This window comes from Muscardinus avellanarius (assembly GCF_963383645.1).
Source record: "Muscardinus avellanarius genome assembly, chromosome: 5".
NCBI lineage: Eukaryota > Metazoa > Chordata > Mammalia > Rodentia > Gliridae > Muscardinus > Muscardinus avellanarius.
The window spans coordinates 102,904,127-103,048,305 of NC_137790.1; the positions used below are offsets into that span (position 1 = coordinate 102,904,127).

Below are 144,179 nucleotides of genomic sequence, written 5' to 3' on the forward strand. Positions count from 1 at the left end.
AGTGACAGCAGGGCCACTGTCTGCTCACACTCATTCCAGCCCTTGAACCAGCCAGCAAGGATGCCCACCTGGTCTCGGAACATCATGGTGCCGGGTCTGGGGCCAGGGTGGGGGGGACGGCGGTGGCAAGGGCCAGCGCCGTCACATGGTCTCGGCTCTGGGCTCCTGTTACCTCTCCCCTGAAGGCCAGGGCTTGAGGATGTTCCCTGGCGTGGTGGCAACGGGTGGTGGGGGAAGGAGGGAACCTGCTCACATCGGGGGAGGTCTTGGTCCAGCCACACCTCTCCAGGTTCCGCCTCGGGCCTCCTCAGGCCACCGCCGCTGCCGTCGCCCCCTCTCCGGCCCGCGAGCTCCCCTCCCTCCTCCCGCACCGACCACCGCCGCCCAAATTTGTGCACTTGTATCCACTTCCAGTTCATCTAAAATACTTGATGGATGTTCCCTTTGCAAAAATGATGGGTTAACATTTTGGTGGGATAAAAATTTTTATCTTCTTGGCCAGTATACTTTGCATCAGTATACTCTTCTGTTGTTTAATTTGCTGTTGTCTAAGGCTAATATCTAGTATGTTTATGCCCTCTGTTCCAGAACATCAGAGGAAAATGGTTTTGCAGCCAACAACAACAACAACAAAAAACTTGACTGCCCTATTTCTCCTTTGTATTAGTCAAAATGAGGCTTTTGGTCCCTAAATAGGCAGGATCAACACCCCCTTGTAAGCTGAGAAGAAATTACAGAAGTCTGACCTTCATCCTTCAGCATTCCTTTATGGTTAAGGGACCAAAAATGGCAAGGGAGAAAATGATAGGGGAGAATAGAAGAAATAAAATTTTAGGTAAAAAGGAGACCCATTGGAAAGGAAAGGAAAGGTTTTAAAATCTGAAGTCTTGCCGGGCGTGGTGGCGAACGCTTGTAATCCCCGCGCTTGGAAGGCGGAGACAGGAGGATCGCGGAGGTTCGAAGCCAGCCGCGCGCGCTGGCTTAGGAGACCCTGTTTCCAAATGAAAATGTAAAAATAGGTCTGGGAGTATAGCTCAGAGGTAGAAGGGCTTCCAGGAACCCCAGTACCACCAAAAAAAAAAAAAAAAAAAAAAATCTGAAGTCTTCAGTTAATAGAGCATGTTGGTGATTGGGTGACCTATAGTCCTTCTGCAAGTTAGGGGTACCCCATTTATGTAGAGATTCTTTCCATTTGAAATCTTGTATGGACAATCCTCTCCTTTGTTACCTCAGCTAGCTGATTATGAACTTGTTAAGCTCTCAAATCATAGCCTTCTGCATTTACTCCAGTCCTTGCAGACTACCCTAACAGCATCCCACTGAACAGTGACCGTGACATAGAATAGCCAAACCTTGCCTGGAGGACAAAAGGAGCCACCGTACACGCGGGACAGCTGGTTTGGAGCAAGCAGCTCCAGTCGGCCCCCCTTGAGCCCCGACTGGTCCCTTCCAAGTCATACTCAGCAGCTGTAAAAGTAGTGGGAAAGGACAGTTAGATACATTGGTCCCAGATTAAGCCCTATCCAGAGGATCATCATCAGGCAGACAAAACAAGAAGGTCGTAAGAAATAGAAAAACACCCCTGAGACTCACTTTCTCAAGACCCTAGGATCTTGTTGCTATCCTTTCTCCAGTGCAAAAATCTTGGGAATCTGTGTTTAGGTTGTGTAAGAGGAAAGGGAGTTTCTCATTTCTCATTTATTCTCCAAAACTGTTATTATGCAAAAGGGGCCTGTGCCTTAGGATCCATGATTTACTGGGCAGCAGTTATAATAAAGTAATATACAAATGGTTGCCCAGGGGGAACTAAAACTATACAATGTTGGTTGAGAGCCTTACTACCCCCAGAACAAAAGGGGCCTCCATGATACCCATATCTAAAAACAGAATCCAATGAGGATATTGAGTTTATTGCCCATTCATTTGTACAAAATGGATATATGAGAGCCCAAAGGAATGTGTACTTAATAATCAGAGATTTTTGGACTGGAATTTCAGTGAGCCAAAGTGCTTAAAAAATGCCACAGGAAACAAGGGGATACTATTTGCTGGTATTTACATCCTCCACTAGGATGATCTGAAAGAGGAGAAGTTCAGAATATGGCCCAAGAGGCACATATCAGCAACTAATAGAAAAACAAAAATCAGATTTAACACCCCCTGGTTATTATCCTGTGCAACTACCCCATGGAAAAGGGTCTCTCCTCCTGGAGCCAGAAATTCAAAGCCTCTTAAAATCATTTCATGACCTGCTAAATTTAACTAACTTCTTCTTGGCCAAAGATTGTTGGGTATGTCTAAATTCTGGTCCCCTTCAAACCACTACACTCTTAATTAATTTTAGTTCTTCTCCATATTAATATAATAAGACCACCTGCCTATATTACCTTCTCAAAATAATGTCCCGCTCCGACGAATTCATATTCCTTGTTTCTTAATAGGGTTGGAAGTCACTTCTGGAATAGGAACTGGGGGAGCTGACCTACAGACATCAGTACAAAAAAAAAATGTCAATCCAGATGACAATCTTGGTGAGCCCATGCAGGAGCTAGTGGCTGCCTGAACCCAGCAGCTCTTGACGATGAACCTAAATCCTGTCAAGCAGATTACAAGGAACCAAATTACACACACACACACACACACACACACACACACACATCACATTCTTCTCTCCATGCTCAAATACCTCAAGACCATGATTCTATAGACCACCCAACCAAACAACTAAGTGAACTCCTACAACTGCAGCTGAACTCAGTGGGACTAAGAAACTATAGACCCTTCCTGCCAAGATCTGAGTGGCTACAACTTGCCTCAGCAAGATAACCACAAACTTCCAGACACTCAGCACCACCCACTGAACTCTTGCAGCTGCAGCTGAACTCCTCAGGATGGAGAAGCTACAGACTCCTCCTGCAGAGACCTGAGTGGCTACACCTGAGCTCATCAGTTCACAGACAGCCTTGGCTACTTACTAAGGCCCTCTGTAACTTAATGAGAATCTGTTTCAAAATACAGAATAAAAAATAGGGCAGGGAGTATAGATCAGAGGTCAAGTGACCCTGGGTTCCATACCCAGACCCACAAAAAAAATGGGGAGCTGGGCATGAGTCGGGAGGATTGCGGTTCATGGACAGCCTCATCTACTTAGCAAAGCCCTTCTCAATTCAGTGAGACCCTATTTCAAAAATAAAAAGATTAAAAAATAGGGTTGGGGTGTAGCGCAGAGGTAGAATGCCCCTGGGTTCCATCCCCAGCACCACAAAAAAAGAAAAGGAAAGGAAAGAAAAGAAAAGAGAAGAGGACAGCTAAACTAATTACACTTTACAAAAGAAGAAATATAATGATCAGCAAATACATAAAAAATGTTTAAAATCATTTGCAACCAGGGAGATGCACAATAAAACCACACTGAGATTTCATCTACCCCCAATTTGAATGGCAATTATCAAGAAGTCAAAGAGCAATAAATTCTGCTGATGACATGGGGGAAAAGGAACACTTATACGCTATTGGTAGGATTGCAAATTAGTGCAGCCGCTATGGAGGTCAGTGCAGAGATTCCTCAGTAAACTAGGGATGGATCCACCAAATGATCCAGTCATACTGCTACTGGGTATCTTTACAAAATGACTGAAATCAGAATTTTATAGAGATACATGATTTTCCATGTTTATAACAGCACAATTCACAATAGCCAGATCATGGAACCAATCTAGATGTCCATCAGCAGATGAATGAATTACAAAATTATTAGATATACACACAATAAAATTCTACTCAGAAATAAAGAACATAATTATGTCATTTTTAGGAAAATGATTGACCCTGGAGAACATTATGTTAAGTGAGATTTGCCAGTCAAAAATAGTGAAGGGTCATCTGTTTTCTCTCCTATGTGTAAGCTAAGAAGTAATCAGGATACAAGAGGGACTTGAGATAATGGAGGAGAAGTCCATTATATAATTAATATACTATATATTATTATTATATATGTTGCATAAATGATATATATTATATATATTATTAACAATGGAAGGAGTCCAGAGGAGGTTGGGGGGAATCAGTGAGGGAAACACTGATACTAAAGTTACTATATATGTGAGATTACTAATGCTAATCTCAAAATCATGCATGGAAAAGGGGAGGAAATAGAGAGGGAGTCAGTGGGGAGGCTTACCCAGTGCTGTGTGCACATATGTCCCTACCACTATAAACTATATAGTGATGTACAATTACAATGCACTAATAAAAGTATTTTTTTTAAATGTCTAGCCAGGCATGGCGACTCATGCTTGTAATCCCAATACTTGGGAGGCTAAGACAGAAGAATTGCAGGTTCATGGCCAGCCTCAGCAACGTGTGAGGTCCTCAGCAACTTACTAAGACCCTATTTAAAAATAAAGAATAAAAAATTGGGCTGGGGATGTAGCTCAGAGATACAATGCCTCTGAGTTCAATCCCCAGTACCACACACACACACACAAATGTGAGTGGGGTAAAGGGGGGCAGGGGATGTAACTCAGTGGTAGAGAGCTTGACAAGAATGTCCAACACCATAGGATTAATTCCCACTACCACAAGAGAATGGATAAATAAGGAATAATGATAGCAATAAGCCTGTGAATTTACATCTTCCTTGAGTCTTTTCTAGGTTTACAAACTATAGATTTATTTGGGATATAGTTGAAAGAAATACAAGAACTCACCTAAGGAAAGTTCAGAAATAAAGCTTTGCTAACAAAGTCTTCTCTTGCCTGTGACTGTAGGCAAATTCTTTAAAATCTCAAATCTTCTTAGTTTTGGATAACAGCAAATTATCTCTTTTTTAGCAGTGCCTTGTGAAACATGGGCTCATTAGGTAATAAATATAGCTACTAACAACACAACCCCATCATTTACACATGAGAAGAGTGAGGTCCTAGAGGCCCAAGATCACATGATTGGCCTATATTTGAACTTGGACAAAATGCCAATGTTATTTTCTGTACCCTAAGCTTCTTTTTAGAGTTTTTCATTGTTACTAGAGATTGAACCCAGGAACATTTTACCTCTGAGCTACACTCCCATCACTTTTTAGTTTTTGTTTTTAAACAGTCTTGCTAAGTTGAGAATCTCACTAAGTTGTGGAGGCTTGCCTCAAAGTTCTGGAATTACAGGTGTGTGATACTTTGCCCAGCTCTAAGCTTCCTTTTATTTATTTATTATTTTGAAGATTTAAAGAAGTTTATTAAAAGATAGCAATACAGAGGATAGGTACAGCTCCATACCAGACTGGCATGGAGTGGTGACTCGAATGAGTACACCCTCTAAGCTTCCTTTTTAAATAATGATATTCTGAAATTGTAAGTTTTTAGAGATGACTCAGTATTGTGTTTATCATATTTGAAAATATTAACAAAAATATTTATCATATTCAGTCTGTATATTCATTTTGTGCTATGTATCACAATTCTCTATTGTACTATTTTTTGTTTTTTTTGGTACTGGAGGTTGAACCCAGAGGCATTCTACCTTGGGACTAACCCCCCCCCCCCACTCCGCCGAGCCCTATTTTTATTTTTTAATTTGAAACTGTCTCACTAAGTTGCTGAGGTTGTCCTGGAACTTGCAATCCTCCTGTATCAGCTTCTCAAATACTGAAATTGCAGGCATGTACCACCACACCTTTTTTTTTGATACTAGAGACTGAGCCCAGGGGCATTCTACCTTTGAGCTACACCTCCAGCCCATTTTACTTTTTGTTTTGAAACAGGGTTTCACTAAGTTGCTGAGAGTCTTGCTGTCACTGAGGCTACTTTAAACTTGCCATCCTTCTGTATCAGTGTCTCAAACATAAGCTAACAGGTGTGCACCAATACGCCAAGCTGTCTCTTGTACTCCTCCTTTCCTCTTGTGGCACACTGAGGGTCATACCAAGAGCCTTGATCGTGCTTGGGTAAGCATACTATCACTGAGCTATACTCCCATCCCTAATTATAACTTCTTAACATAGAGAATAAACTAAGTTTAAAGTTGTTTTTTAATGGGGATAGAATATAGAATCATTCATTCTACCTCCAAGATACACCCTCAGCTTTTCTCTTCTTATTTTAAAACAGGGTCTCTAGGTTGCTGAGTCTTGCTAATTTACTGAGGCTGGCCTCAAGACTGCAATCCTTCTGCCTTGGCCTCTCAAATACTGGGGTTATATTATAGACATGCACTACTACGATGGCTCTATTTCTTTTTTTTTTTTTTTTTTGGTGGTACTGGGGTTCCTGGAAGCCCTTCTACCTCCAGGCTACACTCCCAGACCTATTTTTACAATTTTATTTGGAAACAGGGTCTCCTAAGCCAGCGTCCGTGGCTGGCTTCGAACCTGTGTGATCCTCCTGTCTCTGCCTCCCAAGCGCGGTGATTACAAGCGTGCGCCACCACGCCCGGCCTTATGGCTCTATTTCTTAAAGAATACTTAGAAAGCAACATGCTAACAAAAACTGTGGTCACACAGGTTCCAAGCCAGCCTCAGCTACTTAGTGAGGCTCTCAGCAGCTTAGTGAGACCATGTTTCCAAACAAAGTATGAAACAGATCTGGGAGTATAGCCCGTAAGTAGAAAAGCCCCTGGGTTCCACCCCTAGTACCACCATAAAACCCCTGGGTTCCACCCCCAGTACCACCCAAAAAAAAATGATCTAATCATAAAAAATCAGAACCTTTCTGTCATCTGTGGCAATATTGATAAGCCTAGAGAACATTATGTTCAGTGAAATAAGCCAGGCAAAGGAAAGCAAATACTGAGTGTTCCTGTTTATATGTAGAAGCTAAATATGTTAATCTTATAAAAGCAAAGATTAGAAAAGTGGTTACCAGAGACTGGGAAGTATTATGGTGGTGGGAGGGAAGAGATAAAGTTGTTTATTGAGTACAAAAATTATAGTTAGGAGGAATAAGTTCTAGTTTTCTATATCACAATGGGGTGTTTAGTTTAGAATAATTTTTTGCATGTTTCCAAATAAATAGTAGAAAGAAATTTTTAATGTTTCCAACACAAAGAAATTATAAATGTTTCAAGTGTTAATTGAACTTGAATTGTACAAATGATTATTGTACATTATATATATGTACCAAAATATTATATTGTATTTTATAACTATAAATAATTATTATAAGTCAATAAAATATCTTAAAAATTGTGGTGTATAGAATGGATGCATGGATCTGGGTGTGGTGGTGCACGCTTGTAATCCCAGCATTCAGGAGGCTGAGACGGGAGGATCATGGTTTATGGATAGCCTCAGCTACTTAGGCCATTTGCAACTCACCGAGAACCTGTTTCAAATTAAAGAACAAAAAATCAGGTTGGGAGTCTAGCTCAGAAGTAGAATGCCCCTGGATTCCATCTCCAGTACGAAAGAAAGAAAGAAAGAAAGAAAGAAAGAAAGAAAGAAAGAAAGAAAGAAAGAAAGAAAGAAAGAAAGAAAGAAAGAAAGAAAGAGAGAAAAATGGATGCATGGGTGGGTACTGGGGATTGAGCCCAGGGGAGTTCTAAAACTGAGCGACACCCTCAGCCTTTTTATTTTTATTTTGAGATAGGGTCTTAATAAATTTCCTAGGTTGGCCTTGAACTTGTAATCCTCCTGTCTCAGTCTTCTATCCACTCCCAGTTGAGATTTATATTTTTAATTTTTATTTATATTTTGGTATTGAGGATTGAACCCAGGGGCATTCTACCTCTGACCTATGCCCCCAGCCCTTTTTATTTTTTCTTTTGAAACAGGTTTTCAGTAACTTACTGATAGTCTAGCTGAATTGCTGAGGATGGCCTTGAACTATGATCCTTCTGCTCAGCCTTCCATATGTAGGCATATGTCAGCACACCTGGCTGCATATTTTTTTGTAGTATAGAGACTGCCCTCTAAAAAATAAAGGATGTTGTATCATTATCTTCTAAGTTAATTACAGTCTGTAGCCCAGCACTTCCATGAAAGACACTTCTAATAAAGATTCTGACTTCACTTTTAGGTGTGATAAGTGTGATTTCTGAAGCAATCAGAATACTTCTCTGTACCAATATCTTTCTTTAATACCACATATAACATATGCAAATTCTACCACTATTCTAACTGGATTTCCATGTTGGAGATATCGCAAATCTAGTTGCTGAGGATGGTCTTAAACCTGCAACACTCAGGTTTAAGTCTCAGCCTCCCAAGGACTAGAATTACAGGTGTGTACCACCATGCCCAGTGTGTTGCAAATCTAGAAAGAAAGAATTTTTTTTTTTTTTTTTTTTGCGATACTTGGCTCAGGGACATTCTGTCTCTGAGTTATATCCTCATCCCTGTTTTTTAGTCTTTATTTTGAAACAGGGTCTCATTGAGTTGCTGAGGCTGTCTGAGAACTGCGATCCTTCTGTCTCAGCCTCCCAAATGCTGAAATTACAAGTGTATGCACCATACCTGGCTGAATTTTTTTTTTTTTTATGAAGGAAGAATGGGGAAAATTCTCATTCTTTCCTAAAGAGTGAGAAAATGTAAAGGAAATATTCTTAATTTTGCTTTTAAAATAAAAATTACAAAGCTGGTTATGGTGGTGAACTCTTGTAATCCAGGAGGATTGCCGTTTCGAGGATAGCCTCAGCAATGTATCAAGACTCTCAGCAATCTAGTGAGACTGTCTCAAAACAAAAAAATAAAAGGGCTGGGGGTGTAACTTGGAGGTAGAATGCACTTGGATTCAATCCCTAGTATCACACACACATGCACACAAACACACACACACACACACACACACACACACACACACACACACAAATAAGCAGTTTGATGGGGAGACTATATTGTTGTGAGACTAGGATTTATCATTAGAACAGTGGGTTCAAGCTCTGATGCTGTTAATTCTGAGATGTCAGGCAAATCACTTAATTTAGTTAAACCTTCATGTTCTCTTCTGGATACAAGCCAGGCATGGTGGCCCATGCTTGTAATCCCAGTACTTAGGAGGCTGAGACTGCAGGAATGCAGGTTCGTGGTGCTAGTCTCAACAACTTGTGAGGCTCTCCACAACTTAGACCCTGTTTCAAGAATAAAGTAGAGCTGGGGGGGGCGGGTGTAGTTCAGAGGTAGAGTGTCCCTGAGTTCAAGCCCTATTATCACACACACATACACACACACACACACACACACACACACACACACACCATTGGATACAAATAATTTTCATTGCATTAGTCTTACAGAATTGTATTAATTAAGCCGGGCGTGGTGGCGCACGCTTGTAATCCCCACGCTTCGGAGGCGGAGACAGGAGGATTGCGCAGGTTCGAAGCCAGCTGAGCTGGCTTAAGAGACCCTATTTCCAAATAAAAATATAAAATATGTCTGGGAGTGTAGCCCAGAGGTAGAAGGGCTTCCAGGAACCCCAGTACCACCAAAAAAAAAAAAAAAAAAAAAAAAAAGAGCCGGGCATGGTGGCACGCGCTTGTAATCCCAGCATTCGGGAGGCTGAGACTTGAGGATCGCAGTTTGCAGACAGCCTCAGCTACTTAGTGAGGCTCTCGGCAACTTAGTGAGACCTTGTTTCAAAATAAAGAATAAAAAAAAAAATAGGGCAAGGGTGTAGCTCAGAGGTCAAATGCCTCAGGGTTCCATCCCCAAAACCCACCAAAAAAAAAAAAAAAGAATTGTATTAAGTAAATGGAGATATACACCAGAAAGAGTGTCCAATTATCAGAATCTAGATAGTAGAACACAGGAATACTAGTGACTGAAACTGGAGAGACAGGGGGCACAGTTCTCATCATTTCATTACAGAATGTACTGACCAGAAATTAGACAGAAAAAGATAAACACCGAGCAATATAAAATTTCTGGAGACTTCCAGGAAGATGGCGACCGAGAAAAGCGGGGTTTAAGAGCCCCGCTAACAACCAATCTCCATTACCACAAAATCAGCGCCTTTCATAGCCAGAAAACACCATCACCAGAGAAACAAAAAAATCACCAGGCTCCAGAGAGAAAGCAGACTGAGAATAGAGCTCAGAGCCACAGAGGAGATACACCGGCCTCACGCCCGAGGATGTGGCAGCAGCGCCATACTGCCAGCGGCAGCGGCAAATTCACCGGACGGCTACAGCAAGCCGAGGTGAGCCGCTGCGGAACAGCCAGGCAGGATCTTTCAGCACAGAGAGCATCTAAAGCTCCCAGTGGCTGAGCTCAGCACACGCTGCAGGGACTCAGAGTGGAACTCAAAACCAGAGAAGAAAAAATACACCAGCCTCACGGCCGAGGGCGTGGCAGCGGCGTCATATTGCCACCGGCGGCAGCAGCAGTGAATTCACCGAGTCCAGTACAGCTACATCTGCGTACTCAAGAACAGTGAGTCAAATTGCGGGCCACAGAGGAGAAATCCCAGTACTGTACTCCCTGGGACTTGACCCAGTGGGGGAGTGGTGCTGGCAGAGATATCACACCATAGGAGAACGTGCAACCTGGCACCCCCCATAGTCTAAAGCAGCCTCTATCGACTCCCTGGGTCGGAGACTCTGTGATACAACCCAGTAAAGGAGTAGTGGGGTCAGAGATACTACAGACTCGAGATTCAAAGCACCTTAAGCGAAGTCATAGTGACCCAAGGGAAGAACCCAGAGAAGGCACAAACTTCCTAAATCATGGGAAAGAGGAATAACACTGGAGCAATGAATGCCCACAACCCCACAACATCAGAACCCGATAAAACAGAAAATCAGAGATTTCTAGAAGATCAAATCAGGAAAATAACTGTAGAAATAAGAAAGGTGCTTCGAAAAGAATTCAGAGAGAGCCAAAAAGAGATAAAGGATGCAATTAATGAAATAAATGCCTCAATTCAAAGCATGAACAACTGATTAGACCACATGGAGAACAGAATCTCACTCTTAGAAGATGATCATTCCAAAAATGAACGCATAGTTTCTAATCTAGGAAAAAATATCCAACAGCAGGAATCTGACATTGAAGAAATATGGGCCCATTTTAAGAGAGCTAACCTTCTAATTGGAAGCTAATTGGAATAGAGGAGGGAAAAGAAAGTGAAACCAAAGGGATCAACAATCTCTTCAAGGAAGTAATAGCAGAAAATTTTCCAAACATAGAGCAAGAGGTTGATACACAGATCCAGGAAACTTATAGAACTCCCTTTAGACAGGATCGGAGAAGAGGATCCCCACGCCACATAATTGTCAAAATGACCAATGTGGAAGCCAAGCAGAGAATCTTAAAGGCAACAAAAACAAAGGGCCAAGTGACATTCAGAGGCAAACCAATTAGAATCACTCCAGACTTCCCAAACCAAGTCATGAGAGCCAGAAGGGCATGGAGTAACATATTCCAAACTCTGAAAGAAAACAACTTCCAGCCAAAAATTTCCTACCCAGCAAAACTTTCTATCAAATTAGATGGAGAAATAAGAAGCTTCCATGACAAACAGAAACTGAAGGAATTTATGTCTTCAAAACCAGCACTAGAGAAAATACTCAAAGAGATTAACTACAAAGAAGAAATAGGTAACACACACCAGAACCAGAGAAACAAGATTTTCCATCCAACAGACAACTAAGATTGGTTATCTGTGGAGATTCATTATTTATGTTAGTCTTTTACCTATCTCTAAATGGTATTGTTTGCCTTCATTGTTGTTAATTTTTAGGATTTCTAGTTGGAATATTAATATACCTTCAGATAGAGCATTTGGAAATATTTTATCCCATTCTATTAGTAACTGTTAACTCTGTTTACATTGTCTTTGGATATACAATTTTTTTTTATTTTTTAGGGAGTTTGTATACTCTTCTGTTGCCTGTGCCATTGAAATCATATCCAAGAAATCACTGCCAATTTCAATGTTGTGAGGTTTTATGACCCAGATTTTCTCCTAAAAGTTTATAGTCTTAAGATTTATATTTAGGTCTTTTATCTATTTTGAGTTAATATTTATTATTATTATTATTATTATTATTATTATTATTATTGGTGGTACTGGGGTTCCTGGAAGCCCTTCTACCTCCTGGCTACGCTCCCAGACCTATTTTATATTTTTGAAACAGGGTCTCTTAAGCCTTATATTTAGGTCTTTTATCTATTTTGAGTTAATACTTGTATATGCGATTAGGTAAGGGTCCAATTTTATTATTTTCCATGTAATTATTATTTTTCAACAATATTTAGTTAAAAGATTATTATTTCTACCACCAAATGTTCGTGGAAACCTTGTCAAAAATAACTTGACAATATAGGGAAGAATTTAGCTCTAGGCTTGTATTTAACTCCAATGGTTTATATATCTGCCTTTAGAACAGTACTACACTGTTTCAATTATTGTAGCTTTATATGGTTTGAAATCAGAAAATATATATCTTCTAGCTTTGTTCTTTTTCAAGATTGTTTTGGGTATCTAGAGTCCATATTCCATATTAGGATAGATTTTTTTTTCTGAAAAATAAATATATAAATATATGATAGTTTCACCTAAAAAAAAAAACAGAAAAAAATATGCTCTGGTAAGAAAGAAAGCAAAAAGAAATATTGAAATGTTATCTTTAAGTCGTCAAAAGCTTGGTATCAGACAAATGAAACTGTTATGTGAAATTATCATTTTTAATTTTGGATAAATTGCTATAATACTAGATGTCAACCACTAAGCAAAGCATGGGAAGGAGGGATGGGGAGAGAATGGGGTGGGGATCGGGTGAGGGCTGACTGGGCGATGTGTGCATGTATGTTTACAAAAGTTTGTATCCCACTATGATGTATGAATACAGTGCACCAATAAAAATAAAAAAAAATTTCTAAGTATACCCAGGCACAGTGGCACACGCCTGTAATCCTAATATGTGGTAGGCTGGGACAGGAGAATCACAGGCTCGAGGTCAGCCTCAGCGGCTTGTAATACTGGTAGATATGTTGGTCTTAAAGATAGCTTTAGGGTTGAGTTTCTTCACACATTCTGACACTTAGAGCAATTTATGACCTGACTGGAACAAAAGCTTATCCTAAAATGGAGAGCATATTTTGTTCAGCAAGAAATATCTAGGAAACGAATCATCTTTTGGCATACTAGGAGTCTTCAAAACAAAATTTGGTTCTTGCGGAGGACGTCACTAAGTATCTGAGGCTGTCCATGAAATGTGATCCTCTGGTCTCAGTTGGTTCTAGAATTAAAGGATTGGTTCCTATCAACTCAATTTAGGCCTTGAGGAAAAAAGAATGCATGACTCAGAAAGGCTGGAAAATGATAAGATCTTATGATAACAAATAGAAAAAAGTTATTATAAAAGATAATGGGAAAGTTTGTAGTGACATGCAGTTAATGTGAAGTAGCTGATCAAAAATCTTACCCGTCAATGAGATTTAATAGAAATAAACTGTCATATGCAAATTTAAGAACTCAGTATGTGAATGCTTTTCAGGCTCGCTTGTGAAGTATGACTCTTCTTCATTAGTAAGAGTACAAAGGATACAACTGCATTAATTATATGCTGAGATCTTTACCACGGATTACAGAATTAATCTGGTAATTCCATTTATAAAGTTAAGCCCTGCTTTACAATTTGGAATGAGTTTCAAGTATTGCAAACGCTTAGTGATTCATTCTACCTAAAGAAAGGAAGACTTACTTTTGGACCAATAAGTAACTTTAGAACATGAGGTTTAACTACTCTTTATTATTTTTTTTTTTGCAATGATACCATTTCTTGACAAATAATACATTTTGAGGGTTTAACTTTTGTCACCTATTGAGCTACTACTATAATTTGTTTCTTATTTTTTCTCTAATATGATTACTTCTTTATTGCAGCATTTATTTTTTTTCTTATAAAAGTACATTCTTAGAGCCTTTTTAAAATACCTTTAACCAGCCGGGTATGGTAGCACAACCTATAACCCCAACACTTGAGAGGCTGAGACAGGAGGATCACAGGCTCGAGGCCATCCTCAGAAATATAATGCAATTCTCAGCAACCTAGAGAGAACTTGTTTCAAAACAAAACAAAAGGGCTGAGGGTATAGCGTGGAGGTAGAATGCCCCTGGGTTTAATCCCCAGTACCAAAAAACAAAACACACAAAAAAACTTCAACCTGTATTTGTATTTGCATTCTTTATTTCTTTTTTTTCTTCCAGTGGTACTGAGGGTGGAACCCAGAGGCTTTCTACCTCCAGACTATACTCCCAGACCTATTTTATATTTTATTTGGAAACAGGGTCTCACTAAGTTGCTGAGAGCCTCAATAAGTATCTGAGGCTGGCTTCGAACCTGTGTGATCCTGCTGTCTCAGCCTCCCAAATGCTGGGATTAGGAGCGTGCGCCACCACGCCTGGCAGGACTGCAGCTTTGAGGTCAGCCTCGGCAACTTATCAAGACCTTGTTCCAAAAGAAATTAGTAATAATAGTAATAATAATAATAGGGCTGGAGGTGTAGTCCAGAGAGAGAACATCCTTGGGTTCAATCCCCAGTGCAAAAAGAAAGAAATGCTCTAGGAGGTACTGGATCCACATCATTATTTTATAGATGAATACACAAAGAATTTAAAATGCTAAGCAAGCTGGAAGTGTAGCTCCATAGCAGAGTGCATACTTAGCATGGACAAGGCCCTAGGTTAAAATAAATAAATAATTTTATTAAGGAATATGTTTCTACAAAAGACTTATATTACAGTATCATTTATAAATGAAAGTGAAAACCCACTTTCCCATTTGCATGACCTATCTTTATAATTTTTTGGGAAAAAAATAGGATCCTGAAGCTTTGTGTGTGTGTGTGTGTGTGTGTGTGTGTGTGTGTGTGTACGGGGAATTTGAAACCAGGGATAATTTATTCCCAAGATACACTCCCAGCCCCCATTTTTTAAAATTTGAAACAGGGTCTTGCTAAATTGCTGAGGCTAGCTTCAAACCTGTGATCCTCCTTTTTCAGCCTTCTCAGTACTGTGGTTACAGGCGTGCACCACTGCACCAGGTTTGAAAGTTGTATTTTGCATTCCTTGACTATTGGTAAGGTTAAACATTTTCCCACCTGTGTGTTTACTTGCTTTATTTCCTGCTTCATGAAAATAAATTGCACTTATTTTTGTTATTGGATCTTTATATTAGTATAAAGCTCAAAATAATATAAATTTTAAATGTTGAGCAAATGTATCAAAAATCTGTCATACTAGTGTAGGAAATTATCAAATCTCAGTTAAATTCAAGCCCCCCCCAAAAGCATCCTAAAATAATGCTCACATGATATAATGTTACAATAGCTGACTCACTTTTCCAGGATCCTTGACATTATAACTTGCTGAATAAACTATAAAGTGCTTCCCTTAATGGCTCTTTTTATGTACAAAAAAACTTACACATTTTAATTTTTTCTTGCTTTTTAGTCCCCAGTACTTTAAGAAGTGAAAATAAGAATAGATTTGGATATTTCAATGTGATCTGTCATAGAGGGAATATCCGAAGCTCACTCTCCATGCCTACACATACACAAATTCAGATTTGAATTTAGTAAACAGCTATTTTAACTATTATATGATGTAAAATTCTTTGCCTTGTGATATTCATCTATGGAGGAGGAGTAATGATCTTCTTTTCCCATGGCCATCCTTTCAGTTCTAAGTATTAGACTTGTTGAATGTCAGCTATACATCTAAGGCTCAGGGAGGACACTATAGTAACCTTAACTTTGCATTTACTTACTTACTTACTTACTTACTTACTTACTTACTTACTTACTTACTTACTTTATTTATTTATTTACTTACTGGTGGTACAGGGGACGGAACCTAGGGGCATTCTATTTCTGAGCTACGCCTCCAGTCTGATTTTATTTCTTATTTGGAAAAAGAGTCTCCCTAAGTTGCAGAAAGCCTTGCTAAATTGCCAAGACTGGCTTCAAGCATGTGATCCTCCTGTTTTAGCCTCCCAAGTATTGGGATTACAAGCATGTGCCACCATGCTTGGCTTTGTATTCAATTTTTTTTTAAAGAACAACTTACTGATAATACAATAAGGACCTAAGAAAAGCAGCACCCAACAGAGCTAACCAATGCTCTTTCCCAAGATAAGCATTTGAAAATCAAGAGGCATCAGGAGGATTAGAGAAAGGGGAATGAAAACATAGAGAATGCAGTTGTAGAAATAATGCTATGAATATATACAAAATTGTCAATTTTAATCTTAAAGATTTGTGGGGTGAGGGCAAGGGAGGAGAGGGGACCTGGTGAGTAGGGTAACAAGAGTTGTATGCATGTAATTTTTTGATATTCTGTACTCCAATATAATGTGAAATTATAATGTAACCAATAAAAAAAATTTTAAAAGAGGCACCAGGTGTGGTAGTGTACACCTGTAATTCTGTACTTAAGAATCATAATTAAGTATCAGCAATTTAGCAAGGCTCTCTGTAACTTAGTGAAACCATATTTCAAAATAAGTAAATTGCGCCGGGGGTGGTGGTGCACACTTGTAATCCCCTCGCTTGGAAGGCGGAGACAAGAGGATCATGCAGGTTTGAAGCCAGCCGCGCTGGCTTAGGACACCCTGTTTCCAAAGAAAAAAGTATAAAAATAGGTCTGGGAGTGTAGCCCAGAGGTAGAAGGGTTTCCAGGAACCCCAGTACCACCAAATAAATAAATAAATAAGTAAAAAAAAAAATAGGGCCAGGGATGTAACTCAGAGGTAGAATATCCCTGGGTTCAATTCCTAGTACTTTAAAACAAAAGAAAATTCAAAATTTGTCAAGAGGCAAGAAAACCCAAACTGAATAAATAGCTCACTTGATTTATCTTATTTTATTAGCGTGGGAGGGGAGGAGTTGGGGATTACCCTTACCACTGAGTTACATCCCCAGCCCCCTTTTGTCTTAGCCAGACAAAGTCTTGCTAAGTTGCTCAGGCTGGCCTTGGACTTGTGATGTTCAAGCCTCAGCCTCTCAAGTAACTAGAATTATTGGTGTGTGCTACTGTACCCCACTACTTCATTTATTTTTAATATATCCAGTCATTAAAATTGAAATGTCATCCTGAGTGCTTGGCCCAAGAATTTAGGCCTCTGGGCATTTTTAATAATCAATTACTCTAAGGCACTTATTTTTGTTTTGTTCTGTTTATGGTACTAGGGATTGAACCTATAGGTGTTCTATCTCCTACCTATATCCCAAGCTCTTTTTTTTTTGACAGTTGCTGAAGATTTAAAGAAGTTTATTAAAAAGATAGAAATACAGAAAATAGTTACAGCCCCATGCCAAAATGGCATGAGGGGGAGGGTGGCCCAGGCCAACTCACCACTCCCCTGCCAAACTCTTTTTTATTTTTTATTTTGAAACAAGGTTTTGTTAAGTTGCTGATGGTCTCACTAAGTTGCTGATGCCGGCTTCAAACCTGCAATTCTCCTGTCTCATCCTCCCAAGCACTGGGATTGTAGGCATGCACTACCGCACCCAACTGTCAATCTTTGTGTCTCTTCTTCTCTTATAAGGCATTCAGTCATACTGGATAGGATCCATCTTCCTCTAGTAAAACTTTATCTTAACTAACTACATCTGTAATAATTCTATTTCTTTTCCCTTTTCTTTTACTTTCTAGTAATGAAGATTGAATCAAGGGCCTCTGGACAAGTGCTCTACCACTGAGCTCCACCCCCAGCCCTCAAGTATTTCCTTAACTGAACTGCTGGTGAAATTAGAATGATGGATGTAAGAAAAAGACAAACCTCCTTTTGCTCTTTGAACCCAAGCCAAGAGTTCCTGTCTTAAGCAAGTGTAATACTATCATGATTGGCAAGATCAAGAATGAACTTCAAACCAGAATCAGCAGAGAGTGATATGGAAATTAGGCACACACATTATACATGCTGGAAGTCACAACTAGTTATCTTTGAACATACTGTGTACTTACTGAGACTTTAATCAAATGTTTACATTGCATTTAGACCACATTCCTAATAATGTTGCAAAGTGTAATTCTAGGTAAATAAAAAACCTCTTTAAGGGCCTCTTAGACTTTGTACTCGTCTATTTTATTTTATACTCACATACTTTGTGCTGATGGCTTAATGCTTTTTGTCAGTGGCTTAATCTATGATGTATCATTTGTACTATACTCGTATCATGAGCTTTGTCTTTTATATTTTATAGCCACGGCTTAGTGCATCATGCTCAGGTGACCTATCCTTGTTATTCCCAGTACATCTATCATCCCTTCTCTTCCTAAACATTAACCTTTGAATTCCAGGACCTTCTGGATGTCCCTGTTAGGGTACTTTACCCTGAGTCCATTACAGGACTGAATTCATCCTCTTCCCCACAAACCTGCTTTTTCTTCAATATTTTTATATCACTTAATGAAATTATCCAAACTAGAGATTTCGAAGTCATTATTGACTCCATCCCCTACTGCTTTTTAAAATTCAGTTAGTAAATTATACCAATTGAACTTCTCGATGACGTCCTTGCCTATCAATCACTCCTCCATTTATGTACGTCAGATAAAACCCTCTGACTACTTCCATTTTGTTGATTCATCCATGTTGTACTGGGGTTTAAAACATGGAGTATTCTTCCACTGAACTATATTATGTCCCTCCCCCTTGCTAAGTTGCTGAGGCTGGCCTTGAACTTGTGATTCTCCTGCTTCAGCCTCCCAAATAGTTGGGATTACACCTGGCCACTCCTGGCCGTGTGTGTGTGTGTGTGTGTGTGTGTGTGTGTGTGTGTGTGTGTATTACTAGGGAATGAACTCAGGAACATTCTACCTATGAGCTACAACCCCAGCCCTACTTTTCATTCTTTATTTGGAAACAGGGTCTTGCCAGGTTGATGAGCGTCTTACTACTTGCTGAGTCTGTCCTCAAACCTGCAGAATCCTTCTGTCTCAGCCTCCCAAATACTGTGATTACAAGCCTGTGCCATCACGCCCAGCTAACTCCTGGCCACTTTTACTTGGCCTCCTTTTGTCATTTCTCTCTCCTTTTCTCCTCTTCCTCCTCCTCCTCCTCCTCCTCCTCCTCCTCCTCCTCCTCCTCCTCCTCCTCCTCCTTCACTTCTTCCTCTCTCTCTAGCTCTCTCTCATGTGCTTGGTATTGGGAATTGAACCCAGGTGCATTCTACCTCTGAACCACACCCCCAGCCCTTTTTATTTTGAAATAGGTCCTTTTTGTTACTGCGTACTTCTTACAGGCATGTGCCACAATATCCAACACTGAGCTTATAACTCTCCCAAGAGCACCTGACTTTGTTTCTAGGATATCATCACTATTGTTATTTAAATGTTTCATTGAAGCCAGGTGTGGTGCCACACACCTGTAATCTCAGTACTTGGGAGCCTGAGACAGTAGGATTGCAGGTTCAAGGCCAGCCCAGAAATTTAGCAAGACTCTGTTTCAAAATAAAAAGGGCTTCAGGTATATATTGGAGGTTGAATGCTCCTGGGTACAATTCTCAATACTGAGAGGGGGGGGTGAATTTTATTGGTATTTCAAGCCTAAATATTCTAGATAGAATTTATTGTTTTCCCTTAAACTTTTTACTCTCTTTTCTATCTCTGCAAATCAACACTATCCTCCCAGCTGCTTCTATAAGGCACCAGAGAATTCTTGACTATTCCTTAGCCCTCTCCTTCAAGGACTTTTGATTCTACTTTTTAGGTGTCTTTTGACTTTGTTTATGCTGTCATCACCTGAGGAGTTCAAGCTAGCTCTCTCGCTCTCTCTCGCTCTCTCTGTCTCTCTGTCTGTCTGTCTCTCTCTCAGATATCTCAGAAGTAACATCTTCCCAATAGTTTCCCCTGTGACATACCCCCTGCATGGCTGCCAGGATGATCTAATACAAACCCTTCCATGCCTCCTCATGGCCTACAGAATAATGTCCAGTGTCAGCATAATGCATAAAGCCTGTATCATGTGGCTTCTGCTAACTCTCCAGGTTAAAAATCTTACTGCCCTTGATGCTCCAGAACACAGGAACTTCTTACAATTCTGTGCTCACATTGCACTCTAGGACATTGGTCTATGCTCTTCTCACTGCTTGCAACAATCTTATCTATTACCTGCCTGCACACTCCTTTCCAGCTTCAGAATCTGTTCAGTTATCACCCGTTTCATGGATCTTTCTGCTCACTCTTCCAGAACAGAATCCTGCCTTCCTATGTGCTGTATCTCTAAACGTTGTACATATTTCAAAAAATCCACTTAATTGACTTCTTTTGACTACAGTGTATACAGGTGCACATACTTTGGGTGGGGAAAGGGACCATCTCTTCCATCACATCGTCACCTACCACACTGCCTTTGTGTGTGTGTGTGTGTGTGTGTGTGTGTGTGTGTGTGTGTGGTACTGGGATTCCTGGAAGCCCTTCTACCTCCGGGCTACACTCCCAGACCTATTTTATATTTTTGAAACAGGGTCTCTTACACCAGCGCGGCTGGCTTCGAACCTGCGCAATCCTCCTGTCTCCACCTCCCAAACGCGGGAATTACAAGCGTGCGCCACCACGCCCGGCCTACCACACTGCCTTTTGTATGACCAAATATGATGAGTGTTGAGCCAGGGTTCTGCTTGTCTAGGATGAAGAAGTCTACCTCATGTGGTAGAGCACACAGCATTTTGGGTAATTTTTTTCAAGTAAGAAAAACTAAGATTTCTTAAGCAATGATTTTGCTGTGCATATATTTAGAAGACTTTAATAAAATAATTTAAGGCAACTCTATAAAATGGAAAAGTTCATTGCTTGACTCAAGCTACACGTAAGAAGAGGGAATTTTATTGATTCTTTTAAGGTCTCTTCACAACTATGGGTAGGTGTTATCTCTACACTTAGGGTGTTCCTTTATCTACACTGGCTGCTAAATTGCCACTCCAGGCCACCATCATCTCTCCTCTGGACTACTGCAGCAGCCGCCTGAAAGGCCTGCTGTTCTCAAGGAGCAGCTGGAGTGCTCCTTGTGGAATCCAGGTGGCTCTGGTTACTTCCCTGCTTCTGAGTCTCCAAGTAACTTCCATCGCACCAGAGAATCCAGACCCCTGGCTTGGTGGTGCTGAGGGTCGAGCCTTCCACACCTCCCAGTCTGTTTGACTGTGCCTGTGCACACCCTTACACACTACTCCTGCCTCACCAGCAGTCTTCCTGTTCCTTGAAAGTCTTAGCATCTTACAGCCTACCACCTCTGCCCTCAGCTTTCAGAGCACAGCATGGTGTCAGCGCTTAGTCATGGAGGTCTCCTCCTTGTCTACACGCTCAAAAGGCACCTTCTCAAAGAGCTCTCTTTCCCCACACTGTTTTGCTTTTTTTTTTTTTTTTGGTACTAGGGATTAAACTCAGCAGCATACTACCTCTGAGATATCATCCAGCCCTTTTATTTATTTATTTATTTATTCATTTATTTACTTTGAAACAGGATCTTCCCTTAAATTTTTGAGGCTGTCCTTGAACTTGAGATTCTCCTGTCTCAGTCTCCCAAGTACTGGGATTACAAGCGTGCTCCACCACGCTCAGCACCCCCAACCCAATTTAAAGCAGCTTTCAGCCCCAGGGTGTTACACCATCCTGCTTCTTCACATTCCTAATCACTTACAGTATAGTCAAGTGGTAGAGCACACAAGCCCTAGGCAGACTCTTGTGGGCTCAAATCCCACCGATACCTCTCACTAGCTGGATGACTTGGGAAAAAGCACTTCACCTTTCTGTACCAATGCGTGCGTGTGTTTTACTGGAAATTGAAACCAGGGGTCTTCTACCTCCAAGGCCTACTGTTTTATGTACTGATAAGTAAAATAAAAAATTAAATGCGAGTAAAATAAAAATAATGTGCATACGGCGGAGTGTGAAAAACACGAGAGAGGTCCGGTACACGTGGCATGTAAAGTTTTAATGGCACGGCTCTCCCGGGGATCAGGGCGAGGCACCGTGGGGCCCGCGCGCCTGTCCGAAGCTTGAGGACGCGGGCTCTCCTTTTAAAGGCATGCATCTCGCGAGATGAGGGTTTACTCGCGGGAACGCCCAATTCTCGCGGGGGTTTCAGCCCCTCCCTTGCCCTGCAGAGGTCATGTGACACAAAGTCACATGAGTGCAGGACCCAACTTAACATTCCGGCCTTTTGATGGTAGGGATAATGGATGACGATTGGACCCTCTAGCTTCTTCCTGCTGTCAAGGGGCGTCGTCAGGGGCCCCAGGCCGGGAGGAGTCGGGAGTTCAGTCCCCCAGAAGGGGGTGCAGGTGGGTGCATAGCTGCAGTGCGAATTGGAGGTTACCCTGGACAGCTTAGTGATGTGCGCTTGAGGAGGCTTGAACAGGCAAGGGCCTTTTCCAAGGGCACTGTTCCAGTGGCCCTCCTGGCCACATGCCGAGCAGTCTGATTGGTAGGCGTGGCTTTGCCCCACTTGAGGCAGGCTCCTGGAGGTAGTTGTTGTTGCAGTCCTCCACACCTAGGTGGCGCTCCGGGGGGCTGAGCCGCCACTGCCAGCCGAAGGGCAGCTACCAGGGATCTGCTTTTTGGCAAAGTCGGAGTGTATGCTCCATTTCTGCCTGTTTCTCTCTGGAATTAAAACTTAGATGCTATGTTAAGGTTCTGTCAGCTGCGACGGACCTATACTCACAAAGAGCACGTCCCGAGATGGGTGTCCAGCAAGAATGGCAACGCGGACTCCGCACGGGCAGACAGAGAGTGTCGCCCCAGCCCCGGCCCAGCGTTTCCCACAGCACCTAGGGCACGCCCACGCGAGCCACCCAGCAAAATTGCAGTCTTTCGCGGGCCAAGATGGCGACTGTGACATCACCAGGCAGCGACTATGCGCCATCACAAAATGGCAGCTGGCGGGAAAATAAATGGAAGCTGATGGGGGAGAGCATTTGGAGGGATACCAGACCACTTATAAAAGTTCCTAACTATTCCTGGGCCACCGCAACCTATTTCCCAACTCATATCAAGGCAGACAGGCTCTCAGGGCATCTGCTAGTATAAAGGTTCGACTCCCCATAATTGGTTCGCGGGCGGAAACGAAGAACAGGAAATGGGCGTCCCCGATTTCCCTGCTCAATCGTTCGGAAACAGAGGTTAAGAGATAGGGAAGAACGTCTTCATTCCTTCTCAAAACCGGAGGATGACCTGGTCATCCGCAGCGTGGTCCCAGTGGACCGGGGGACAATGGGTCACCAAGCGCTTGGATTTTTGGGTCCCAGTGGACCGGAAGACCCAAGTCCGGAACCCGCTAACCAAGGGAAGGAGGCAGTTTACCAGAGTGAAGTGTTGCCAGCCAGCGCTGGCTGCGACAGAAGCGCTGAGAAGCTGCTGGGGGCGTGGTGGAGGCAGGGCGCGCGGATGCCGGTGGCTGGTGTGGACGGCACTGGCGGCTGGCGGGATCAGTGGGGGCGCGCAGGCGGCGTGGCTTGCCGGGCCCGTGGCGTGGAGACAAAATGGCTTCCAGGCACGCGCCAGAGGCTGAGGCTGGGCCCCGAGGAGCACCGCCAGTGAGCCTGGCTCGGGGCGGGTGGGGCAAACCGGCCAGAGGTCCCGGCGGTGACCGGAGAACCAAGCTGGAACAGTGCTTTAGGAGGTCCAAGCGGCAGGCAGAAGTCCTGGCCCGCGCAGGCGGTTGGCAGGCAGAGCAAGTGCCAAGCTGCCTGGCTCGGGCCGGAAAGATGGCCGCCGACTCCTAGGATTGGTTAGGAGTGGAAAGTGGGAGGGATTAAAGATTGTGAGGCCTCCAGTGAGGCCATGAGGTGGGAGGGGTTAAGGATGGCAAGGCCTCCAGTGAGGCCATGAGGTGGGAGGGGTTAAAGATGGTGAGGCCTCCAGTGAGGCCATGAGGTGGGAGGGGTTAAGGATGGCAAGGCCTCCAGTGAGGCCATGAGGTGGGAGGGGTTAAAGATGGCGAGGCCTCCAGTGAGGCCATGAGGTGGGAGGGGTTAAGGATGGCGAGGCCTCCAGTGAGGCCATGAGGTGGGAGGGGTTAAGGATGGCGAGGCCTCCAGTGAGGCCATGAGGTGGGAGGGGTTAAGGATGGCGAGGCCTCCAGTGAGGCCATGAGGTGGGAGGGGTTAAGGATGGCGAGGCCTCCAGTGAGGCCATGGGTGGGAGGGGTTAAAGATGGTGGGGCCAAGATGGCGGCCCCCCAGTGATTCCACGTGTTCAAGATGGCGGGCCAAAGCTGGCGACCCCCCCCCCAGTAATCCCATGTGGCTGCTTACCGGAATGACCAGGCCCAGGCAGCAGGGGTGGGCAGGCACAGGGTGAAGGGCGCCAGGGCGCAAGTCCGAGTGGAGGAACCAGCTGGAGCGCGGGCTGGGGGCTGTTTAGCAGAGTGGTGGCCGCCTAGATGGAGGAGGCAGGCGGCCCCGGCAGGCGGGTCTAAGCAACGCCAGGCGCGGAGAAGACATAGGCGCGCGGTGTGGCGCAGTCCGCGGGCGGCGCGGTCCCATTCCAGCGGCGGGCGGCGTGGGCAGGCGGGAACGGCGGTTTTAGGAAGTCCAAGCGGCAGTGGTGGGAGCAACGCCTGCAAGCGGAGCGCTGATGTGGGACCTCACAGTCAGCTGCTGGCGGATCGGAGAGTCCGGGGCTCAAAAAGAGAGTAAAAATAAAAAGAGAAAACAGAAAAAAAAAAAAAAAAGGAAAAAAAAATGGGGAGGGACCCAAGAGTTCTCCCGGTTCGGCACCAAATGATAAGTAAAATAAAAAATTAAATGCGAGTAAAATAAAAATAATGTGCATACGGCGGAGTGTGAAAAACACGAGAGAGGTCCGGTACACGTGGCATGTAAAGTTTTAATGGCACGGCTCTCCCGGGGATCAGGGCAAGGCACCGTGGGGCCCGCGCGCCTGTCCGAAGCTTGAGGACGCGGGCTCTCCTTTTAAAGGCATGCATCTCGCGAGATGAGGGTTTACTCGCGGGAACGCCCAATTCTCGCGGGGGTTTCAGCCCCTCCCTTGCCCTGCAGAGGTCATGTGACACAAAGTCACATGAGTGCAGGACCCAACTTAACATGTACCAGGTGTTTTGAGGCCGTAGTCAGCAGGTTTGGAGTGGCTCTCCTAACCACCTCCTTGAATCCATTCTAAATGCTTTCCTTCTCCGCTTATGGTTTTAATTCTTTTTGTTTATTTGTTCTTTGATATTTTTGCTTATTTCTTTGTTTTGTTTTGTTGCTTGGAATCAAATGGAGGGACATTCTACCTTTCAGCTATACTCCCAGCCCTACCTTATTTTTTACCTGGAAACAGGATCTCACTGACGGCCTCTCTAAATTGCGATTGAAACTTCAATCTTCCTGTCTCAGCCTCCAAAGTACTAGGATTACAGGCCCATAATACCACACCCAGCTCTAATTCCTTCTGTCTGTTTGTTTGTTGTGGTACTGGAGATTGAACCCAGAAGCATTCTACCTCTGAGCTACACCTTCAGCCCTTTATAACTTTGTTTTGAAACAAGGTCTCATTGGGGTGCCGAGAGTCTCACTATGCTGCTGAAACTGTCCTCAATCTTGTGATCCTCTAGTATAGCCTATCAAGTACTGGGATTATAGGTATGTACCACCACACCCTGCAATTTCTGGTTGTAAATCTGCTAGTGAAATGTAGTATTTCTCATTCAACCCCCCACCCCTCATCTTTAACAAGAAATATGGGTTCTAACATCTCTCCTGCTACTGTTGACACACTTGGAAGAATTGTTTCAGGTGGTACCCATCAGGTTTCTCCATTATAAAATCATTACTTTTGTCTTTATAATTAATTTGTGGTTAGATCTTTTGATGAGGAATGAACATCTGTTGAAATTTCACCCAGGTTTAGCGTTCCTTTATGATTTTCTGTGGTTAATAACTGACATTTCATTGCAAGAAAAGCCTTCCCTCTTTCCCCATTTATTTACTCATTTATATTACTATAGACTCTTGGATTTTTAAAATCTTATTCAATGGCTTATAATGCATTAGGATTATTTATTTATTTTGGTATTGGGATTGAACTCAGAGTATTCTACCTCTAAGGTACACTCCCAGCCCTTTTTCTTTTTCTTTTGAAAAAAGGTGTTTTGAAAAAAGTTGCTGTCTGCCACCCTAAATTGCTGAGGCTGGCCTCCAATCTCTGATCCTCTTGTTTTAGGTTCCCAAGTACTACAGGGTTTCAGGAATGAGCCATGACTCTCAGCAGATTATTTCTTTTCTTCCTTCCTTCCTTCCTTCCTTCCTTTCTTTTTTTAAATAGGGTCTCACTAAGTTGCAGAGTTCTTCACTAAGTAGCTGCCACAAACCTGCAATCCTCCTATCTCTGCCTCCCAAGTACAGGGATTACAAGAGTGTACCACCACGCCCAGCAGATTCTTTCTTTCTTTTTTTTAACCTTTTATTGGCGCAAGTAAGTCATAAATCTTTAAGTCATAAATCTTAACAGAGTACAAGATGGTGGAGGCATACATGTACACATCACCCAATTACCCCTTACCTAATTCCCTCCCCAATCCCTCTCCCTCCTTCCTTCTCATGTTTGGCTTAATGATTAACTTTGATATGCTTGTTAATGTACATCAGGGACGTTAAAGAATTTCCCTCTTCCCTCCCATCCCTTCAGGTAGCCTTATTTGCTCATCTATAGTACCCCCTTCTTCATCTAGAGTTACTCCTATGACCCTTTTTCTCCCTAGCTTTCGCATATTAGGGAGAACATCGATTTCTTGTTTTTTTTTGTGTGTGTGTGACTGACTAATCTCACTTAGCATAATGTTCTCCAGTTCCATCCATTTCCCTGCAAATGATATAATTGTGTTTTCCTTTATGGCTGAGTAAAATTTCATTGCGTATATATCCCATAATTTTGGAATCCATTCATCTATTGATGGACATCTTGGCTGGTTCCATAGTTTGGCAATTGTGAATTATGCAGCTATGAACATAGATGCACATGCATTAGTTTGGTAGTTTGGTTTCCATTCTTTTGGGTAGATACCAAGAAGTGGTATTGCTGAATCAAATGGTAAGTTTGTTCCCTTTCTTCTGAGGATACTGTTTTCCAAAGTGGCTGCACTAATTTGCAGTCCCAACAATGTTTTAGAGTTCCTACTTCTTCGCATCCTTGCCAGCATTTGTTGTTTTTTGTTTTTTGAATAATTGTCATTCTAGTTGGAGTTAGTTGGGTAGTTTTGATTTTCATTTCTCTGATTACTAATGATGTTGAAAATTTTTAATGCATTTATGGGCCATTTGAATTTCTTATTTCATGAAATGCCTATTTAGTTACCTTGCTCATTTTTTAAATTGGGTTATTTGTTTTCTTAGTGCTGAGTTTATGGATAGGCAGAATAAACATCATCAAAATGGCCATAGTTCCAAAAGCAATCTACAGATTCAATGCAATACCCAGTAGGTTCCCAAGGTCATCCCTTACAGACATAGAAAAATCAGTTATTGAATTCATTGGGAACAACAGAAATCCAAATTAGTTCTCAGCAATAAAAACCATGCAGGAGGAAATCACGATACCTGACTTTAAACTATACTACAAAGCCATAATAATAAAAACATCAGGGTACTGGCACAAAAACAGATACATAGATCTATGGAGCAGAATAGAAGACTCAGAAACAAATCTGCACACTTATAGCCAATTGGCCAAACTGGTTAACCATATGCAGAAAAATGGAAAGAAACCCCACTTTCTCACCCTGCACAAGAATCAATTCAAGATGGATCAAAGACTTGGAAATCAGACTAGAGACCTTGCAGTCCTTGAAGAGGGCATACCTCTAACACTGCAACACATAGGCACAGGTAAAAACTTTCTCAACAAGACTGCAAAGATATAAGAAATTAAAGGCTGATCAATACATGGGACTGCATTAAACTGAAGAGCTTCTGTATCGCAAAGGAAGCTATCAAGATCTCAACAGAGATCTGACAGAGCTGACTTTCTCACCCTGAACAAATGCCAATTCAAAATGGATCAAAGTCTTGGAAATTAGACCAGAGACCTCGAGGCTCCTTGAAAAGGGCATAGGTCCAAGACTGCAACACATAGACACATGTAAAAGCTCTCTCAACAAGACCCCAAAGGCACAAGGAATTAAAGGCAGATCAATACGTGGATTGCATTAAAATGAAGAGCTTCTACACAGCAAAGAAAACTATCAAGAACCTCAATCGAAAGCCAAAAGAATGGAAGACGATTTTTGCCACCTACTCCTCCGATAGAGGGCTAATACCTAGACTATACAAAGAACTCAAGAAACTCAGCCCTATTTCTTTTGATGTTAAAAATTATCCCAGTTTAGCTGGGCGTGGTGGCGCAGGCTTGTGATCCCCGGGCTTGGGAGGCGGAGACAGGAGGATCGCGCAGGTTCGAAGCCAGCAGTGCCGGTTTAAGAGACCCTGTTTCCAAAAATAAAAAAGTATAAAATAGGTCTGGGAGTGTAGCCCGGAGATAGAAGGGCTTCCAGGAACCCCAGTGTCACCCCTCTCCCCCAAAATATCCCAATTTAGCCAGAAGGAGGAGACCCCTTAAATCTCTAACTTGCCCCCCAGGACCTTTGATCAGTTGCCATCTTTTTTGCACATCCCTTATCTTCTGGCACACCAGCCTCGTCTGTAGCTTGCCTGGCCCAGCCTTGGAATCAGCCTTCTCTCCAAGTTGGAGGTAAAGATCTATAATGAAGTTTGTGGAGGCAGAGAGCTGTGGCTCATTTCACTGGAGAACACGATTTGTAATCCAAGATGCTGGCGTGCCATTGCTTGAGTTATAGGAATTTGCTGCCCTTTTCACCGCTGAGCTAGACCGTACATTTCGTTCCAAGTCTGGCTCTGGAGGTATAATTTTTATTCTTCTCAATTGTTTCTCCATTTGGAGTCTGAATGCCTCACGTGCTCTGTACAGGCCCATCCATCTGTGCAGCTCCAGCGTTTCCATCGCTTGAGGCCCACGGGCGCGCCAGCCCACAGGCCTGCAGTGCCGGGCGGCGTCCTGCAGGGGGCGCTCGCGCTGCGGTCCCCGGGGCAGCCAGGAGCGCGCGCGGCGGCCCCGACTTCCTCCCGACGCCGCCTGTGATTGGCTCCCGGGCTTGGACGAACCCGGTGAAAGAGCTGCGGCGGGGGCGGCGGCGGGCAGAAGCTCGCGGAGGTCGCGCGGCGCGGTCCTCTCCGCCTTCCCCAGCGCGCGGAGCCGGCGATGAGGGCGTCCTGCGTCCTGCTCACCGCGCTGGCGGCGCTGGCCGCCTACTACGTCTACATCCCGCTGCCCAGCTCGGTGTCCGACCCCTGGAAGCTGATGCTGCTGGACGCGACCTTCCGGGGCGCGCAGCAAGTGGTGAGCGCGGCCCCGCGGCCTCGGATGGGGACCGGCGTCCGTGCCGGGAGCGGTGTTTTCCCGAGGCAGGGACGCGGCCGCGGCCCCCTGAGCGCGCCCGGCCGCCCGGCTGGCAGGGGGCTCCGCGGGGCCGGCCGTGTGCGTGCGCGATGCCAGAGGTCCAGTTCCTGGACGGAATCTGACAGCTGCTTACCCCTCCCCGCCCTAAATACCCTGGTGTTCGTTCTCCCACCGGGCTGGCGGAGTCGGGGAGCTCGAGGATTTAGGAAGGCTCTGGTTCCGGGGGAGGCAGCCACCCTCGCGGCAGCGCCGGGCCCCGCGCCCCCAGTACGCCCTCGCCGCAGCCCGGGCAGGAGGCCCGAGGCCAGAGCTGCGAGGCGGTGGCAGCCGGGTGTGTTTTCTGCTGTTCCCGCGGCACTTATTTTATGACCTCTGTCTGAACCAGGACACCTGCCTTAGCCTGAAAGGTGACCTCCCCCCCCCCCCCCCGCACCTCCGCAGCAGAGGGAGAATGTAACAGTCTGCTTTAGTCCACCGAGAGAGAGGTGTTGTTTTCAGTGCAGCGACTAGTATGCAGCCAAGGCTGCGCTCTAGGACAGTGTTTCTGAGAACTCTCAACCCTCCTTCAAAAGTACCCCTTCTCCTTACGTTTTAACCTCAGTAAAGTCCTCCTTTCAAGAGTGACAGCACACAAAAATATATGTATGGAAAGTCATGCTTTCCAGGCTCACCTTTTTTACTGGTCACTATGAGTTGGACTAGTCTGTGGGACCTTGTCCGATTTTTTAAAGTCCCATTACTTGAATATTGCGGTTCATCCCCAGGGTGAAGCTGTGAGTCCAGCCACATTCTCCACCTCCTGAACCCCTTTGTCCATCAGGGCGAGTCTATGAAGCTAGCGACCCCTTCATTTCTTCCAGTTTACTAACATTTTGACATGATGGAACAGTGGCCATCTCCTCTGGCACTAATACTGGCTAAGAAATAATGCCTCATACAGCAACGAGTCCTCTTCTCCTTCACAAAACTGTAATTTCTTTGTTTATTTTTGTGGTACTGGGATTGAACCCAGGGTCTTGCCAAATTGCCCAGACTGGACTCTCAACTTGCCATCTTCTGCCTCACCTCTCAAGTTGTTGGTATGACAGGCTGGCCTTGGCACCTGGCTGAAATTATGTAATTTGGAAATAACACCCTTCAGAGATTCTGGAGAACAGTTGTGTTTCCGTGGGTGGGTTAAGTGGCCATCTACAATAGCTTAAAAAATAAGGAAAACAGGAAAAAAGAAACTTGTGTGGCTTGCAGAGATTATTCTTTGTTTTTAGATCATCGAGGAAGTCTTACTTTTTCATAAGTAATTGGGAAAATGCCAAATTTGGAGAAAAGCCTTTTCCCCCCAACTAGGCAGCCAAATTGTCAAAGGCCAGGCTGTGTAAGGTCCTCTGCGGTGTGCCCTCAGGCAGAGTTTAAAAATGGGACCTTGAAATGCTAGGTCCCACGGAGATGAGGTAACAAGAATCCTTTCTTGACACTGTGGCTTGGCAGTAGCTTTGCAGAGAAGTGGTTCTTGTCACTTCTCTTCTGAATTTGAAATGGCTACACGATCAGTCAGACCAGCCAAAAACAGATTCTACTTAGTAAAGCAATTTTCCTATAAGATAACGATCAAAAACTGGGTCTTGTGAATGCTAGAAAAGCACTGTGCCACTACACAAAGCCCTGCAGTGTATTTAAACTAAGATTTGTTCCCAAGGATCCACTATAATCGGATTGTGGAGAAAATCTATAGGATTGGCCAACTTTGTTGAAACAATAAGATAAATGTAAACTGGAAGTAATTTATATTATTGAAACCTAGAGAGCTACAATTAAATTATATGGCATAAGCCTTGTTACTCAAGTAATTTTAGTTGATTGGCTCAATGCAAAAGCAATTTAAGTCATTTAAGAGATTACGCTTGGCCTACTTCTTGATACAACAGCACCTGCCTGGCTAGCATCAAGAAACACGCTTGCTGCTCTGTTCTGCTGTCATTAACAAATGCTTTACCTTTTCCCACCCCTGCTTATTCTTTTTCTCTTGTGCAGTGAGTCACATTATTGAGACTGTGTTCCGTACGCACTTCTTTCTCGGGGTTCTCCAAAACTACCTAAGAAGTGTTTAGGTCTTCTCTCCTAAACATGGATGCTACATTGGAATCTCCTAGGAACCACTACAAAAATCCTAATGCCCAGGTCACATCTTATGCCGAAGTCATTCAGAATCTCTGGGAGATAAGTATTTTTAGCGATGTTTAAAAGAGTTCCCAGGTGATGTCTGTTGCAGCAAAACTTGAAAAACACTGCTCTATAAAGTAAATACAAGCATTGCTATTATACATAATAAACTTTCCTTAACCTGTTCAAGTTAAATCACATACAGGTTGGTGAGAACAAGCCCCTTTACATTAGCATAGATTAGTTTACCAGATCAGGCTCTAAGAGTCAAGACAAATTTCAGTGTTAGAGCAGAACCTTTGTGAGACTGGAGCAGCAAAGCAGCAGGAGTGGAAGTAGGTCTTGGAAGGGTGGCAGGAGACAAGAGGAGGAAAGGATGCCTTATATGCTCAGGGGATGGGAGAGGGGAAGAGGGAAATCCTCTAATACACATGATGTACATTAACAAACATATCAAAGTCAATCACTAAGCCACACATGAGAAGGAGGGAGGGGGAAGGATGGGGTCGGAATTAGGTAAGGGCTGATTGGGTGATGTGTGCATGTATGCCTCCACCATCTTGTACCCCGTTAAGATGTATAACTAAAATGCACCAATAAAATTTTTTTAAAAAGAGTTAGGAGAAGTTGTGGTGATGGATTTAAAAATACCGTGTAAACAAACAAATAAACAAACAAACAAACGTTAATCCCAGGGCAGATAAAGAGATTTAGAAGTGCTCACTGCTAGGGGTTATGTGCCTTGGAGAGAGAGGGGGGGGGGAGGAGAGTGTGTGTGTGTGTGTGTGTGTGTGTGTGTGTGTGTGTGTGTGTTGGGGGGATATTGGAGATTGAACTCAGGGACATTCTACCTCTGAGCTACCCCAGCCCTTTTTGAATTTTATTTTTAAGAAGGGCCTAAGTTGCTTGAACCTTCAGTCGTCCTGTCTTAGCCTCCCAAATATGAGGAATGTGCCACTATGCCCTGCTTAGAATCACTTTCTTTGAGGGCAATTTGGCAATATCAATGAGAAGCCTTAGAAGTATATTTTATTTTTAGTACTAGGAGTTAAACCCAGGGGCATTTTGCCTCCAAGCTAAATCCCCATCCTTTTTATTTCTTATATTGAAACAGGATTTCACTAAGTTTCTGAGGCTACAGGCCTTAAACTGTGATCTTCCTATCTCAGCCTTCCAAGTATTGGAATTATAGGTATGTACCACTGCACCCAGCTAGTATGTTTAGTTTTTGACCCAGCAATCCCTCTGGATAGAATTTCTTTTAAATCATGATGGATATAAGCAAAATTGGGCCAGGGTTGTAGCTCAGTAGTAGATTGCATGTCTAGCAAAAGTAATTTGTAGCTATAAAGATAAAAACATTTTACAGGATTAAAGCTTTGTCTAACCAGTCCTTTTAAAAGTAAAATGTGGGAAAACATTCAGGAACGTTTTTTTTTTTACATCTTAAATGAAAATTTAAAAACATAAGAGTGTAAGAGAGATGTACCTCAGGGGTAGAGTACTTAACCTGCATGTATGAGGCTCTGTGTTTGATCTCCATCCCTGGAAAAAAAAAGGGGGGGAATGAGATTATAATATATTTATATTTGGAAATATGCAGCTAAAAATTTATATTGTAAAATAATGTTTAATAACTTTGGAAATAATTGTGTTGTATATTAAATGGGAAAGGCTATAAAACAGCATATACACAATTTATATATCAAAACACACATTTATGTATTTTACACAACGAACATATAGTAGAAATTATTCTAAAACTTTTTAAAAAGTAGAACTGATGTATATATGCATATCTGGTTTTTTACATTTTTTAATATAAAATTAGAGAAAATAAGTTTCTTTTAAAAATGTATTTTGGATGTAATATAGCTATTATAGTCTCACATGCAGTTACTTAGAATGTAAACCTACAGTGTGAAGCTTTGAGGAGATGCTTAAATGATCTAAAAGAAGCCAGTAGGTTGTAGAGGGCATGTTAATACATAGCTATTAAAAAGCTGAGGTGGTAGAGGGCTCAGTGGCAGAGCCCTTACCTAGCATGTGAGAGGCCCTGGGTTAGACCACAAAAACAAAACAAAACAAGCAAAAAAAAAAAAAAAAAAAAAAAGAAACAGAAGAAGGGGGAAAAAAGCTGGGAACTGATAGGTAACATTTAAGAGGCACAGCTATAAAAACTCCTAGGAGAGATAGACATGGTGGCACATGCTTATAATCCCAATACTTGGGAGGCTGAGACAGGAGGATTGCAGGCTCAAAGCCAGCATCGACAACTTAGGACAACTTAGCAAGGCTCTTAGCAACCTAGTGAGACCCTGTTTCCAAATAAGAAATTAAAAAATGGGGCTAGACTGGGCGTGGTGGCGCACACTTGTAATCCCTGTGCTTGGGAGGCTGAGACAGGAGGATCCTGTAGGTTTGAAGCCAGCCTCAGCTGGTTTAAGAGACCCTGTCTCCAAATAAAATATAAAATAGGTCTGGGATTATAGCCCGGAGGTAGAAGGCCCCTGGGTTCCATTCCCAGTACTACCAAAAAAAAAAAAAAAAAAAAAAATGGGGCTAGAGGTGTAGGTCAGAGGTAGAATGCCTCTGGGTGCAGCTCACAATACCAAGAAAACAAAAACAAAACCCTCCTGGGAGGGAGACACTATATTCAGTTGGGAGTGTGATGCAGATGGTGACCAGAGGCACTGATGATGTCCAAGGGAATCTAAAGCAAGACAGTCTGGCTTGTCTTACTTTGATCATGTATGTCCTTTTGTTTATTTATCTATTTGTTTTGGGCGCTGAGGACTGAGCCCAGGGCCTCCTGCATGCTAAACATGCTCCTGCCACAGACCTGCACCGACAGCTATTCTTTGTTAGTTCTCATAGTATGGATCTCTTCAGTGACATCACATAAGAAAGGTTGCTGAAATTGCCACTCCTGCTGGGGCTTCCCTAGTTCTTATGGGTGAGAGTCCTTTCAGACTAATCTAGCAAGGTTTTTCATTCCTTAAAATGTCCCCACACTTGTTGATTTAATGTGACCTCACCTGCATCCTCTGTAGGTGATGTGCTATAGACTGTGTGGGTGTGGTTTAAGTGACAGCTCAGCTGGAAAACCTACAGAACCATGAAGTGCTAACCTTTTTCATTACAGTTGCGAACTGAAATTTTTGCTAATGCCAGGTACAGTTAACTAAAAAAATATCAGTAAATAATAAGTTTCGAGCCAGGAGAGGTGGCGAACACTTGTAATCCCAGTACTTGGGAAGCTGAGACAGGAGGATCGTAGGTTTGTGGCCAGCCTCAGCTACTTAGTGAGGAATTCTGCAACTTAGTGAGACCCTGTTTCAAAATAAAGAATTAAAGGCCAGGCGTGGTGGTGCACACTTGTAATCCCAGCATTTGGGAGGCTGAGACAGGAGTATCATGGTAGCTACTTAGTGAGGCCCTTTACAACTCAGTGAAACCCTGTTTCAAAATAAACAGTGAAAAATAGGGCTGGGAGTATAGCTCAGATATAGAATGCCCTTGGGTTCCATCCACAGTACCAATAAATAAATAAATTAATAAATAAGCAAATAAATAAGCAAATAAAATAAAGAAAAATAGGGTTGGGGGTATAGCTCAGAGGTAGAATGCCCCTGGGTTCAGTCCCCAATTTCACAAAACAACAACAAAACAGTTTTGTCTATTGCCTCCAGACTTTTGATGATATATATTTCTTCACGTAATCTGGAGATTCACTAGCCACAGAAATATTTAGCCATTTGATGGGATTTTCTTTAAGCACTCAGCAGCAGAAAGGCTTGAAGAGTAGCTCCAGGGGTGGTAATTAATCAGTAACTATTATGACAGGTGAGCAATCTGAGTAGGTCCCTGTAGACAGCACTTACAAAAACATTAAAGTCAGATTGATTTAACTACCAGGTGTGTAAGACAGTGCCTAATTGCTTAATTTATAGTCACATTTTAATTTTTTCTAGCACTTTTAGAAATATAGTCCTGAGCTCAGAAATACCATCATTATTACTAAGCCCCCCGCCCACACACATACACACACTGGGGGTCAAACCCAGGGCCTCATACATGTAGACAAATGCACTGTCACTGAGCTATATCCCAGTCCTTTTTATTTTTTATTTTGAGATAGTCTTATTAATTTGCTCAGGCTGGCCTCCAGCTTTCTGTCGAACATCCTGAGCCTCCCATGTAGCTGAGATTACAGGTATGTACCACTAATTATTATTATTATTATTATTATTTTTTTTTGTGTGTGTGTGTGTGGTGCTGGGGAGAACCCAGAGGCTTTCTACCTTCAGGCTACACTCCCAGACCTATTTTCTATTTTATTTGGAAACAGGGTCTCACTACGTTGCTGAGAGCTTCACTAAGTAGCTGAGGCTGGCTTTAAACCTGTGCGATCCTCCTGTCTCAGCCTCCCAAGTCCTGGGACTACAAGCATGCGCCACCTCACCCAGCCCAGCTAATTATTTTTAACTGTTCTTTTTATGCATAATTACTTCTTTTGAAATAATGAGCACAAGTTTATTTTTATTCTTAGTGAAACTATGTAGGAACTTTATACAACTTAAATCTTTTTTTTCTTTTTGGTACTGGGGATTGAACCCAGTGGTCTTCTACCTCCCAGCAACCCTCAGTCTATTTAATTTTATTTTTTTGGTACTGGAGATTCTGGTACTGGGATTGAATCCAGGGACATTCAATCTCTGAGCTATACACCCTAGTTTATTTTTATTTTGAAACAGGGTCTCACTAAGTTGATGAGAGTCTCTTATCACTTATTGAGACTGACCTCAAACCTGCACTCCTCCTGGCTTGGCCTCCTAGTACTGGGATTAGAGGTATGGGCTACCATGCTTGGCCTTATTTTATTTTTTAATTTGGACACAGGGTCTTGCTAAGTTGCTGAGGCTGGGCTCGAATCTATGGTCTTCTTGTCTCAGCATCCCAAGCACTGGGATTACAATTATGTTCCACTGTGCCTAGTCTTCTTCACTTTATCTTATAAAGAATGAAGAAATGTCCGTGAATTTTCAAGAGACAAACCTGGTTTATACTTCCTACCTAATCTTAGGAGTGTCATATGAAATTTTAACAATCTATCTTTTAGTGTTTCCAGAATAAAATTATAATCCTACCATCTGGAGCCATCTCCTAACTGATACTTTTTGAGAATGCAGAGGATGGAACCCAACCCTCCTGCATGCTAAGCATGTACTGTGTCACTGTGCTACACCCCTAGCCTACTCAGTAAATATTTAGCTGAACACCAATGCTAACAGATGGCAGGACAAATAAAAAGACAGATGCCGAATCTTGAGGAGTTTCGCACACAATGGGAGGAGATACACCAACTGACAGGGACCTGATGTGTACTTGACTGAGAGGAGAGTTAGGGTAGAGGAGGCACTTAGGGGTTTCTGCAAGAGCCTTGAACAGCCTGGCCGTGGGGAATGTTCCCCTTTACATTTATAATTAATCTGAGTTATCAAGGTTGACTGTTTACAGTACAAATCACTTTATGTGTTTTAAACTTAGTGAGCATTTACTTTGTGTTAGGTAATGTGTTCGGTGCTTTGCATGTAATTCATTCATTCAGTACTTTAATAAAGTCAAGGAGGTCCCCTCAAGTTTCTTCATGGGACAAAGGAGGGAATTGAAATACAAAAAGTTGACTTGCTCAAGATGACAGTCTGTAAGGGGTGGGGCCTGGCTTCCACTCTAGCCTGTCTTACTCCTGAGCGCTATCACTGTGCTGGACTGCCTTTCACAGGAACCATCCCAGGGAAGGCGATGAAAGAAAGGAGAGAGTGAAAGGGCAGCCCAGCCAGAAGCCCCAGTACTTGAAGTCCCAAAGGGAGAGGGTAGTACTCAGGGACTAAAACCGGGTTAGACTGGCTGGTGCTTAAGATTCAAAGGTCAGAGTGCGAGCCTGAAGGGAAGCTTAGCTCAGGTAATAAAAGGCTTTCTGGGCAAGAAAGTGTCACAGGTTTCTCTAGGTTCTTGTCTCCCCAAAAGAAAAGCTTCATTTGGGGGACACAAATAGGGTAGGCATGAAAGGCATTATTAGGTAGGTTCCACTGGAGGGCTACCTAGTCTGCTTCCCAGAGTGGAAGAGAAGGAAAAAGGGTCTTCTGCCGCATAGTGTGTTTTTACACTGTCTAGAAGTCCCACCTCTCCATGAAATGGGGTCCCCTCTTATTAGGGTCCTTGTGCAGTGGGTCTTGATGATTGAAGTCCAAGGACTAGCAAAGGGTATAGAAATATGAAAGTTTTATTTTAAGAAAGGGATAGAGGACAAAGCACCCCCCAAGGTGGGGGATCCCAATAAAAGTGACCTTGAAACCCATGGGGAATGGGCTATTAAACTTTGAGGTTTTCTATCTGTTCTTTTATGATTGGTTAGAATTGGGTTTGGGGGACCAATGACTTTTGCAATTTCAGTCCTTAATTTGAATGGTTACCTGTGGGCTGGTCAGGCCCTCGTTCCCTGGTGCCCATCAGTCTCTCACCTTCCTCTTCTCCTCCTCAACCTCACAGAAAGGGATGCAAACACCACTTTAGTTCTTCACTTTAGGTCCTCTGCTCTGCCTCACTCATGCATAGTAATCTGGGGCGGTCACTGCCTAGTGGGACTGTGCCAGGTTCACCTTGCCAGATTTTCTGCTGGTATCTAAAGCCACAAGTCATGGCTCTAAGTCACTGATCACAGCTGGGTGGGGTAACCTCCACTTGGCTTCTCAGGAAGGCTCCTTTCTGCCTCATTTCTTTCCCCACCCTGTTCATAACTAACAAAAGGAGCTGAGGAAAGATGTTGAACAGGGTAGGCACCTGGTCAAATCTGTTTTGGAGCAGTCCTCCCCAGTAGCAGCATGGAGAAGAATTAAGACAGTAAAAGAGAGGGCTGGAGATGATGTGGGAAGCAGTAATTCAGGTGAGAACCCCACCTATGGGGTTGGCTGGTCTGGAGGAAGGCTGGCCAGGGCAGCTGGTGTGGACAGAGGGGAAGGAGCCCCCTTCCCTGGGACAGACTCTGAGGAACTGGTAAAGGTGACAATGACCCTGTTTTAGGAAAAGAAGCAGAGCCCAGGGTGAAGACAGGTTGGGACCTCTTTGTGAGACTACCTTAAGATAGCTGCTCATAAGTCGCTGAATCAATGGATCCAGAGCTCAGGAGAGAGATCTGGGCTAGAGTCACCGCTGCGGGCGTGGGTGGGATAGCAGTGTCGAGAGAATGAAGAGGCTAACCTAAGCGATCTTAAAAGTGTGATTTTTTTTTATTACATCTTACATTTATACTCTGTATCATACTCAGTTTTATGAAGGATTTCACTTCTATCACATTATTTGGCTTTTTGTGTGTGTGTGTGGTACTGGGGTTCCTGGAAGCCCTTCTCCCTCCGGGCTACACTCCCAGACTTTTTTTTATTTATTTGGAAACAGGGTTTCATAAGCCAGCGAGGCTGACTATGAACCTTCGCGATCCTCCTGTCTCCACCTCCCAAGCATGGATTACAAGTGTGTCCCACCACGCCCGGCTGGGCTGCATTATTTGGCTTTAAAAAAAATTGTTTAGCATTGTCATTTCCATTTGTCAGCTAAGGAACCCTGAAGTTCAGAAAGGGCCAATTACAACTGGAGGTGGTGGCACATACCTATAATCCCTATACTTGGAAGGCTGAGACGGGAGGGTCTCAGGTTTGAGTGCAGCCTCTGCAATTTAACAAGACTTCAGCAACTTAGACACCTTTTCTAAATAAATAAATAAGTAAAATAGGGCTGGGAATGTAGCTCAGAAGTAGAACATCCCTCAGTTTAATTCCCAGTGCAAAAGAAAAAAGAAAGATATCAAGGTCACACAGCCAGCATGCTGTGCAGTGGGGTCTGCGGGCCCTTCCTGGGCGCCTAGTTTCCTTCGGTCACTGCTGGGTCACTCAGTGGGAATGCTAGCGACAACTTTGTCACTAGTGTACTAGTATTGGGAAGAAGTTTCAAAATGTACCAGTACTGGGAAAGATTTCCAAATTTGAAAATATATCGGTTGTACTAAAGAAAGCCAGGAATGTCAAGAAGAAGGGCCTTTTTACATTTCTAAAGAGAAGTAAAGAAAGCCAGGAGCCAGGGAAAAGGGTTCTTTACATTTCTAAAGAGAGACAAACTGCCTCAAGGATGGGAGGAACTTAACACATCTTGGGAGGGTAACAAAAGGTATGGAGGTCTGCAAGGAGACCAGACAGGGCTGCCCCCCTCAAAGGGGGAGGATCTGGCTGGGCTAGAGATAGGGAAACATCTACATATCAAAGGACCTGCTGCAGACTTGGCTGGGGATAAGAACACTCAGCATGTGGGGTCTTTTGGTGTATTTCTATCTCTTTAATAAACTTCTTTAAATCTTCAGCAAATGTCCGAGCTATGTATACTTATCCTTAGCTCAGGACAAGAACCTGCAGTTTTTCTGTTTGTGTGGTTGTGTTGGGGAAGTTATTTCTCCCCTCACACTTCTCAACATATTTTACCATAACAACTAGCACAATCTTTGTATTCTGACATTTTTTGAGTCCCCACAGTTAACAGACTCCAGCAGTGCTTCCCCATCTTCACCATAGAAATGATTACTTATCTGTGGTGCCCCAAGAGAAACATTTTGGGGAAATGTATATGGGTTTACATGTCATAGAATGCCAATTCTGATCCTTTTTTTTGTGGGGGGGTACTGGGGTTCCTGGAAACCCTTCTACCTCCAGGCTACACTCCCAGACATCTATGTTTTATATTTTTATTTGGAAACAGGGTCTCTTAAGCCAGTACGGCTAGCTTCAAACCTGCGTGATCCTCCTGTCTCTGCCTCCCAAGCGCGGGACTACAAGCATGCGCCACCATGCCTGGCAGTTCTGATCATTTTTAATAGTTATAAAAAGATTCTAAGCTATTGCCTCTATAAAATACGAATATGTATTTTTGTGGTGCTGGGAGTTGAGCCCAGGGACATCCTGCTTTTGAGCTATCTTGGCAACCCTTTAGATTTTTCATTCTAAAACAGAGTCTTACTAACTTACTACGCACTGGCTTTGAACTTGCAAGCCTCCATCTCAGCCTTTTAGGGACTGGAATTATAGGCATGCACCACTACACCTGTTTCCTTGTAACACACTTGAACATCAATGTCTCATCCACCTCTAAGCATTTTGTAGTGTACCTGTTTGGTAGCTCACCTCTCACTGCTACAGTTTGTAACTGTGTAAGTGCATGTTTATTCTTGCTATGAAGCATAGAATATAGTCTCCACATTGTGTGTGTGTGTGTGTGTGTGTGTGTGTGTGTGTGTGTGTGTAATTTATTGTCCAAACCAGGGTGTTTTTGAAAGTGACAAGAGCAGCTATCAATAATTAGGCCAGGACAACAGTTTTAAACTAGACTTTTCCTCAGATTAGCCTGGATACATTTATTTGATTTGCAAACATTCAGCCTAGTAAAGTCAACCTTGAGCTGTGGGAGGCCGAGATAGTAGAATCACAGATTCAAGGACAGTTGCAGCAAGATAGTGAGGCCCTCAGCAATTTAGTGAGACCCTGTTTCAACAAAAAATAAAATAGGGCCGGGAGTATAGCTCGGAGGTAGAATGTCCCTAAGGTTCAGTCCCTAGTACCAGAGTAAATAAATAAATAGTTAACTTTGCAGAATGCTTGCTGCTCTGAGTGTTCCAGTCTGACTTAACCCTAAAATCGACACTCCTCCCTCCCTCCCCAGCTTCCAGTCTCCTACGGAATAAAAGTACTGAGCTCCTCAGCCAGCATCACTCTGCTGACTCCAGCTTCACGTGGCTGAAGACAGTTTACAGACCTCCTGACTTGACTTGCATGCCCTTCTACCCTCCTCTATGGCCAACACCATTCGACGTCACTGCAAAAGTCAACTCTGAAAACTTCCCCAGCCCCCAGCAGTCCGAGTCCTATCAGACTTCCTTTCTTCCTCTAGACTCGGCTAACATTTGGGGTTTTTTATGCTTCTTGCCTGTTTTTTTTCCCCCTTATGTTGCTATATCTTAATGTACAGGTTCCCTACCAAATGCCCCTTTCACCTAGCATAGACATAATTTCCCTCTTACTGGTTTTCATTTTGTTTGTTTGAAGATCATGATAGAGAAACTAGACTTACAACAGGAATTGATGGTTCTGCTTTCTTTCAGTCCGCCTTACTCCATCTGCCCCAAGGCACAGACCGAGGGCTTCTTCACACTTCTGACTCTGCATATAGCCCAAAATGGGTTTTGTTGCCTTTGCAACTTTTCATTTTTTCCCAGCCTAGCAATTTTCTGGGTTCCTAACTTCCTTATAATATTTTACAGACTTATGCTTGTTTTTTAATTTATAATGAATTATCTACCTGCTTCTTGCTTAATTTTAGTTATAATTATAAGCCATCTCCTTAAAAGATGAACTGCAGATTCCCACATTAATATGATATTGTTCTGCCTTTCTCTTTTCCTCTTGAATGAGATAATTGACGAATGTCCCATAAGAAATACTGAGATCATCTTCTGAGCTGCCTGTCCCATAATATTGTCCTTGCCGTGGGACTCAAACTACTTTTAAACTGTGCTGTAGTCAACTTTTTTTTAAACTGTACTGTAGTCAACTCTTTTCTTTCTTTGTGGTAATGGGGATTATACCTCCAGGAACTACTACTTAGCTATCCCCCCAACTTGGTGTATATTTTATTTTGAGACAGGATGTGGCCAGTTTACCCAGGCTGGCTCAAACTTGCTGTTTTCGTGCCACAGCATCCCTTAGTCCGTTGGAATTACAGGTGTGCACAGCATCACCAGGCTAAGTCTTCCAAGGTAAGGTCTTTGTCCTGAGGTTTCTACATAATTTAGATCCATTTACTGATTATAAAAACAAGCACTTTGTAAAATAGGCATGTCTTTATTTTTCAAGAAAGGAAATAGAGGCTCAACATAGTTGGGTAACTTGTTCACAGACACATGACTGTCTTGTGAGGCTGGCTGTGAACAAGGTCTGCCAGGCTCCAGAGCCCTCTTGAGTATATTCAGGGGTCTCCTCTTCCTCCTCTGCTCTCACCTCCACTAAGAATGCATTACACAAGGAAGGTGCACATTATGTATTTATAAATTTTAGACCTGGAGAATATTAATATTGTTAAAATGAGAAATTCAGACAGAATAAACTTCACAGAGTTATCTGAGCAAAGGACAATTGATGATTCCAGCTACTCTCAGAGCCAGAGGAGTTGAGAGAGCTCCACTCAGCAGGGTGAGCAGGAGCCCTTGGAAGACAGATGTGGAAGGGAAGTAGCGAAATGATTTGGCTATAGCCAGATTTGTACCTTATTTGGATGTGATCCAGTGGAAAGTCTTTAGTTAGAAGTTAGCTGGTGGTTTCTAATTGGTTAAGCTTAAGTTTCGTTTTACCATTTGCATTGAGTTTGGTTTGCTTAGGAGCTCTGGTTATAGGGACAAACAACTTCAGGCTAGTAGCCTCCTTCTCATTTGTGTGTGTGTGTGTGTGTGTGTGTGTGTGTGTGTGTGTGTGTATAGATATGTGTGTATACATATATGTGTGTGTGTGTATATACATATATCACATTGCAAATGGTTCCCTAGTTAAGTAAGATTAGAAAATTCTGAGTTAGTTAATACTTAGGATTTCTTTTTTAATTGTAAAACATTTTAGAATTCCTACTAGTCTAGTGTGTGTTTTGAATCTTAAGAGGATATACAGTGAATTCCAAATTTAATTCGGCAATAGCTCTTATTTCACAAAAGACTTCATGAAACTGATGGCACATTAAACAAACCTTGGGGAACATTTTCATAGTGTTTAAGGGCATGGACTTTGGGGTCAAGAAAACCTGTGTTCAAATCTTGTCCCTGAGCTACTCTAGCTGATAACCTTGAACAGATTGTTTAGTTTATGAGTGTGTTTCCTGATCTAACAAGAGGTTATAATTCTTAGTCTGCAGAGTTACAATGAAGATTTCATAGAATGATATGTATAAAGCTACATTACTCATTGTCATCATCAAAAGTTGGTTAATATGTAAAGTACTTGGAGCAGTACCTGGCATACAACAATCCTGTGTAGTCCAGATCTGATTTTGGCATCAGTCCACAGTAAACTGCAATGAGTATGTTGTTTTCAACTGGCCGTTACTCTCAGGTTTGTAGATTTCTGTACAGGAGTAGGCCTTAACGTGGACTACTGTGGTTGACTGCTAGTTATGTGACTAGTTGAGCAAGTTATTGAACTATAGGAAATTGTTGATGTGTTTTTTAAAATTTGCAGTCCTGGGGATTGAGCCCTGGGTCTCGTGTGCTAGACATGCACTCTACCACGGAGCTACACCTCCAGCCCCTGTTAGTTTATCTGTTATCTGTAAAAGAGGGGATAACAATAGTGCTTCTCTTAAAGCTTGCCATAAAGATGAAATGTAATGTAATTGTATATATAAAATTCTTAACACAGTACTTGGCATATAGCAAGAACTCAAGCTTGTCCCAGTGCTGAAGTTTTAGAGTACTTGGCTTGGTGTGCTGATATTAACCAGCATCATTGGCATCAGAGATAACACCTGTTTTTCAGTGATTTACATATATTAACCTAGTCTTTATAGCAACCCCCCCAGGGTAAATACTGTTTTTACAGTATTTACATTGTAAGTGAAGAAATTACATTGTAATTTCTTTTACATTGTAAGTGAAGAAATTAAAGCACAGAAGGATGGACTAAGTATCTGCCCAAGTCACATAATTCATAAGTGGCAGAGCCATGAATTTTGGTGCTAGAGATTGAACCCAGGGGATTCTACCCCTGAGCTACATCCCAGCCATTTTTTCCCTTTTTTTCCTTTTTTTTTTTTTTTTTTTTGGTGGTATTGGGGATAGAACTCAAGGACATTCTACCTCTAGGCCGCACCCCAGACCTATTTTATTTTTAATTTGGAAACAGAGTCTTGATAAATTGCTGAGAACCTCATTGAGTTGCTGAGGGTGATTGTGAATCTACACTCCTCCTGTCTCAGCCTCCCAAGTACTGGCATTACAAGAAACAGGGTCTTGGTAATTTGCTGAGAGTCTTGATAAATTGCTGTGGCTGGCCTTGAACCTTTAACTCTTCAGCTTCTCAGCCTTCCAGGTACTGAGATTACAGGCATGCCTGGTTGCAGAGTCAGAATTCTAATCCAGAGAGTCTGCGTAGAGTCACCACTCTAAAAGCTGGAGAAATTGCCCATATTTTAAGAAATTTCTTATCAGAGATCATCTCCAATGTGCTTTGCCAAGATACCAGTTCATTTTAGTATTTTACGTGTTACCTACAAAGAGTCCCTTAGACTTCTTTTTTTGTATTGGAGACTGAACCCAGGGGTATTCTACCTCTGAGCTCCAACCCTAGCCCTGTTTTATTTTTTACATTTGAAAAGGGGCCTCACTAAGTTACTGAGGCTGGCTTTGACTTGAACCTGTGCTCCTCCTGTCTCAGCCTCCCCAAGTACTGGGATTACATGCATGCGCCACCATGCTCAACTAAGAGTTCCTTAGACTTTAGGTCCTGAAGTGAGGTTGTTGACATGATAATTTTGTTATAAAAATGAAAAGTTTTGGTTCCAGTCATGAGCCCCTTGCCTCACTGTGAAGATGATGAAGTATAGGCAAGAAGAGTTACTATTTTTTTCAACAAAGGGCTTTGGATGTATTCAAATAATTGCCATCTGTGGGGCCCACCCAGAGGTTTGTCCTAGAAGCATAGAAGTGACTTCTAAAGTTACCAAAGGCAAATATCTGTAGTTGACTACCATAATTAAAGAAATTTGCCAGGGCCACTATCATTCGTTAGGCAGTTTTTATGTGCTAGGTACTGGGATTTAGCAGTTCACAAGACAGAGTACCTGACCCTCCTGGAGTTACAATCCAGTGCCAAAAACAGGGACAAGTAGGTATGTAGGGAAAGGATGGGAAATGAGGGGAAGCTTGTTGGCAGGTTGATGATCATTGAGATCCTAGCCATACAAGAACTCCCTCAAGGAAACCGCGTCGAATGAGAAGGATGGTTTTAGAGTTTCTGAGAAGAGGTAGAGCCAACGAAGGAATCAGGGAACAAGGAGGAGACCCAGGAAAATAGTGTTAAGGAAGCACAGACGAGCACTGCCAGGAGGGAGGTCAGCTGTGTGGAATTCTCCTGAGAGGCTGAAGAATGCTCGCACTAAATCAGGGTCCTGGGAGACCTTTAGTGGTCAGCCACATGTGTGTCCCAGGCAGGCTGCTGTGGCCTTTACACTCAGCCTCTCAGCCTATGGCCTGTTTGCTGGAATGATTTCAAGGATTATTACCCAAACTGATGCAATGTTGATTTTTGGGGGGAGGGGGAAGAACACTGGGGATTGAACCCAGGGACCCTTGGCCCCTGATTTATAACCACAGCCCATCGTTTTTGTTGTTTTGTTTTAATTTTGAGACAGAACATTCAAAATTCTCTCATATATTGATGTTTATGATACAAAAATATTTTTTGCTTTTTTTGTGTTGTTTTGTCATGGTCCTTATTAGATATTGAACCCAGGGCCTTGTGCATGCTGGGCAAGTACTCTATCACTGAGCTACATCCTCAACCCTTTCTATTTTATTTCTGAGACAAAATCTTTCTAAGTTGCTTTGGCTGACCTTGAGCTTGCCATCTTCCTGCCTTGGCCTCCTGTGTAGCTGGGATTACAGGCATGGGAGTGTAGTGACACTCCACGAAACATTAAGTATGAGCACCCTTCTGTTTAATAAAACACTCAAATTAATCCTCCTGTCTAGTTGTGCCTTTGTACCCATTAACTACTGTATCCCTTCCCTTATCCACCTCCCCTCCCAGCTACAATCTGGACTCTTAGTAGGATAAGTAGCTTCTCATATTTAATGAGTATTAAGCCATTTTATACTGAAACCTCTTAATCTATAATTATGAGTGAAACATTTAAATACCATATTTTGGTCAAGGACAGTGGATCCGTATTTTAAAGGATACTTCATGTGCCAGATTTAGGTCTTAGCAGCCACAGACACTGCTGATGGCCAAAAAAAAAAAAAAATCAATACCTTGTCAGTCTTATTTTCTCTCATGGCCAGTTAATATCATACAATTCTGAATTCTTCAGTTAAGTGAAGATGTCTTAGATGAAAATTAAAATATTATTATTGGTTAGGTCCAGAGAAGAACCTGCTTGGTAGTGATTTTCAGTTACTCTAAAAACAAGAGTTTGCTTTTTCTATAAGAGCATATTTTGGACCAATTGTAGAATTTTCAGCTGCTTTAAAAAGTTGAGTTTAGGGTTGGGTTTTGTGGCATACACCTATAATCCCAGCTATTTGGGAGGCCGAGACAGGAGGGTCACTGGTTTGAGGCCAGCCTCAGCAACTTAGCAAGATCCTGTCTCAGTCAGAAGGGCCGGGGATATAGCTCAGTGCTTTCCTAGCATATTTCAGGCCCTGGGTTCAATCCCCAGTGTTGTGAAAAAGAAAAGAAAGTTTCTGGTTGGGTTTAGCGCAGTAGTAGAGCATTTGCCAGGAACATAAGAGGCCCTGGGTTTGATCCTCAGCTCTGAAAAAAGAAAAAGAAAAGGTGGACTTTCCTTTGCCTGTTGTCCGTGATTAAATGTTTTCATGCCACCTTCAGCCACCCCCTTTCATTTTTCCATTCAGGCTTCAGGTATTGGTGAGTAATCATGGCTAGCATTTTTAAGTTCTGCACACCTATGATCCTCATAGCTGCTGCAAGAAAGATTGGTTCCGGTGGCTTTATGTGCACGTGGGAGATCCAGGTGTACTTTCTTTTTTATGGGCATTGAAGTTAAACAGATAGTGTCATACTCTGTTCCGGCTGTTCCCTTTTCTGTACATGCACAGAAAGATGCTTTCTCTTCTAAGGTGCCAGCATATTTTTAGTAGACATGTAGTGATCTCTCAGAATGTGCCAGATGCTGCCGAGGCCTTGAGCTTCTCACAACATGAAATCCCAAGAGTGCTGCCACCATGCTGGCGGTGACGCAGTGGGAGGCTGGCGAAGAAGCCCCTGCATGCCTGCGGAGCCAGTGGAGGGGTGGCCAGCTGTGCCTGGCAGAAGAGAAGCAGCACTAACCTACCAGATAGGATGGGTGCCCTGGAAGAAAAACCAGCAGCTGGGACAGAAGTCTGAGGTGGGAGGGTGAGGCACACCCAGGAGGTCAGAGGTCATGTCCTCTAAGAGGCTGACGATCTTTGCATAATTAAACCAGGGGTAGGCCTAGCCAGTCCTGTGTCAAGATCTCTTAGCTGGGTACTGTGGCGCATACCTGTAATCCCAGTACATAGGAGGCTGAAGACAGGAAGGTTGCAGGTTTGAGGCCAGCTTCAGCAACTTAGTAAAACTCTTTCAAAATAAGAAATAAAAAGGGTTGAGGGAGGAGCTCAGTTGGAGAGTGTCTCTGAGTTCAGTCTCTAGTACCACACAAAGATTTCTTCTACTTGTGCTTGCTTCAGCAGTACACATACTAAAATTGAAACGGTACAGAGAAGATTTCCTTGGCATATATGCAAGGATGATATGCACATTTGTGAAGTGTTCTACATTTTTAGGCAATCCTATTATACTCTTCTTTTTTACTAATCTTTTACTGGTGCATTGAGATACATAGTGATACATTGATATATGCACTTAACACACTTGGTCTATCCCCCCCCCCCCCATGCATGATAGTGAGATTCAAACTCCTCCATCTTTCCAAAAGAAAGAATACTGCAGTGATACAGGTATGTCCATGTTTATAGCAGCACGGTTATTCACAATAGCCAAGTTATGGAAACAACCCAAGTGTTAGTCAACAGATGAATAAGAAAATGTTGTATGTATGCATGATATAATTGTACTCAACCATAAAGAACAAAATTATGTCATTTGCAGGAAAGTGGATGGTAGGGAAACATCATGCTAAGTGATTTGTGATTTGAGACAGACTCAGAAAGTCATGGGCTGCATGCTATGTCTTATACAGAAGCTGGCAAGAAAATAGGAAAGAAAAGAGACCAGTAGAGTTGTAGAATGGGCAGGCATTATACTCTCATTTGGTCACTTTTTTTTTCCAATACTGGGGATGGAACCCAGGGTCATTCTACCTCCGAGCTACACCCTCAGCCCAATTTTTTACTCCTTATTTTGAAACAGGCTCTCACTGAGTTGTTGAGGCTGGCCGCAAAACTTCTGTCTCAGCCTCCCAAGTACTGGGATTGCAAGTGTGCACCCGGCTTATTTTATTTTTTATTTGGAAATGAGGTCTCACTAGATTGCTGAGAGCCTTGCTAAATTGTTGAGACTGGCTGGAACCTCACTGTGGTCACTTTCAGTAAGTTAATAGGCTTAGGAAAGCATACAACCAATTATGGTTTTTCAACAATAAGTACTAACTTCATGAAATAAGCTTAAAGTACCTGTTACACTCTCTGTACAGGACTGGGAGTAGCTCGGCAGAAGTGCTTCCCTCACTTACTTCCATCCCCAGCACGTGGAGAAAAAGATCTCTGTGACAAACCTAAACACTAGTATTTAAATTTTGGATTTATCCCCGCGCTTGGGAGGCAGAGACAGGAGGATCACGCAGGTTCGAAGCCAGCAGCGTGCGCTGGCTTAGGAGACCCTGTTTCCAAATTAAAAAAAAATGTAAAAATAGGTCTGGGAGTATAGCCCAGAGGTAGAAGGGCTTCCAGGAACCCCAGTACCACAAAAAAAATAATGAATAAAATAAAATAAAATAAATTTTGAATTCAGTAACTTTTTGTCTTCAATGAAAACTTCAAATCAGTCTTTCTGGCTTCATCCCTAATGGATGATTTCAAAAAGTCATTTGTTTAAATTTTGAAAGAAACGCTAAATTCCTTGGCAACGGTGGTGCCTTATTTGAGACCAAAGTTTCTTGCATGTTCTTTAAAGGTATGAGTCTATGGTTAGAGACCCTGATCTCTTGTTTCTTAACTACCCAGTTGAGTTTCTGTTACCATGGTTTTCTTTCTTCATTTCATTCTGTTCTTTCTTCCCCTTTTCCATTTCATTCATCTTCCATTGGTGATTGTTGGTTTGGGGGGTTGTATGTGTGTGCGTGTGTGTGTTACTAAGGCTTGAACCCAATGGCATTCTACCTCTGAACTATATCCCCAGTTCTATTTTATTTTATTTTATTTTGATTAATTAATTAATTTATTTATTGCGGGTCTGGGGATGAAGCCCAGAGGCATTTGACCTCCGAGCTATACCCCCTGCCCAATTTTTTATTCTTTATTTTGAAACCGGGTCTCACTGAGTTGTGGAGGGCCTCACTAAGTAGCTGAGGCTGTCCGCGAACCGCGATCCTCTGGTCTCAGCCTCCCAAATGCTGGGATTACAAGCGTGCGCCACCACGCCTGGCTTTTATTTTATTTTTTATTTTGAAATAAGGTCTCACTAAGTTGCTGAGGACCTTGTAAGTTGCTGAGGCTGGCCTCAAATCTGTGATCCTCCTATCTCAGCCTTCCAAGTCTGATTACTTTTAAGTAATTCATCTCCTTGAATAATCCTGTCTTTACTGTCTGGCAGGAAGCTCTGGAGGGAAAGGGACATATACATGGGCTTCCCCACTGTGCACCCAGTTCCTAAAAGTACCTGCCACAAAGCATTCACATATATCCTGAGTGGAAAAGTGAACGAAAGATTGAACATCTCTGGACAGCTTCTACCACAAACAGATCAGTGATTACATCTCAATAGAGACTTACTTCTTCCTGTACATTCCGTTTCTCAAATAAGGCAGCACCAATAGAACCCCGTCAGGCAGATTACTTGCTTTTGTCCCAGACTTCTATATTTTTTTTGTCCATCAAGAGCCTAAGTAGGAAAATGGTAAGGGATAAACTGCCTGCTTCATAAGGTATGAACTTAGGTGAAACTGTGAAAAGAAACACAAAGAGCAGTAGCGGATATTCAGTCATTCAACAGTGATATTGAATACTAACAATGTACCAGGTACTATTTAAGGCCTAAAGCAACAAAGCGAAAGAGAGAGATGCAGGTCCTGATAATGATGATGCAACAGATTTTCAAAGTAGAAGCTCAACCTGAGGTCTAGAGAGCAAAAGATGGGGAGTGTCTACGTGAGCTGGATGGAGTGACATGGAGGAGGGACTTGGGAAATGGATACTGACAGCTGAATTGGAGATCCGTAGTGAGAGGAAGTGGGAGAAATTCCAGTAACAGATGTACTACTACAGTTCAGCCCTCAGTCTATAGGAAAGTAGGTACTGCGTGGCCTGGACAGACAGGTTGTACAGGTGAGGCAGTATCTGCGGCTATGAGTAGGCAAAGGGTGTGTTTGGACACTGGGTGGGTGTCAGAATGCTTTAATTCTATAATCCTTTAATATCACAACTGCTTTTAGTTTTTCTCCACTGAAGCTTTCTTTCTTTAGTAAATTAAGACTGAGGCAGGCTTGGTGGCACACACCTATAATTCCAGGTAGATTTGAGGCCAGCCTCAGCAGTTTAGCAAGACCCTCTGCGACTTAGTGAGACCCTGCTCGAAAGCAAAAAGTAAAAAGGGCTCAGGGTATAGCTCAGAGGTAAGATGCCTCTGGGTTCACTCCTCGTACCACAATAAGTAAATAAATAGGGCTGAGGTAGAATGTCCCTGGGTTCAATCCCCAGTATCCCCCCCCAAAAAAAAAGGCTTGAGAGGGTAACCCCCTACCCCAAACTCATATAGCTGATAAGTGGTTAAGGAGATTTCAGCCTGGTCTATTTAGTCCTAAGGTTTTTTTTTGTTGTGTGTGTGTGTGTGTGTGTGTGTGTGTGTGTGTGTGTGGTACTGAGGGTGGAACCCAGAGGCTTTCTACCTCCGAGCTATACTCCCAGACCTATTTTATATTTTATTTAAAAACAGAGTCTCACTAAGCAGTTGAGGCTGGCTTCGAACCTGTGCGATCCTCCTGTCTCAGCCTCCCAAGCGCAGGGATTACAAGCGTGCGCCACCACGCCCGGCTGGTCCTATGGTTTTTCTAATTGGCTTCACGCACCTGTGAGCGGGAGGCCTGGTCCTTCCAGTATGTTGGCTGATCTCAGGGTGATGGCATTGGCAGTTTCTAGCACATGTTTAAGCATCTTGGCAGTTTCACTCCGGCTCGTTTCGTGAGATCCACTCAAATGTCAGTCTCCTTGCTTTATCGTCTCACTTTGTTCACAGCTGCAGTGGAACCCTCAGCGGGGCCACACAGCTATGAACTAGAACTTTGTTTGGCTTTCCCAGAACTCAAGCTTAAGCTTAGGGAAGGAGAACTCGTGAGGGCTGAGGATATTCAAGGAGAGAACTGGAGTCTCTGAAAACAGTTGTAAACAATACTTGGCCAGTGGTGGCCACGCTAGACCACACACATGGACTCCCATTCTTTGCAAAGGCCTTGGTTTTCTGTTTTTCTGAAGACTTGCAGCTTCCACTCCGTTCAGGGTGCCCAAAGTACCTAACCCGTGAGCCTCAAGGACGAGGGCCGGAGGAGACACACTGGGGACTCCGCTGACCCTTAGCATGGTGCTGGCGCCTCTCGTCAAACACCAGGTTATAAATAGCCTCCATCCTGGCACGTGGAAAGTGTAGGCGGCAGCATCTGAGGGCTGAGGACAATATGTACTTACTGCGCGTACTGGGGACTGAACCCAGCAGTGTTCTACCTCGGAGCTACACGCAAAGCCCCATTTTATTTTTTATTTTGAAACGGCTTCTCACTGAGTTGTTGAGGGCCTCACTAAGTTGCTGAAACTGGCCTTGAACCTGTGATCCTTCGGGCTCATTCCCTCTAAGTACTGGTATTACAGGTATGTGCAACTATACCTGGTTATATATATATGTATTTTTATATATAATATTGTTTTTAACCTGTTTAACCTATAATATTGTTTTTAACCTATTTATCCGTTTTTTTTTTTTTTTTGTCAGTCTGGGGATGGAACCCAGGGGCATTCGACCTCCAAACTACACCCCCCTGCTATTTATTTATTTATTTATTTATTTATTTATTTATTTATTTATTTATGGTACTGGGGTTCCTGGAAACCCTTCTACCTCCGGGCTATACTCCCAGACCTATTTTATATATTTTTTAAATTTAGAAACAGGGTCTCTTAAGCCAGTAAGGCTGGCTTTGAACCTGCGGGATCCTCCTCTCTCCGCCTCCCAAGCACCGGGATTACAAGCGTGCGTAACCACACCTGGCTCTATTCTTTTTTTAAATTTGAAATGGGGTCTCACTAAGTTGCAGAGGGCCTAAGTAGCTGAGGCTGTCCTCAAACCGAGATCCTCCTCTGGTCTCAGCCTCCCAAATGCTGGGATTACAAGCGTGCACCCCCACTCCAGGCCTATTTACCTTTTATCTTCTCTCTCAACTCTGACCCAGTAATTTTCTCAGAAAAATTAATTCTTGTTCCTCATCTTGTGATTTTCCCCAAGAATGACTATACTTACCTCCAACAAGGAGACTATACCCAAATCCAGAAAAGAAAATCTGCGTGGTTTGAAGGAAAAAGAAATTTTAAAAAGAAATCAATCAGCCAGGCATTGATGGCACACACGTATAATCCCAGTACTCTGGGAGGCTGAGATAGGAGGACTATAGGTTCAAGGCCAGCCTCAGCAATTTAGCCAGCCTCTGTTTCAAAAATTAAAAACTTGCTGGGCCTTGTGGCACACACATGTAATTCCAGTATTTGGGAGACTGAGACAGGAGGATCACAGGTTCAAGGCCAGCCTTAGCTACATAGTGAAGCCCTGTGTAATAAGACCCTGTGTCAAGTAAAGAATTAAAAAAAAAAAGGGGGCTGTGGTATAGTTCAGAGGTAGATTGCCCCTGAGTTCAATCCCCAGTACTGCAAATAAATAAATAAATAATTTTAAAAATGAAAATATGGCAGGGGGTATATCATGGAGGTATAATACCCCTGGGTTTAACCCTAGTATGAAAGAAAGAAAGAAAGAAAGAAAGAAAGAAAGAAAGAAAGAAAGAAACCCACCAGCCTTGAGAGGACACACCAAATCCCATTAATTAATTAATTAATTTAGGTACTGGAGGTTGAACCCAGGAGCATTCTACCTCCAAGCTATACCCTCAACCCTGTTTTTATTTTTTAATTTTGAAACAGGTTCACACTAAGTTCTAAGGGCCTCACTACGTTGCTAGGCTAGTCTTGAACCTGCAGTTCTCCTGTTTCAACTTCCCAAGTTCTGGGATTGCCGGCGAGTGCCACCACACCCAGAAATGGATCCCCTTTACACTGCCCAAAAAGCCTCTGTACATTCTCTCTTATCTCCTTGTCCATTTGCATCAATAATTAAACTGCGTCTACACATTAGCATCATTCAAAATGTCGAATAAACCTCTATCCAATATTTCTGTCTTGATTTTGTTTGCTGTTGTCAAGGTTTGAGAATTGAACACTATTAATTATGCATAGTTTGTATGAGAAAATGCCATCGGACTTTCCATTAACTGGCTTGAGAGCTAGAGACTGACCTGCATGTGTTATCTGGTCTATGCTCTGTGCTAAACATTTTAAAACTTTTGCCCACTCTTAAAGTTTCAGATATTTCACACAGTGATCTGGGTTTCCTGCTTCTCTCAAAAAGCCAGAATTGCCCCTTCACACAGTCATGGGGCGGAGCAGTAACTGCCTCGCCAGCCTTGCTCTCCAGTTTGCACAAGCCTCCCGCTCCTGCTCCCGGATGCTTACACTGATTTAGTCATTTTCATTAGTCACTCTGGCGCCTGGGTTTATGGATTTGTCGTTGTTGTTGTTGTTTTGAAACAGGGTCTCTGTAAGTTGCTCGAGTCCTTGCTCAGTTGCTGAGGCTGGCCTTGAATCTGCAATCCTCCTGTCTCATCTTCCCAAGTGCATGAGTTTATGATGTCATAGCATATTAAACAGTATGTACTTAATATCTGGTGTAACTGATAAATATTTATTGAATAACTTTCGTTTTGCACAAGCATTCCAAATGGCTCCTATGTTCTAGGATTCAGCGTCGATTTGGAAAGATAAGACGTAACTGCACAAGTGGCTAAGACAGGAACCTCAGCCGCGGAGCGTTAGGGGTTTAAGTCGCCACCGCGAGGCAGAGGCCTTAAGAAGATGGTGAAGTTGAGCCTTGGGAACGGGCAGCCAGAGAAGAACAGCAGGAGAAAGAAATAACACAAACGAAAGCCAGTTGTAGGAATGCCGTCCTTGGGAGCTGTAGATCTCTGCGAGCTCAGACCGAAGGAAATGTGGAAAAGAGTGGCTATGTCTCAGGCAAAGTCAGTGTCCACCTGCTAAGTCTTACTAGTACCATCCTCTTCACCATTGTCCTGGAAATAGACAGCAAGAGTGTGGGCAAATACCAGGCCACTTCTCTCATGCTGAGTTCCGTGTGTGTGTGTGTGAGCTTTACTAGGTGTTGAACCCAGGGGAATTCTACCTCTGAGCTACATCCCAGACACTTTTTTTTTAAACAGTCTCACTAAGCTGCTGAGGCCGGCCTCAAACCTGCGATCCTCTTTTCTCAGCCTCCCAGGTACTGAGATTACTTACAAGTTTGTACTATAAACCCCACAGCTTCCACTTTTTAAAGCCTCTTTCTTGGAAGGATGAGACAGTAGGATTGCAGGTTCGCAACCTGCCCTAGCTACTTAGTGAGGCCTTCTGTAACTCAGTGAAACCCTGTTTCCAAAAAAAAAAGGAATGTAGCTCAGAGATAGAATGCCCCTGAGTTCAATCCTCAGTACTGCCAAAAATAAAATAAAATAAAAATCTCTTCTATTTCTTATCTTTCTTTCCTCCCAACAAAGTGAAGAGACCTTGATTTCTGTCATGTTAAGGTCTCCAAAACCAACTAGGAAAAACTTGGAGTGAAAGAGAAAATAGGGGAAGGAAAAGGAGGAGGGATCTGGCTTGTGAAGTTAGGAGTGAATGAACAGCAGGGGAGAGGGGAGGCCGGCTTGGCTCCACCAGGCTCCAGAGAGCCAGGCCCACCCTGCCCTTTCACAGGACCAGCCTCCGTCTGAAGAGCCTCACCCACAAATTTCCTCCAGGATATTTGTTCCAGGCTTCTTTCATGAATTCCTGGAAACCTCTGGGAAGATCCTGGGATGGCTTTAGATGCCCATGTCAAATACCTAGGACTGCACAGGAACTATGTAAGTGAGGACGAGCCTGCCTGCTGTCAGCTAGCTGGAGGACCAAGCCGCAGGGAGCGCAAGCACCCCTTCCTGCCCACAGTGTCCACTGCGCCCAGCAGGCCAGGCACGCTCCTGCTCCGAGCATGGTCGTTCTGGCAGGACTCGGGCTTCCTTGCATGGAAAGGGGCCTGGGTTAGGTGAGGCCTTCCCAAACCAGTTTTTAGGGAAGGTAGTAAGTGCAAAAAGATTAAAGACTAGGCAGAATTAAGCAGAATTATTTTTTTTTTACTCCCTCTTATACTCCCTGAAATGTATTGAATTCAATTGGAATTGAACCCAAGGGCATTCTACCTCTCAATTATACCCTCTGCCCTTTTTATTTTGGAAAATTGCTAAATTCCTGAGGGTCTCACTAAGCTGCTGAGGCTGGCCTTGAACCTGTGATCTTCCTGTCTAAATCCAAGGACTGAGATTACAAGTGTGTGTGTGCCAGCAAGCCTGTCTTTGTCAGTGTCTTTAACAAGATGATGTATAGCCTGGCATGGTGGTGCATGGAAAAACAAACAGACAAACAGAAGGTGGCGGACATTGTGAACCCCAGCTGAGTTGGAGACAGGATGCAGAGCCCCTCCCACTCTGCCCTGGGCCCAAGGCTTCAGTGCTCTCTGTGTAACTCAGCCCAGAGAAGGCTGCTCTGTCCTTTCCCTTCAGGCACTAACATTTTAATATTCTGAGTATATACAAAGACAACAAAAGCCTAGAAAGCCAGAGATACCATCTTGGTCTACTTTTTGTTGCTATCACAGAATATTATAGACTGGGTAATTTATAAAGAAAATAAACGTATTTCTCAGAGTCCAGTGGCATGGCCCTGCCTCTAGCGAGGGCCTTTCTACTGTGTTCTCACCTGGTGAGCCAGAGGAAGAATGGGGCAAAGCCTCCTTTTATCAGAAGCCCACCCCAGAGAGAACAGCCTTAATCCGCTCAGGACAGAAGTCTCCTGACCTCGCCAAGGCCCCTCGCAGCACTGTTACCATGGCAACTGATTTTCCACAGGGCTCTTGGGGAGGACATCTGGATGCTGCGGGTGTCCTAGAGAGGTCGAGATCTGACTGAGCGCAGTGCCGGCTGGCTCTTCAGACTCCAGGTCACCAGGAGCTAATGACACTGTCAGGACGTGGGTGCGCAGGACCTGGTTTGGGGAGCAGGTGGAGCACAGAAGTGGGAGTAAGGAATGAAGAAAACAAGCAAGAGAGTGGGTCAGTTTTGCCATGAAGGGTAAGAGAGAACAGTTAGGATTGCCAAAACAAAACTTTCTGAAATAAGTTGGAACAACTTTCAATAGAGACATAGTGCAAAACCTGAAACTAGCAATCTGTCCAAACATGTGAGTTTGGATAACTTGGTGTTTGTTATCCATCTGTCTATGTCCTCAATTTTCTCAAATTTCCAAGAGAGTCTCTTTTCTTTTCTTTTCTTTTTTTTTTTTTGGTGGTACTGGAGTTGGAACCCAGGGCCTTTCTACCTCCGGGCTATACTCCCAGACCTATTTTATACTTTATTCGGAAACAGGGTCTCACTAAGTTGCTGAGAGCCTCACTAAGTAGCCGAGGCTGGCTTTGAACCTGCGTGATCCTCCTGTCTCAGCCTCCCAAGTGCGGGGATTACAAGTGTGCGCCACCATGCCCGGTGAGAGTCTGTTTTCTAGGACCCTTTTGGCTTTAAAGTTTGTGAGGTTATTTGCATATACAGCTTAGTAAGTTAGTAAGGATTAAAGCTGTAGGAAAGGAATTTAGTGAAGGACGAAGTATGGGGAAATAGACAGGCTCCCAGTAGAGAGAATGAGGTCAGGAAAGGCCTTGCAGGAGGCCAGGGAAGATGCGTTTTTCATGGTGCTCTGCTAAGCAGTGGTCTTCCGCTCCTGGCTGGCACGACAGAACTGCATGGAGATGGGGTGACATCTGTTCAGTTGACTTCTGACATCAGTGCAGTAATTTTCCAGCTAAAACTGTCAGACATCTAAACTAGATCAGATTGTCATGAACTCTCCCAAGGAATTGACTCTCATCCACAGTTTGGTGGGTAGGTGGATTGTTAGTACAGTGGCTGGATATTGTACGAGCCGCTACCAGTTTATGTTTGTTTGCTTACAATTTTGTGACATTTTCTAGATGTGTTTTCCTGCTTGGATGTTTGCTAAGGTTTTAGCAATGCATGTCTTGGTAAACAGTTTCAGATATTTGAGGCTGATCAGTGTCTTCCTTTTTACATATTAACCTGTGTACTTCTAAATGTGGTTTGGGACATTCATTCATTCCACAAGTGTTTGCTGAATACATACTAGTTGCCAGGTACTCTGCCCAGTGTGAGGCTGAAGCAATAAATAAATAAGGAATAGTTTTCCTTGTGGCCGGGAACCTAGCCTCACAGAACTGCTGCTCATGTACACACTCACTCCCACACTCATTTTTCTTTAATGATTCGACTTTTTTTTTTTTTTTTTTTTTTTAGGTCTGGGGATGGAATCCAGGGGCATTCGACCTCCAAGCTACACTCCGGCCCTATTTTTTATTCTTTATTTTGAAACAGGGTCTCACAAAGTTGCAGAGGGCCTCACTAAGTAGCTGAGGCTGTCTGCAAACCACGACCCCCTGTGTCATCCTCCCGAATGCTGGGATTACAAGTGTCCACCACGCCCGGCTTCAACTTTATTTTTAAGTTATCAGAGAATAATCAAATAACTTTTAACACAGCTTTCCTAGAAAGAGAATATGCCTAGTCACCTTATTTATTGGTATGTGAGGAGAAAAATATTTGATGTGATCAATCATGTTTTAATAACACTGGTTAAAAAGAAAAAAAAAAACCCTTATATTTGTGTGGGGCTTTATTTGGTACTAGGGATTGAACCCAGGGGCATTTTATCTCTGAGCTACACCACCAGCCCTATTTTATTTTTATTGAAACAGGGTCTCATTAGGTTGATGAGAGTCTTCCTAAGTTGCTGAGGCTGTCCTCAAACCTGTGATCCTCCTATTTCAGCTTCTTATATACTGGAATTACAGGAGTATGTTACTACACGGCTGAAATCTGTAGTATTAAAAAAAAAATTTTTAGCCTTTTTTTTCTCCTCTTTCCTTCCCTTCTCCCTCTCTCATTTCTCAGTGTTATCAGACACCTCAGAGTGGGATATCTGTCCTTTGACCCCACCTCTCCCTCCTCTTCAGGTCCCAGGTCCAAGGTCCAGGTACACCCCTCCAATTTGCCAGTGAGCTTTTCCACCAGGCAAGAGAGGGGTAAGGGCTTGGAGAGCTGTGTGTTTCTTCTTGTAGCCTTATCAAATGTAACTTTTATCTTTTGGTATTGCATCTGCTGTCTTTCAGGGCAAGGATTTGGCACTTTACTAAACTTGGCAGGCTCTTTGGAAAGTCTTCTCCAGGCTCTGGGGCATCCCTGCCAAGTCTGTGCCTTCTCTGCCATTTGAGCAGAGCTGCTGGCAAGGTGAACTCTGAGGCTGAAGAAGGTGAATGGTGCTTGAAGCCAGCCTGAGTGACTTTATAAAAAAAAAAATGTAGCTAAATGATAGAGCACTTGCCTGCCGTGAGTGAGGCCCTGGCTTCAATTCTCAGTACTGCAAAGAAAAAAGAAAAGCTGGGTGTGGTGGCATACACCTGTAATTCCAGTTCCTGGGAGGCTGAGACAGGAGAGTCACAGGTTTTTGGCCAGCCCCAGCAATTTAGCAAGGTCCTGTTTCAAAATAAAAAAATAAAATAGGGCTGGAGTATAGGTCAGAGGTAGAATGCCCCTGGGTTTAATCCCCAGTCTCACACACACACACACACACACACACACACACACACACACACACGATACTTTATCCTATGAATGTGCTTCTGATGCCCCTGCTTCTGCTCTTTTATCTTCTGCAGCCAGCAGGTGCCTTGTTTCTTGAACCTGACAGGTTAGAGAAGCAGAAGTATGTGGGCTGGTATCTTTGGAAGCCATGTACCATAGCTGGACCGCATGGACTAGGCACTGCTGCTGCTGCGCTCCCAGGGCCTGCCAGAAGGCCGCAGGCCAGGAAGCAGAGGCTTCTCCATCCTCTGCAGGCTGTGGGAAGATGGCCACTCCTCCCCAGCCTTTCATCTGTGCACACCTCACACCTGTCTCTTGCCTGGAGTCATGTGAATTTCGAGATGACTCCAACTGGTTTCTGCCCTTCTCTGAGTTCACAAAAGAATCATACACAGACCAGACCTCAGTTAGAGGTAGGAGAGTGCGGAAGAACATGCTTTCAAGACATCTGGACACACGGCATGGGGAGATGCGTTTCATGTGGTGGAGGGGCGGTGGGGCCTTCACAGAGGAGGTGTCTTAAAGGAGAAGTTCCAGGGAGGGACTATTCATGCCTGAGAGGCCAGCAGTGAGTGAGAAGACTGTGTGTGGTTTTTCCTCAAGACAGTCACCCATTACATTTGCAAAGAAAATAAGAACAGAAACTGTATAATGATTCTTTCACACTTTGAATTGATTTGGCCAGTTAATTCAAATCTTCTGTGAAAAAACAATCACCCAGAAGCCAGGCGCAGTGATGCACATTTGTAATCCCAGTACTTGGGGAAACAGACAGGATCACAGGCAGGTTTATGACCAACCTCAGCAACTTAGGTCCTCTGCAACTTACTGAGATCCTGTTTCAAAAATAAAAAAATAAGGCTAGGGATGAAGCTTACAGGTAGAATGTTCCTAGATTCAATGCCCAGCACACCACTTACACACACACACACACACACACACACACACACACACACACACACTCAGAGAAAATTGTGGGTCCCACCTCCAGAGATCCTAATACAGTTGGTAGAGTTGAGTACGAGAATGGGCATTCAGGTCCAGCCAGTCTACTGACCTCCCTCTGCAAAATCCTGGACCAGATAAATAGGGATGAGATATACAATTAGTTTTAATAACCTCTAAATAGATGAATTTTAAAATTTAATAATTTACCACTTATTGGCGAGTCAAACACCTTTTATCTCTTCAGTTTGGAGATTCTCTCTCTCTCTCTCTCTCTCTCTCTCTCTCTCTCTCTCTCTCTCTCTCTCTCTCTCTCCCCTCTCTCCCCCCCTCCCTATGCTGGATATTGAACCCCGGATCTCTTTCATGCCAATCATGGTCCACCACTGAGCTATACCCTCAGCCCAGGTGACAGACATCTTTAAAGGAACTGGACTTCTCCTTACCCTGGGATTTGTCCTGAGATTTGCAGTATGGGTAGAATAGATTTTCCAAAAAAGGGCTGGGGATATAGCTCAGTGGCAGAGGGCTTGCTTAGCATGTGTGAGGTCCTGGATTCAATCCCCAGTACTACCACTACCAAAAAAAAAGTATTAAACAGACGAGATTCAAAGTTATCAAATTAAGATTATTTTAGTGTGTTGAAATATAGTACCAACCCTATTTCTCTCTGGACACAGAGAAGTGGTAGCCTTTTCAAGCTTGCTCTTGCTACCATACTTTGTTCCCTTTGTGGAATGTCCTCACCCTAACCCCTCATTTTCTCCTAGTAAATTAATTATCCTCAGAGGCACAGCTCAAACATCACCAATGTTAAGGAATATTGCAGTCTCCTCCCCGTGGAAATAGCTCCCTCTCTGGTGTACCTGCAGCGCTTGCCACCACAGTGCTGTGCCGCTGTGGGCGGATGGCCACTCCTCCCCAGCCTTTCATCTGTGCACACCTCACACCTGTCTCTTGCCTGGAGTCATGCGAATTTCGAGATGACTCCAGATATCTATATCTGCTTTACATCTGCACTCTCAGATGCTTTTGTGTGTGTGTTGCGGGGAGGGAAGGGCACTGGGGATTGAACCCTGGATCCGTCAACCTCTGAGCTATACCCCAACCCTTTTTATTTTATTTTATTTTATTTTATTTTATTTTATTTGTGGCACTGGGGGTTGAGCCAGGGATATTCTACTTCCGAGGTACACCCCAGCCCTATTTTATTCTTTATCAGAAAGAGGCCCTCACAAGTAGCCTCAAACCTGCAATCATCCTATCTCAGCTTTCAAAGTATTGCGATTACAAGCATGTGCCACCACATGCTTGTAATCACCTTAGGTGATTATTAAGAATCACCTAAGCTGAGCGTGGTGGCATGTGCTTGTAATCCCAGCATTTGGGAGACTTGAGACCGGAGGATCACGGTTTGCAGACAGCCTCAGCTATTTAGTGAGGCCCTCCGTAACTTAGTGAGACCTTGTTTCAAAAATAAAAAATAAAAATAGGGCAGGGGCTGTAGCTCGAAAGTTGGATGCCTCTGGGTTCCATCCCCAGCTCACTAGCATAAGAGGAGTGTTGCCTTCTTTACAAACAGGGAATTGAGTGAGGAAAGGGATATATCAGTCCAATTTCTATATCGGTAGAGAAGTAAATGGCAGAGTATGAGCCTGAGCTTAAATTGTGATAGAAACAAAAATATAGATGTATAATGTATACTCAGCTTTATTCCTGGTGCAAGCCAAACAGTACTGATCCAAACATTTCTCCCCCAGCTACATTCTTCAGTGCCTCTTTTGTAAAATAATTTCCTATACAGTTAAATTTGTTTTCTTTGTTACATTGAACCAATTGTAAATTTGATTTTTAAACATTTTTATCTAACAGTTAATGTTTTGTTAAAAATTAGTAGAGACTCTTGGGTGTTAAAATACATTATCTATTTAATTTTGTAAATGTTTTCTCATAAAATGAAAGACAAACATTATCTGAAGGAAAAAATAATAATTGTATAACCCATAACTTCCCCTAAGGTAGACAATATAGTTTTCCCATCTGTTGTATAGATAATTTGAGCTAGACTTAATACGTTAGATATTAAACAAATTGGATTGTTGTAACTAGATGGTTGTGAGGAGTGAATTGTTTCAGTTTCCTGAGTCTATTCAAATGAGAAGCTTTTCCTGGTGTACAAATAACCTTCCATTGTTCTGGAATCATCCAGACTCTATCCCAGCGACCTTGAATCTCCGAGGCTGGTTGACCATCTGGTCTTCACAGGCCTCTGGCCAAGGAGCGAGGAACTGCATTAACTTGAAACCGTAGGATTCTTGTTTCTGTGAGACTCGGGCTTTGTGGTGCTAATTTTCTTGGGCACTCTTTACGTAGGCAAACTGGTTTTGTTGACCAACTGAGACAATCTGTTGGCAGAGAATATACTTCTAGTAGGACAGAGTTTGGGGTATCTTTCATGACCTACTTCCCTTCTTCACCTTGGTTTTTAGCCTTTCACTCAAGTGCTGTAAAACATGATCGGGGAGGCTTCAGCTCCAAGTCAGAATCAGCTTAGTGTGATTGTCTTCTCAGCTCTGAGGAATAATATTCAGAGTGATGAGCCAGGGGCCCACCCCGAGCAAGGCAGTTACCTTTTGTGGGCCTCCGTGGTTAGGACATGAATGTTGTTGCTCTTCCTGCCTCCTAAGTCCTCACAGGATGGAAACAAGTGAAAGTTGAAATGGTCATCAACTGTACAAAGGGTACACAATTTATTATGAGGTACTTTATATACATCATAAACACTATGTAGCTGGGCGTGGTGGCGCACGCTTGTAATCCCTGCACTTGGGAGGCGGACACAGGACGATCACACAGGTTCAAAGCCAGCCTTGCTGGCTTAAGAGACCCAGTTTCCAAATTAAAAAAATATAAAATAGGCCTGGGAGTGGAGCCCGGAGGTAGAAGGGTTTGCAGGAACCCCAGTACCACCAAAAAAAAAAAAAAAAAAAAAAAAAAAAGAGAAAGAGAGAAAAAGAAAAAAAAAGAAAAAGAAACACTGTGTGTAAAAGTATACAAGGTATATTTATATAGGCAGTATCTAAATCTGGCTCTTCAGACATCTGTTAGGTGTCATGAAAATAATTTGCCTTGTTGAGGCATGAATTGTATGTAGCACATGCCTGTAATCCCAGCCACTCAGGAGGCTGAGGCAGGAGGATTACAAGTATGAGGCCAGCCTTGATAACATAGCAAGAAACAATCTTGTGCCAGTTAAAAAACCATCCTCCAAAGGTTACGTCCATGTTCTGCCTCCTGCACTTTCCACACAGCAGAAGATGAGCCCCATTTCTGGAGCACTTCATGTGACTGGCTTGTGAAGCTGGGCAGAAGGCGGGAGCTTGTGAGCTGGGAATCGCCCTGTCCCAGAAGGGACTTGAGAGATTTTGTTTGGAAATTAATTCTTTTGTGCTCCCTTTAGTCAGCTGCTATTTGGGACACTTAAGCAAAAACAAATGCCATTTGTCCTGGCCATCAAGGAGGCTTTTAGCAGCTTGGGCTGCCTCATGAAGGACATTTGTTTATGATCATGAGGCTCTGGGAGGAAAATTCTGTTTTTGTTGTCCTTTTCTATCTTTTTGGTGCTGGAGGTTGAACCAGGGCCCTCTCACTTATTAGCAGGTGTTCTTCTGACTACACCTCCTGTCCAGGGATGAGATTCCAGCCCAGACTTTGTCCCAAGGAGCTCGCAGTCTGCTCATTGCTGTGACGGGTCACTGAGAAGTGAGTGAAAAACAACTCAGTTTTTTTTTTTTGTTGTTGTTTTTTCCAGTGGTGCTAGGGCCCAGATACAGGACCTTCTTGCATGCTCTACCACTGAATTATATCCTCAGCCAGAACAAACCCCCTCCCAATTTTTTTGGTACTAGGGATAGAACCCAGGGAGCATTATTTTCCTGACCTGTACCCACATCCCTTTTATAGTTTTATTTTGAAATAAGGTCTTGCTAAGTTGCTGAGGCTGCTTTTGAACCTGTGATCCTCCTGTCTCAGTCTCTCAAGAACTGCAATTACAGGTATGTGCCACTGTACCAGGCTCAGAGCTCAGTTTTTTTAAAGTCTCATTTAGAAAGTTGTTTCTATTGGCACACAGTGATTATATAGAATAGTGGGTTTCATGTGGCATATTTGTAAATGCATGTAACACACTTTGATTGATTTAATTCCCCGGTGCCTCCCCTTGACCTTCCTTCCATGGTCCCCTAACTAGTAGTCTTCATTCTACTTCATGGACACTTTTCCCCCCTTTTATTTTTCTGTAGCTTCCATTGGATGAGAGAAAGTTCAAGACCCTTCACTTTCTGAATCTGGCTTGTCTTAATTAACATGATGCTCCCCAGCCCTAACGTGATTTTCATGTGCCTGTGATGGAAGGCAAAGGGGAGCGAGGCTCGAGGAGGACCAAGAGAGGCTGCCAGAGAAGGCCGGGGAAGAGGTGCTGGCGGGGAAGCGCTGGGGGAGGAGGCCCGTGGGTGGCTCCTTGGTCCAGGGTTCAGGGCTGTAGCTGCTGTTGTTGAGGCTGGGCCTGGGAGAGTTACGGATCCTTTCTTGGCTCCAGTTTCCTTTTGTGTTGAAATGAGAAACTAGATGTTCCCCTTTTTTGGGGGGATGACTTTAGAATTGAACCAGGGGTATTCCTTTTTTTCTTTTCCTATCTTTCTTTTATTTTATTTTTATTTATTTATTTAAATTTTTTGTGTGTAGTACTGGAGATAGAATCCAGGAGCATTCTACCTCTGAGCTATGTCCCAGTCCTATTTTATTTTATTTTGAAACAAGGCCTCACCAAGTTGCTGAGGCTGTCCTTGAACCTTCAATCCTCCTGTCTCAGCCTCCCAAGGACTGAGATTACAAACATGTGCCACTACCTCTGCAAACCCAGGGGTATTCTACCTCCATACTATGCTCCTAGCCCTTTTTTTAAAATAATAATTTTTTTTTAATTTTATTTTATTGGTGCACTGTATTCATACATCATAGTGGGATACAAACTTTTGTAGACATACATGCACACATCGCCCAGTCAGCCCCCACCCGATCCCCACCCCATTCTCTCCCCGTCCCTCCTTCTCATGCTTGGCTTAGTGGTTGACATCTAGTATTATAGCAATTTATCCAAAATTAAAAATGATAATCTCACATAACAGTTTCATTTGTCTGATACCAAGCGTTTGATGATTTAAAGATAGCATTTCAATATTTCTTTTTGCTTTCTTTCTTACTAGAGCATATTTTTTTCTGTTTTTTTAGGTGAAACTATCATATATTTATATATTTATTTTTCAGAAAAAAATCTATCCTAATATGGAATATGAATTCTAGATACCCAAAACGATCTTGAAAAAGAACAAAGCTAGCAGATATATATTTTCTGATTTCAAACCATATAAAGCTACAATAATTGAAACAGTGTAGTACCGTTCTAAAGGCAGATATATAGACCATTGGAGTTAAATACAAGCCTAGAGCTAAATTCTTCCCTATATTGTCAAGTTATTTTTGACAAGGTTTCCACGAACATTTGGTGGTGGAAATAATAATCTTTTAACTAAATATTGTTGAAAAATAATAATTACATGGAAAAGAATAAAATTGGACCTTTACCTAATCCCATATACAAGTATTAACTCAAAATAGATAAAAGACCTAAATATAAATCTTAAGACTATAAACTTTTAGGAGAAAATCTGGGTCATAAAACCTCACAACATTGAAATTGGCAGTGATTTCTTGGATATGATTTCAATGGCACAGGCAACAGAAGAATATACAAACTCCCTAAAAAATAAAAGAAAATATTGTATATCCAAAGACAATGTAAACAGAGTTAAAAGTTACTAATAGAATTGGATAAAATATTTCCAAATGCTATATCTGAAGGTATATTAATATTCCAACTAGAAATCCTAAAAATTAACAACAATAAAGGCAAACAATACAACTTAGAGATAGGTAAAAGACTAACATAAATAATGAATCTCCACAGATAACCAATCTTAGTTGTCTGTTGGATGGAAACTCTTGTTTCTCTGGTTCTGGTGAGTGTTACCTATTTCTTCTTTGTAGTTAATCTCTTTGAGTATTTTCTCTAGCGCTGGTTTTGAAGACATAAATTCCTTCAGTTTCTGTTTGTCATGGAAGCTTCTTATTTCTCCATCTAATTTGATAGAAAGTTTTGCTGGGTAGGAAATTTTTGGCTGGAAGTTGTTTTCTTTCAGAGTTTGGAATATGTTACTCCAAGCCCTTCTGGCTCTCATGACTTGGTTTGGGAAGTCTGGAGTGATTCTAATTGGTTTGCCTCTGAATGTCAGTTGGCCCTTTGTTTTTGTTGCCTTTAAGATTCTCTGCTTGGCTTCCACATTGGTCATTTTGACAATTATATGGCGTGGGGATCCTCTTCTCGGATCCTGTCTAAAGGGAGTTCTATAAGTTTCCTGGATCTGTGTATCAACCTCTTGCTCTATATTTGGAAAATTTTCTGCTATTACTTCCTTGAATAGATTGTTGATCCCTTTGGTATCACTTTCTTTTCCCTCCTCTATTCCAATTATTCTTAGGTTAGCTCTCTTAAGATGGGCCCATATTTCTTCAATGTCAGATTCCTGCTGTTGGATATTTTTTTCTAGCTTAGAAACTATGCATTCATTTTTGGATTGCTCATCTTCTAAGAGCGAGATTCTGTTCCCCATGTGGTCTAATCGGTTGTTTGTGCTTTGAATTGAGGCCTTTACTTCATTAATTGCATCCTTTATCTCTTTTTGGCTCTCTCTGAGTTCTTTTCGAAGCACCTGTATTATTTCTACAGTTATTTTCCTGATTTGATCTTCTAGAAATCTCTGATTTTCTGTTTTATCAGGTTCTGATGTTGTGGGGTTGTGTATATTCATTACTCCAGTGTTATTCCTCTTTCCCATGATTTCGGAGGTTTGTGCCTTCTCTGGGTTCTTCCCTTGGGTCACTATGGCTTCACTTAAGGTGCTCTGGATCTCGAGTCTGTATTATCTCAGACCCCACTACTCCTTTACTGGGTTGTATCACAGAGTCTCCGACCCAGGGAGTCGATAGAGGCTGCTTTAAACTATGGGGGGTGCCAGGTTGCACGTTCTCCTATGGTGTGATATCTCTGCCACCACCACTCCCTCACTGGGTCAAGTCCCAGGAGGCCCAATACTGCGATTTCTCCTCTGTGGCCCGCAATTTGACTCACTGTTCTTGAGTACGTAGATGTAGCTGTACTGGACTCGGTGAATTCACTGCTGCTGCCGCCGCCGGTGGCAATATGGCGCCTCTGCCACGCCCTCGGCCATGAGGCTGGCGTATTTTTCTTCTCTGGTTTTGATTTCCACTCTGAATCCCTGCAGCGTGTGCTGAGCTCAGCCACTGGGAGCTTTAAATGCTGTCTGCGCCGAAAGATCCCGCCTGGCTGTTCCGCAGCGGCTCACCTGGCTTGCTGTAGCTGTCCCTTGAGTTCGCCGCTGCCGCCGGCAGTATGGCGCTGCTGCCGCGTCCTCGGGCGCGTGTGTCTCCTCTGTGGCCCTGAGCTCTGTTCTCAGTCCGCTTTCTCTCTGGAGCCTGGTGGTTTTTTTTTGTTTTTCTGGTGATGGTGCTTTCTGGCTATGAAAGGCGCTCTTTTTGTGGTAATGGAGATTGGTTGTTAGCGGGACTCTTAAGCCCCGCTTTTCTCGGTCGCCATCTTCCCGGAAGTCCCTTTTAAAATAATAATTTTGAGACTGCATATTCTAAATTGCAGAAGCTGGCCTTGAACCTGTGATCCTTCTGTTTCAGTCTCTCCAGTCCTGGTATTACAGGCATGCATCCCCATACTGGGCTTTCAGTGTTCCTTCTATGTGTAATATCATCTAGTTTTATGATGTAGATTTAGCGGTAAATCGGTAAATGTTATCAGTTGATTTTTTTTTCTTTCTTTTTTTTTTGGGAGGGGGTACTGGGCATGGGATGGAATGTCCAAGGGCATTCTCTCTGAACTACACCCCTAGCCTTATCTTTTTTTTTAATTCTTTATTTTAGCCAGGCATGGTGGCGCACACTTGTAATCCCCGTGCTTGGGAGGCAGAGGTAGGAGGATCATGCAGGTTTGAAGCCAGCCTTGCTGGTTTAAGAGACCCTGTTTCCAAATTTTAAAAAGTATAAAATAGGTCTGGGAGTGTAGCCGGAGGTAGAAGGGCTTCCAGGAACCCCAGTACCACCAAAAATAAAATAAAATAAACAATAATTCTTTATTTTAAAACAGGGTCTCACCGAGTTGCAAAGGGCCTCACTGAGTAGCGGAGGCTGTCCGCAAACCACAATCCTCCTGTCTCAGCCTCCCAAATGCTGGGATTACAAGCATGTACCATCACGCCCGGCATCAGTTGATTTTTCAAAGTAGACTTACTTGTGAGCTGCAGTATTAGGGTGATGGTGTAGGTTCTGGAGCTTGAATTCTAAATGAATGCAGCTCACCACTGCCCACGAGGCCCTGGGTGAGAGCAAATCTCACACACACACACACACACACACACACACACACACACACACGCAAGAGCTTCCCTAACACAGCTCTTAGAATGCTCCCCTGAGCCAGGTGTGGTGGCACATGCTTGTAATCCCCGCTCTTGGGAGGCTGAGACAGGAGGATCATGCAGGTTCCAAGCCAGCCTCAGCTACTTAGTGAGGCTCTCAGCAACTTAGTGAGACCCTGTTTTGAAATAAAATAGAAAATAGGTCTGGGAGTATAGCCCGGAGGTAGAAAGCCTCTGAGTTCCACCCCCAGTATCACCAAAAAAATAAATAAAGAATGCTCCCCTGTCTGCTGTCCTGTCTATTGGGAGGCCTTTGGAGCTAACCCAGGACTGAATCCTATGGAAATGACTTCTCTCCTGCATGATAGTAAAAGCCACACGCTCAGGAACTGGAAGGAGGAAAGCTTACCTGTTTTGCTTTCCCTGAGGCTGCATTGTAGCCCTAGAGGTTTTCTGGGAGGGAGAGAATACACTGAAGATGTTGATGTGTTGGATCCCTCCTTGTACTTTCGAGAGCCTTTCTCCCCTCTGGGCTGTCTGATGCAGTGATGGTAAGGCTCTTCTATTCTGTAGTTGGCAGTGAATTTCTTGGATATGTGAGTAGATAATTTTAAATAAATTGAATCATCCTATGATAGAGTGATCTCTTGAGAGGATCATGTTATTGCATAATTTATACTTCACAGGTCGGCTTAGTAATTTCCTCTGCTGCTTTGCCAGTGGAAAGAGTGCATCTGTGCCCCCTCTGTAACTCTTAAGGTCCCTGCCTACTCTTAGTGTGGGACAAAGGGCTTATCCCTCAAAACTAATGCTGGATAACAGAAATAAGAGAGGAAGGAGAGGTAGAGGAAGGGTCCTGATTCAGATGAAACTCTTCCAAAGGCCAGGAACCTGAGCAAGGCCGTATCCTGATTTGTAGTTGGAGCCAATTTCCGTGACCTAAGTGATCCCACCATGAATGATTTCAAGCTACTGACGTAATGTCAACTGACTACAAAATTTCTGCAAATTTATCACTTGGTGTTTGTACCCCAACAAGTGCTGTTTCCAGCCTATGAATGAAGAGCATTGCCAAAGAGAATAGCAAGTAAAAAAAAAGTAGGCAATTTTGCCTGAGTGCAAAGGGAGGGTGGTGAGAAATGCAGTGGGATTGCAGTGGGAAACTAGACTGGAATGCCAAGATGAGATTTTCCCCTGTAGGAAACAGGAATGAATGTTTTTAGCAGCCAGGTAATATGGCAGACCGCTAGGGGAGGAGCGGTGGTATCAGTGTGCAGCAGGTCATAGATCAAGAGAGTGTTGTCTATAATTCAAGTAAGCAGGCAAGTGCCAGAAATAAGGAGCATGTTAACCCAGGCAGGCTCAGCTCAGGAATAGGGCTGGGAACTGGGATAGGATCAGGTCCAGAAAATGTTGGAATTGAGATGAATTGATTGATTGGAAATCATGTGAGATAAGGGAGAAGCAGGGGACGTTATCGAGGTTTCCTTCCACCTTGGAAACTAGGTTGATGGTAAGAAAATTAATTGAGAAAATAATTATTTTAGTGCAGGCAATTGAACCCAGGGGCATTCTACCTCTGAGCTATACCCTCAACCCTATCTCATTTTTATTTTAAAGCATGGGCTTTAAACATATCATTGGGTTGCTGAGAGTTTCGCTACTTACTAAGGCTGTCGTCAAACCTGTAATCCTCCTTTCTCAGCCTCCCAAGTAGTAGGATTACAGGTATACACCACAACCCCTGGCTTAATTTTTTTTTTTTTTTTTTTTTTTGAGACTGGTAAGTTGCTGAGGCTGGCCTGAAACCTGAGATCCTCCTGTGTCAGCCTCCCTAGTACTAGGATTACAGTGTGCTACCATGCCCAACTATTAATTGAGAATTTAATGTAGTGAGTTGGTTTTTTGAGGATTGAAGAAAGGAGAATAACTTAATTATTATCAATTAATTTGTTTTATCTTATTTTGTTTTTGTAGTGCTGGGATGGAACCCTGGGCCTCAGACAGCATAGGGCAAGCACTCTATCAGACCTGTCCTTGTTAATTATGAGGACCTTATGGCCCATATCCTGGATGATTAGAAATATGGGTCTTGATTGGAAATATGAGTCTGGACTTTGATAAAGGTCCTGACCTTGATGTCAGGGAGCGGAGACAGAGATATTGAAGTCATTGCTATGAAAATAAAGGTCATTGCCATTCATCTTGATAAACAGCTGGACAGTTCATACACCAGTCTTTGTGCCATGTTGTGGGTTAGCTTGCTCAAGGAGAGCAGGAATTGTGAAGTTGAATAAAATAAAAATGGAACTTTGGAGAACAAAATCATTTCAGGGTCTGTCAGGCCAGAGACAAAGAGCCATTCATTCAAACACACACACACACACACACACACACACACACACACACAGGCGCGTGATCGTGTGCATGCAAGCATGTTTGCAAAAGGGAAGAGAGAGGGTGAGGGGGGAAACGGTTATTGTGGTAAGAGAAACAAGAAACTGGAGAATTTAAAGGGGAAGAGAGTTGCAAGAAAGATCAGGCGGTCAAATGTCTGCAGAGACCAAGTAGGTCACTGGCGAGTCTAAGTGGGACAGTCTCCACCGAGATGCGGGCCTGGGAAGTTGGATGGCAATGGGCTGGGAAGGGCTGGCAAGCCAAGCAGCTTCACTGCAGAGACAAGGAAGGCACAGGGACACCCGCCCTAGGGGAAGGGCAAAGAAAGCCTTGTAGGGAAAGAGGAGGTCTGAGTGCAAAAGAGAAAAGAACGGAGTGAGTTGAGAAGGAGGGAGGGTTAGGATCTGGAAAGCAACTGGAGAGTTGGTTTTAGGAGAGTTCATAACAGGGAGCAGGAGGGAAAAGTGGCGTTCACCTTTATTTTAAAGGAGATGAGGCCAGCTGTGCTGCGGCGCTGTCACCATGGCCCATTACAAAGCCACCGACTTGAAGCACGAGCAGTTCTGGAGGTACTTGGAGATGTCGGGGTGCTGGACACCCTGACCAAGGTGTTGGCACCCTTACAAGAAGAACCAGAGAAACCTAATAGTGCTTTGGATTTTTTAAAGCATCACTTAGGAGCTGCTACCCCAGAAAATCCAGAAATAGAGCTGCTTCATCTAGAATTGGCAGAAATAAAAGAGAAATATGAAGCTACTGTAGAAGAAAATAAAAAACTGAAGAAGCTTTTTCAGTATGAACCACCTCAGGAGGAGAAGCGTGCTGAATGGGACTCTTCTCAGTTGAAAAGGCACTGAAAAATGGTTTTGTATGACTTGAATAGTTTGTATAGTATATAATCTTTTCTGAACAGATGGTATAAAACTTTTAATATATTAAATTCACCTGTCACTTTAACTGTTATAAACACATATACTTAGAATCACCAATAAAAATTCAGTCTTTCTTTGGGTCTTAAAGCAGAAGAAACCAAAGTAAATCCTGAAAGAAACAAAACCAAATAAACCTAAAGAGCCATTTAATTTATGACCTTAAAATATTTTTTATTTATTAGTCTGATTAGGCATGGTGGCACTTGTTACATTTTAGACAAGGAGTTCAGCATGGAGCTATTCCTTAGTTAATTCAGAATATGAGCATAGATACAATCTTCTTGAAGACTACAGGGTCCATATTCTCTGCAAGCAGCTGGAGATCTGTGTGCCCATGGTTCCCATGAATCTTCTGCTCTTATTTGCGGAACACATTACTCTTCTTTGCCACCACTTTGCCTTAGATAACGGTGTGCGCCAGTTTGAACTGACACCGCGTTTTCCTTCTATGCCATCACGCCCTGTCCGATAATGTCTCCTTGCTCTGCTGAGTGCTTTAGTGCATCCTGGTTGTATGTTAGCCTTTCTGTGTTGCTTTTCGGTTTACTCAATAATGCAGTTAACCTTGATTGTAATTTATGGAACCTTAAACAAGATCACACTGGCACCCTGCCTTACTTAGATAAGCGCAGAACAGAAGTAAATAGAAAATTCTGGGGTCACACACAACTGGGATGAGAAAGGAAATGAGCCATATATCGCAGGAAATTATGGTTTCTGGGTATAATTATGCAGTGCCCCCCCCAAAGTATTTTTCTAGCTTTGAATTTATTTTATCTTCATTATCCTTGTGAAGTAGGTAGGGCAAGTATAAGGGGAGTTTGGATGCTGAATTTTTAGGCCAAAGACTGATATGAATACAGCTGTGTATTCATTCATACTAACTGTAGAACTTTGGCCACATCAGATAACTGCTCTGAGATTCTCTTTTCTCACCTGTTAAATAGCTCTGTGCTGTCTACCTCATAGGGTTGTTGTGAGGGTCAAATAAGAATGTATATGAAAGATTTATAAATGGTAAAGCACTATTTTCTTGTTTGCTAAAAATAAATAATGAATGAGATAAGCTGGTGCTAGAGGCCCATACCTGTATTCCCGGTACTTGGGAGGCTGAGACTGGAGGATCACAGGTTCAAGGACAGCTTCATGGAGACTCTCAACAACCTAGCAAGACCCTATTTCAAAACAAAAATAAGGGTTGGGGGTGTAGCCTGGAATTAGAATGTCCCAGGTTCAATTCCCAGTACCACAAAAATCAGTCAGTCCATCAATCAGTAAGCTAGTGATTTCAAAGACTGGCGTCTTTGAAGCTAATTCATTGCAGTCATTTTCGAAATTCTCATTCTCATTCTCTCTCTCTCCCTCTCCCTCTCCTTCTCCCTCCCTCCCTCCTTCCCTCCCTCCCTCTCATGTTTTCTTCTCCTGCCTTTTAAACGATGATGTTCCAGTCAGACAAAGTGGTGTTTGCCTGTAATCCCCATATTTAGGAGGCTGATAGGGAGAATTACAGTTTAGAGGCCAACCTCAGCCATTTAGCAAGACCCTGTTTCAAAATATCTTAAAAAATATAAAATAAAGAGGGGAGTATATCTTGGTAGTAGAATGGCCCTAGATTTAGTCTCCAGTACAAAAAAAAAAAATAATGTTCCCCAAGCTTTCATTTTTTTTATTTTATCCAACTTTACAATTCCTTTATGGTACTAGAAATGGAATCCAGGAGCATCTCTACCACTAAGCAACATTTCTTTATTATTTTTTGAGACAAGCTGACCTCAAACTTGAGATCTTCCTGCTTCAATCTCCCAAGACACTGGAATTACAGGCCTGTGCTACTGCACCTGGATGAACTTTATAATTCCTACTTCTGCGTAGCAAATTGACTTTCCCTCCCTGTTGGAGTTTACCATGGGACTTCAGTCCTCCCAGAGATGGTGGTGTGCTGGACACAGTGGCACAGGCCTGTAATCTCAGCTACTCAGGAGGCTAAGGATCTTGAGTTAGAGGCCAGCCTCGGCCACATAGCAAGACCCCTGTCTGAATGAATGGACGGATAGATGAAGGAAATGCTCAGAGAACCCTGTCCTTGGTCAAAGCTAAGTTGGAGTGGAGCCCTGGCCTTAAGCAGGTAAAATTGTTATCCTTGTATTCTGGTACCTTCGGATCTCTTTCTGTCCTTGCTGGATGAGGGTCAGGGGCAAAGAAAGGAAGTGAGGACACCTGCCTCACAGCCAGACACAGCTCTGTGCCTTCCCACCTTTCTCCCCTCCTTTGTCCTACTGATAATTAAAACTCAGTTCACCTTGCCAGTTGCGGTGGTGCATGCCTGTAATCCTGGTTCTTGGGAGGCTGACACAGGAGAATCTCAGGCTTAAAGCCAATCTCAGTAATTTAGCAAGACCCTGTTTCAAAATAAAAAATAAAAAGGGCTAGGAATGTGGCTCAGAGGTAGAATGCCCCTGAGTTTAACTCCCAGTACCAAAAACAAAACCTCCTCAGTTCAGCTCACCTGACACCCTGTTCCGGCAGCCTCTTTGAATTGTTCATAGTTAACTCTGAGCACTTTTTCCAGGCCTGATCTCTTTGAATTTCTGAGCCTGCATTTGCTATCTGCCTTTTGGGAATGATATACCTGGATGTCCCATCAGCTTTAAGTGGAATAATACTAAAATGACATTTATCTAACCCTCCCTGTCCATTTTCCCTGCCTATGTCTTCTATTTCTCATATCCCAATGAAAACCACCCAGTTTCAAACCATCGTTGAGCCCTTCTTGGTGCCTCCCCAGCCTGCCTTGCTGATGCCAGCCCCTCCTCAGTGAGCAGTAGCCAAGGCCAGTCCCCTGTATCCCCTGGGAGAAACCTTCATTTGCTCTCCAGTGGACAATTGCCAAATTCTTTTTTTTTTTTTTTTTTTGGTGGTACTGGGCGTGGAACCCAAGGGCTTTCTACCTTGGGGCTATACTCCCAGACCTATTTTTTATAATTTTTTATTTGGAAACAGGGTCTCACTAAGTTGCTGAGAGCCTCACTAAGTAGCTGAGGCTAGCTTCGAACCTGTGTGATCCTCCTGTCTCAGCCTCCCAAGCATGGGGATTATAAGTGTGCGCCACCACGCTTGGTACCAAATTCTTTTAACAGGAAAAAGAACACACAAAATTTATGACATGCCTAAGGAATAGGAGTATTAGTTAAACTCCACAAAATTCTTATAGCCCCCTTTGCCTCTGATTTCTTCTTTCACTAGTGGATTGTGTATTCCATGACTATGATTCTTCCCAAAGCTTAGACTCTTTAAAAAAAAAAAAGTGTTCAGCCAGGTGTGATGGTGCCAGCTTGTAATCTCAGTATTTGGGAAGCTGAGACAGAAGGACTGCAGGTTTGCAGCCAACCTCAGCAACTTAGTGAGGCTGTTTGCAACTTAGTGAAACCCAGTTTCAAAATTAAAAATAAAATAGGGCTGGGAGTATCACTCAGAAGTAGAATGCCCTGGGAGCAATCCCCAGGACCACAGACACACACAAAGGAAAGACACTAAAGAAATATTTATTGAGCCAGAACAGGCTGGCACAGGTTTGTAATCCTAGTACTTGGGAAGCTGAGACAGGAGGATTATAGGTTCAAGGACAGTCTCGGCATCTTAGTGAAACTCTGTTTCAAAAAAAAAAAAAAGATTGGGGATATAGCTCTGGTAAGAATGCCCCTGGTTTAATCTCTAGTACCCCCAAAAAGTGTTTAAAGATCACTTTTATTTCAGCATTGACCACTGAGGTCACCTGAGCATGGAATTTTACTTGCTAGTGTGTGTGACCACTGAGGTCACCTGAGCATGGAATTTTACTTGCTAGTGTGTGTATGTGTGTGTGTGTGTGTGTGTGTGTGTGTGAGAGAGAGAGAGAGAGAGAGAGAGAGAGAGAGAGAGAGAGAGAGAGGGAGAGGGAGGGAGGGAGGCAGGCAGGCAGGCAGACAGGCAGAGGCACTGGGAGTTGAACCCAGAGGCATAGATATACCCCTAAACCGATTTTCTTTCTTATTTGGAAAGTCCTGTAAAATGTGTTTTGTTTGTTCTACAACTTTTAAACTTTAACCTGAGTTAATACTTTAAAATGATAGACTTTAAAAGTTAAAACGTTTCAGATGAAGTTCAAAGAAATGTGAAATCTTAAGGGAAAGCTGAAATTTTGGGAAAAGGGGAAAAAACAGATGAGACAAATTTTTAGCTACTAAGGTTTTCAATCCATTTTTATCCATATTTATATTCTTGTAAATGTAGCATTAACTGGGCCTGGTGGCATGTCTGTAATCCCAGTACTTGGGAGTCTGCAACAGAAAGATGACAGGCTTAGGCCAGCCTCAGCAACTTACTGACGCCCTGTTTCAATATAAAAAAATAAAAAGGCTTGGAGGTAGGGTGCCACTGGGTTCAATCCCTTGCGGAGCCAGCCGGCAAAAGTACGGGTTCTGGAGAGAGGTGTGAGGATGAAGAATTAAACTCTTAAGAATTTGATTCCAAGAATTTTTCTTTAATTCTAACCTAAGGAGGCCACCAGCCTACTATCTCTACTAGCCGACCCCTGCTCCTGGGTCAATATCTCTACTGGCCGACATCTCTACTGGCTGATCCCTACTCCTGGGTCAATATCATCTCTCTTGGGCTGACCTACTGGCCAACGCCTACTTCTGGGTCAAAATCATCTCTCAGCTGACCTACTGGCCGAAAATGGGTTTATTTTTCTTGAGGTATTTATAGTTACAGGTCAATCAATATCCTCGTGCTATCACCACCAAATACAATACAGACCAATCCAAAGCACATACATTACAGGTAGGTTGATCAACACCCTCGTGCCATCACCACCTGATCTTCTCTCAGACCTTTTACTTTGTACTTTCTATAACCCCAACCTTAATGACTCTGGCAAAGGACAGTCAGCTGAGTCAGAAATATTCTTTTAGGGGAAAACCTTAATGGCTTCCCACAATTCTCCCTTTCTTATTATATTCAAAGAAGACTGTGCCTGTCTTAGGTTGTTTCCTTCAGGTATCAAGGCTTACCCATCTTTTGATAAGTTGTATATCCTGTTTTAGGTTTCCTTATTTTCTGTTTAGGTTTCCAAGGAAATCTTACCTGTCATTGGCTACCAGCCTCTTAAATGGGGGTACTTTTAAAACATAATTTATGCACTTCTGCTAAATAAAATGTTTTCACTTTGTCCTAAGACCACACTTTGTCCTGAGTCTCTAATAAACAAGGTATTGGGAATATTATGTAAAACAGATATTTCAGTAAGACATTTCTTCCAGTTAACACTAGGATTTCTACATGTTAAATCAGTTTAACAAACAAGTTATTAGTGGGCTAACATTTTTATCTTCTTTCCCTGTGTAACCAGGGCCCCACAAGACCAAACCTTTAATATCACAGTTACTACTTGTCTGTAATACCACGGGTGTCAACAGCAGACATTCCATCTTCTTGACATCCCTAGAAAACCATAAGAGTGTACCAGTTTTTTTGTCCAAAAATAACCAAAAGTACCAATTCTTTGTCCAACACACAGTTACTGTCAGTTTTTGTCCTTGTCTGCAATACCACAGGCGTCCACTGCAGACATTTCATCTTTTTGACATTTTTAAAAAAAAACATAAGGGTATACCAGTTACCAGTACTTTGTCCAGAATAACCAAAAGTTTCCGCAATGGGTGTAAAATTCAAAGCAAGAAGTCCCAGAAATCGTGAGTTGTTACAGAAGACAGTTATCTCCCATTGTTCCCAAATTGCTGGATGAAGTATGGAATGATCTGGAACATAAGCCCATGTTTCAATCATCAGCATTAATCCGAGAGTCTTCTATTATTCTTCGATCCATGTCGCACCAGCCGCTCAGGTATCCACCATGCATTATCGTCATCCTGTGAAAAACACAAACATGCCCTCTTCCCCATATTAGTACAGGGTCGGGACCTTTCCAAATTCCTGTGCAAGGATCTTTCCATTTTACTAAAGCAAAATAGTTTTTGGAGGATGGATGCTAATATTTATCTGCTGCTCTGCAACCAATTTTGTCAGCATTCAAGAAATTAATAACACCTCCTTGACCCAGTTTTGTCGGCATTTAAGAAATCTAATAACACTTCCTTAACCATCAGGGTCTTCAGTAACTGTGAAAACTATGAATTCCCTAGTATCTTCTCCATTTTCTGCAGCCCGATTTATAGCCGCCTGAAGCAGCGATATTAAAGATAACAACTCATCTCTGTGGTACTGAGCAGCAGTTTCCTCAAGCTGCTCCTCTTTTTCAGTATCTAAAGTATCCTCATCTTCCTTAGGAAGCTTAACACAAAGCATAACTTTTAACATATGTGCAAAAACAAAAAAACTAATTTTTTGACCCATTGTATATTACAACTCTTAGGTTAGGCGCCTTCGTGTTCTTAGTTTCTCTAGCACAAAGCATCTCTTTTAATTAATCCATTGTATATTACAATTCCCACATTTCACTGCCACCACTTCTTCAAGTACGCTCCTTTTCTCTGCAGCAGGGTCCTTCACTGGGTCCTCAGTTTCAGAATCTCCCCGTACGGGCCGCCACCTGCCAGAGCCCGCCAGCAAAAGTACAGGTTCCGAAGAGAGGCATGAGGATGAAGAATTCAACTGTTAATTTTTTTTTTTTTTTTTTTTTTTTTTTGGTGGTACTGGGGTTCCTGGAACCCTTCTACCTCCGGGCTACACTCCCAGACCTATTTTTGCATTTTTATTTGGAAACAGGGTCTCCTAAGCCAGCGCGCGCGGCTGGCTTCGAACCTGCGCGATCCTCCTGTCTCTGCCTCCCAAGCGCGGGGATTACAAGCGTGCGCCACCACGCCCGGCAACTGTTAACAATTTGATTCCAAGAATTTTTCTTTATTTCTAACCTGAGGGGGCCACCAGCCTACTATCTCTACTGGCGAACCCCTGCTCCTGGGTCAATATCTCTACTGGCTGACGTCTCTACTAGCCGATGCCTACTCCTGGGTCAATATCATCTCTCTTGGGCCGACCTACTGGCCAACGCCTACGTCTGGGTCAAAATCATCTCTCGGCTGACCTACTGGCCGACCTACTGGCCGACAATGAGTTTATTTTTCTTGAGGTATTTATAGAGTTACAGGTCAGTCAACATCCCCATGCTATCACCACCAAATACAATACAGACCAATCCAAAGCACATACATTACAGGTAGGTTGATCAACACCCTCCTGCCATCACCACCTGATCTTCTCTCAGACCTTTTACTTTGAATTTTCCATAACCCCAAACCTTGTTGACTCTGGCAAAGGACAGTCAGCTGAGTCAGAAATATTCTTTTAGTGGAAAACCTTAATGGCTTCCCACCATCCCTATACCACAAACAGGCTACTTTATAATGAAAATATGCTTATCTCACAGTTCTGGAGTTCAAGGAAGTCAGTGTCAGCTGAGCTCTGGTGTTTGACATCACATTGGCCAGATGCATGACAGGAAGAAATCACAGGACAGCCTGGAAGCCAGGGCTCAGGGTCAAGCCTCTTTCTTTCTTCCTTTCTTTCCCTCCCTCCCTCCCTCCCTCCCTTCCTTTTTTTTTTTTTTTTTTTTTTTTTTTTTTTTTTTTTTATTCAGGGAGCAGACGCTGGGCCTCATGGATTCTGGGCAAGCATTAAGGTACAGGCTTTTTCAACAACTCATTCTCTCCTGATAACTAACTTGGGATCTCATGAGAACTGTCTTAGATCCCTTCCAAGGACACACCCCCAATAACCTCAGGACCTCTCTCTAGTCTCCACCACTTCTCACACTGCCACTCTGAGGACTAAGCTTTTAACATGAATTCTTGGAGGAACAAACAACATCCAAGCCGTAGCAGTTACCTTTGGTAGTTTCTTGCCACGAGGCGTAGGGTTCTGGCTGAACAAAAGTTCTGTACTGTGAATCTCAGATGATCTCAATTGCACATCATATAAGTTTAGTCTCAACAACAAAAGTCAAATCTATGTTTGAAAGTGCACTCATGCTTTACAATGTTTAAAATATAACCATAGATTTTCATGCAAAATAATAAACATCCAATGAGATTATAGATTTTCCTATAAATTGATACAAGTAGAGAAAAATCTGATGAGAATTAAAAAGATGTTTGACAGAATGAAATAACCATGCTGGGAAAGTTGGAGAGCCACTGACATAGACTTCAAACCATCCAAGATGTGAAATAGAGCAGGTCATTAGAATTGATGCTCTAAGTATTTAATGCAGGCGGTTCCTGTTGAAACTTGACCACATGCTAAGTTATTTATGTGGATGGAGTATCATCCTACTGCCTCCTCCCAGCCTCTTTCTCTCCCTTGGATACAAGCATACAAATAAGCTTTTTGTTTATTTTTTTGGTACTAGGGGTTGAAGTCAGGGGCATTCTACCTCTGAGCTATACACCCCAGGTCCTTACTATTTTTGTTTTGAAACAGGGTCTTGCTAGATTGTCGAGGGGCTTGCTAGATCTCAGACCTGCAATCCTTTTGTCTTGGCCTCCCAAGAACTGGGATTACAGGCCTTTGCCACTATATCTGGCACAAATATGCTTTTAAGAGATAATTGTCATCTCCTCATCCTTCACCTCTTCCTCTTCCTCTTCCTTCTTCTTTCTCTTTTAATACTGTCATTGAATTCAGGGGCATTTTATCTCTGAGTCACACCTCTAGCCCTATTTTATTTTTTATTTTGAAACAGAGTCTCGGTAAGTTACTAAGGGCCTCACTAAATTGCTGGGGCTGACTTTGAACCTGAAATTTTCCTGTCTCATTCTCCTAAATACTGAGCTTATAGGCATGCGCACATCTTCTTAAACTGTAACAATTTCAGAACATGGTAATTAATGAGGTATCAATACCAAATGTGGGGAAAGTTATTGTCTCGACTTCCCTGGAAATGCTGGAAAGTGTGTCCCTGGGCTTGCATTTCCTCATCTGTGGTCTTCTGGATAGAGTTTAGAAGTAATGATAACCACGCCATGTAGGGCTTCGTGTGTGATGGACACTGTTCTAGGTACTTTTGTTTCCAGTCTTTATAATAATCTTTTGAAGTGTTTGGTGGTATTATTCCTGTTGAGGCACATTACTAGTGAGCTGGGCAGTGGGACTGTACCCTGCGCTCTGGCTCTGGAGTCCGCGGGTGGGCTTCTGCACTGAAGGCTCCTCTTCCACGGTGAGCCTTTTCGTGCTATATTCCTCCTTCCTCTGCTTCTCTATTTGCCTAACCTACTCAGAGACATCTGAAGTAAAACTCCAGTCCCACATGGTGGCATACACTTATGATCCCAGTACTTGGGAGGCTGACATGGGAGGATTGCAGGTTTCAGGCCAGCCTCAGCAACCTACCGAGACCCTCTTTCAAAATAAAGAAGAGCAGTGGCTTGCAGGTAGAATGTCCTTGCAGTTAGAATGCCCCTGGTTTCGATTCCTAGTACAAAAAAACAAAAAACAATAAAACACACACACACACACACACACACACACACACACACACACACACACATCTGCCTGGCACTCGCATGCTCCTCCCTCCCAGCCCTTTCCTTTGTCCTCCTCCTCCTCTTCCCAAGGCTCTGCCAGGCTGCATGCCTCCCTGGATTTCTGCCTGCAGCACCCCTCCAGAGGGGTTCCCTCGGCCCCTGGGCTGTGCAGTGCCCTGCTCTGCCAATGCCCCTCTGGGCTCTCCTGCGGCTCAGCTGACTGTGCACTGCTCAGCCACAAGCATTAGCTCTTCTCCATCACTTAGGTTTTTCTCCCCCTCAGAGTTCCTGCCCATAGAATTATGAATCATTTATGTGTTTAATTGCTCCACAGAGATGAGCCCAAGTCACCAGTGTAACAACCAGTACAAATACTGCTGAGCAGAGCACAGTTTCTGCTTGGCTTTGTTTTTCCCTCCTTCATCTTTGGCCATGAGGCGTGGGTAGGGAGCCAGCGCTGGCCAGCGCGCCACCCGCCGTGCCCAGCCCATCAAGTGCAGCCCGGCCTTCCCCTCCTGCCCAGAGTGGCTGTGGAGGCTTGTTCTGAGACCTCTAGCACTGCCCAGGGCTGCTTCAACTGGCCAGATCCCACGAATTTGTACCCTATATCGTCTGAAGTCCAGGTCTGCTTCTGTGTGTTTCTAGATTTTTCCAGCTACTTCTGTGAGGTTTCAGGAAACGTTTTTTGGGGGAGGGGTCAGTACAGGGGATTGAACCCAGGGCCATTCTGCCTCCACACTACGTCCCCGACACTTTCTAAAAATTTTAATTTTGAAATAGGTTCTTGCTGAAATGCCAAGACTCTCCCTGAGTTGAGGAGGCTGGCCTCAGACTGAAGCCCTCTTGTCTCAGCCTCTTGAGTACTGGGATTACAGGCAAGTGCTATAACACCTGGCTTGAGAAAACTTAATTAGTTTGGAATGTCACTTGAGTGGATCAAAATCAGATTTCATAAACTAAAAAAAAAAAAAAACCTTGATCTGTATTTAAAGCCTCTTTTCTTTATTTATAAGGTAGGTACTTAATCTGCCAGTTTAGGAATTCCTCCTGGTCACAGTTTGCTTTTAAGTTTGGGGGATCTGAATATAGTGCTCCTGGGTGGACGAGGCCCTGCAGGGATCACTCACCCTCAGCCCAGGTCTTTGATGATTGGTCCCCGGGGGTTGCCCTGGGATGTCCTTGTCCTCATCTGTAAGAGTCCTTCAAGCCCATCAGCACTGGCACATTTCTATTCCTGCCAGATCTTGAGAATATATAATGGAAAGAGGTTGTCTCAGGAGCGCTCGCAACTTTTATACACATAAAATTACTCTGTTTCTCTTTCGCCAGCTGGAGCCCAAAAAACTGTAAGGCCATCTGAGGCACCATCTCCCTGGAACACCCTCCACTCAGCCTTCCCTAGGCTCTTGCCTTGGGTTTCCTGACTGGGCTGGGAGTTGCTGTATCTAGAGTTACCGCGTTGGGGACTGGGTACCTATCAACATATTCCTCATGTCATCTCCAACACTTTTCTCCTCTCCCACCACCTAGCCTGGGGAGTCACTTCCTATTAGAGTTCTTATTTGTCATGTAATCTTCTAAATCATTGTCTTTTTCCTTTTTAAAAAAAATACTCCAGAAGATTTAGGCTTTTAAGAAACAAAAGCAGGGCTGGGTGTGGTGGTGCACGCTTGTAATCCCAGTACTTGGGAGGCTGAGACAGGAGGATAGCATATGTTCGAAGCCAGCCTCAGCTACTTAGTGAGGCTCTCAGCAACTTAGTGAGACCCTGTTTCCAAATAAAGTATATAATAGGTCTGGGAGTATAGTCTGGAGGTAGAAAATCACCTGGGTTCCATCCCCAGTACCACCAAGGGGGAAAAAAAAAATCAAAAGCAGGAAGACATCCCGATTTCTCCGCAATTTGTTCTCATATGCCTTTACTGAAGTAATGACTATAGAAATGCTTGGCTACCACCAAGTACAGTGGTATAAACCTATAATCCTAGTACTTGGGAGTCTGAGGCAGGAGGATTAAAGGTTCAAGGACATCCTTAGTAACTTAGTGAGACTCTCAGAAAATTAGTGAGACCTTGTATCAAAACAAAAAAGGGCCAGGTGTATAGCACAGAGGTAAAATGCCCCTGGGTTCAGTCCCCAGTACAAATAGAGAGAGGAAGATGAATGAATGAATACGTGGCTAGTCATTTTGCTTGTTGGGCCAGAGGGTTGGTGAGGAGAGCTTAAGAGAAACAATAGATCTGTGTTTTATACTCTTCACAATTTTGTCATGCACGTGATATCGTGTTGCACATGTGAATGTCAGGTACTACTGAACAGGGAGGGCTGCAGCATTTCCAGGACAGGTCTGTGTGAACTACAGCCCTCAGTTTTGGGAATCCAACTTCTGCACTGTTTATTTACTCTCTAAGCTTCTCTTCTCTCCTCTACATAGGAACAGAATAGAACCTACTTGGTAGAATCGTAGTTAAATCAGCATCCTACTTTCTTGCTTGCTGTAAACACTCAGGCAGCAAGAGCTATTATTATTGTTCTGTAATAGTAACAGTGAACATGGCTATCAAGTTACTGATCCATTCTCTCCATTTTTAAATTTTGAAAGAATCTCCCCATTGGCTATAGGACTAATTTATCAGGATAATTTCAAACGTTAGCACAATTTTTTCCTAGCAAATTCCTGAGTTTTTTTTTCCTACCATCCACCCTTTCTTCATCCTATTTTCCCCTAAGTAAATACATTGTCACCTTTCTAATCCACACTTCTGTCCTCTACTACCACGTCACTGTTACAGACACTGCAGACTGTGCTTAACTGTCTTGTAGAGCTTTCCTACAGTTGGAGAAATGCATGGATAATATGTCTTATACATTTAATAATGTTTTGACTTTGAAAAAAAAGAAAGGAAGAAAACTCAGCTCAGAAAGTAACAGCTTACATCCGCCTTTCTTGGTTTATATTTGTTATTTTAGGCCTGTCGGGCTACTTGTGCTGGGAGGAGCAGGACGGACTGTGCCTGCCCATTATCAACTGATAACAGTGTTGCCAGGCTTGCCGTGTCTACTCCAGCAGCCTTGGCAAATGCGCTCATTCTTGCTTGTGCCCTGGCAGATCTCAGTATCCCTGGGGTAGAATGATGTTTCACAACAAAACCCAATGATGATTGTCCTTTTCCAATTTGCCAAAGAACTGAAGGTGGTTGTGAGCATCCTCTGCACATGTGTGTACATGCAGAGCTGGTCTGAAGGTGAAGACACCCGCACTCACTCATCTATTACTTGGTCTACCTATTTATTTATTTATTTAAAGATACTGGCAATTAAACCCAGGAGCCTTCTACCTCTGAAGTACACCTCTAGCACTATTTATTTATTTATTTTTATTTTTGGTGGTACTGGGGTTCCTGGAAGCCCTTCTACCTCTGGGTTACACTCCCAGACCTATTTTATATTTTTTTTTAATTTGGAAACAGGGTATCTTAAGCCAGCGAGGCTGGCTCCGAACCAGCACGATCCTCCTAGTCTCTACCTCCCAAGCGCGGGGATTACAAGCGTGCGCCACCATGCCTGGCACACTTTTTATTTTTTTATTTATTTTTATTTTTTATTGGTGCACTGTATTTATACATCATAGTGGGATACAAACTTTTGTAGACATACATGCACACATCACCCAGTCAGCCCCCACCCGATCCCCACCCCATTCTCTCCCCATCCCTCCTTCCCATGCTTGGCTTAGTGGTTGACATCTAGTATTATAGCAATTTATCCAATATTAACATTGATAATCTCACATAACAGTTTCATTTGTCTGATACCAAGCTTTTGATGACTTAAAGACAACATTTCAATATTTCTTTTTGCTTTCTTTCTTACTAGAGCATATTTTTTTCTGTTTTTTTAGGTGAAACTATCATATATTTATATATTTATTTTTCAGAAAAAAATCTATCCTAATATGGAATATGGATTCTAGATACCCAAAACGATCTTGAAAAAGAACAAAGCTAGAAGATATATATTTTCTGATTTCAAACCATATAAAGCTACAATAATTGAAACAGTGTAGTACTGTTCTAAAGGCAGATATATAAACCATTGGAGTTAAATAAAAGCCCAGAGCTAAATTCTTCCCTATATTGTCAAGTTATTTTTGACAAGGTTTCCACGAACATTTGGTGGTGGAAATAATGATCTTTTAACTAAATATTGTTGAAAAATAATAATTACATGGAAAAGAATAAAATTGGACCCTTACCTAATCCCATATACAAGTATTAACTCAAAATAGATAAAAGACCTAAATATAAATCTTAAGACTATAAACTTTTAGAAGAAAATCTTGGTCATAAAACCTCACAACATTGAAATTGGCAGTGATTTCTTGGATATGATTTCAATGGCACAGGCAACAGAAGAGTATACAAACTCCCTAAAAAATAAAAAATATTGTATATCCAAAAACAATGTAAACAGAGTTAAAAGTTACTAATAGAATGGGATAAAATATTTCCAAATGCTATATCTGAAGGTATATTAATATTCCAACTAGACATCCTAAAAATTAACAACAATAAAGGCAAACAATACAATTTAGAGATAGGTAAAAGACTAACATAAGTAATGAATCTCCACAGATAACCAATCTTAGTTGACTGTTGGATGGAAAATCTTGTTTCTCTGGTTCTGGTGTGTGTTACCTATTTCTTCTTTGTAGTTAATCTCTTTGAGTATTTTCTCTAGCGCTGGTTTTGAAGACATAAATTCCTTCAGTTTCTGTTTGTCATGGAAGCTTCTTATTTCTCCATCTAATTTGATAGAAAGTTTTGCTGGGTAGAAAATTTTTGGCTGGAAGTTGTTTTCTTTCAGAGTTTGGAATACGTTACTCCAAGCTCTTCTGGCTCTCATGACTTGGTTTGGGAAGTCTGGAGTGATTCTAATTGGTTTGCCTCTGAATGTCACTTGGCCCTTTGTTTTTGTTGCCTTTAAGATTCTCTGCTTGGCTTCCACATTGGTCATTTTGACAATTATGTGGCGTGGGGATCCTCTTCTCCGATCCTGTCTAAAAGGAGTTCTATAAGTTTCCTGGATCTGTGTATCAACCTCTTGCTCTATGTTTGGAAAATTTTCTGCTATTACTTCCTTGAAGAGATTGTTGATCCCTTTGGTTTCACCTTCTTTTCCCTCCTCTATTCCAATTATTCTTAGGTTAGCTCTCTTAAAATGGGCCCATATTTCTTCAATGTCAGATTCCTGCTGTTGGATATTTTTTTCTAGATTAGAAACTATGCGTTCATTTTTGGAATGATCATCTTCTAAGAGCGAGATTCTGTTCTCCATGTGGTCTAATCGGTTGTTTGTGCTTTGAATTGAGGCCTTTACTTCATTAATTGCATCCTTTATCTCTTTTTGGCTTTCTCTGAGTTCTTTTCGAAGCACCTCTATTATTTCTACAGTTATTTTCCTGATTTGATCTTCTAGAAATCTCTGATTTTCTGTTTTATCGGGTTCTGATGTTGTGGGGTTGTGGGCATTCATTGCTCCAGTGTTATTCCTCTTTCCCATGATTTAGGAAGTTTGTGCCTTCTCTGGGTTCTTCCCTTGGGTCACTATGACTTCACTTAAGGTGCTCTGGATCTCGAGTCTGTAGTATCTCAGACCCCACTACTCCTTTACTGGATTGTATCACAGAGTCTCCGACCCAGGGAATCGATAGAGGCTGCTTTAAACTATCGGGGGTGCCAGGTTGCACGTTCTCATATGGTGTGATATCTCTGCCACCGCCACTCCCCCACTGGTTCAAGTCCCAGGAAGTACAGTACTGGGATTTCTCCTCTGTGGCCCGCAATTTGACTCACTGTTCTTGAGTTCGCAGATGTAGCTGTACTGCTGCTGCCACCGGTGGCAATATGGCGCCGCTGCTACGCCCTCGGCCATGAGGCTGGCTTATTTCTTCTTGGTTTTGAGTTCCACTCTGAGTCCCTGCAGCGTGTGCTGAGCTCAGACACTGGGAGCTTTAGATGCTCTCTGCGTGGAGAAATCCCGCCTGGCTGTTCCGCAGCGGCTCACCTCGGCTTGCTGTAGCTGTCTGGTGAACTCGCCGCTGCCGCCGGCAGTATGGCGCTGCTGCCGCGTCCTTGGGCGTGAGGCCGGTGTATCTCCTCTGTGGCTCTGAGCTCTATTCTCAGTCCGCTTTCTCTCTGGAGCCTGGTGATTTTTTTGTTTCTCTGGTGATGGTGTTTTCTGGCTATGAAAGGCGCTGATTTTGTGGTAATGGAGATTGGTTGTTAGCAGGGCTCTTAAGCCCCGCTTTTCTCGGTTGCCATCTTCCCGGAAGTCACTTTTTACTTTTTAAAACAAAGTCTCACTAAGTTACCATGTGCTGCCCTTACCTGTGATCCTCCTGCCTCAGCCTCCTGTACTGGGATCCCAGGCCTTAATATCAAGGATATTAGTGGTTAATTTAACTTTTTTGTTTTCTTGGTCTTCTGTCGGCATTCATGATTGTACTAGGCACCAGTTTTCTGTTTCACATACTACAAAAGAGTATTGTTGCTCTCCACCCGGTCCCCTCCTGATCTCTTGTATGAAAAGATATCTCATGTATGAAAACTTTTGTCAGTACTAAAATTAGCAAAAGCAAAGTACAACTCTAGTTGAATTAGAAGTGGTCTGTGCATCCTTCAGTCCGGTAGCAGTTGCTTGTAAGAATTTAAATCTTGAGTTAGTCAGTAATTCCAGCTGCTCTGGAGACTGAGACAGGCAGACAGCCAAATTCAAGGCCAGCCTGGGTAACTAAGTCAGACTGTGTCTCAAAAAGAAAAAAGTAATGGGATGTTGCTCAGTGGTAAAACCTCTGGGCTTGGTCCCCAATACTAAACTTAATAGGCCGGGCGTGGTGGCGCATGCTTGTAATCCCCGCGCTTGGGAGGTGGAGACAGGAGGATCACGCTGGTTCGGAGCCAGCCTCGCTGGCTTAAGAGACCCTATTTCCAAAATTAAAAAAGTCTGGGAGTGTAGCCCGGAGGTAGAAGGGCTTCCAGGAATCCCAGTACCACCAAAAAAAAAAAAAAAAGACAAACTTAAGTAAATAAAAGCAGATGCTAATTAGTGAGTGTAGTTGACTTGTGCTAACAACATTTTAAAAATAACTTTATTGGTGCATTGTAATTACACAATATAGTAAGATCCAGGTGATACTTTATATGTGCATACATTTTATATGTGGTTTCTCTTTGGATCCACCCCACCCCTCCCTGTACATGCTAGTGAGATTGGTAGAGATACTTCATATGTAAACTTAACACTATTTGGTCTTTTCCTCCCAACCCTCCTTTTCCCTCCTTTCTTCTTCCTTCCTGATCCCCTTTCACTGTCTACTAGTCTCTCACCTCTTTTATCTGAAATATCTTTTCTTTCCTGTCTTCTCCAGCTTCCACATGTGAGAGAAAACATAGGATCCTTGACTTTGTGAGACTGGCTGATCTCACTTGGCATAATGTTGTCAAATTCCCTCCACTGACATAATTTGTTTTCTTTTTTTGGTGGTGGTGGTACTGGGGTGCCTGGAAACCCTTCTACTTCTGGGCTACACTCCCAGACCTATTTTTTATATTTTTATTTGGAAACAGGGTCTCTTAAGCCAGCGTGGTTGGCTTCGAACCTGTGCGAACCTCCTGTCTCCGCCTCCCAAGCGCGGGGATTACAAGCGTGCGCCACCACGCCCGACTAATTTGTTCTTTTTTATGACTGAGTAAAAGTATGTGTATACCAAATTTTCGTTATCCATACATCTGTTCATGGACATCTAGGTTGGACCTAATTTCGCTACTGTGAATTGGGCCGCTATAAACATGGATATGCATATATCACTGTAGTATTCTGACTTTAATTCTTTTGAAAAGAAACCAAGGAGTGTATAGCCGAGTCATTACGGTGGTTCCATTCCTAGTCTTTTGAGAAACCTCCATACTAATCGCCATTGTGGTTGTACCAAGTTTCAGTCCCACCAACAGTATATAAGTTTCTGTTCTCGCCAGCATTTAGTATTGTTCGTATTCTCGAAGGAGGAAGTTTGACACCTGCTCTCCCTCTTTCCTCCTCCCTCATTCTGCAGAGCAACCTAATACACTACTTGGGACTGAGCCATCATCTGATCGCACTGAACTTTATCATCGTTTCTTTTGGCAAGAAAAGCGCGTGGTCGTCTGTGCAAGTGAGGGTGACGGACACTGACTTTGACGGGGTGGAGGTCAGAGTGTTTGAAGGCTCTCCAAGGCCAGAAGAGCGGCTGCGTCGCAGCGTCATCTACGTCCATGGAGGGGGCTGGGCCTTGGCCAGTGCAAGTATGTCCCGGTCACCTTCGGCGTGCTCAGGGTTGTGGTTTACTGGGGAGGACATGTGGTTGAGTGTGGTTGACTGGGATAAGGAGAAGGGGACCATTCTTCTCAGTTCTCCTGGACTGTCCCAATTATCTTTTCAATTATTAAGCGTTCCTTTTTCACCATCAAAAGTTGCCTAGTTTGAATGATTAATTATATATTTATTTTATGCACAGTTTTTTTTTTTTGTAAGTTTGTTTCTTAATGAAGGCAGATTGTTTTGAAGACATTTCCTGGATTTGAATCATAGACTAACTTATTATGAAGTGTTGATAATAGCTTTTTGCCCCAAAACAAGGTGAAATTTCACTGGGCCAGAATGTAAAGAAATTATCTGCAGCTCCTTTTGCTGACTTGTTTTATTTTATCCTGTTACTGGGGTTGAACCCAGGGACACTCTACCCTTGAGCTATACCACTGGCCCTTTTTATTTTTTGAGACAGGGTCTCAATAAGTTGCCAGGCTGACCTCGCATTTGTGATCCTTCTATCTCAGCCTTCCACGGACTGGATTTACAGGAATGTGACAGCATACCGGCCCCAACTTATATTTTGAAGACATCTTTCTGTGAAATAGAGCAGATAGTTCTTAATACATATGTTAACTCACCAACCCCTTATCTGCTTATGAAACCAAAGATTAAAATATAAAGGTACCCCAGCACAAGTGTGGGGGAAACTGCTCATAAAAAAGACAACAAATGGCTGAGCGTGGTGGTGCACGCTAGTAAGTAATCCCCGCGCTTGGGAGGCAGAGACAGGAGGATCTCGCAGGTTCAAAGCCAGCGTGGCTGGCTTAAGAGACCCTGTTTCAAAAAAAAAAAAAAGCATAAAATAGGTCTGGGAGTGTAGCTCAGAGGTAAAAGGGCTTCCAGCAACCCCAGTACCACCAAAATAAATAAATATATAAATAAATAAATAAATAAATAAATAAATAAATAAATGACAACAACTGTTTTTTTGTTTGTTTGTTTGTTTGTTTGTTTGTTTGTTTGGCAGTATTAGGGATTGAACCCAGGGGCATTCTACCTCTGAGAAACACCCCCAGTTCTACTTTTTACACTTTATTACAAGCATGAGCCACCATGCCTGGCAGGTCCATCTAGCCCTTGACCTGACTGATGCTGGAGGTGTGAGGAAAACAGTTCTGTTCCTATAAACTGTGGTTGATCAAACATTCCCATCATGCTGGTGGAATACCTACCACCTTTTGTGGCTCTGTGACAGCCATAAATCAGAAAGTTAGATTTAATGGTCTTTGATACAGAAATATCATTCTAAATGAATCTCCCAAATACTTTCAGAATATTGTATATTAAGTATGGTATTTATTTAAAGCTCTGTTGTAAATGAGTGTGTTATGTATCTGTTACTATAGTAAAAATGTATGTAATTGCCTCAGTGCCTAGCATAGTGTGTTTTGCTTATTTGGAATACACAATGTTCATTGAACTATTTTTTCCTTTCTTTTGCCAATAAAGTAATTCAACATAATACACAGACACACACACACACACACACACACACACACACACACACACGTAAAGCCAGGCATGATGGCACATGCCCTTAATCCCATACTAGGGAGACTGAGACAGGAGGATTGCAGGTGCAGGTTCACAGCCAGCCTCAGCAGCTTAGTGTGGTCATGTGTAACTTAGTGTTTTATTAATTAATTAATTAATTAATTTGGTGGTACTGGGGTTCCTAGAAACCCTTCTACCTCCGGGCTACACTCCCAGACCTATTTTTTTTATATTTTTATTTGGATACAGGGTCTCAAGCCAGCCAGGCTGGCTTCGAACCTGCACGATCCTCCTGTCTCCGCCTCCCAAGCGTGGGGTTTACAAGCATGCGCCACCACGCCTGGCAACAACTTAGTGTTTAAAAAGGAATAAAATAGGGCTGGGGTGTAGCTCAGAGCTAGAATGCCCGTAGGTTCAATCCCCAGTACTACCATATATATATATAATAATATACATACATACATACATACATACATACATACATACATATATATATATATATATATATATGGTATGCAACCATTAAAAGGAGAAAATCTTACCAAATTCAAAAATATTGTCACCAAATTAAAAAATAACATTTTTCATGGTATAACAGGTTCAAAATGGCAGCAGCCAAGCAAAGGAAGTCAAGGCTGGTTTTCTGCCTAAAATTATCATGGAGCTGCTTTCTTATCACCACTCAGAACTTTTAGCCTTCCATATATTTAAAGGCAATAACAGCCAGGCATGGTGGTGCCCACCTGTAATCCCAGTACTTAGTACTAAAACAGGAGGATTGCAAGTTCTAGAACAGCCTCAGCATGTGGTGAGACTCATCAACCTAGAGAGACCCTGTTTCAAAATAAAAAATAAAATAGGGCTGGAGGGGTATCTCAGAGATAGAATGCCCCTGGGTTTAATCCCCAGTACCACAAACACTAAATAAATACCTAAATAATTAAGTAAACATATGCAGTGGCAATTTATTTACTTTCTTTCTCTTCTTTCTTTTTTTCTTTTTCTTTGCTTTGCTTTGCTTTCTCATATTGGGGATTGAACTCAGGGGCACTCTATGATAAGATACACCCCACACCCTTTTTATTTTTTATTTTAAGACAGAGTCTTCCTAAATTACCACATACTGACCTCAAAACTGTGATCCTCTGTCTAATCTCCCAAGTACTGGGATTACAGGCATATACCACAGAGCCCTGCTTCTTTTCCTTTATTGTATCATTATATAATATTTTTTTGTACTGGGGATTAAACCCAGGGCCATTCTACCTCCAAGCTACAGCCCAGCCCTATTTTATTTTTATTTTAAAACAGGGTCTTGCCGGGCGTGGTGGCGCACGCTTATAATCCCTGCGCTTGGGAGGCGGAGACAGGAGGATCGCACAGGTTCAAAGCCAGCCGCACTGGCTTAAGAGACCCTGTTTTCAAATAAAATATAAAAAATAGATCTGGGAGCGTAGCCCGGAGGTAGAAGGGCTTCCAGGAACCACAGTACCACAAAAAAAAAAAAAAAAAAAAAAACAGGGTCATAGCCAGGCATGATAGCACATGCTTGTAATCCCTGAGCTTGGGAGGCTGAGACTGGAGGATCACACAGGTTCGAGGCCAGCGTCAGCTACTTAGTGAGGCTCTTGGCAGCTTAGTGAGACCCTGTTTCCAAATAAAATATAAAATAGGTTTGGGAGTATAGCCCAGAGGTAGGAAGCCTCTGGGTTCCACCCCCAGTACCACCAAAAAAAAAAAAAAAATAGGTAAAATAGGGTCTTGCTAAGTTGATGAGATTCTCACTATTTACTGAGGCTGTCCTCAAACCTGCAATCCTCCTCTCTTCAGCCTCCAAAGTACTGGGATTACAACCTTACACAACCATGCCCGGCTCATTATATGAATTTAAAAAATTTTTTTTCGTATGGTACTGGGGATTGAACCGAGGGATATTCTACCTCCAAGCCCTATATTTTTATTTTGTTTTATTTGGAAACAGGGTCTCACTAAGTTGCTAAAAGCCTTGCTTAGTTGCTAAGGTTGTCTTCAAACCTGTGACCCTCCTTATCTCAGCCTCCCAAATACTGCGATTACAGGGTCCGCCACTATGCCTGGCCTATATGGTGTGTGTGTGTGTGTGTGTGTGTGTGTGTGTGTGTGTGTGTGTGTCTGTTTGCTGGGGATTGAACCCAGGAGCATTCTACCTCTGAGCTCCATTTCAGCCCTTTTATTTTTTATTTTGAAACAGGATCTCCTTAAATTGCTGAGGCTGGCCTCAAACCTGCCATCCTCCTGTGTCAGTCTTCCAAGTAGTAGAATTACATGCCCAGCCTATATGATTTGTTTAATGAAGGAAAGGTCAAAGTGTGTAAATCTCTCTAGCAATGCCATTTTATTTAGCTCCATATCCATAATTTATTCTTTTGTTCACTGTCCACATTTTCAACAGGCGATCACTGAGTATATAGGTTTGCCCAAGACTGGAGGGCTTCCAGGGATGAAGAGTTTCCGTGCAAACGCTTATTGTTGTGGGCAAACCTGGGTGATTGGTCAGCCAAATGTGTGCTGAGCGATCAGGATACACAAACGAATCAGCCAGGGTCTCAGCCTTAGAAATGACTGAGTCTGTAGAACTGGATTCTTGCCAGGAGAGACATCAGGTTGGAAGTTAGGAAGCGTGTGATGGACTGGGTGCCACCATTGCTGCTTGTTAAAGCCTCTCATATGAATAACTCTGGGTCCAAGATTATTGTTTTTAATATTGGGGTCATCCGGGGAGGAGCCTGGCAATTCTCCTGTTCTCCCATAGTCAGCACTTTTTTGTGTGTGCGCGGGTCTGGGAATGGAACTCAGGGACATTCAACCTCTGAGCTACACCCCCTGCCCTATTTTTTATTCTTTATTTTGAAACAGGGTCTCACTAAGTTGCAGAGGGCCTCACTAAGTATCTGAGGCTGTCTGCGAACCACGATCCTCTGGTCTCAACCTCCTGAATACTGGGATTACAAGCATGGGCTACCACACCCGATTTAGCACCTTTTTTTTTTTTTATAGAAGGTTTAAACAAAAAGGGCAAGGAGGTTATGAGTTAAGTTTAGGGTTACAGGCTTTGGTTTAGGGAAAGGCAGGCATGGGAAAAGCTTAGAGGAAGGAAGGGCTAAACATTACTCGAAGGAAAAGACTTCAAAGACCACACTCTTAATTCCATCAAGTCCTTGGAATTTGTCTACTTGTGGACAGATGGCACCCAGCCAGTACTTGAGTTGGTCCAAGATTGTTGGCCCCCAACAGAAGTGCAGGTGCCAAGAGTGGTATAAAGTACAAGAGTTGACCTGGCCTTTTCTACATAATTTTAACTGACCATTTTGCTGAAGAAGACTAGACTGAGAGAGATAGGTAATTTTTCTTTCTTTCTCTGTGTGTGTGTGTCATACTAAGGACTAAACCCAGGGGGCTTCTACCTCTGAGCTACACCTTGAGACCTACTTTTTTTCGAAATAGGATCTCACTAAGTTGCTGAGAACCTTGCTAAATTGCTGAGGCTGGCCTCAAACTCGCTGTCCTCCTATCGCAGCTTTCCAAGTACTGGGATTATAAGTACATGGCATAATTCTTTCAATTATGGTCCCAAAGCTGACTTGATAAATTCATAAATATGACTATATTAGGATTTCTGTTGGCACAATACAGATCTTCTCTTACTGGAAGAACAATTAGGGATTAAATTCTTATATATTGAAATTGCTTCTGTTTCTGCAGAACTTCAGGTCCCTTTCTAAGAAATGCTAAGAATTCCTAAAATTCTAATTCTTATGTATTGGTTTAAAGAAAGTACGAAATAAGCCAGGCCTCGTGGCACATGCCAGTAATCCCTGTACCTAGAATGCTAAGAGAGGAGGATCATAGGCCAGCTGCAGCATTTAGCAAGACACTCAGCAACTTAGCAAGACTGTCTTTCAAAATGAAACAAATTAAAAGGGATGGGGAGTGTAGCTTGAAAGTAGAATGCCCCTTGGTTTAATCCCTAGTACCAAAAAACAGAAAGAAAATAACATGTTCTTCAAACTGCTAATGTTCCTGAATAACAGCAAATGAACATGTTTAAAAAAGTAATATTTTATGATTATAAGGAGAAAACTGCTAATTTGCCGCAGTTTCTTGGAAAGGTAAATTTGAAAAGCTACAAAATCAGAATTAATTTGGCTTGTTTCATATAGCCCATTATGAAATAAATGCTTAGTTAAAAGCCATATTCAAAACTAATCTAATATGAATTTCCAGTTACTTAGAGTAATGACATTTTCTCAGAAGCAAGATTTAATTTTGCCTTCTGTACGTTTAACTCTATTCATAAGACGTTTGTTCACATTTGTTTTTTATTATTTGATTTTATTGTTAACTCCAAGGTTTTAAAACAAACCATGCTTAGGAAATTTGAGGATGGCCAGTACTGAATGGTCCGTTTTGTAGTGATCACTCCTTTGTCTCTTGTAGAAATCAGATATTATGACGAGCTATGCACAGCAATGGCCGAGGAGCTGAATGCGGTCATCGTCTCTATTGAGTAAGTACGAATGCCAGTCATAAAATCAGTTTAATTACAAGGTACTCTAGGTAACAGTCTAGATGTAAAACAGAGATCCATAATGGTGAAGACATTTGCTCAAGGGTATAAGGAACATAATCAGAAAAACATGACTTCTTCTTCTTCTTTTTTTTTTTTTTAATGCTACTGGGGTTCCTGGAAACCCTTCTACCTCCGGGTTACACTCCCAGACCTATTTTTATGCTTTTTTATTTGGAAACAGGGTCTCTTAAGCCAGAACAGCTGGCTTCAAATCTTCAAATCCTCCTGTCTCCGTCTCCCAAGTGCGGGGTTTACAAATGTGCACCACCACGCCCGGCACATGACTTCTTGATATAGCTTCAAGAAAAAAAATTTTTTCGGTACTGGAAATTGAACTCAGGGACATTCTACATCCCAGCTATACCTCCAGCCCTATTTTTTATTCTTTATTTTGAAACAAGTTCTCACTAAATTGCAGAGGGCCTCACCAAGTAGCTGAGGCCAAAAACCTATGATCTTCCTGTTGTCTCAGGCTCCCAAGTAGTGGATTACAAGTGTGTGCCACCACGTCCAGCTCTTAATTTCTATTCTGAGGCAGGGTCTCACTAAGTTGCCTAGACTGGCTTTGAACAAGTGGTCCTCAGACCTCCGCCTCCTGAGTCACTGGGATTACAGGAGTACATCACTCTTCCCAGACCCCAATCCCTTTTTGATCCAGTGTCAAGCCAACATAGGAGGAAGGTGATAATGCTGAGAGACAGAGCTATGACCATGTCATCCCCTCCCACACCCCAAGATCTCCCAGGTCTGCCTCTCTGCCAGCTGCTCTCCACCATGGATAGCTGTGGCGGCGGCTGCTGTTCCTCCTGCTCCTCTTCCTCCTTCTGCTCTTCCTCCTCTTCCCCTGCTGCTCTTCTTCTTTCTCCTCCTCCTCTCCTATTGCTCCTTTTTTTTTTTTTTTTTTTTTTTTTTTTGTGAGACAGGGTTGCCTAGGCTCGCCTTGAACTTTTGAATACCCTGCCTCAGCCTCCTGGTAGCTGGCAATTCATGGCCATTGCCTCTACTCCAGATCTGAGCTCTAGAAGAATTCTTTCTTCTGTAGTTTATTGGAAAGGCTTTTCTTCTGAGTCATTAGATGGTTCTAACCTTGTGAACCGAAGCCCTAGAGCTGCCTTGAGTGGGGCTGTGACTGCCTCCTCAGCAGATTGGTCTCCAGACCGGTCTGCACAGCTCCCAGGCCTTCTTGAACTCTCTGTTGGGCCTTGCAGATCACTCAGGGCCCTCCGTGCAGTTTGGCAGTGCAGGAACCTTCAAGCAGATGTTAGTATCTTCTGCCTGTGCAGCCAGCCAGAGAGAGGAACATGTTTGCTCCCTAAGGGCAAGGCCCTTTAACTCATCGTGAGGAGCAAGATTCTGGAGCTTTTGTGTTTTGCTATGTAGCTCTAACTCCTAGCAGGCCTGAGAAAAGGAGGAAAGTTGGTTTGCTTCACTCGGTACAAGAGGATTCTCCATTCACCATTATACAAGACTTGCTCTCAGGCCTTCAATATTAGCAGCTAGCAACTCAGCCTAAACCTTGTCTACAAGTTCTTCTCTACCTAACCACTGAGTATAGGCTTATCATAAGACAATAAAACATAGAAGGACATAGAAGATGTTTTTAAGATATGTTTTGTGTGTGTGTGTGTGTGTGTGTGTGTGTGTGTGTGTGTGTGTTTTTTACTGGGGATCTGGGGATTAAACCCAGAAGCATTCTACCTCCAGCTACGCCCTAGCCCTTTTTAAAATTTTTGTTTGTTTCTTTGTTTTAAAGGATCCTGTCAAGTTTTTGAGGCTGGCCTTGGACCTGCAATCTCTTGTCTCAGCCCATAGATTTTTTTTTTTTTTTTTTAGAAGAAATAAGTTTTAGCAGGGATTGCTGCCATCTTAACCTGTCATTGTGTCTAATCTACATAATGTAGCATGCAGAAGTTTCTCCACTGGGAGGCATCACTGTGCAGTGTTCAAGCACTATCGCTCATGACAGGGTTAGAAATCCTGTGTGTGGAATGTGCATGCTAAGTAATTGCGTGTTGAATTTGGATAATGACTTCCGAGAATTGTCACAGGCATCAGGTAAGACAATACATGTAAGAGGGCTTCAAAGCCGGGCATGGTGGTGCACGCCTGTAATCCCAGCACTCAGGAGGCTGAGAAGAGGATCACAGTTCACAGACAGCCTCAGCTACTTTGTGAGATCCTGTTTCAAAATAAAGAATAAAAAAATAGAGCTGGGGGTATAGCTCGGAGGTAGAGTGCCTCTGGGTTCAATTTTCAGTAACACACACACACACACACACACACACACACACACAATACTACAGAGAGAAGATATTGTGGCTTCTTTAACTAATGTCTTCTTAGCTTTGATCTTTACTAACATAAAAATCCCTGCTTCTCTCCTGTGGCTTCGACCTTTGAGAATCTGGGTGGAAGCAATAGAGCCTTTCCACAGCCTATGTGACTGAAAACCACTGTGAGCTCGTCAAGCCTAACCCTCCTCTCACCTGGGCCGAAGGGGGCCATTGCCAGCTTCTAGACCCAGAAGCGGGCTGGAAGGATGGTGCTGCAAGCCTGTGTGGGCCTGAGGCCCCAGGGAGCTGCTCTGACTCTTCATTGGTGAAGTTTGCCTCAGAGTGGGAGGAAGAGCCGGGGTGGTGGTGCATGCTTGTCATGTCAGTACTTGGGAAGCTGAGACGGGAGGATCACAGGTTCACAGCCAGTCTCAGCAACTTAGTTATGACACTGTTCCAAAATAATATAAGGCTGGGTATATAGCTCAGAGGTAGAATGACCCTGGGTTCCATCTCTAGTACCAGGGAGGGGGAACTAAAACCAAAAAACAGAATGAGGGGACGCAGTTTGTTCTTTTATTTATTTGGTGTTCGAGTTTGAACTCGTGGGAATTCTACCTCCAAGCTACACAAGCAGCTCTATTTATTCATTTATTTATTTATCTTGTGGTACTTGGGATTGAAACCACCCAGCCCAATTTTATTTCTTAGTTGAATACAGAGTCTTGCTAGGTTGATGAGAGTTTGCTACTTGCTGAGGTTTCCTCTAACCTGCAACCCTCCTGTCTTGCTTCCCAATTACAAGGATTATCGGGGTGTACCACCATGCCTGGCTCTTTTTATTTTGTTTTGTTTTTGTTTTCGAAGCACTAGAGATGGAAGGAACCCAGGGGCATTCTACCTTCGAGCTACACTTCCAGCCCTATTCTTTATTCTTTATCTTATTTACTATTTATTTATTTATTTATTTATTTATTTATTTATTTATTTTTGTGTGTGTGGTGGTACTGGTGGTGGAACCCAGAGGCTTTCTACCTCCGGGCTATACTCCCAGACCTATTTTATATTTTATTTGGAAACAGGGCCTCACTAAGTTGCTGAGGGCCTCACTAAGTAGCTGAGGCTGGCTTTGAACCTGTGTGATCCTCCTGTCTTAGCCTCCCAAGCGCGGGGATTACAAGCTTGCGCCACCAGGCCTGGCTTTATTCTTTATTTTGGAACAAGTTCCCACTGAGTTGCAAAGGGCCTCACTAAGTAGTAGTTGGGGCTGTCCTTGAACCATGATCCTCCCAAATACTGGGATTACAATCGTGTACCACCACACTCACCTTATTTTTATTTTGAAACAAGGTCTTCCTAAGCTGCTGAAAGTCTCCTTAAACTGCTGAGGCTAGTGTCTAAGCTTCAGTCCTCCTGTCTTAGCCTCCCAAGTACTGGGATTACAGGCGAATGTCATTGTGCCCAACTTGGCAGTTTAGATAAATATAGAGAGCCTGGAGACTTCTCCGCTGGTCACATAGATATGTCTCTTGAAGTTTTTGGTTTTGTTTTGCTTTATGGTGCTGAGAATAGAACCCAGGGCCTCTCCACTGAGCTCTGCCCTCACCTGGAAGTCTTGCGTGCGTGCGTGCGTGCGTGCGTGCGTGCGTGCGTGCTTGCGTGCATGCATGCGTGTTTGTGTGTGTTGCTGGAAATTCAACCATTAAACCCAGGGGCATCCTACCTCTGAAGTACATCTCAAGTCCTGTTTTAATTTTATTTTATTTTGAAACAGGCAGATTTAACAGACCAGAAGAGTAGGTACAGTAGGAACAATCTCCTGATTTATGTTATTAAAGCCATATGGCAACATGTGGCTTTCATATCAGAAGCTTCATATTGTTTAAACAGATCCCTGTTCTAGGCTTAATCACTCTCCTCGTGGGGAGAGAGATAGAGTCTGTGTGTATTTATGTTTTCTGGGGCTTGAACCCAGGAGCATTCTGCCTCTGAGCTACGCCCTCAGCTCCATTTTTTTTTTTTTTAAGCAGGATCTCACTAAGCTGCTGAGAGCCTTGCTAAGTTACTTAGGCTGGCCTGGAGCCTGTGTTAGCCTTGAACCTGTCTCAGCAATCCTCCTTTCTCAGCCTCCCAAGTACTGGGAGTACAGGCATTCACCACCACACCCAGCTCTTATGCAGTTTTATTGTAGGTTCTTTTAATGGAAAAGAAGCTGCCTTTGGGGTTGTGTCCCTGAGGTAGAGAGCATGATTTGGATGTAATTACCGACTTTGGACACCCCTACTGCAGATAAGGCTTCTCCAGGCTTGGAGAACTAACAGCCCTTTTATATTCCCGTGGTGAGTCTGTGGTGCCTCCCTTGGGGAGATGGTGGGAAAAGGGAGCAGCAGAAGATGGAGAAGCAGCGAGACTTCTCTAATAGGAATATCGTATCATTCCAGACAGTCACATGGACCTTTCCCTAACCGGCACACATGAACTGAACAGTCCCTTCCCACTGGCAAGTGGTATGCTTGGCTGCCAGGTTGGGTTATTTGAAGGGGCAGTGCCAACCCTCTCAGTGTCATCCTGGGCTTTGGCCTCCTTAGGCATGGAGCAGCTCACATTCCCCCATGATCCAGCTAACGCGTAGCCTCTGCCATGGCCTAAGGAGCAAAGCCTTGTCAGCCTCTCTGAGCACTGCTCCATCTCCCTAGTCACTGTTCAGAAAGTAGAGAATAAGTAAGTATTGGATCACAGAATGGTGCTGCTCGTTTCAGGTAGGTGGTCATCCAAACTCTTTGGTACATTCCTATGACTGCCTTCTACTTCTAGAGAGAGAGGAGGTGCACATGTTATAGTCAGAGAGAGAATGGGGCTCCAAGGAAGGACAGTTACTTTTGGCTGTGGGCTCGGAAGGCTTAATGGAAGCACTGCGATTTGAAGGGATACTTCAAGGATGGGGACATTTGATGAGGAAGTACTGGGGGAAGGACCCATGGGATAGAGGGACCACTATGCTGGGAATGGAAATGGGAAAGATATGTTCAGAGAAGAATGAGGATGTGTTGGATTTGTATTTCTGAACCCTGGTTACATATGAGAATTCCTTAGGAGGTTTTTCCAATGTAGCCCCCTCCTGAACCTATCATAAATTCATATTTACTGCAATATTTTGTAGAGAGGCTTATACTTCAGTGTTTTTGAAGAACTGGTAAGATTATACAGATAAGTAAAGTTCACACAGAACTGAAAATTCCTGAGCTAATGCACAGAATCTAGGAAGTGGAGTGCTTGGAGGCAAACCAGAGGGGAGGGGGTTAGGAGCAATCTCCTGTTTGTTTTTTTGTTTTTGCAGTAATGGGGATTGAACCTACGGGCATTCTACCTCTAAGCAACACCCACAGCCTTATTTTTATTCATTTTTGAAATAGGATCTCATTAAGTTGAAAAGGGCTAAGCCAGGTGTGGTGGCACACACTTGTAATCTCAGCATTTGGGAGGCTGAGACAGAAGGATTGAGGTTTGCAGACAGCTTCAGCTAAGAGGTCCTTTGAAACTCAGTAAGACCCTGTTTCAAAATAAAGAATAAAAAAATAGGGCTGGGGCTATAGTTCAGAAAAAAGAAAAAAAAAAGTAAAACAGGCCGGGCATAGTGGCACACGCTTGTAATCCCAGTACTTTGGAGGCTGAAACAGGAGAATCGCAGGCTTGTGGCCAGCCTCAGTTACTTAGTGAAGCCCTTCACAACTTTTTTTTTTATTCATTACTGGAGATGGAATCCAGAGGCATTCTACCTCCAAGCTACACCCCTAGCCCTATTTATTTTTTATTCTTTTTATTTTGAAACAAGGTTTCACTGAGTTACAAATGGCTTCACTAAGTAGCTAAGGCTGTCTGGGAACTGCGATCCTCTCGTCTCAGCCTCCCAAATGCTGGGATTACAAGTGTGCACCACCATGCCAGCTCTGTTTTATGTTTTTAAAGCCATAAAGCATATTACTTTCCCCATCACATATAGGTATCTATGACATATAATTTAATTTGTAAAAGGTATAAAGTAAATCTACTTGGAAGGAAGAAATGTATGTTGCTAAAGAAGTACGATGGGAACCAGGAATGTTAGCACAACTGTAATCCTAGTACTTTTGGGAGCTGAGTCAGGAAGATTTCAGGTTCAAGACTAGCCCCCGGCAATTTAGAAAGATTTAGCAACCTAACAAGACTGTTTTCAAAACAAAACTTAAAATATAGAGGTTTAGCTGGGTGTGGTGGCGCACGCTTGTAATCCCCGCGCTTGGGAGGCAGAGACAGGAGGATCGCGCAGGTTCGAAGCCAGCCGCGCACGCTGGCTTAGGAGACCCTGTTTCTAAATAAAAATATAAAAATAGGTCTGGGAGTGTAGCCCAGAGGTAGAAGGGCTTCCAGGAACCCCAGTACCACCAAAAAAAAAAAAAAAAAAAATAGAGGTTTAGCTCAGAGGTAGAATGCCCCTGGATTAAATCTCTATTGCCACAAAAGGAAAGGAAAGCAAAGCAAAAGAAAAGAAAGGAAAAGAAGAAAGAAGGAATCCTCAGTGCTTGGGAGGCTGAGACAGGAGGATTGCAGCTTTGAAGCCAGCCTCAGCAATTTAACAAGGCCCTCAGCAACTTAGTGAGAATCTGTTTAAATTTAAAAAAAAAAAAAATCAGAGCCGGGCATGTTGGCGCATGCTTGTAATCCCCGCGCTTGGGAGGCTGAGACAGGAGGATCACACAGGTTCAAAGCCAGCCTTGGCTACTTAGTGAGGCTCTCAGCAACTTAGTGAGACCCTGTTTCCAAATAAAGTATAAAATAGGTCTGGGAGTATAGCCCTGAGGTAGAAAAGCCCCTGGGTTCCACCCCCTCTAACACACACACACACACACACACACACACACACACACACACAAAATCAGGCTAGGGATATAGTTCAGAGTCAGAACACCCTTGCGTTCAACCCCCAGTACTACAAAAAATAAAAAGCAAATGAAAAATTAGATACCAGGGCCCAGGCAATCAGCAAGCTGTTTGTTTTGAGAAGAAGGCAAATCCACTGAAATCATGACAGATGGTTCAAGATATAAAAACCCACGGGCAGTACATATACTAAAATTGAACGATACAGAGAAGATTACCATGGCCCCTGCACAAGGATGTCATGCAAATTCATGAAGTGTTCCATATTTTTACAATGAATTTATCTACAGCAACAGGGTGCTGGAACTCACGGTCCACATGGCCTCTAGGGATTAAGACCACCTTGGACCATCCACCCCAGCAAGAAGAGAGAAAGAAATGAGAAAGGCCCTCCCCTATTGGGGAGCCCCCACCCCAACTCAGTCCCCCTCCTCCCAGTTTCCATCCTGGACCCCCTGAAGAAGGGAGCGCTTAGGGACCCCTACTATTAAATGCACCATCAGTAAAATCTACTGCACCCCCCCCCAAGATAAAACTTAATTTACTACTATGGTTATATATATTGATTTATAACTAAATAATTATTATAAATGGGTATGCATTTTAATTATAAATATGTATAACCAGAAGTAACAATATTAATAATAAATATATGCATGTTTTATTTTTTATGGTTATGAGTTTTGAAGACTGAAAATGTATTTTAAGGAAAGGGTTTGGAAGTAAGTTGAATTAAGGTTCCAGCTGTGCCCTTCCTAACATTGTAGACAAATTCCTGGTCCCCCTTGAGCCTCGTGTTCCTATCTTCAGCTCACAGCTTTCTTCTGCAATTGACTGAAGCACCTCAGTGTCTCACCTAGGAGGAATATGTTACACTTTTCAGAGAGCACATATTTATTTAATTGATTGAACCTCACCCTTGAGTTTGGACTGAATTTGTTCATGTAGTGGGAGGTGTGAGCAGTGATGAGGTCGGGGGCACTGATCATCTCTGCCTGCAGGAGGTTGGGCAAACTGAGACAGACATGTGTATGTATATGTATATCAGATGCTTTAATCCAAGCTTTGCACATTATTTTAAATTTTTATTTTTTATAAGTGGAACATATTGAAAGTGGTATACGTTTACATTGTGCTTCATGCCCTTCCCCCTCCATTCCCCCCCCAATAGAGAGTGACCAGGTTAATCATGTTGTATTTATGCTATTACACATATTCGGGTGTAGCTCCTCCATTGAACAACCTCAGCTTTCTTCCTCTCCTATCCTTCTATTCAAGCTTTGCTGAGATTTCCCCTCTATCATCTGGAGTCCCTCTGGTATTACCACTACTCCCTAGCTTGGGCATATTAGAGAAAACATATATCCCTTCTCTTTCTGTTACTGACTAATCTCACTTAACATAATGTTCTCTAGTTCCTTCCATCTTCTTGCAAATCAAGCTTTGCACAATTTTTAAACTTAATAAAAAAGAAACCAGGCAGCCGGGCGTAGTGGCTCACGCTTGTAATCCCAGCATTCGGGAGGCCGAGACCAGAGGATCACGATTCGTGGAAAGCCTCAGCTACTTAGTGAAGCCCTCTGCAACTCAGTGAGACCCGGTTTCAAAATAAAGAATAAAAAATAGGGCAGGGGGTGTAGCTCAGAAGTCGAATGCCCCTGGGTTCCATCCCCAGACCTGGAAAAAAAAAAAAAAGAAGCCAGGCATGGTGGCACACACTTGGAATCCCAGTACTTGGGAGGCTGAGACGGGTTCGTGGCCGGCCTCAGCTACTTAGTGAGGCCTTCCACAACTTAGTGAGACCCTGTTTCAGAATAAAAAGTGTGGCTAGGGGTGTAGCTCAGAGGTAGACTGCCCCTCGGTTCAATCCTCTGTGCCAAAAAAAATAAAATTCAATAAATTTTAAAAAGGAATCTTGAGTACTTTGCAGGGACAGAGTGTTGAACACTAGCAGCAGATAGCAAATATATTTATGTGTGACTTCTTTGGCTATTCCACCCATGAATCTCCTCCCAATTGTGGTTTCTTTGTCTACAAATATATTACCAAATGTTGTGGTACTTCTCAGGTGAATTTCAGCTACATTGAAGGTTCATCTTATACTACAGAACCCAAGAAATAGCTTATCTACCAATCAGCGTTCCTAAAGAGAGTTTCTGTCTTGAGCAAGGATAAGAGTGGGCTTGGATATGGGTCTTTATTGGTTCCAGGCAGACATGTTTTTCTCTGCCAAGGCAGGCTGCCCGACCTCCAGGACCTCCACGTGGAAGGGGGTGTCTGTCTGCTGCCACCAGTGAAAGGAGGAGCCCATGCTCTGGGAGTTTACAACAGCAAGGAAGGCTTTACAGTTTTTCCTAAAAACCTTCCTTCCTTCCTTCCTTCCTTCCTTCCTTCCTTCCATCCTTCCTTTCTCTCTCTCTCTCTCTCTCTCTCTCTCTCTCTCTCTCTCTCTCTCTCTCCCTCTCTCTTTCTCTCTTTCTTTCTTTCTTTCTTTCTTTCTTTCTTTCTTTCTTTCTTTCTTTCTTCTTTTTTTGAGTTTGGAACCCAGGGGCTTTTCTACCTCCGGGCTATACTCCCCGACCTATTTTATAAAATTTTATTTGGAAACAGGGTCTCACTAAGTTGCTGAGAACCTCACTAAGTAGCTGAGGCTGGCTTCGAACCTGTGCAATCCTCCTGTCTCAGCCTCCCAAGCACTGGGATTACAAGCATGTGCCACCATGTCCAGCAAAATCTTTCTTTTTTTTATGGGGGAGTGGTACTTGGATTAAACCCAGGGGCATTGTACCGTAGAGCTACACCCCTGCCCTTTTTTTATTTTTATTTTTATTTTTATTTTGAAATGGAGGTTCTCCCTAGGTTGATGAGTCTCAATTACTTTTTGAAACTGTCCCTGAACCTGTCTCAGCCTGCTTGCTTGTACCACTGCCCTCCCAGGAAGACTCTCACATCATTATCTATTTGTTTTCAAGCATGTTTAACCTCTTATCTAAGCGAGTTATTAATTGACAAGCTAATCAATAGTATGTTCTATTAGATTACTAGTTTCTCTTGATCCAAGACACTGAGTCCTTTTGTGAAATAACACTGAAAATTTCAATTTAATTCATATAGGAATCCCAGTAGCAATATATTCCAGTCTTCTGGGAAATCAGGAAAACTGTTTACCATGATATATAGAATATTAATTAAGTAATAAAGCCTTTATTTTCACAACCTGAATCATGAAATGCATCAGCTTTTCTTAAAATTAAGAATTCAGATGGTAATAACTGAAGTTAACAAGAAATGGGGGTAAATTGACTATTGTGAGATGTTGCCACCTAGTGGTAGAAATTGTGTGTAACCGTACTCCTGTCCTTTTTTTTTTTTTTTTTTTTTTTTGATGGTACTGGGCGTGCGGAGTGGAATAGTGTAGTAGCAGGTTTAAGACAGTGAACAATCCACTGGAGAAAAAATATTTTGAGTTATTTATCACATATGAAAACTAGCAAAGAAATTTAATACTTATGTGATAAATGGCAACCATTAAAGGATATTTTTATTGCATTCAGTTTCAAGGTTTAATATTTCCTGAATGCCCATTTCTACATTCATTACTTATCAAAATATTCCACAGCTGGGCATGGTGGTACAAACCTGTAATCCCATACTTGAGAGGCTGAGACAGGAGGACTGCATTGCAGATTTGAGGCCAGCGTCAGCACTGAATTTCAAGACGTTAGATATTTGGATTTTAGGTGGAGAAAATGTGTATGTGGTACTACGGATTGAACCCAGGAACATTCTACCTCTAAGCTATAACCCCAGGCCTTTTTATTTTTGTTTTTGAAACAGGGCTTTCCGCTGGCTCCCTCCCTTCCGCATACAGGGTATTGAGATTGGCATTGGTATTATCACATATACACACAATGCCAGTGGAGGAATTTCTTCATTGGTCTTCCCTCTCCCCCTCCTCTTCCCTTAGACCCGCTCCCTGGCTCCACTGGAGTTTCTCCTCCATTATCTGAAGCCCTCTGGTATCCCAATTACTCTCTACCTTCCACCTATGAGAGAAAATATATGGCCCTTCACTTTCTGTGACTGGCTGATCTCACTTAACATCTCTGGGTCCATCCACTTTTCTGCAAAGGACATTTTTTTCTCCTTTATTGCTGAGTAGAATTCCATTGTGGGTATACCCCATAATTTTATAATCCATTCATCTGTGGATAGGTACCTGGGTCAGTTCCATAATTTGGCTATTGTAAATTATGCTGCTATGAACATAAATGTGCATTTATTACTATAATCTGATTTCAGTCCCTTTGGGGAAAAAACCCAGGAGTGGTATAGTGGGATCATATAGTGGATCCATCCCCAATTTTCTGATGAATCTCCACACTGATCTCCATCGCCTGCCTTTTAATTTAAAGTTATCTTTTTGAGTTGGTGATAGTGTATTTGTTTTGGTGGGTGGCTGAAATTTTTTTAAAAAGAGGAAAGAAAGGACTTTTTCAAAATTATTATAAACTAAATTACAAAATTGTTATAAGATTATCTTATTAACTAAATATTTTTGCAATAAAATTAGTGGCTTGTTTTTATATTTATTTTGATTCCACATTTGTCTATCTCTGGCTACAAATAAGCCAGTTATTAAATGGTTTATAAAAGTTAAGTGAAATCTTTAAATGAATACAACTTTTGTCTTTGCAGATACAGGCTAGTTCCCCAGGTTTATTTTCCTGAGCAAATTCACGATGTTGCACGTGCCACAAAGTACTTCCTGCAGCCAAAAGTCTTACAGAAGTACAGCGTTGACCCAGGCAGAATCGCTATTTCTGGTGACAGTGCTGGTGGGAATTTGGCCGCTGCCCTCGTACAGCAGGTAATGCCAGGGCCCTTTGGTGAGGGGGCCAGGGGATTGGTAACATAGTAGACTCATCATAGGACACTTGAAGAGCCGAGTCAATCACAGGATGGCTCTTGGAAAACAGAGAACTTTCTGAAGTAGGAATGTGGGTCATTGGAGAAAGAGCCTTGGAGACCTTGGAGAGGCCTGATTACACTCAGTATTAGAAGGGCTGACAATTAGAGGGCTCCCTTGCTCCTCAGGAAGATGCATGGAAATTTAAGTATCCTCTATTCCTTTTTCATGTTTAATTTGCAAAATGGGATGGTTTTGCTTAAATTCAAGTCCCTACGATTGTTTTCTTAAAACTTTGAGACAAATTAAAGTGTCCACCAAAGTCTTTCTTTTAATATTAAAAAAAAAAAAGGCAAGGTGGCGCATGCTTGTAATCCCAAGCATTTGAGAGGCTGAGACAGGAGGATCACAGTTAGCCTCAGCTAACTCAGTAAGACGCTGTTTCAAAACAAAGAATAAAAAATAGGGCTGGGGGTATAGCTTGGAGGTAGAATGCCCCTGGGTTCCATACCTAGTACTGCAAAAATAAATAAATAAAAACAAAATAAAATTTAAAAAGGAGATGAGCATGATGATGCAGGCCTATAATCCCAGAACCTAGGAGACTGAAACAGAAGGATTGCTGGTTTGAGGCCAGCTTCAGCAAGTTAGGTAAACCCTGTTTTGAAATAAAAAATAAAAGGCCTGGAGGTGTTGCTCAGAGGTAGAATGTCCTGGGTTCAATCTTCAGCACCAAAAAAAAAAAAAAAAAAAATCTGTGCAAAATGACATAGTGCATTTCCTTTTTTCTAGTTTACTCAGGATGACAACTTAAGAAATAAACTCAAGCTGCAAGCTTTGATCTATCCAGTCCTCCAAGCTTTAGATTTTAACACACCCTCCTATCAGCAAAACATGAACACCCCAATCCTGCCCCGCTATGTGATGGTAAAATACTGGGTGGACTACTTCAAAGGCAACTATGACTTTGTGCAGGCAATGATAGTCAACAACCACACCTCACTGGACGTGGAAGAGGCTGCTGCCTTCCGCGCCCGTCTAAACTGGACCTCCCTCTTGCCAGCGTCCATCACAAAGAGCTTTGCGCCTGTCGTGCAGACCACTGGCAATGCCAGGATCATCCGGGAGATCCCTCAGTTGCTGGACTCCCGTTCTTCCCCACTCATTGCAGACCCGGAAGTGCTCCAGCACCTCCCCAAGACCTATATCCTGACGTGTGAGCACGACGTCCTGAGAGATGACGGCATCATGTACGCCAAGCGCTTGGAGAGCGCGGGGGTGCCCGTGACCCTCGATCACTTCGAGGATGGCTTCCATGGCTGCATGATCTTCACCAGCTGGCCCACCAACTTCTCTGTGGGCATCCGGACTAGGAACAGTTACATCAAGTGGCTGGACCAGAACCTGTAAAGGAGTCAGACCTCTAGAAGTCTTGACCCCTCTTGATGTCCTGCACCCGCTTTGGAAGAACATGCACTTTTTAGTTTCTCCTCTTGTTACTTGTGAGTTGTGGAATCTCTGTTCCCTGCAGACTCTGATAATCTAGTTTCTAAAACTGAATTTGACTAAAGCACAAAAACATCTGAATTTGGATCACAAAGAGGGCCTTTCTCTCTATTCTTTATTTTAATCAACTACTATTAATACCTATAGCTGCAGAAAGCAGGCCCAGGAGGTGGAAATCGCCTTGGGTCTTGCCTTCATCCCATGTTCTTTCCAGCCATGGATGATACAATAGCCTTGAGTTAGAGTTGCCCGAGATTACTTTGGGTTCAGAGCAGTGTGAAATGTGTGTGCTTTCAGGTCAGTATTGGGAACCAAGCACCCTCTGTTCTTAGTGATAGTTTTGTTTCCTGTGGGAATTTCCACAAAGGCTCTCTAGCAAGACAAGTTTCTCAAAGGACCTCCTTCCTGTGGAGTGTTAATTTTAGGAGATAGCTAAAATGATACTTGAAAGTTACTTTCCACTGTTACTGGAAAACCTGAAGGGAATGCACTGGATAACTATACATTGTTAAGGGTTTTTGTTTTTTTTTTTTTTTTTTTTTTTTTTTTGTAGTTGTTCTTTTGGTTATGTTGCCTCCTTGGGGAAATCTTTTGTGAACAAATTTACTTAGATTAGGATAAATTTGCCATTATGAAATAAGTAAAAGACAAATGAAACAAGCTATTAGTTCATAAAAAAATGTTCCCAGCATAAATTACCAACAGGTGTGTATGTGTGTGTGCGTGTGTGTGTGCTATAGGAAATAAAATACATTTGATACTAGTTTAAATTTTATAAAAAATTTTAGGTCTAGTTCATTCTCAAAAATTCAACTTTTTCATTTATATGGCTTTAAAAATGGGACTGTTTGCTGGACGCGTTGCTGCACACCTGTAATCCCAGTTGTTGAGAGACAAAGACAAGAGGATTGCAGGTTTGAGGCCAGCCTCTGCAACTTAGTGAGACCCTGTTTAAAAAATAAAAAAAGGTTGAGGGTGTAGCTCAGAGACAGAATGCCCCTGGTTTCAAACCCTAGTACCAAAAATTAAAAATAAAATGGGAGTATTTGGGTATAATATGTATTGTTTATTTTTTAAAGTTATTTAATGTTAATATATGTAGTTAGACTTAGGGTTTTTCTGCAAGGACATCTCTAATAAATATTAAAAGGAATGTTTTTTTGTGTGTGGTGGTGCTAGGGATTAAACCCAGGGGCATTCTACCTCCAAACTACAACCCTCAACTCTATTTTTTATTCTTTATTTTGAAACAAGGTCTCTCTAAGTTGTGGAGGGCTTCGCTATATAGCTGAGGCTGTCCATGAGCCTGGCTTCTGGCTCAGCCTCCCAAGTACTCAGATTACAAGCTTTTGCCACCACACCTGGCTAGGAATGTATTTTTAAAAAATACCTTAGAGTTATATCCACGTGTAATTTTATGGAAAGAGAAAAATAGCAATGAATACTTCTATGCATTAGGACAAAACATTTTGATATTTATATGCATATGCAAGTTAAAATAACTAGAAACAGAATGCACTTAATAAAAACCACCTGAATTTACACAGGTTGAGCGTCCCTAATTCAATATCCAAAATGGTGCAAAATCTAAAACCAAGGGCCAGTGTGATGCCGCACATGGAAAATTCCACACCACAAAAGTTTGTTTCATGCATTAAGTTATTTAAAATATTGACAAATTTGTCACCAGGCTATATGTATAAGGTGCATATAAAATTAATTTTTTATTTAGATTTGGATCCATCCCTATGATACCATATTATGTAGATGCAAATATTTCTAAATCAAAAAGCTACAAAGTCTAAAACAGGTCTGTTGCAGGCATTTCAGAGAAAGGATACTCAGCCTGTAGTTCAGTACTTAGAAAAGACACACATTGCTCGTCTGCTCTTCTTGGCAGAAGAACTTTGTATTCTTCTGGGTGAAGGGCAGACTGGCACCTGGTGCCATGCCCCTGCTTTCCTCCTTCCAGCCAGCTCTAGAATCCAGACAGCCCAAGCCTGTCTTCATGTAGTGCCCTCACTGGCAGTGGGGCACCGTGGGCACAGCAGGAGACTCTGACTTGAGCCGCGCATCCCCTGCTTGCTGCCACCCCTCCTACTCTAGTCCTTTCCTTTCGGGGGACTCAGAACAACAGCTGAGCAATGATGCACCGTGGAAAGGAAGTGGAGCCTGTGCACGCCTCTGAAGGGTGGGCATTGCCCACGTCCAGCAAGGAGATAACAAATGCAGACTTGTTTTTAATTTATCGTAAGAGCCAGTAGCGTTTTATGTGTAAAATACAAGTAAATGCAGCAGTGTGCGTGTGCGCATGCATAAAATCAGTCTTACGGGTTATTTTGCTAATGTACTTAGGTGAGTCACTTAGCATCTTTGGGCCTCTTCATTGCCTTCACAACCAGAAAGCTGAATTACTGGATCCCTGAGATCACTTCTGGCTATAAATTCCGATTGTTTTGTCAGACTGAACAAATTATATTGACCTCTTATGGCTTTTGGGGGGGTCATGATTTTATATATACAGATACATGCATCATAAGTGATTTATTTTTCTTAAAAACTGAAATTTTATCCAGGCATGGTGGCACATGCTTGTAATTTCAGAACTTGGAAAGCTGAGACAGGGAGATTGCAGATTCAAGGCTAGCCTCAGAAACTTAGTGAAGCCCTCCACAACTCAGTGAGACTCTGTTTTCAAATAAAAATAAATAAATAAAATAGGGCTGAAGATAGCTCAGAGGTGGAATATTCCTAGGTTCCATTCCCCAGTATCATACATGCTAAAAAAGTTTTTTAAATGGAGACTTTAAGCAAGATTTTAGTTCTTATTCTATAATAGCTACTGTCTCACTAATTATTATTATTATTTCTCCTTCCCCTTCTACTCCAATTCCTCCTCCTCCTTGTCCTCCTCTTTCATAGAGCTAGAATTGAACCCAGAGCCAGGCAAGGGTTCTACTCCTGAGCTACACCTTCATCCTCATTAGTGCTCTTCTTGATACCACTAAAAGGTAGACCTTATTTTGAAATTGTTTGCCTCTAAGAAAAAGAAAATAATCAGAAATAATTTTGGGTTCGGTTGGGTGTGTCATCACACACCTATAATTCCACTACTTGGAGGATCACAGGTTTGAGATGAGCATCGGCAACTTAGTTAGACCCTGTTTCAAAATTTAAACAAAAGAAATAATAAAAAGGACTGGAAGTATAGCTCAGAGGTAAGATACCAAGGGTCCAATCCCCAATACCAAAAACTACAAATAAACAATAATAATTTGAGTTTCTTAAGGTGATCCTTCCTCTAAAAAAAATCATGAGCCACATTCTACAGTGATTATGGTTAGCAATTGAGTCCAGATTAGTACAGGACCCTCGGATGAAAGGGAGTGAAGGAAAAAGGGGTCACCATGATTTTTATAAAACACTTAAGTTTCAGTGTTTGTTTAGTTTTTATTCTTATAAAATATGTGTGTGTTCTTCGGATTGATTTTTAATAGTATAGCTTTGTTTTGTTTTATGAAAAAGCTGATAATCTTTTTGTAATATCATTGTTGTCTCTGAATAGACGCATTAATATATGAAGAAAAACCTTGAAGTGCTGCAGAGTATGGTTAAGTATAAAGTTAATCTTAATGTTTTATCATTGATTTGTGAAGAATTTAAGATTATTGCATAACTCTCTTGGTGGATATTTTATGCATGAACTTTTAACCTTTGACTTCTTGCCTCTTTCCCCCTGCAAAGGGAGGGTGGATTTTATGAAGGATTTTAGGAGCAGATGTGTTTTATAAAATGAAAATCCAGTATGGAATGAAAGGCGTATGTCTGTTTTGAACCTTGTTTGGAAATAAAATGGCTCCATCTGGAAATGTGCCTCTGTGGCTTCTCCTCTAGATCTTCTGCATTCCCTTCCTTCTTCTCTGAGTGCCCCGCCCCAGGCCCAGTCTCTGTGCCCTGGAATCCTGCAGTGTCTCGGGCACTGAGAAGGCCCTGCAGGCCTTTCTTGAGGGCAGTCATCTCATGCCTGCATGTGTTTGTGGTTGGGCTGCCCGAGGTGAGGCGAGGCAAGCCAAGCCCTGGTGGATGGCTCGAATATTCACCGAGCTGTAGGACTGCTTTGGAACCTTCAGTGTATGTCACAGGAAAGGGTATTATACTGCAAAAGAGACTGGGCTTGAACCATTTCATTACTGCTACAGGCAAGTTCTCAAGTTGACCCAGTCATCACATTTCACACCTGAGTTTATTATGCTTAGTTTATATCAATATCAGAAGAATTTATAATTTTTTTTCTAGAGGGAATCATTTATATTGGTAGAAAATGATCCCATACAAGTATATAAGTTAGGTTTTCCTGTTCAACTATAGTTTTTTTTTTTCTTTCTTTCTTTCAGGTCTGGGGATGGAACCCAGGGGCATTTGACCTCCAAACTACACCCCCTTCCCTATTTTTTATTCTTTATTTTGAAACAGGGTCTCACTAAATTGCAGAGGGCCTCACTAAGCTGAGGCTGTCCACAAACTGTAGTCCTCCATTCTCAGCCTCCTGAATGCTGGGATTACAAGTGTGCGCTAGCATGCCCGGCCGTAGTTATTTTTTATCTTCAACAAAGTTTCTAGGGCATAGCTATATTTTGATGGAAGGACCCACCAATGTTCCCAGTAATTTTTTCCTTCCTTCTTCTTCTCCTTCTCCTCCTCCTCCCCTCTCCTTCTCCTCCTCCTCCCCCTCCTCCTCCTCCTCTTTAACTTGTGATTGAAAGGACACTTTTTTTGTTCTCTCTCTCTTTTTTTTTTTTTTTTTGCAGGTCTGGGGATGGAACCCAGAGGCATTTGACTTCTGAGCTGAGCTACACCCCCTGCCCAATTATTTTTTATTTTTTATTTTGAAACAGGGTCTCACTGAGTTGTGGAGAGCCTCACTAAGTAGCTGAAGCTGTCAGCAAACTGCAATCCTCCAGTCTCAGCCTCCCAAATGCTGGGATTACAAGTGTGCGCCACCACACCTGGTTTTTTTGTCCTCCTTTAAAAAAAAAAATTCATGTTTTCAAATGGGTCCCCTGTTTAAGCATCTAGAAGATATTAATTCCAGTACCAGATTCCTCAAAACCCAGATATGGGAAATGTAAATAGAATTTCTAGTAGGTCTACTCGGCCCTGCCACGCAGCACATTTCATGCTCCTAGTGAGAGGCTGATGACTTGTTTGCACAGCTCCTCCCCCAGGTTTCCGCAGGGCTGGCTTTGTTGACATTTTAGATCACATGCTCTCTCCTCAGAGAAGCCCACTTTCTCAGCCAGACCATCTGCCCTCACTGGCACTCGGCCATCCAGGTGCCCCTTCCCGGAAGCCCCGGGCCCTCTTCATCTGAGGGCCACATTTACTTGTTGCTATTTCCCATCTCACTCCTCTGTCTGAAATCTTGCTTCTTTCTTTAATTAAATGCTAATTTTCCCCTCCTAGGCTTAAAGTCTATCTCCATCCAGTCATGCCTATAATCATAGCATTTGGGAGGCTGAGACAGGAAGATGGCAGGTTCAAGACCAGCCTCAGCAACTTAGCAAGACTCAGCAGCCTAATGAGACCTTGCTTCAAAACAAAATTTTTTTAAAAGGCCTGGGGTATAGTTCAGAGTTAGAATGCCCCTGAGTTCAACCCTTAGTACACACACACACACACACACACACACAGAGTTAATCCCCATGATTAGCATAAGGGCCCTTGTCTGTCTTATCATTTCTAGTTCCTCAATACTTAGGACACAAAATGGATTTTTAAAAAAATGTTTTTGAGCCTGGGGTGGCAAATGTCTGTAATCCCAATCCTTGGAAGGCCAAGACAGGAAGATTACAGGTTTGAGGACAGCCTCTCAGCAACCTAGCAAGATCCTGGTTCCAAAAATTAAAAAAAAAAAAAAAAAAGGTGGGGGCTCATGTAGCTCAGTAGCTCAGAGATAGAATGCTCCTGGGTTCAATCCCTAGTACCACCAGAAAAAATACATATATTTTTTTTGTTTTTGTTGTTTTTGCAGGTCTGGGGCTAGAACCCAGGAGCATTCTACCTCTGAGCTACACACCCAGTCCTATTTTTTTTATTCTTTATTTTTGAAACAGGGTCTCACTAAGTTGCAGAGAACCTCACTAAGTAGCTGAGGCTGTCTGAGAACTGCCATCCTCTGGTCTCAGCCTCCTAAATGCTGGGATTACAAGTGTGTGCCACCACACCTGGCAAAAAAGTGTTTTGAATAAACAAATTCTCAAAAAACTTAAATTATTTTTATAGAGTGATAATCTCTCCTGGAAATATATATTAAATGACAGTGATATCTCCTCTGCCCTTGCTTCCTTAAAGATTTTAAGCTGAAAGGACAAATGGGGATATAAGAGGTTTATTTAGGGAAATGGGGTATGTTTATGAGAAAGCTACGATAAACACTCTGGAGTGATTTGCACCTGAAAGTGGAAATCAGCAACAAGCTCTCCACATGGCGAGTCTGGAAACCCCATTCCTCACCATCCTCCAGACTCAGCTTTCAAGTACTAGGATCACAAGGTGTGCAACACCATGCCCAGCTCCCTGCTTCAAAGTAAAAAAGGGGAAAGAAAAAAAAGAAAGGGCTGGGGATATATTTCAGTCGTAGAATATCCCTGGGTTCAGTCTCCAGGACCAAAACGAGTAAAAAATAATTTAAATAAAAGTAAAGTTTTACATGCTATATTATTGTTTAGGTTATCTATTGCCAGGTAATGATTTATTCTGAAACTCATAATGTAAAGCAATATTTTAAAGCATAATTTAAAGCAATTTGTTATCTCACGATTCTGAGCTGAATGAGCTTAGGTTGGTATCCCAGCTCCCAAATGTGGTGTTGACTATAGCCAGAGACTGTGCTACAGTATCCATGTGAGCTCAGCAGTCCACAAGTGCTAGCTGGTTTCTTCATGTGGACTTTGCTTCTGAATTGGAATTGAAATTATGAAAGCATGGTATCTAGATTCCACCAGGGGATGTGTGTGTAACACTGTGGATAGAACCCAGGGGTGTTCTACCTCTCAAATACATCACTAGCCCTTATCATTTCAAAACAGGGTCTTGATCAGTTGCTGAGGGTCTCAATAAGTTGCTAAGGCTAGCCTTGAACCTGTGATCCACCTGTCTCTGCCTCCCAAGGAGTAGGATGCCAGGCATGCGTGCACCACCACACCAGGCCCACAAAAGGGCATTCTGAGTGAACAAAAGTCAAAAAACTTTCTATCCCCTAAGGTTCAGACTTGGTGGATACCCATTATCACTTCCAACATATTCTGTTGTAAATCACTGAACAAGCCCAGATTCAAAAGGAAGGGAAATGATTACTGTGTCTGTATTGAAAGATTGCTTTGGTATTAATTTCCAAAATGTAAAAAGTAGTTAGACACTGGGTGTTGCCCACAGCTGTTACAGTGCAGAGTCCCTCTTTCTCTTTGCCCTTGGTTCTAATGATTAACCTATAGTAAAAGCCTTGGAGTCAATTAAAGCCTTTAGCCCTAAAAGTATTTGTTTACCTCCACTCCTCTGTGACCTGGCCTGGGTATAGGATAGGTAAACTCCATGTCCCGCTTCAAAGCACCCTAGTTGAGCAACCAATACTGCCCAATACAATAGAGGCAAAGGCCAGGACCCCTGCACTTAGTAAGGGCACTGTTCAGATACAAAGAGGCACCACCTGCCTAAGGAATAAGTTATTAGCCCGTTGCCTTGGTAATGCTGATAAGAAGATACAAAATCTACTTCAGGGCTGGGGTCCCGGAAGCGGGAGAGTTCCATTTTCAGGCTCTCCAGTGTGCATGCCAGCATACTGCTTTTTCTCCTCTTCTTTTTCTATTTCCTACTGATTTTGTAATAAAGATTTGTTAAAGCTGCACTGAGCTGCCTATTAGTTTTAATTTCTCTGTTTAACAAACTTTAGTTGAATAAGAAAAAGAGCCCACAGCACCATATACACTAGAACAGTTACTTCAGTTTAAAAAAAGGAGTGTACGCCAGACGTGGTGATGCATGCTTGTAATCCCAGCAATTCGAAGGCGGAGATTGGAGGATCCGTTTTGTGGGCAGCCTCAACTACTTAATGAGGCCCTTCGCGACTCAGTGAGACCCTGTTTCAAAAAATAAAAAGACTAAAATATAGGGCTGGGGGTGTGGCTCGGAGGTAGAATGCCCCTGGGTTCCATCCCCACTACCACACACAGAAAATTTTAAATTTAAAAATTTTAAATAAAAAGAGTGCAGAACTTATAGGCATCTTTCATGAACCACAGTACTTGCCAGAAGAGGGCTTCCATTGTGTCTAGTCATTGAGTAGAACAAAATCATTTTGTTTTATTTTGTTTTGTTTTTGGTAATGGATATCAAATACAGAAGTATTCTACCTCCAAGTTACAGTCCATCACTAAGTTGCTAAGGCTGGCTTTGAACCCATGATCCTTCTGTCTCAGCTTCCCAAGTACTAAGATGACAGGCATGTACTGCCACCCCAGCTTCTTTTTACATTTTTATTTTTAAAATTCATTTACTTACTTATTTTTGCAGTACTGTGGATTGAACCCAGGGACATTCTACCTCTGATCTACAACCCCAGCCCTATTCTTTATTTTTAAGCAGGGTCTTACTAAGTTGTGGAGGGTCTCACTAGGTAGTTGAAGCTGGCCAGGATCCTGAGATCCTCCTGTCTCAGCCTCCCAAGTACTGAGATTACAAATGTGTGCCACCATGCCCGGCTCCTTTTACATTTTTATGTCTGATGATTGGGGAATTCTTCCACAGATTATTTCTGATCCCATACATTTCTAACCTTGTTTCTTCTCCATTCCCTTCAAACGTCCAGTGCTGAGTGCCAAAGAATTCGTTTACATGGAAATATTCCTGGCCTTGTCTTCAGTAGAGTTATAGGGTAGGGATATTGCTAGAGACCATCCTCTACTGGATGAGCCAGCAATAACTTAAGTATAGCAGCTGCAAGTCACATAAATATATTCCACTAAATCGAAGTTAAATGTATCCCCAGCTCAAGTTTCACTTGATAAGACCCCAAGAAGTTTCCTACAGCTACTTCAAGCCATCTGAGGATGGTGCTGGGGTCAAACCCAGTGCCTCATGCATGCTAGGCAAACAGTATAACATAGATCTATACCCCCAGCCCCAAGAAGCACTAGTTACTCACCCCTAGTACTGGGGATTGAACCCAGGAATGCTCTACTGCTGAGACCATCCCACATCCCCACAGCCTGAGAGACGCTCTAAATCTGACTCCTCTCAAAACTAGGATCCTTGGTAAGGGGCTATATAGTACCGCCTAGGTGACTTGATGCCTGACATTGTGCCTCTTGCCAAATAAGCACTCAATAATCTTTGTTGACACTAACTGCAGTGCCTTCTCAGCCAGTACTGGCATTGCCCAATACCCTCCCTACCTCACTTGACCTTACCACCTTGCCCCCAGTTACCCAAGCTAGGATCAGGACAGTCCTCTCTGTCTCCTCTGGTTCTCCAACTTTCAATCACCAACCAAGTCCCATCATTTGGTTGGTGGTTAATATTTAGGAGTATTAATTCCTAGATATTCTCAAATCAATTCCCTTCTTGCCATCACCAGACCCACTTAACTGGCTCTATCTTTCCTTCTGCCTTGTGTGTCTCAAATCCTTCCACTCCACAGCTGTGGAAACACTGAATGAAAACTCCAACCTGACACTTGGGGAGTGTACAGGAGACTGAACCCTCTGAGCTACAACCCCAGCCCTTTCTGTATTTTATTTTGAAACAGAGTCTTGCTAAACTGCCTTGAACCTCCAATCCTTTTTTTTTTTTTTTCAGCCTCTCAAGTACTGGGATTACAGGTGTACACCACCACACCTGGCTATACCTAATCCATTTTACACAGGAGCAGAGAAGAGGAGAGAGCTTGTTATCAGCTCTTGGTAGCAGGGGAGAAAAAAGAATAGGAAGCTTCAGCAGCATCCTGCGGAAACACATCCCCTGGCCCAGCCCCAGGGGCCCCTCCCCAGCAACGAAGTCCTGCTCCAACAAGGCCGCCTTGCCTACCCCTGGAAGCATGAGGGACACTCTAAATATGACTCCTCTCAAAACTAGGATCCTTGGTAAGGGGCTATGTCAGTATCGCCTAGGTGACCTGATGCCTGACATAGTGCCTCTTGCCAAATAAGCACTCAGTTATCTTTGTTGAACAACTGACTGAATTATTGTCCTTAGGTGTTACAATCAAAACAGTTTTTAGCTAGGAGTGGTGGTGCATGCCTGCAATCCCAGCACTTGGGAGTCTGAGATAGGAGGATCATGTTCGCAGATAGCCTCAGCTATTTAGGCCCTTTGCAACTCAGTGAGAACCTGTTTCAGAAATAAATCATAAAAAACAGGGCTGGGGTGTAGCTCAAAAGTAGAATGCCCCTGGGTTCAGTCCCCAGTACCGCAAAAAAAAAAAAAAAAAAGAAAAACACCAAAAAACCTGATAGGTTGGGTTCCCTCTTCCCTCCCCTCCCCCCATGTGACCCCCTCAGTGGGGACAGGAAGCAGACCCTGGAAGCCAGAAGCGGAGATGTCTCGAGATCCAGGTGTCACAAGAGACTCCAAACATCAAGAGACAGACTCCAGAGGTCGCAAGACTACAGGTGTCGTGAGAGAATCAACATGCCCATAGAACATCAGTGCTTCCGATCCGCCACATGACTCAGACGGTCAATCAGGACTATGCGCAACTCTCCAGATACATGGCCCATCAGCCCCTTCCCCCACAGCCTGCTGACTCCCCGGAGGGTGCGGGAACAGGTCCAAATAAATCAGCGGATTCTGATACCCCAGTTGGTGTTTTTACCTCCCTCCTTAAACTCCCTATTTTCATTCATTCACCCCCAAAAAGTTTTCTTTTCCTGATGTGTAAAATATGCCCAATGCTATTATACATACTATATTTGCTTATCTATATTCTTAAAAACTATGACTTTTTGTGCAAATGTTTTCTATCTATGAATGCATTGAAAATCTCACTTGGAGCTGTGCATGGTGGCAACATACCTATAATTCCAGTACTTGGGAGGTTTAGACAAAAGGATCACACGTTTGCAGCCAGCCTCAGCAACTTATCGAGGCCCTCCATAACTCAGTGAGACCCTCTTTCCAAATAAAAAATAGGTCTTGGGGTATAGCTCAGAGGTAGAATGTTCCTCCTGGGTTCAATCCCCAGTACCAAAAAAAAAAAAGGGGGGGGGGGAGAAATGCCATTATACTGATAAATTCTTATTGATGATGCAGAAAAAACTCATCATATTGAACCAATAGTCTTAAATTGTTAATAAATGGAAGTATATAAAAATAAAAAAGGATATTTTTAAGGAAGGAAGAAAGAAAGAAAAGAAAAACTTCAGAGTTAAAGTCCCAGTTCAAGGAATTTGCCAGCAGAGGGCACAATTGAGAGCAAATGGCATTGGCCATTTTCTACACTGCTATGTTTTCCCTGGAATTTAAAATCATAAAAAAAAAAAAAAAATTTGCCGGTAGCTTTCTTTATATAAGAGGTGAATAAAAAGACATATCTCATCACAGAATAAATTAAAGTAGGTTTTTTAAAAATAGAGAAAATTTTAAATTGTCATGAGTACCTGAAAGACAATGAATTCTCAAACAGAATAGGACTCATGTTGATCCTTTGTTAAACATGACTCGTCTCTGCTTACTAACGTATCTTGTCTTCTTTTTAACATGTTCTTATTCTATGTATGTATTTTGTCATCTCTTTGGCTCACAGGGAAATGCATTTTTAAAGACCATTTAATGCAGCAGGAAATCTATAGGACCTTCATCTTCTTATTGTGTCCACCACAAACCTCACGCACCCAGCACTGCACTGTGGATCTTTAGATGTGAAGACAAGCTTTTGAAAGCAGTAGGTAAGGCAGCGCGAGGTGGCCTTCAAAAGCCAAAGTGTACGTTCAAACAACACTCAGCAGGGACATTTGAGAGAGTGCCATACTTTAAAATATAGATATAATATGTTTCATGATTAAAGAAAAAAGCTCATCACTCAGACCTACATGAACTAAAATCTAGGAAACTAATCCCAGCCCCAGCTCCACCAGCAAACATCTCAGCGTGTTTAGATAAGTCTTCATTGTTGCCTTTCTTACACCATTTAAAAAATTATAATTAGCCAGGTGTGGTGGCAAAGCTTGTAATCCCTGTGTTTGGGAATTGGAAACAGGAGGATCGTGCAGGTTCGAAGCCAGCCCAGCTGGCTTAAGAGACCCTGTTTCCAAATAAAAAATATAAAATAGGTCTGGGAGTATAGCCCAGAGGTAGAAGGGTTCCATTCCCAGTACCACCAAAAAAATAAAGGATAAAAATTATAATTATCAGAACCTCTTTCTGCCTGGGCATGATGGCACAGGCATGTAATCTCAGTTTCTGGGAGTTTGAGACAGGAGGATCACAGGCTGGAGGCCAGCCTCAGTCATTTTGTGTGTGTGTGTGCGGGTCTGGGGATTGGAACCCAGGGGGATTTGACCTCCAAGCTACACCCCCTGCCCTATTTTTTATTCTTTATTTTGAAACCGGGTCTCACTGAGTTGAAGAGGGTCTCACTAAGTAACTGAGGCTGTCTGCGAACCGCGATCCTCCGGTCTCAGCCTCCCAAATGCTGGGATTACAAGCGTGTGCCACCACGCCCGGTTCCAACCTCAGTAATTTAACAAAACCCTTAGCAATTTAGGCAGACACTGTTTCAAAATAAAATACAAAAAAGAAATGGGGGTGTAGCTTAGAGGTAGAATGCCCCTAGGCATAATCCCCAGTACCCAAACAAAACAAATTCTCTTCCTTACTCCACAAAAGTACTTGAAGCAGGTTATAATTAAACAAAAAATACAATGAAATAGTGACAAAGAAGCATCAGGTCATAGCCAAGAAATAAAGTAAAAATATGCCAACTAGAAAAATAAATCTTCAGTTGAAATTCTGGCTTGACTCTTAGGACCTGTCAGTCAAGGGAAAAGCGCCATCAGTGAGCAGCCTTTGCTCCAGGAGAGAGCACGGAATTCTAAGAGATAGTGCCTACTTCATGAATAATGCCTTCAACTATAACAACAGAACTCTGGTAGCTTCTGATCTAATGAACCCCAGCGAGAACAGAGGACTCGACTCTCACCCTCAGGAGGCCTATGCATTACATCAACAGAAGGACAGAGCTGGTCTTAATGCCCGCCTGAAAGAGTATAGAAACAGCTAGAGAAGACATTATAAAAATTCTAAGTTAGATAAAGATTAGACATTGTTAAATGTCTCCCTCCAGGTACACTGACAATGAGATGACATACTTTCTCTTCCTTTCTTGGTGCTAAGTGGGAAAGAAGACATTATAAATACATAAAAAGATTATTAGAGGCTATCTAAGAAACTGTTAACTAGTTAACCTCAGGGGAATGGGAATAACAGTCCTGGGGAAGAAAATCATCCTCCCTTACATTGGTTTTTTTTTTTTCTCTTTTTTTTTCTTTTTTCCCCTCTTTCTCTTTTTTATCTCCCTTACTTTGTTCCCCTCTGAAATTGAATGTTGTATAAATGGCTATGTATAATTTAAATGCCAAAGAGCTGGGGAGGGGATTTTCTTCCTCAGTACTCTTATTCACATTCCTCAGAGGTAACTAGTTAACAGCTTCTTAAATAATCTTTAATAAACTATTTATTGAACAATCAAGAAGATTCTTCTTCTTTTCTGTGGACAGAATGAGGACGGGCCAGGCCCAGAAGGGCCATAAAGATGACACAGTAGGCGAAGTTCTGGATCTCAAGGCATCACCTCCCCAGGGCCTGCCATCAGCCATCTAGTCACTCACTATTGTAACACGTGTGGCGCATCCCTACCCAATGCTGGGCCCAGGCCCAGTGTCTAGGGGCTGCACTGGTGAGCAAGGCACAGCCCTGCTCTCAGGGAGCTGACCATCCTCTGGAAAATTAAAAAGGGAACAGTAATGATCTAAATATGAAAAAAATAAGGAAAAGTGCTTGTAATATCCATGGTTTACCAAAGTGTCTTTAGAAATAGGCTTTAAGCTGGACGTGTTGGCGCCTAGCTATAATCCCAGTACTTGGGAGGCTGAGATAGGAGGATCTCAGGTTCAAGGACAGCCTCAGCAATGTAGCCAGACCCTGTCTCAAAATAAAAAATAAAACCAACTACAAGTATAGCTTGGAGGTAAGCCCCCCTGTGTTTAATCCCAGCACGCACGCGCGCGCGCGCGCGCGCACACACACACACACACACACACACACACACACACACACCACATTTTAGAGCATTTTTTTTAACCCCAAACTCCCTGTTCCCACACGCACAAGGCCTCTCCCAGTATCCTCACTGGGGTGACACATGACACATTTGTCATGGTTGATGAGCATCATTGACACGTCACTGTCACCGCAAGTCCACAGTTTACCTCAGGGCTCACCCTGGTGTTATGTGCTCTATGGGCTTAGAAAACGTGTAGTATCATAGAGAGTAGTTTAGCTGCCCTAGAAAGTCCTTCCTCCCTCCCCCCAAAGCCTGGCAACCACTGATCTTTCTTTACTGTCTCCACAGTTCATCCTTTTCCAGGCTGTCTTGACTTAGCAACAAGCATTTAAAATCCCTTCCTGTCTTTTCATGGCATGACAGCCATAGTGTGAGGTCCCCACAACTGGTAGAAATCCCTGAGCATGCAGAGAGAACTCAGAAAAAGAGGCGGTATGTAATATAAGTTGTCCTGGAAAGGAGAGAAATAATATAAAAATAGGAGCTGAAGGTCAGCACCAGTCCACACTTACGGCCTCACAGCCCCATGGGTCTGTCCCCACGACCCTCAGGGTTGAAGTGATGGGTCATTTATAATCAAGGCTGTATTGTTTGTTCCAGCTTTGTGGAAAGGGAGTCGCATAACAGGATAACGTAGTAAACAATGTTCTATCTGCCCTCGCGGTCAGCATTTGTTCTTTTGCTGGGGCCATAATAAATTTGTGCCCCAAACAGCACATGAAGTTCTACATAGACAAATTAAAGTGCCCTTTAGTCCAACACCATGGGCTTTTTTAGTTCTCAAATTGGTATGACCTAACAGAGAAATAGTACTGTAACAAGAGGGAACACTTTGTTGTCCCTCAGTGGGAGACGAGCCCCATTTCCTCCTTGGCCGAGTTTACCAAGATCACCACACCAGAACCCCAGGAAGGCTGAGGACGCCTCAAAAATCAAAGCACGGAATAGAGGAACATGGGCATATAAAGTACTAACATTGTGATTTGATTTAGCTTTAATTTTATTTAAAGTTGTAGATACATTCTAGTGAGTTCAAAAGAGTACTAAATGTACATTTAAGAATACTGCATTTTAGAGCCAAGCATGGTGCTGCACACCTGTAATTCTAGAATTTGGGAGGCAGAGACAGGAGTATCGCAAGTTCAAGGACGGTCTCAGCAAGTAGTGGGACTCATCAACCTAGTGAGATCCTGATTCCAAAAAGAAATAAAATTGGGCTGGGGGTATAGCTCGAAGGTAGAATGCCTCTGGGTTCAATCCTCAGTACCCCTCCCACACACATACTCATGAAAAACACTGCATTGTAATCCCAGTACTTGGAAGGCTGAGATAGGAGGATTGCAGGTTGGAGGACCCTGTTTCAAAACAGAAAAATAAAAGAGGGCTGGGGGTATAGCTCAGAGGTAGAATGCCCCTAGGTTCAATCCGCAGCCCACCAAAAAAAAGAGAAAGAGAGAAAAATGTTATACACTTTTCAGTGGCCTATTATCCAAAATAGGAACATAATTTTAATTTTTTTATTATCAAAGTGGAAAAAACATTTAATATTATATATCAATGAATTTAAATTAAATGAGATACTATTGTAGTTAACATTTTAATAGATACCTTAAAACATTGTTTACATTTTTTCCAAACATAAGGTAAGACAGGGTCATCATAAAAAAACTGAAAAACACTGAAAATTATATAGATAGCAATAAAAGCAGTCCACAAATCCATTATTAACATTAAATGTTTTACAATCTTTTCATTAAAATATAACAAATTTAGGCCAGTAAAATATGCTACATTGTTGAGAATTGAAAATTTTTACATTTGAAATTATATATTCCTCAGAAGCAGAATTTTCACTCATCGCTATTGGCTTTTAACATTTTATTATGTATTTACATAAGCTCTATGATTTATATTACATATTTATATATTATATACTTAAATAATCATATGCTCATAATAATAAAGAATTTATATATCCACTACAACTGGACCAAAATATACAAAAAGAAATTTATTAAAGAGAAAAGAAGCATTATCAGAGATTTCTTCTTTTCTGAGTTTTCATTATCCAAATTTCTTTAGGACATGATTATACATGAAAGAATATATTGCAGAGATGAAAATTTTTTCAATACTTAAAAATATCCACGAATGACTAAATACTCATACAATTGCTCCCCTCTCAAATAACCTCCCATGCTTAGCTATTCCTAATCAAGTCAGAACTTGCGCGCACGCATTCTCTCTCTCTCTCTCTCTCTCTCTCTCTCCCTCCCTCCCTCCCTCCCTCCCTCCCTCCCTCCCTCTCTCTCTCTCTCTCTCTCTCTCTCTCTCTCGCTCTCTCGCTCTCTCTCTCTCTCTCGTTTCTTGTGGAGTATTGAATCTGGAAGCATTCTACCTCTAGTCCTTTTTATTTTTTACTTCTAAACAGAGTCTCACTAAGTTGCTGAGGGTCTTACTAAATTGCTGAGGCTGATTTTGAACCTGCAATCCTCCTGTCTCAGCATCCCAAGTACTGGGATTACAAGCACGTGCCACCATGCCATGCTAGGGTGAAGCTTTTTCAATCTGTCTTTTACTGTTCACAGGATATTTTAACATCTGACAGCAAAAATCATATAGATGGCAGAGTTGCTACTCTCATAAAAGATGCAGAATTTTATGAAATAGACAAGAATGATGTCAAAGAACTGCTTAAATTTCCTGACCTGTATCAGGAGACTGGGAGAAAACTAAAGAAAAATGGACAGGGAATCAAATAAATTGACACTGAAAAAGAGTAATGAATAAGGATCATGACACAACAAATGCTTCCAAAATGTGTTGGCTTAAATATCAAGGAACTGTTAAATTTCTTTAGAAAATTAATTTAAAAGTAATTGACTTTATTTTTTTTTTTAGTATTGGGAATTAAATCTGGGGCATTCTACTTCCAAGCTATACCTTTAGCCCTATTTTTTATTCTTATTTTTGAAACAGGGTCTCATTAAGTTGTGGAGGGCCTCACAGAGTAGCTGAGGCTGAAGAACTGGGATTACAAGTGTGCACCACCATGCCCAGATATTTGACTTTAATTATTTAACTTTTGCTAAAAGCAGTGTTACATAATAGTAATGTGATCTGAATGATGCCACAACTGGCCATCAGACAGTTTTGTCCAAGAAAATGCATCCTCTCTGCCAAATTAACTCTTTCACACTCATCGGACTAAGAATTAGTCCACAGTTGCAACTAATTATATAAGTTCTGTTGATTTTAAGATAATTATTTTTAGCTTGGCATGGTAGTGCATGCCTATAATCCCAGTACTTGGAAAGTTGAGACAGGAGGATCACAGGTTCAAGGCCAGCGTGAACAAGACCCTATTTCAAAATAAATAATAAAAGGGTTGGGGTGTGTTCAGGGGTAGAGCCTCTGGGTTCAATCCCTAGTACAACAAGCAAAAGTTAATTATTATTTTCAATATTGACTTTGAAATGTACTCCTAATTATAACCTCAGCCTTTTACTGGTGCCAGTTACCCTTGGCTGGTGAGTGTGCCCTGTAACTCTGTTTTCTGGGACCAGCTGCAGATAGGGTTTTTTACTTGTATACACACTCTGCATCAGGCATTTTGCAAAGAGCCTCTTCACTTGGCAGTAGCAAAGTGCACACCGAGCAGATAAGTGACCTGCAAAGGGCATGCTGGCGGTGTGTGAATTCACGTCTGTTTGCCTTAGGAACCTATTCTCTTTAGGTCAGGAAGCTTCCCAGGACCTTAAACGTAGAAGCATCCAGAAATGCCAGGTCATTCCTTTTTCTTGTACCCCTCAGGTGTTGAATAAGAAAATGAGGTCTGTATTCTTACTCATATTAGGCCGGTACTGTACTGTTAGTAATATTTCCTGTCTTCATAGGACACATGCAGGTGGCAAAACACCTTCACATGTATCTCCTTTGGCCCTTGCTACCACCTAGCAGTAAGCAGGAAACCAGTAAGCGGGGCTCTGAGCTCAGAAAGCTGGGCCCGCAGAGTGGAGTTTCCTCTTGCCCCTTTGACCGTGGGTGTGAAGAGGCCAGGGGCAGTTCCAAGAAAAATCATTAACAAAGTTAATTAATGTCTAAACTCATAACAAGTCCCTTTGCCCTCACGTTGCGACATTTTCCAGCTGAATAACTTGGCGTCTTCCTTCTGGGAGGGCCACAGCACCAGCAAGAGGGAGTCTTGAGACCACCATTCTCCTTGTTTTGTATACTGAAGATGCTCCTAGCATATCAACTCTGTAGTAGTGTCCTGGGAAAGCATGGTAACTCCATGAAGAATCCTGAGGAGTTCCCAGGCGTGGGGAAGGAAAGCCCACCTCAGGACCCTCGGGGTCCTTGGCTTCTGTGGAGAAATTTCAGCACTTGCCAGTCTGAGAAAAAGACAGAGGTTTTATTTAGAAAGAGTGGAGATACTCATTTAAGGGAGAACAGGGGCCACCTGGAGAGTGTAGTGGCCCTTTGGATCTTTGCTCTCTCTTTCTTATAGGGACCTAGAGAGAGGGGGTGGCTAGGGGCACACGGCAGGAATGGGGTGGCCACTCCCCTTTCTTTGAATTTTCTTTGAATTTTCTCGCCATTTCATGTGTGGTTGCTGAGTTTGACTAAAGGTGAGAATTCCTTGGGGATCCTTCCCTTCCTCCTTCTTGTACTAGTATTGGGAAGAGGTTTCAAAATGTATTCATGTACCAGAATTGGGAAAGAATTCTTTTTTTTCTTTCTCTTTCTTTTTTTTTTTTTTTTTTTTTTTTTTTTTTTTGGTGGTACTGGGTGTAAGGTGTGAGTCACCCCCCTACCCACAGGGGGCAGGGCCGAAGCTAGAAGGTGGAGCCTGCGATTCCGGGGACCTCCCGCCCCGGAAGAGGGAGTTCAGAGAGTTCGGAGAGGGAAGGAGGTATTCTCCCGCCGGCCACCGGCCCCCGCGGCCACGCGGGGGCTGGTGGTTGACCCCCCACGAATAAAGCCTCTCGTAATTTATTATGGATCTCAGCGTGTCTCTATGCTAGTGGGGCACCCCGCATTTTTCTACAATTTTACATTTTGGTGCCGAAACTCGTATCGGACTTATGGGACCTGGCTTGAATCTGCGCTTACTGGACTCGGACTTTCCATCCCCTCTCTGCGCGCCCGCCCGCCCGCCCGGCCCGCGGACTTCTGCAAACTGCTGAAAAAAGGTACACGGCTCCGCTGGGATGGGCCGGAATGCCCGCCCGCCCGCCCGCGGCACGCCGAGCCGCCTCTGGGCGCTCACGCCGCCCGCCCCGGCCGCGCCCCAGCCCGGGCTGTGCGACCGGCCGAGCTGCGCCCCGGTCCGAGCCGCGCGGCGAGCACGCCCGCGGCCCCGAGCCGCCCCGCCCGCCGCTTCTAGGCGCCGACCCACCGAGCAGCGCGCCAGGACAAGACCGCGCCTGGGCGGGCCTCTGCCATCCCCGCCCCAGCCCAGGCTGTGCGGCGGCCCGAGCCGCGCCACGGCTGCACCCCGGCTGCGCTCGGTCCGAGCTGCGCGGCGAGCACGCCCGCGGCCCCGAGCGTCCGCGGACCCCACCGCACTGTGCCACTTGGCGCGCCTTGGCTTTCTCTGCGCCTGGCGCCGCGCCCACCGCGCCCGCAGACCCAGGATGGGGCCGCACTGCCGGCGTGCGCGCTCCCATCACCGGGGCAGGCCCGCGGCCCCGCGGACCTCTCTCCCACCGGCCCGCCAACTCCAGCCTGTGCTGCACATTCCTTCTCTGCGCCTGGAGTGCTTAGACCCGCCCGCCCCTGCCTGCCACGCGGCGCAGGCCCCTGCGCCGGCTCTCTGCTGATTGCGCCCTTCACCCTCTGCCCGCCCACCCCGCTGCCCGGACCCGGCCATTTCGGTAAGCACCCACAGGGCATCACTGTGGGGGGAAAGCCCGCCATCTTTGATCCACGTGTAATCACTGAGGAGCCGCCATGTTTCTTTAACCCCCCCCCCTCACGGCCTCGCTGGAGGTTCGCCATGTTTCTTTAACCCCTCCCCCCTCATGGCCTCACTGGAGGCCCCGCCATATTTGACCCCTCCCACGTCATGGCCTCGCTGGAGGCCCCGCCATCTTTATTCCCGCCCACTTTCCATTCCTAACCAATCCTAGGAGTCGGCGGCCATTTTTAAAAAAACTTTTCGCAGCCATCTTCAGGCCAGATCTCCACAGCAGCCTCTCTCAGCGGTAAGCTTCCTCTTAAGGAACTAAGTGGGTTCTGCCTAACTCGGAGGGTTCTGACTGACTGACTGCTGTAAAATCCGGTACCGGTGTCCTCCAGTTCTCCGACCGTCCAGGACGGTTGCGAGGTGTGAAAGAGACAAGAGACGTCTGTTCTCGGTCACACCTACTCTGTACCGAACTAGGCAGGGCCCTGGGACGCTGGAGTTTCCTGGTGTGGAGTATATGGCCATTGAAAGGCGAATGTCCTTTAAAAAGCGGTGGACCTCAGGTACCTCACTACAGGGGGTCTACCCTTCTGGACAAGGACCCGCCGCTGGCCCTATCTGGTCTGACCAAGGACTGACAGCTCCTGGAATTCCTCGTCCTCCTTCCTCCATCTTCCTTGCTGGCCCAGGGTAACTGCAGGTACAGGGTAAGCCAGTTTCCTCTTTGGTGGCCTGCTCGATCTTTCAGGCCTTAGTTTCCTTCTCAAGTCTCTGTTCAGGATGATGAGGCAAGCCCTCCAGCCTCTGCCCACAGCTTAGGCCATATCTAAAAGGGCTCTGTTACAACAGCTCCAGGGACAAATTCTCTTGCACGGTGTTGGGATCCACTAAACTTTATTTCTCTCGACATAACTCTCTTTGATGTTTATATTTTAGCAGGTCCACTTGTTTACATACTATGGTGCTCTCCCTCCTCGGATGCCAAATTGCCTAAGTATTAAACTTCTAAAATGGATAACTGATACCGACGCTCCTAATGCAGTAACAGGTGTTTGTTTGACCAGACAAATCCATACTCACTCAATGCTGAAAAGAGTGGTGTGGGTCTGCTTCGGGAGTTGCTGCTATTAATAACTCTGATCTAATAAAAAACTGCTAAAGGGGCGATAGACGTTCTCCTCAGGAAAATGTTGCTATTTAAGTTAGTAGATCTAGTGACTGCCTTGTGTCTAAAAGGGCTTCTGCCCAGCCTGGGTTCCGTTCTCACAATTTTCTTTTTCTTTAATAGCACCTTGCCTGTTAGTCTCCTCAAAGCAAACCGGCCACCGAGCTCTCCAGGGTAACCTCCAACTCCAACAGCCACCTGCTCCCTTCCGGCGGCTCAAATTCCGACCTCTCCCGACCTGGGGCCTTTGACTGGGGCCCTTGATTGACGTCGCCCAATATCAGCATGAAGCCGCCAGAAGGGCTGTAAATATTCGAGGTCACACCATTTTGCTGACCGGGTGCAATATTCACTGAGAGCCATCAGCGTCCTAGAGTCTAGCGTGCCCACGGCAGGCCATCGAATGTCATTGGCCAAATTATATGTCGGCCAGATCTTAGTACAAAGAGAAATAAGTCTCTCTGGGGACAGTTCCCCTGAGAATCCCAGAGCCTGCAGATTAGATAACACACGGCCCAGCGGGGATTGAGAATCGATCTCAATCTTAGATGGCTGACTTCCTCCCATGAGTTGTAAGTGGGCGAGCGAGAACAAAGGCAGGAAACTCCAGCGTCCCAGGGCCCTGCCTAGTTCGGTACAGAGTAGGTGTGACCGAGAACAGACGTCTCTTGTCTCTTTCACACCTCGCAACCGTCCTGGACGGTCGGAGAACTGGAGGACACCGGTACCGGATTTTACAGCAGTCAGTCAGTCAGAACCCTCCGAGTTAGGCAGAACCCACTTAGTTCCTTAAGAGGAAGCTTACCGCTGAGAGAGGCTGCTGTGGAGATCTGGCCTGAAGATGGCTGCGAAAAGTTTTTTTAAAAATGGCCGCCGACTCCTAGGATTGGTTAGGAATGGAAAGTGGGCGGGAATAAAGATGGCGGGGCCTCCAGCGAGGCCATGACGTGGGAGGGGTCAAATATGGCGGGGCCTCCAGTGAGGCCATGAGGGGGGAGGGGTTAAAGAAACATGGCGAACCTCCAGCGAGGCCGTGAGGGGGGGGGGTTAAAGAAACATGGCGGCTCCTCAGTGATTACACGTGGATCAAAGATGGCGGGCTTTCCCCCCACAGTGATGCCCTGTGGGTGCTTACCGAAATGGCCGGGTCCGGGCAGCGGGGTGGGCGGGCAGAGGGTGAAGGGCGCAATCAGCAGAGAGCCGGCGCAGGGGCCTGCGCCGCGTGGCAGGCAGGGGCGGGCGGGTCTAAGCACTCCAGGCGCAGAGAAGGAATGTGCAGCACAGGCTGGAGTTGGCGGGCCGGTGGGAGAGAGGTCCGCGTGGCCGCGGGGGCCGGTGGCCGGCGGGAGAATACCTCCTTCCCTCTCCGAACTCTCTGAACTCCCTCTTCCGGGGCGGGAGGTCCCCGGAATCGCAGGCTCCACCTTCTAGCTTCGGCCCTGCCCCCTGTGGGGTAGGGGGGTGACTCACACCTTACACTGGGGTTTCTGGAAACCCTTCTACTTCCCGGGCTACACCCCCAGACCTATTTTTTTTTTTTTTTTTTTTTTTTTTTTTTGGAAACAGGGTCTCTTAAGCCAGCGCAGCTGGCTTCGAACCTGCGTGATCCTCCTGTCTCCGCCTCCCAAGCACGGGGATTACAAGTGTGCGCCACCACGCCCGGCTTGGAAATATTTCCCATTTTGAAAATATATCATTTGTACTAAAGAAATCCAGGAGTTCCAGGAAGAAGGGCCTTTTTACATTTCTAAAGAGAAGTAAAGAAAGCCAGGAGTCAGGGAAAAGGACCTCTTTACATTTCTAAAGAGAGACAAACTGCCTCAAGGATGGGAGGAAATCCCAGATCCTGGAGAAGCAACTTAACACATCTTGGGAGGGTAACAAAAGGTGTGGAGGTCTGTGCCCTGAGACAGGGCTGCCCCCCCAACCCTGCTTCCAAGGGGCAGATCCAGCTGGGATGGAGACAGCAAAAACAAAAAACAAACAAACAAAAAACTGGGCTAGAGATGGGGCAGCATATCTACATATCAAAGGACCTGCCGCAGGCTTGGTCAGGATAAGAACACTCAGCATGCAGGGGTCTTTTGGTGTATTCACTCGAGTCACCCCCCCCCATACCAGAATGGCATGGAGCTGTAACTGTCTTCTGTATTTCTATCTTTTTAATAAACTTCTTTAAATCTTCAGCAACTGTCTGAGCTATGTATACCTATCCTTAGCTCAGGACAAGAACCTGCGGTTTTTCTGTTTGTGTGGTTGTGTTGAGGGAATTATTTCTCTCCTCACACACCATAACACTTTTCCTTCTTCTCCTCCTCCTCCTCCTCCTCCTCCTCCTCCTCCTCCTCCTCCTTCTTCTTCTTCTTCTTCTCCTCCTCCTCCTCCTCCTCCTCCTCCTCCTCCTCCTTCTTCTTCTTCTTCTCCTTTTTCTCCTTCTTCTCCTCCTCCTCCTCCTTCTTCTTCTTCTTCTTCTTCTTCTTCTTCTTCTTCTTCTTCTTCTTTTTCTCCTTCTTCTCCTTCTTCTTCTTTCTTCTTCTCCCCCCTGCCCCTAACTCCCAGATTTGAGGCATGAAGCCCAGGTGCAGGACTTGAAAACTGTGAGACTTCCTCAGGATTTTCAGGTGTGAGGCTAGGCCATTACCATTAAAAAGTGTAGGCTGGCCCTTTTTGAAGACCTTTGCCTAAGAAAAAGACAGGCCAGGTCTGCTATTCAAAGTGTGGTCCATCGAGGGCTTTTGTCTAAGAGAGAATAAGCTCTGTAAGGTGAAGCTAAGGATTATGAAGTTTCTAGACTTTAAACTATATTTTCCCTTTCCTTCCCCATTTGTCTCCTTTCTACCTAATATTTTATTTCTTCTATCCTCCTGAGGAGATAGAAAGGAAATAGGCAGATAGGGAAGAGGCCTTGGTAGAAAAAAAATTTCCTGAGGGGCGAGGGGCCAATGTTCAGAGATAAGAAGGACCAAAGCTTCACAAAACCATCTGTTTACTAATCAACAAACCCAGGAGACATCACTGGAGCAAGTCTGACACTCCTACTGAAAGGAGACTCTTCAAAGGACATGCAAATATCCTATCCAAATTATGAGAGCTTCTTCCCAGAATTCCCCAAATCCCAAACTCACCACAACCAACAGAGGACTTACAGACATATATAAACCCCTAGCACAGCCACTAGGATGGAATTTCCCTCTCTGGGTCTCTCTCTCTCTCTCTCTCTCTCTCTCTCTCTCTCTCTCTCTCGTCACGTTAGCCTTGAGAGAAGGCGGAATGCAATTAAAGTCATGTGGCTCGGGCTACTCTCAGGTAGTGACCTGAAGGCCTCTGCTGGACATCAAGGCCAACCAGGGCCCCTAAGGGTAACCTGCACTTTTCTGGCAGATTGCGTGGACTCTGGAAGAAAGCAGTTTGCAACTGATGGCACGTGGCTCGGGTTACACTCGGGTAATGACTTAAGGCAGCTGCTGGACACCAGAGCCCCGACAGCTCTAGAGGTGTTCTGCCACTTTCCCTATTCCTTTCTGGCAGATCACGTGGACTCTGGGAGAAAGCAGCTTGCAACTGAAGGCATTTGGCTTGGGATACCCTCAAGTATTGTCCTGAAGGTAGCTGCTGGACTTCAGAGTTCCGACAGCCCCTTTGGGGTGTTCAGCCATTTCCCCCTATTCCCTGCTGCTTCCAATAAACCTTTTTACTCCCCTTCCTGCGGTCTGTGGGTGTCATTCTTCGCTCGTGGCAGACAAGAATCTGGTAAGGAAATGCCGAGTTTCTTCTCAAGAAACTCCATTCTCCATTTTATCTTTGATGGAACGCCAGGTTTCTTCTCAAGAACCACCACCACCCCCCCGTTTCATGTTGGGGGCTCAGAAGAAACCCTCGTTTCACTCCCTCATTAGTAAGAACACCAGCAAGACTCCTCAGGTAGGCCTTGGGGAGCACCAATAGAAAGCAGCCTCCAACACAGGTCCCACACATCAGGGGAGGCCGAGGCCATAGCAGCAACACAGTGAGCACTTTTGAAGTCGTTTTGTTGCAGGAAAACCAGGACCGAGAACAGGAGATAGTGGCTGGAGTGGAAAGGAGGTCTCTTTATTCACTAGTAAAGGTTCAGAAAGTTAAAACTTTTGGTCTGGCTATGAACAAAAAACTTGTACATTTTTATACCCTTGGTCCCCCAATTTTGAGAGGGGAGGGTTAAGTGTGAGATTTGTTTTTCCTAGCATAAGTGAGAGGCAGAAGCAAGATAGCCACTCATGTATTATCTCCTCCTCCCTCTGTCTTGTCTAGGCAAATGGCCTAGGGAGAGTCTGCCCTGTTTACTGGCGCATGCTTGTAATCTCAGCATTTGGGAGGCTGAGACTGGAGAATCACGGTGCAAGCACAGCCTCAGCTACTTAGTGAGGCACTTTGCAACTCAGTGAGACCTTGTTTCAAAATAAAGAATAAAAAATAGGACTGGGGGTATAGCTTGGAGGTAGAACAGCCCTGGGTTCCATCCCCAGTACCACACACACAAAAAAAAAAAAAAAAAAAAGAAAGAAAGAAAAAAAAAGAAAGAAAGAAAGAAAGAAAAATTCCTAACTAAAAGTAATTCCTTGGCCCTGGCAGTTCTCCTGCCTCATGTTCACCATTTGGCGGGGGGTGGGGGGGTATTGGGAATTGAACCAGGGGATTCTACCTCCAAGATATGCCCCCAGGAGATATAGATAGATAGATAGATAGATAGATAGATAGATAGATAGATATAGATAAATAGATATATATAGCGCCTAGGGGTATATATATATATATTTGAAACAAGGTTTTGCCGAGTTGTTGAATTTGGCCTCAGACCTGTGATCTTCCTGTCTTAGCCTCCCAAGTCCTGGGATGACAGATGTGTACCACCACACCAGGCCATTTACTTTTATTTCTTGTAGCAAGATAGGAAGCTCTGCTGGAGCCTTAGAATTGTTCTTAGTTAAGAATTGAGACATAAGAAAAATGAAAATCCCTCCACTCCTGCTCTTCCCTCCACCCCAAACCTCACCCCAGATGCCAAAGCCAACAGTGAGAAAGTCAGAACCAGCCCCTTTTAAAGTTAACTGAGCCATTCCCTAGGCAAACCTGAGTCACAGCCCAGGGACTCTCCCTAAGGTAAAGGAGGCAGAGCTTGGTGGAAGGGGAGATGATGTATGACTTAATAGCCTTCCTGCTTTTGTATCTTGCTTACGCTAGGTAAAATAAATCTTGCTTACCCATCCCCTCACAAAATTAGGGGACTGAGAGTATAAGAATCATGTGATCTCTGTTATGGTGGTACAGAAAAACTGTACCAGTCTAAGATGTAGCCCGGGTTCTTGTTCTTAGCTAATCTTGGAAAAGAATAGCCAGAACTCTGCTGCAAGCTTAAACAAGTTTTATTATTATAAAGGCAGAGAGAAAGGGAGACAGGAAGCACTGCTTTTGAGATGCAGAGTTTTGAACATTAGAGCAGTTTTTATAAGGATTCATTATTTCCTTTTCCCATCCTGTTTAGCCAATAGTCTTTTCATCTCCCCCTGACCTAATGCAGGCCCAGGCCCACCAGTTATCTCCATACAGGCTCACCAATGATCTCCATGGTGTTAGCCTTTCTAGTTAGATTTATGACCAAGATGCGCAAGATGTGTTACTTGGTTAACAAGGTCAGGGGTTACAGGTATGTGCCCACTTTGGAGAAGGCCTGTGCCATCTACCCGTGTCCTTGGGGAGTTTTTAGTCCTTTTTCTATCTGCTAGAAATTATTTATTATGTTGAAAACTTGTCTTTAAAGTATGGAGGCTTTGGGCTATAACTCTTTTGTGTACTTGGTAATTGGTATAGGTTCTCTTAACCTTAAACTAAACTACAGTAAGAATTTAGTGTTTGTTTTAACATTCTGTGTTTAGCTGGGAGCTCTTGGCTGACAGCTTAGAGGCACAGAAAAGGATTTTATTGTTTTGCCTAAGTATGAAAGCTTATCCTTATTAGCAATTAATACAGCTCTTATTAATAATCAATATAGGCTCAATCTCCATCAGTCTCTTTGTTCGGGGCCCAATTCCAAAGCTGTCTTCACTGGTGAAGAAATGAGCATGATTTTCCAATTCTAGCCATGGGCTTTCCTTGTCTCTGGGGATCAGGCCGTGGGGACCAAGCATCCTGTGACAGTAGAACTCCAAGCGCTTCAGACCTATATTGCCAAAGACCAGCTCTGGGCAATTCAGAGGTTCTTGAAGGTGGCAAGGAGTCAGCAACTTGAGGGAATAAGCCATTTTTGGAAGTGTGACTCTGCCATTCAGAGTCTATGCTTTATTTTTATATGCTTTTACACCGAAGTATTTGGTGTTAACAACTTTTGGCAAAATGTGTTTTTACACAAATTTCTCAGCACACACCTGCCCCAATGAGCTCATATATCATGGTTGGAAAAATACCCGAAACCATCCAAATTAACATCATATAATTCATTCTGGTTGCCTAGCTACAAAAACTAATTCTATTTAATACCAACCTAAGTAACAATGTAATTCTGCATAGCTGCAGAACATGTTCACACCCGAGGCTAAACAAAAAGTACAGAAAATACAGGGGGCTTTTCCATTAGAAAGGACACAAAGATCTTAAGAGAACTTTAAGGGGCACAAGGCATTTTACTTTTATGTTTTATATTTAAAAATACAAAGTATATAATTTATTTTCTTGAATTCTTATGATCTTTGGTCAGAAAACATCAAAAGGGGAGGCCCGGCCTAGCCCATCTCTCCGTCACTCATAATAAACTTTAACTAAACTTATCCTTAACTACTAAATGCTATACATACTGTTTCTACTTCTAAAACTAACTGCTAATTTTACCTGCTATTTTTCTTACCACTAGATATTCTATTAATTTATTCTGACCCAACCACCAAACCCATACTGAACTTATTCTATTTTTTAACATACAATGTCTCTATTTTCTATAATACCTATTAAGTTGTTTACTAAGAAAATTCTTTTGTGCTTTAGTGAGCATGCACCAAGGAGGTCCCTGCCTGTCTAACCTTCTATGAATCTATTTTCATGCTAAAACCCATTTTTCCTTTAACCCTTACTATCCATACTCCATCCTCTGTTTTTCCTATAAAGGGGGGGCTATATATTGATTAGCTCAGGCTCCCTGAAGTGCAACCATACCATGAACACTTTGATCATATAAGCTGACCCAATTAATTTTGCAGGTACCACTTCAGGCTTTTCCTCAAAAGACTCAGCATCTATAAACAACTGTAATTGTTTCAGTGTCTGTTGACCAGATTCTTACTATTGGAGATTTTATGAATTTCTGAGCAATTCCCAGGTTTCTTAATACCCTTTTCCTGTAACATCTTCACATGCAAAGAACAGCATGTCTCAGTGAGACCACCTAGATTGTTTGGCTTTATTAATAATCCAATTAGAACACAAAATACAAAACAGGGTCAATGTGAGCGTAGTCACTGTCCTCCTGCCTTGCAGGAGTCCTCCTCTCGCTGGGTCCTGGACAAACAGCTCAAGGGACGAGGGCCTCACCACTATATGACTGATTTTAGCAAACCCAGAATATTATCATGCCCATCTCATTCCTGTGCCTCAGCCCTTACCTCACAGTACAGGTGTCCTCTCCCTCCTGGCATCACTGATAACAACAGAGCAACAGGGTTAAATTCTGGACCCAGCAATTGCAAGGCAAGAAAAAGTATGAAACTCTTTGGTCCTGTACAACTCAAGAGGGAAAGCAGCCAGTGGGAGCAAAACAGAACTCCTCAGATCCCTGAGTACACATTCTGAACTCAGCCCTATCTAAAGGTAGGAGGGCTATTTCGTTTTCTTTTCCTTTCTCATTAATAAGTTAATTAACTAGGATTTCCCTTCTGTGCAGGGAAACACTCTTGGTTTTTTGTTTTTCTAGATAAATATAGCTTTTGTCCAGTAATTGGCTGAGTATGACAAAATAGTAGCCTATCATCCTGGACTCAATTACAAATTTATCAGGAAAGAATCTCAACCAGTTGCTGGGAAATTCCAAATTAATTTCCTGCCAGTTCTACTTTACATAAATCACAGCCATTCAAGTGAGCAGTTTCTAGTGGACAAAACCTGTACAGTTCAACCTCAAATTCCTTCACGTGCCCCTCAATTGCCTCTTGGTCTTCTCTCCCAAGAAGAAGGGAGGATATGGTCTCACCTAAGAGAACAGCAAAATGACAAAGACATTTCTGCAGCTTTAAGGACACAGGGATGTAAACTAATATGTACATATTCTTTGTTTATCTTGCTATTTATTTTTATAGCTACTTGTTAAAGTAATAGTAAATCCTTTCTTCTGGAGAACACAGTGCCTTTCTTCCTGTCTGCATTGTTCTTGGGTGGGTGGGAAGGTGGAAAAGAGGAAGTTCAGTCTAGGTCACTTATTTGGTCCAGCTCCAACAGGAAAGCCTGCCTCTGCGGGACCTTGAAACTTGTAGAAAAACACCAAGGGCACTGCGAACAGTCCTTAACTGCCTTAAGCCACTTAGAGTGCATTTGCTTGGGTGAAGTTTTGAAGTTTCCAGAAATGGAAGGAGAAATAATATATTTTCGCTAGGTCTTTGTTGTGCTCAGAAAAAAGCCAGCACAACCATTTTGTCCTAGGGCTATGTGTGGGTAGCCTCTTGGAGCTCCAGCATTCTTTCTCTCATTATGGCTCAGAAACAGGTACCCCAAGAAGCCCACTACTGCTAGGCAGGAAAGGATAAGAGCAACATCTCTGTCTTGCAGACCCCTGTCCATCTTCCTGCAGAGCTGCCCAAACTTGGAAAACAACAGTATTAAGATGAGTTTGTCATTCAGGGACCCAGTGCTTAAGAAAATCTATGGGGCCGGGCGTGGTGGTGCACACTTGCAATCCCTGCACTTGGGAGGTGGAGACAGGAAATTCGCGCAGTTTCGAAGCCAGCCGTGCTGGCTTAAGAGACCCTGTTTCCAAAAATAAAATAGGTCTGGGAGTGTAGCCCGGAGGTAGAAGGGCTCTCAGGAACCCTAGTACCACAAAAAAAAAAAAAAAAAAAAAAAAGGAAGGAAGGAAGGAAGGAAGGAAGGAAGGCAGGCAGGCAGGCAGGCAAGCCCATGGGATATTTAATGGCCAGAACTTGACATTTCCTTTCATATTTCAGTTTTAAATCCTCAGAACTATTGTTAAGGGGAGAAAACCATGGTAGTACAGCTTAAGGCCCCACTGGCTTTCTGGGCAGGAGCTGTGGTGAGAGAGTGGCAATAGGGCCTGGGAAGAGAATGAACTGAGAAACTCTTTTTCTCCTCAGCAAATGGAAACAAAAATCTTTTTTTCTTCTTTTTCTATTTTTTTCCTTATTTCTATTTTTTCTTTCTCTTTTTTTTTTTTTTTTTTTTTTTTTTGGTGGGGTACCAGGGATTGAACCCAACAGAATTCTACCTCAAAGCTACACCCCCAAAATGTTTTGTTTCAAAACAGGGTCTTGCTAAATTGCTAAGACTGGCCTCGAACCTGCAATCTTCCTAGCTCAGCATCCCAGTAGTGGGATTATAGGCATGTACCACCAGGCCCAGCTTGTCCTCTTTTAACTTACTGCTTTGCCCACCCTGTCAAGATTTAGTTTATCTTTCTTGATGGAAAAAAAAAATCACAATTAAAAGGGTTGAATTGTAATGTTCTTAATCCTTCAGGGTCTCTCTGAGGAATTATTTCAAATAAAAAAGGCCTTTGGGAAAAATAAATAAGTAAATATACTTATGAAAAGAAGAAAAGCAGAGTGACTTTTAAGCTCTTTTCCTAGGAAAAAAAACTCTACCATATTTCCCCCCCCCCCCTGGGGATAGAACCCAGGGGCGTTTTACCTCTGAGCTACACCCCCTGCCCTATTTTTATTCTTTATTTTGAAACAGGGTCTCACTAAGTTGCAGAGGGCCTCACTAGGTAGCCGAGGCTGTCTGCCAACCGCGATCCTCCGGTGCAGTGTTTCATTCTGTGTCTGAGCGTGCCTGTGGCCAGCCATTAGTTCAGCCATTAGTTAGCCACTAACTTCGTTGCCAAGTTTCCAGTGTGTGCCTGATTTCCCAGAACCAGCTGCATTCAAAAGTGTCCTTAGGTTTCTTTTTGCCTAGCGCTTTCACTTTCATTCTTTCTATTCCAAATGAGATCATGGAAATCTAGAGCTCCAAGGATTCCCACCCCTCACTTTAGCTAACCAGGAAATCAGGGGTAGTGGCCTGATGAAGTCCTCCTGGGTGCCATACCCAGGTCATTTATTTAGGACTTTATTGTGGTTTAAATATTAGCTAAAATTCCACACTTTTCCACCCTTCGATTAAAGTTTAGATTTGTAACTACCCTCAAAGCCATCTGAGAATCAATTATATTAAGATGATTCACCAGACCCACAAAAAAAGATGATTGTCCTTGTGAAAATATATATTCAAAAGGCAACTTAGACAAGTGGCCCCCTCCCAATTAGACATGATATTCAAAATATTTAATAACTGCCCAGGAATGGTGGCACATGCCTGTAACCCTGTACTTGGGAGGCTGAGACAGATGGATCATGGGTTCAAGGCCAGACTCAGCAACTTATTGAGACCTCAGTTTCAAAATAAAAAATAGAATAGTGCTAATGGTAGAACTTAGAGGTAGAAAGACCTCAGGTTCAATTCCAAGTAAAACACACACACACACACACACACACACGCACACACACTGGCATAGGAACTGACCCACTGCTGCAGATACCAGCTGTAAAAACTTGGTCCAGCTGAAGCATGTAGACTAAAAAGAGAAGGATTCTGTTTTGAGCCTCGCCCAGAAAATTAAAAGTGTAAAATGGATCAGAAATGAATACTTAAAGGACCTAACCAAACTCTAAAGAAGAGAGAATATACTGGGAAGTAAGTTGTCTAAAATTCAACCAGCTGGAAAAAATAAAGACTAACAAATATAGAATCAACCTATATATAATACCAGCCAGAACCGATACTCAATAAAAGAATTAATCAAGCAGAAGATATAATTCATTAGTTTGCATAATACAAAATTGCAGGAGGGTGTTCAGGTATAATTAAATCCAGTTGATATAGACATAAACTCAGGAATGTATCTCTATTTCAGCGCTGTGTTTCCGTGCTGGCTTTATTCTTAATGGGCTCTTCCTGAGGGAAGTAAGGTTGCTATTGGGTGGTCCAGGATTATTGTCTGTTCTGTTAGCAAGGCTTGGGAACGAAACTTATTTTTTATAACTCTAACAGATCTCTTAGAGCTAACTCTTTCTCATCAGACCAATTTGAGTTACATACCCTCTCTAATCTAGTAATATTATCCACTTGGCTCAACCCAGACCTGGGAGTAGAATTAGTCCTATTGAAATTTCATGGATGAAATAGAGGCAAGACAGCTTCCCAAAGATTAAAAACAAGATGTAAATACAACAAAGAAGAATGAATCCTGGGCAGAATGAAACTATTAATGTCTATCAATTCATATCTCAGTTTCCCAGTTCTTATATAAATTCTTTTCCTTGTATAAAATTATCATAATTCTCTCATTAATAAAACGTACTCATCCACATGCAACCAAAAATACATAAAGTTTCTATTTTATTTTATTTTTTAATTAATTAATTTATTTTTAAATTGGTGCATTGTAGTCATATATCAATCACATTGGAGTACAAGACTTGAAAGGATATACAAGCACACATCATCCAATTAGCCCTCATCCAGCCCCCATCCCATTTCCTCCCCCTCCCTCGATCCCATGCTTCTTTGGTGATTAACTTTGATACATTTGTTTATGTACCTCCTGTGTTTTAAAGAGGCTCCGTCCTCCACTATTCCATACCCTCTGATTGGTCACATTAGTTTCTTCACTATAGGGCCCTTTCTATAGCTTAACCTCTTCCTGTTGCCCCTTCCTAGTTATTGCTGATTAGGGGAAGTGTCTGATTTATATTTTCTGCAATATTTCTCTGTGCATACTGCGTTACAAGTACCGATCCTACTCTTGACGGACCCAGTAGTGGCCTGGCTACTCAGTGGACTGATCCAGACCTCGCTGGCTCAAGCAGCGGCCTTGCCTCATGAGAGGCCCCGGTTCTGATATCGCTGGCCCTCACACCAGCCTAACCCCTCAGCTGGCTTCGATCCCAGCCTCGGAGGCCGCAGTAGTGGCCTTGCCTCATGGCAGGCTCCAATGCTGGCCATTGGCCCCGGCACCGGCCTAACCCCTCGGCAGGCTCTGATCCCGGCCTTGGAGGCCCCAGCACTGGTCTAGCCTCACAGCAGGCTCTGATCCCGGCCTTGGAGGCCCCAGCACTGGTCTAGCCTCACAGCAGGCTCTGATGCCGGCCTCGCTGGCCCCATCACCGGCCTAACCCCTCAGCAGGCTCCAATCACGGCCTCGGAGGCCACAGTACCAGCCTTACCTCACGGCAGGCTCCGGTGCCGGGCTCGCTGGCCCCGGCACCAGCCTAACCCCTCGGCAGGCTCTGATCCCGGCCTCAGAGGCCCCAGTATCGGCCTTGCCTCATGGCAGGCTCCGATGCCAGCCTCGCTGGCCCCAGAACCAGCCTAACCCCTCGGCAGGCTCCGATCCCGGCCTCGGAGGCCCCAGCACTGGCCTTGCTTCACGGCAGGCTCCGATGCCGGCCTCGCTGGCCCCAGCTTGAACCTAACCCCTCAGCAGGCTCCAATCCCAGATT

At 43.1% G+C, this 144,179-nt stretch overlaps 2 protein-coding genes and 1 pseudogene across 4 annotated transcripts in view; 2 read left to right on the forward strand and 1 right to left on the reverse strand.

Moving 5' to 3' along the window:
* LOC308263704 (protein Smaug homolog 2-like) overlaps positions 1-86 on the reverse strand; it is a gene marked incomplete at both ends in the record, with an annotated part of 4,121 nt that extends 4,035 nt beyond the window's left edge. Inside the window, one exon of the mRNA XM_080696737.1 lies at positions 1-86. This exon is cut by the window's left edge and continues 1,967 nt beyond it. Within this exon, the coding sequence (XP_080552863.1) occupies positions 1-86 (86 nt within the window).
* A 29,064-nt stretch (positions 87-29,150) lies between these two features.
* NCEH1 (neutral cholesterol ester hydrolase 1) lies at positions 29,151-109,944 on the forward strand (the record flags this gene model as incomplete). 2 transcript variants are annotated; one of them, XM_080696396.1, is made up of 5 exons in its annotated part: positions 29,151-29,288; positions 90,037-90,287; positions 96,310-96,372; positions 108,324-108,495; positions 109,327-109,944. In XM_080696396.1, 5 exons carry the CDS (start codon positions 29,151-29,153, stop codon positions 109,942-109,944), a joined length of 1,242 nt encoding a protein of 413 aa, XP_080552522.1. The 2 variants fall into 2 exon arrangements, with proteins under 2 accessions (XP_080552522.1, XP_080552523.1); XM_080696397.1 differs by having other exon boundaries at positions 90,037-90,265; positions 96,303-96,372.
* On the forward strand, positions 71,993-72,327 carry LOC308263129 (c-Myc-binding protein-like; annotated as a pseudogene). The gene has a single exon. The product of its transcript is annotated as a c-Myc-binding protein-like (transcript).
* Positions 109,945-144,179: the final 34,235 nt, after the last annotated feature.